We start from the raw sequence: 144,179 nt of genomic DNA, 5'->3' as shown, positions 1-144,179 counted from the left end.
ATGTGAACTCTCGTCGTACCCAGATTGGACTGATTTCATTGCTTGAAGCAATGTTACACGGTATTAGCGTGATGTTCCCTTGGGATGACTAATTTTATGTCCAGTGTTCTTATTTTTCATCAAGCAATTCTTTTCTACAAACAATTGCTACGTATAAATATTTTTGCGTCACATTAAATGAATACAGCTATTACACATAGCTTCATGGTGAAAGATTGTTACTGACAGAAGTAGGTCAGTCTCATCATAAAAACTGCTCATACGAGGGCGAATCAGAAAGTCTGTCCATATTTTTTTAGTAGCCGAAATAAGATGTTGTTGTTGTTGTTGTCGTTTTCAGTCCTGAGACTGGTTTGATGCAGCTCTCCATGCTACTCTATCCTGTGCAAGCCTCTTCATCTCCCAGTACCTACTGCAGCCTACATCCTTCTGAATCTGCTTAGTGTATTCATCTCTTGGTCTCCCTCTACGATTTCTACCCTCCACGCTGCCCTCCAGTACTAAATTGGTGATCCCTTGATGCCTCAGATGATGTCCTACCAACCGATCCCTTCTTCTAGTCAAGTTGTGCCACAAACTCCTCTTCTCCTCAATTCTATTCAATACCTCCTCATTAGTTATGTGATCTACCCATCTGATATTCAGCATTCTTCTGTAGCACCACATTTCGAAAGCTTCTATTCTCTTCTTGTCTAAACTATTTATCGTCCATGTTTCACTTCCATACATGGCTACACTCCATACAAATACTTTCAGAAACGACTTCCTCACACTTAAATCAATACTCGATGTTAACAAATTTCTCTTCTTCAGAAAAGCTTTCCTTGCCATTGCCAGTCTACATTTTATATCCTCTCTGCTTCGACCATCATCAGTTATTTTGCTCCCCAAATAGCAAAACTCCTTTACTACTTTAAGTGTCTCATCTCCTAATCTAATTCCCGCAGCACCACACGACTTAATTCGACTACATTCCATTATCCTTGTTTTGCTTTTGTTGATGTTCAACTTATATCCTCCTTTCAAGACACTGTCCATTCCGTTCAACTGCTCTTCTAAGTCCTTTGCTGTCTCTGACAGAATTACAATGTCATCGGCAAACCTCAAAGTTTTTATTTCTTTTCCATGGATTTTAATACCTACTCCGAACTTTTCTTTCGTTTCCTTTACTGTTTGCTCAATATACAGATTGAATATCATCGGGGAGAGGCTACAACCCTGTCTCACTCCCTTCCCAACCACTGCTTCCCTTTCATGCCCCTCGAGTCTTATAACTGCCATCTGCTTTCTGTAAAAATTGTAAATAGCCTTTCGCTCCCAATATTTCACCCCTGCCACCTTCAGAATTTTAAAGAGAGTATTCCAGTCAACACTGTCAAAGCTTTCCCTAAGTCTACAAATGCTAGAAACGTAGGTTTGCCTTTCCTTTATCTTAAGATAAGTCGTAAAGTCAGTATTGCCTCACGTGTTCCTGCATTTCTACGGAATCCAAACTGATCTTCCCCGAGGCCGGCTTCTACCAGTTTTTCCATTCGTCTGTAAAGAATTCGCGCTAGTATTTTGCAGCTGTGACTTATTAAACTGATAGTTCGGTAATTTTCACATCTGTCAACACCTGTTTTCTTTGGGATTGGAATTATTATATTCTTCTTGAAGTCTGAGGGAATTTCGCCTTTCTCATATATCTTGCTCACCAGATGGTAGAGTTTTTTCAGGACTGGCTGTCCCAAGGCTGTCAGTAGTTGTAATGGAATGTTGTCTACTCCCGGGGCTTTGTTTCGACTCAGGTCTTTCAGTGCTCTGTCAAACTCATCACGCAGTATCGTATCTCCTATTTCATCTTCATCTACCTCCTCTTCCATTTCCATAATATTGTCCTCAAGAACATCGCCCCTGTATTGACTCTCTATACAGTCCTCCCACCTTTCTGCTTTCCCTTCTTTGCTTAGAACTGGGTTTCCATATGAGCTCTTGATATTGATGCAAGTGGTTCTCTTTTCTCCAAAGGTCTCTTTAATTTTCCTGTAGGCAGTATCTATCTTACCCCTCATGAGATAAGCCTCTACATCCTTACATTTGTCCTCTAGCCATCCCTGCTTAGCCATTTTAAATAAGATACATAGAGGTAATTACAAATATACATATTATTCTATGTGCCTTAAACTATTTTTCCAGATAGCCCCTACAGTGGTTCAAAAATTTGTCCCATCGCGGCACTAAATTTGACGTGTTTCAGGGGTAGAATCCGTCGGGCTGTTTCATCGTAGCATGTCAGTCGCTGTCTTGCTAGGGACGTCTTCAGTGGACCGAAAACAGGGAATTCACTACGCGCGAGATGCAGATTGTATGGTGGGACCTGTCCCAGTGAAAAGATCGGAGCTTGTCGGCGGTTCTCATTGCCACATGAGGCCTCGCATTGTCGTGGAGGATAACCAAGTTGTTCGCATCGAGAAATCCTCTTCGCTTCTTCTCGATGGCAGCCTTTATACATGGCAGCGTGGAACGGTAACTGCCTACATTGATAATTGTATCTAGTAACACGAAATCCAGCAGTAGTGGTCCAAGGTGATCCAAAAAGACTATTAACATCACTTTCCCTGAATGTTTCCACAGAAACACCATGTTCTGCAGCTTCGATTCTGACGTTCAATGCAGTATCCACGTATAATCACCAGTAACAGTGCAGTCCAGGTAACTGTCATCCTAATTGGTCAATAGAAAACGCTAACTGCTGGCAGATTAAGTCCGGGCCAGTCCAAGAAAGGGCCACCGCTGGGAATGGATATGTTGCCTTTGCATTCACAGCCGTAAGTTGATTAAAGAAAAAAGAGCAAAGATTTTCTATTCGCCCTCGTGAAAAATATTTCTATCAGCTCAACAGAAGGGCAAAGATTTTCTATTCGCCCTCGTGAAAAATATTTCTATCAGCTCAACAGATTGCGTTAGTCTTCAGTCTTCTGACATAGTCACTTTAATACTGGTAAGTTATCCCAAATACATGAGAGAAAAATTATAATATTCTCTACACTGTGTATAGTATGCATACAACAATCAGGTCTATTCCGAGGATCGACAAGCAAAAGGTGGCCAAAATAAAAATTATCTGAATCATGTATTACGTAATTATTTCATAATGGAATCTAAACAGGTAATAAATAATTACAAAACATTTTACACGAGTGCGACCATTAGAATACATGCCTCACGTGAAAGATACGATAGCATTTCATGTTCTTTTAGTTAATAACGGCAGTCATAAAGCTTTAATTATCACGTTGAAAAAATATAATTACGTAATTAATGTTTTGGCAATGTTGAGATGCGCCATTTTGTCTTGGATCCGCTAGCGGCTGCTACGGTGCGATCCGCAGCGAATTTAGTGTGTACATGGACTGCAGCCATGTACATGCAAACAAACAAAACTTTTATTAAGTGTCATTTTTACGAGATGCTAATTAAAGGTTCATGAATAAGGTTCGTAAGTTCACGGAACTTTGACCTCTGTGAAGTATGAAATCTTCCCCGATAAACTGAACAGTCGTTGCATTACATAACTCTGTCTCCTACGCAATTCCGACGAACCTCGTTTTCAAATAATGTTACCCCCACTTGTGTTCGCGTATTATACTCGAATTTATTGTCTATATTTTATTGAAAGGGTACTTGGAAAACGCAATGCAACTGCAAAGAAATTTGCATTCAAGACGTTAGTGCGACAAATTCTAGAGTATTGTTGCAGTGTTTGGAGTCCTCATAAAATAGGCGTGACGAAGATCTCGAATAGTTTCAGGGACGCAATGTTAGTATCATAACAGGTCGATATAGCATGTACGAAAGTCTAACAGAAACACGCAGGGAATCGTTGAAAGAAAGTGGACGAAGTACTCAGAAAACCCTGTTGGGCAAATTTAGAAAACCTGTATTCGATGAAGACTGTGCGACCATTATGCTTGCACCCTTGTTTATCTCGCTTTAGGATCGTGACCATAAGATGAGAGAGACTAAGACATCAACAGAGGGAAACGAACATAAATTTTTAATTGAAGTTTAAATGATTATCAAAGCCTTAACTCAATCAAAATTCAGTTTTCTTAATTATTCATAATTGTGGTGTGAATGGACGAGCAGCGTTCCTATTGGTCGCATGAAATAAGACTTTGACGCCCTTGAGACAGTGCCTGTGCATGGAAGTGCTCTAATTTCACGCGGTAACATAAGTTTCCACTATTTTCGTAATGGAATTGTAACTGCGCCAACCTATAGAGTTAACTGTTGAAGTGGAAAACACTAGGATAAATGTGATATTTAATCGCAAGAAATTTACAAAAAATTTCGAGGAACAGATTGAGTATTAATGTGTCGTTTTTACTAGTTTTTCGATTCTACAGTATAAGGTATTTCCGAAAATCATTTGACTCAGCATCACTTCAATGGTTATTAACGCATGTTGTATGCAACTAAATTTGTGACCGGTTTCAGGATTTATTGGTAGGTGGGACACAGAATCTAATCTTCGATGGAGGGTAATCGACAGAAGCAGAAACAGCGTCAGGAGTGCCCATGGTAATACGTTCGTACGCTCACTGTTCATGTTGTATATTAATGACATGGCAGACGATATCTGATCTTTTGTAGATAATGAATTTCCCTGTAATGAAGCACTGTCTGAAAAAAAGCTGCAGCAATACTCAAATCTTGATAATATTTCAAAATGGTGCATATATTGACAATTTACTTTAAACGATCAGGAACATAAAATTGTGCACCTCATAAAGCGCATAAACTTATGAGTGGAATGTCAACGAGTCACTACTGGAATCTGCCAATTCAAAGAAATGTAGGTTCAGTCAAGACAAAGCAACTATCAGACTTCAGTTTATATGCAGACTACTGTGAAACTTGAGTCAGTCTACAAAGGAGATTGATTAGAAAAATCTTACGCTACTCATCCTAGAACACTCCTCAATTGTGTGGGACTAATACCACACGGGACTAAGAGACGATACTGGAAGGATACAAAGAAGACAAAGATGCATAATCATTGATTTGTGTGTGCAGCAGAGGAGCGTCACAGATTGCCGAAAAACATGACCAGGTGCATGCTTTAAGATAGACGTTGTATACTGTACAAAACCCTATTTATACAGTTTGAAGAAACTGCATTAAACGAGGTAACTAGGAGTATAATATAGCCCCGTTCGTATCGCTACCGTACGGACCGTCAAGATAATATCTGAAGTATTACACCACGTACAGACGCTTTATTTGCATTCCATACGCGAACAGAAAGGAAAGAAACAACAATACGTGGCACAACGTAACTACCCGCTGCCATGCACTTCCCAGAGGCTTGCCGAGTACAGATGTAGAAGCAGATGAAGCCCTGTATATAGCGTTGCGGGGGAACAAATACCGTGAAGGAAGGTTATGATCGTCGCATAGGCTACAGTACTTTCTTGGCAGGTGGCGTAACGGCTTTAATTGAGCTAGGTGAAAGTGATCTTGGGAAGAGATCTGAGACTACCAATGTGAGGATAGTTTCAATCATCAAATACACTTCGTTATACTGTTAAAGAGCGCAGAGCACTCTTGCATTAGTTGTCAGTTCTGTGCAAAAAACTGTAGTATATTGCTCGTATACTTATCAGAAATTATAGTTTTGCAACATAAGATTTGTAAGTAGGCTGTTTAGGTTTTTTTATTGGTAACGCCACCTCTGTATAAAAATCACTGGCTGTGCTGTGTGCAGTCTGTGTCTAGTTTGTATTGTTGTCTGCCATTGTAGTGTTAGGCAGCTGGCTGTGAACAGCACATAGCGTTGCGCAGTTGGAGGTGAGCCGCCGGCAGTGGTGGATGTGGGGAGAGAGATGGCAGAGTTTTGAAATTTGTCATGAACTGATATATATATGATGATATTAAGGTAAATACATTGTTTGTTCTCTATTAATATCTTTCATTTGCTTGTTCTCTATTAATATCTTTCATTTGCTAACTATCCCTATCAGTAGTTAGTGCCTTCAGTAGTTTGAATCTTTTATTTAGCTGGCAGTAGTGGCGCTCGCTGTATTGCAGTAGCTTGAGTAGCGAAGATTTTTGTGAGGTAAGTGATTTGTGAAAGGTATAGTTTAATGTTAGTCAGGGCCCATTCTTTTGTTCGAATTATTGAAAGTCAGATTGCGTTGCGCTAACAAAATATTGTGTGTCAGTTTAAGGACAGTCGTGTATAATTGTTCTGAGGGGACGTTTCATTTGGCGACCCTGCCAGGATACCTCACTGGAATCTTCTGATTTTTTTTTCCTTGTAGTTTGTGTAATTAGTGTAGCTTTTGTTTATTGCTAGTGCGTAATTGTAGAGAAAATCTCCTTTGTAGTTGCAGTCTTTCATTGTTGTACAGTAAAACAGTTGTGGTCCATTACCTGTCAGCATGTCGAGAGTCAGCACTGTCTTTCCATTGGAAGGACAACACTACTTCATCAAGACTGCATGGAAATCCACTACTTCCGTGTGCATTTTCATTTACTGCTCAGACTTTGAGAGAAACACTGCTATTTTACTGTGATAAACAATCAGGACTGTCTCTATGGACTGTGAGAAAGTTTAGCTTTTGACCAACATTGTATCAATAAGTGTGTGCATTTGATAACTTTGTTATTGTAATTATGAAAAATTTTATCAAATCATTATTGGGCACTGCCCAAAACAATTTGTAAAATTTTTTGTGGGGAGCATGGGGGCTATGTAAGTAGGCTGTTTAGGTTTTTTTATTGGTAACGCCACCTCTGTATAAAAATCACTGGCTGTGCTGTGTGCAGTCTGTGTCTAGTTTGTATTGTTGTCTGCCATTGTAGTGTTAGGCAGCTGGCTGTGAACAGCACATAGCGTTGCGCAGTTGGAGGTGAGCCGCCGGCAGTGGTGGATGTGGGGAGAGAGATGGCGGAGTTTTGAAATTTGTCATGAACTGATATATATATGATGATATTAAGGTAAATACATTGTTTGTTCTCTATTAATATCTTTCATTTGCTAACTATCCCTATCAGTAGTTAGTGCCTTCAGTAGTTTGAATCTTTTATTTAGCTGGCAGTAGTGGCGCTCGCTGTATTGCAGTAGCTTGAGTAGCGAAGATTTTTGTGAGGTAAGTGATTTGTGAAAGGTATAGTTTAATGTTAGTCAGGGCCCATTCTTTTGTACGAATTATTGAAAGTCAGATTGCGTTGCGCTAACAAAATATTGTGTGTCAGTTTAAGGACAGTCGTGTATAATTGTTCTGAGGGGACGTTTCATAGATTGGTCAACTAAATCGTAATTGCACGTCACTTTCTTGTTTTCACGTCGTGCGGAGACTCTTAATATGGTTGTTGAGAATTTCCTGCGAGTTCATGTACGCATGTGAATGAGACCATGCAAGAGCACATTTCAGTATCAACCCTTCCACCATCCACAGAATTCAATCCAGTTGCAATACTGACGTCTAGCAACAGTATTCGAAAGGGTCAGTCGATGCACTACAGTTGCTTTGTACGATTTTAGTTCGAATTCCTGATCAGATCCGTGAGCAGATGCCAGTGGCATATCACTCCAAAGTGTTAAATGGCGCAATGATTTCCTCGGACTGCTTTCCACAGCCACTACCTGCTACGTGCGAGGAACGACCCTCAGCGGATGAGGCGATTGGAGCCAGCCTGCCCGGGGCTGACTCTCGTACAACGCCGGACAAGGCGCTTCTATTACACGTGGAAACTCCTGCATTACTCGTCAGTTGGTCAAACATCTAACATGGAATTGTCCAGGCTTTCGAGGAAGTCGTCAAACCAATACTTAGGCTAAAATTTCAGACGTTATTGCGTTATCTCCAGCTCTTATTCCCAACGTCGGAGAAGACTTCTCCCAGCCCCAGGGTTCTTTCCTTACTCAGTGGAATGAAGTGGAAAATAACTCGGAGAGAGTAACGATGTCAGAAGTTTTAAATATTTTCTTATCATCTCTACATGTATTTTTTTTATCCCGTCTTTTAGAACAATACGATATATTACAGTGCCCTTAGCCACGAAAGTGCTCTATGGTAGGTATAACACATTTTTAGGCAATATCTTCGGCGAACTAACTGTATCGTTCATTGTATTCTAAGCATAGTCCAAAACCTGCTCTTACTCAACATTATGACAAACCGAATCGTTCACCAGAACAGCTTCATCTTCACCGTTATTCATGGAATCACTTCAGAACACTGCCACCTTACGGTTCTTTACACATCGAGTGATGACACTATCGCTGGTATAGTCCTCAGGACCATAAAAAATATTCATTCACACAGTCATCTGGCTCTTGTTTCTCACTAGGAACTTCCTAATAATCATAGCCAAAAACCTCCAAAAGTATCAGATCCGTTCGTTTCCTTCCGTTTTCTAGACAGAACGATCTCTAACAGCAGTAGGAACTTCAGGACGAAAATAAGAACTATTTGGAATATCAAAATAAAATAAAATTGCTAAACAAGCAAAAAATACATTAACCCCTTGAGATCTTCTGGCTAAAATTCTGTACATTAACTTTTTCTGTGTCTTAGCTGCAACAGAAGTATTTTTTCACAAAAGAAACCTGAGGTACTCATTTGTGAGTGTTCGACTCTTTCATCATACACAAACGCTACCAACTGTTGAGGATCACTATAAAAGCATCACCAAGTCAACGTAGAGCGTTCAGCAGCTCATGGCGACCAGAATAGACGGGTGTGGCTAGTTCGCTGTATCCCATTTATAATTGAAAGCTGTTGTTATTCTGCAGTGTTATTATTGAATGAACATTTTACTGTTTCTTAAAATAGAGAATATTTCGTAATCAGTTATTTTAGCCCATAAAATGAATCCTAGTGTACAAGGTAAGTTTTGTAAACGAGTACATATTTTAGTATAAAACTTACATCTAAAAATCTGAAAGGTGCCAAGCCACTCTCTCACTTTAACTACTCTGTCAGTCAGATTAATATTCATATTGTAGGTCTTGATCGCCATGTTCCCAAACACTTCATTTAGTACGTGTGGCTTATGACCTTTTTACAAGAACTTGCACCCGAGGGTGCCAGGTGACAGACCGTCGCAAAGGCGGCCAGGTGGCGAAAAGTGGGTGGAGGAAACCATTTAAGAAATACAGCTGTAATTTGAGATTTTGTGCAAACGGCGGGACAGTCATAGAACCGTAATCGTTCTCATGTTAGAAACTGGGACGATACGATCAGAGCAGCTGGTACATATGTTTAGTGGAGGCAAGATTGTACCTCCCTTGCAGCCAGGAAATCACTAGGTTCTTTTAGCAAGCGGAAAAAAACATATGTTTCACTGGTATGACTGGGAAGCTTAACAGCCTTCTTTCGGAAATTGGAAATGGTCGGCCTGGAAAGATTAGATCTCTTTATAAATGAGGGATGGTGGTCCTGTCTAGGTAGACGTTTTCTGCGGTAACGTGGTCATGCTTACCGTGAGAACGACGCCTCCCTAATTCTTAAATCCTTGTTCAGACAAAAGAGATTTTGAGTCACTGATTGGCTCCCCTCTGGATATGCAAAGCAGAGGCTTGCTGCCCCTGCGTGGGAAACCCGGTGTTGTGTCTGGATTGGCTACCAGGCAAGCAGAACAGTCAAGAGGGAAAATTCAATGAGTAGAGGATAGTTTGATTGGTTTGTACAACGTGAATACTGGTTATTTTCTGCTAATTCGACTCCTGTACGATGCTTGGTGGACAGTGATTGTGATTCTTCGTTTCTTTCTCTTCTGGTCCTCCCCCAGTGGAGAGCTTCAGGTCTTTTCCTAGTGAGTGAGACTTGTGGTGTGCAACTTGTGGTGGCAGTTTCCAACTGTACCGACAGAGGAACTGCATATCATCTCCGACATATCGTGTGTCACGAGGGTAAACTACTTCATCCCTAGTCGGCTGTCTGACGTTTGACAATTCCAACATGGGCCATCGTGCCCATGAGTCAAATTGGTTGGCCAGACCAGCGAGTGTGTGCACCTTGCACTGTTATTTTCTGGGATTTCAGGGCTCTGACAGGGAAATTTCCCACGTTCTAATAATCAGAAAGACAGTCTGTGTAGTTTACAGGTTTTCGTGGATTCGTCAGGACATTACAATTGCCGCTGCGCTCCGACCCTCGCCCACAGCATGCCGTTTTCTGCTGCCACCTGAATCAAGGTGAAAGAATAAAGTCCTCCCAGGGGGCTCACAGTTCTTTCGTGAGTTCGTGCATGGCGCACAAGGAACCCCGAGCTATTGCAGCCAATACTCCTTTCCCTGGCTGCATTTTCTTCACCCTGCCCTCCTTCCCTCCCTATATATATATAGGGTGGTCCATTGATAGTGACTGGGCCATGTATCTCACGAAATAAGCATCAAACGAAAAAAACTACAAAGAACGAAACTCGTCTAGCTTGAAGGGCGAAACCAGATGGCGCTATGGTTGGCTCGCTAGATGGCGCTGCCACAGGTCAACTGCGGTTTTTTTTAAATAGGAACCCCAATTTTTTATTACATATTCGTGTAGTACGTAAAAAAATATGAATGTTTTAGTTGGACCACTTTTTTCGCCTTGTGACAGATAGCGCTTTAATAGTCACAAACGTATAAGTACGTGGTATCACGTAACATTCCGCCAGTGCGGACGGTATTTGCTTCGTGATACATTACCCTTGTTAAAATGGACCATTTACCAGTTGCGAAAAGGTCGATATCCTTCTGATGTATGGCTATTGTGATCAAAATGCCCAACGGGCGTGTGCTATGTATGCTGCTCGGTATCCTGGACGACATCATCCAAGTGCCCGGACCGTTCGCCGGATACTTACTTTATTTAAGGAAACAGGAAGTGTTCAGCCACATGTGAAACGTCAACCACGACCTGCAACAAATGATGATGCCCAAGTAGGTGCTTTAGCTGCTGTCGCGGCTAATCCGCACATCAATAGCAGACAAATTGAGCGAGAATAGGGAATCTCAAAAACGTCGGTGTTGAGAATGCTACATCAACATCGATTGCACCCGTACCATATTTCTATGCACCAGGAATTGCATGGCGACGACTTTGAACCACGTATACAATTCTGCCACTGGGCACAAGAGAAATTACGGGACGATAACAGACTTTTTGCACGCGTTCTATTTAGCGACGAAGCGTCATTCACAAACAGCGGTAACGCAAACCGGCATAATATGTACTATTGGGCAACGGAAAATCCACAACGGCTGCGACAAGTGGAACGTCAGCGATCTTGGCGGGTTAATGTATGGTGCGACATTATGGGAGGAAGGATAATTGGCCCCATTTTGTCGATGGCACTCTAAATGGTGCAATGTATGCTTATTTCCTACATAATGTTCTACCGATGTTACTACAAGCTGTTTCACTGCATGACAGAATGGCGATGTACTTCCAACATGATGGATGTCCGGCACATAGCTCGCGTGCGATTGGCGGTATTCAATAGCATATTTCATGACAGGTGGATTGGTCGTCGAAGCACCATACCATGTTCCGCACGTTCACCGGATCTGACGTCCCCTGATTTCTTTCTGTGGGGAAAGTTGAAGGATATTTGCTATCGTGATCCACGGACAACGTCTGACAACATGCTTTAGCGCATTGTCGATGCATCTGAGAACATTACGGAACTACTCGCTGTTGAGGCGAATGTCGTTACACGTATTGCCAAATGCATTGAGTCTGACGGACACACATTTTGAGCATTTATTGCATTAATGTGGTATTTACAGGTAATCATGCTGTAACAGCATGTGTTCTCAGGTATGATAAGTTCACAAGGGTACGTGTATCACATTGGAACAACCGAAATAAAATGTTCAAACGTACCTTAGTTCTGTATTTTAATTTAAAAAAACCTACCTGTTACCAACTGTTCGTCTAAAATCGTGAGCCATATGTTAGTGACTATTGCAGCGCCATCTATCACAAAGCAAAAAAAGTGGTCCAACTAAAATATTCATATTTCTTCACGTACAACACGAATATGTAATAAGAAATGGGGGTTCCTATTTTAAAAAACGCAGTTGATATCCGTTTGATCTATGGCAGCGCCATCTAGCGGGCCAACGACAGCGCCATCTGGTTTCCCCCTTCAAACTAGACAAGTTTCGTTTCTTGTAGTTTTTTCGTTTGACGCTTATTTCGTGAGATATTTGGCCGGGTCACTATATATATATATATATATATAGGGTGAGTCACCTAACATTACCGCTGGATATATTTCGTGAACCACATCAAATACTGAAGAATCGATTCCACAGACCGAACGTGAGGAGAGGGGCTAGTATAATTGGTTAATACAAACCATACAAAAATGCACGGAAGTATGTTTTTTAACACAAACCTACGTTTTTTTAAATGGAACCCCGTCAGTTTTCTTAACACATCTGAACATATAAACAAATACGTAATCAGTGCCGTTTGTTGCCTTGTAAAATGTTAATTACATCCGGAGATATTGTAACCTAAAGTTGACGCTTGAGTACCACTCCTCCACTGTTCGATCGTGTGTATCGGAGAGCACCGAATTACGTAGGGATCCAAAGGGAACGGTGATGGACCTTAGGTACAGAAGAGACTGGAACAGCTCATTACGTCCACATGCTAACGCCTTTTTATTGGTCTTTTCCACTGACGCACATGTACATTAACATGAGGGGTGAGGTACACGTACACACGTGGTTTCCAAATACGGAGTGGAATAGAGTGTGTCCCGACATGTCAGGCCAATAGATGTTCAATGTGGTGGCCATCATTTGCTGCACACAATTGCAATCTCTGGTGTAATGAATGTCGTACACGCCGCAGTACATCTGGTGTAATGTCGCCGCAGGCTGTCACAATACGTTGTTTCGTATCCTCTGGGGTTGTAGGCACATCACGGTACACATTCTCCTTTAACGTACCCCACAGAAAGAAGTCAAGAGGTGTAAGATCAGGAGAACGGGCTGGCCAATTTATGCGTCCTCCACGTCCTATGAAACGCCCGTCGAATATCCTGTCAAGGGTCAGCCTAGCGTTAATTGCGGAATGTGCAGGTGCACCATCATTCTGGTACCACATGCGTCGACGCGTTTCCAGTGGGACATTTTCGAGCAACGTTGACAGATCATTCTGTAGGAACGCGATGTATGTTGCAGCTGTTTGGGCCCCTGCAATGAAGTGAGGACCAATGAGGTGGTCGCCAATGATTCCGCGCCATACATTTATAGTCCACGGTCGCTGTCGCTCTACCTGTCTGAGCCAGCGAGGATTGTCCACGGACCATTAATGTATGTTACGTAGATTCACTGCACCCTGGTTTGTGAAACCCGCTTCATCGGTAAACAGGTAGAACTGCAACGCATTCTCTGTTAATGCCCATTGACAGAATTGCACTCGATGATTAAAGTCATCACCATGTTATTGCTGATGTAGCGACACATGAACCGGGTGAAAGCGGTGACGATGCAGTATGCGCTCTCGCAATGTCCCGTGTACTCAAGTGTGGGTTCATGGTAACAGCAGCTAACACGCCAACTGCACCCGCTTCTCCTGTGACGGGCCTGTTACGGACCCGTTTGCGTGCTAGACCATACCTGTTGCATACAGTTGGCGGTAGATGTTTTGCAATGTGCGGCAAGTTGGACGCTCTCTTTCCGGGTACCGTTCTGCATACACCCTGCAGGCTTCAGCTGCATTTCGTCGACACTCGCCGTAGATGATTATCATCTCCGCCTTTCCAGAGTTCGAATACACCATGGTCACAGTTCCTACAACACTACACTATCACAGACGTCTGGTAAGACGGTGTACTACAGTTGGTCTGCGTGCGGAGACGAATGCAGAATAACAATAGCAGCAAGCGCTACATGCGGGCACTGCGACAGCTAGACCAAACCACAGCAGTGCACTACAGCCACACTCGTAAACACGGTCGTCATCGTAAACATGTCCCTGCAGATGCTGCTCGCCGACCGTGGCCCGTGTTTGTTGCAACACGCAACTGAACGTCGGAGGTTTCAAGCGTCAACTTTAGGTTACAATATCTCCGGATCTAATTAACATTTTCCAATGCAACAAACGACACTGATTACGTATTTGTTTATATGTTCAGATGTGCTAACAAAACTATCGTGGTTCCATTTAAAAAACGTAGGTTTGTGTTAAAAAACATACTTCCGTGCATTTTTGTATGGTTTGTATTAAACAATTACGCTAGCCCCTCTCCTCACGTTCGGTCTGTGGAATCGGTTCGTCAGTATTTGATGTGGTTTTCGGAATATATGCAGCGGTAACGTTAGGTGACTCACCCTATATATATATATATATATATATATATCGTGACCGGGCCAAATATCTCACGAAATAAGCGTTTGACAGAATGATATATATATATATATATATATATATATATATGTGTGTGTGTGTGTGTGTGTGTGTGTGTGTGTGTGTGTGTAAAATTTAGGGTGTTTCAGGTATAACTGCAGATATTTTTATTAGTGAGGACCGTGTACTAAATGACATACATCATTTACAGGCTAATAATTATAGCTAGGAGCAGTTGTATATTTCGTGGTTAGTTACAACCTCAAAGTGTATGTGGCAAGAGCAAACCATTAAAGTTTATTTTCCCCTGAGCAGTGGGCCCATTGTTGAGGTGTGGACACGTGGGCGTAAAACAGTAACTCTATACTGACAGACATAGTCCACTTATTAGTGTTGTTACGACCATGCAGAAAATACCAGGTAGTAAATTACGCGACGTGATTGCAGGAAGACAGAGTCAGAGGAGAAACGACTAACACACTGAAGTGGGTGCATAATAAGGTACCATTGATCTGCACATATACACCTAACTCCATGTGTATATATACAATAAATGTGTGGTTTGTCCATGCATGCTGCTATAATTCAACAACCCACCCTTTCTAGAACGTTTCACAATCTTCAAGAAATTTCCAAAATGTTTGAGAAGATTGTAGGAAGTTCCACGATGTTGAAGAATGTACTCGAATATTGCATTATCGTGTTGTGGAGGGGATACCTTCGAGCTCAAATGAGTATAGGTATATACAAGCCATGGCGAGACGCATGTCTGGTGCTACTCTTGCTTTCCGCGTTGTGCAGTATAGTGCCTGTGCTTTGGTAACTGTTGTGGTCGTTATCACAATGTAGTGGACAGCATCTCTTCCGTCTCTTTCACATTAATGTATATTTGAAGGGCAAAAATTCTAGATTTATCTATGAAGTTATCGAGATTTAACGAATATTCTTGAATGTTGACAAATATTCTAAAATATTCTCGAAGTTTTCTTCAGCGTTTTCAAATATTCCTGAATATTTTAGAACGTTCTGAAAAATTTCAGGAACTTCCTGAACTTCCTCGAATATTTAGGAATGTTTTGGAATGTTCCCGAATGTTTCTGAATGTTGTCTGTGTTCTATAAAGAACGGAATGAGTAAGTGAGACAGTACTGTATGTTAGATTAGGGTATCCTTGAATACTTAAATGAATTTAAGATTTTTGACCATTCAAAAGTATTTTTGAATGTGAAATGCTAACATTTTTACAATTCTTTTAGTTACCCATTTTTAGGATGTTCTCAAATGATCTGGAATGCTGTCAGAAAACAGATTAAAATAAATACCGAGGGAAGTGGGTATTTCTGCTAGATACAAATGAAAAGTTAGTATTAAGTATCTGTTAATTAATATTTGCATTTCATAGTAAATATAGAATTTAAAAAAAGATGAAATCACTATTAGCCAAACATCGAACCAGACGCTTTGCAACTATTGGTCTTACGTGATACGCACTCGGCTAATATCGAACTTTGTAAAAGGGTGGAACTGTTTATACTTTCGGAAATCTGATCTTCACAAGTAATTTTTTTGAATTTGTTTTTAAGAATTGTGTCGTACTGTTAGGAAAAGTAATGTCTGGTCACTAGTCTTCTCTAAGTGTGAAGAAAATTGGAGAGAGCACAGCAGTCAGTGAGACTCTCTCTTTTTCAGTACGATCTGAAACTGAACCTTTCAGAGGTAAGAAACAAGTATAAATCCTCTAAGACGTCCTACACTTTAACAGCAAAAATGAACGCCCTTTTTGAGAAACACTTGTGGCTGTCATGTAGGGCCGATCTTGCACGTGTTCTGTCATTTCCTTGCTGCTAATATGCTGCTTTCTTCGCGTGGTCCTTTTTGTGTCTGTCGCTCATCAGAGTTGCAACATGTAGTCCTTGAGCTGAACAGCATTCATACCCTCGTAACGCCACTTTAATTTACGGTTGTTATTCCGGTGTCTCGATAATCGTGCACGTCTCTTTTATGACGTTCGCTAATTGTTTCCGTCTTTAGACTGACTCTTGTTCTTCGCTGAGGCTTAAACGTATAACAAGTCTAACATTTACCTACAAAATGTCTTGGATCAGCTCAAAGGGGATAAGTGGACCACACCAGAATATCTGAATTCAGCGAGGATGTTTCCTGTGATAGCCTCACTTCTCTGTTATGAAGACTATAGCTCTATATAGTGTTCTATAAAAGCAGTATAGTTAAGTGACGATGTCGGACAATTACGCCTTACAAGGGATTATAACCAAAATTCGATACATTCTGGAAAGTAACCCGTCCCATGAGATGATACAAGCTATCGACTGTTGATTATACGAGGGCAGTTCAATAAGTAATGCAACACTTTTTTTTCTCGACCGATTTTGGTTGAAAAAACCGGAAATTTCTTGTGGAATATTTTCAAACATTCCCGCTTCGTCTCGTATAGTTTCATTGTTTTCAAACATTCCCGCTTCGTCTCGTATAGTTTCATTGACTTCCGACAGGTGGCAGCGCTGTACGGAGCTGTTAAAATGGCGTCTGTAACGGATGTGCGTTGCAAACAACGGGCAGTGATCGAGTTTCTTTTGGCGGAAAACCAGGGCATCTCAGATATTCATAGGCGCTTGCAGAACGTCTACGGTGATCTGGCAGTGGACAAAAGCACGGTGAGTCGTTGGGCAAAGCGTGTGTCATCATCGCCGCAAGGTCAAGCAAGACTGTCTGATCTCCCGCGTGCGGGCCGGCCGTGCACAGCTGTGACCCCCGCAATGGCGGAGCGTGCGAACACACTCGTTCGAGATGATCGACGGATCACCATCAAACAACTCAGTGCTCAACTTGACATCTCTGTTGGTAGTGCTGTCACAATTGTTCACCGGTTGGGATATTCAAAGATTTGTTCCCGCTGGGTCCCTCGTTGTCTAACCGAACACCATAAAGAGCAAAGGAGAACCATCTGTGCGGAATTGCTTGCTCGTCATGTGGCTGAGGGTGACAATTTCTTGTCAAAGATTGTTACAGACGATGAAACATGGGTTCATCACTTCGAACCTGAAACAAAACGGCAATCAATGGAGTGGTGCCACACCCACTCCCCTACCAAGAAAAAGTTTAAAGCCATACCCTCAGCCGGTAAAGTCATGGTTACAGTCTTCTGGGACGCTGAAGGGGTTATTCTGTTCGATGTCCTTCCCCATGGTCAAACGATCAACTCTGAAGTGTATTGTGCTACTCTTCAGAAATTGAAGAAACGACTTCAGCGCACAAAAATCTGAACGAACTTCTCCTTCTTCATGACAACGCAAGACCTCACACAAGTCTTCGCACCCGAGAGGAGCTCACAAAACTTCAGTGGACTGTTCTTCCTCATGCACCCTACAGCCCCGATCTCGCACCGTCGGATTTCCATATGTTTGGCCCAATGAAGGACGCAATCCGTGGGAGGCACTATGCGGATGATGAAGAAGTTATTGATGCAGTACGACGTTGGCTCCGACATCGACCAGCGGAATGGTACCGTGCAGGCATACAGGCCCTCATTTCAAGGTGGCGTAAGGCCGTAGCATTGAATGGAGATTACGTTGAAAAATAGTGTTGTGTAGCTAAAAGATTGGGGAATAACCTGGTGTATTTCAATGCTGAATAAAACAACCCCTGTTTCAGAAAAAAAAATGTGTTGCATTACTTATTGAACTGCCCTCGTAGTTTGCCTGTCGTCGCCCACTTACCAATGAGGCCATCCGAAGTCCCCAATAAGCGACTGGTCTCAGTGTGCTTCCTTGTCTTTGTAGCTTCAACTGGAGGATGCTGCGATAAGACCCGCGGCCTCCAATGTATGTTTTCACACTAGCGACGACACCGTAGGTAACTGAGCTAGCTGCAGTCGCCGGCGACAACAGGTGGAGAGCCAGCAGACGCCCCCACTGCTCTGGTAGGCCTTCTTCTTTCTCCCACTAAGCACCTGTATTTCATTCTCCGACCCTGAAATGAAAATTTCTTTAGAATACAATACGCCGAAGTAATCTCATGTAGTTTCCTTTACTGCTTGCTCAATACACAGATTGAATAACAGGATAGGCCACAATCATGTCTCACTCCGTTCCCAACAATTCGGAGTAGGAATTATAATCCATGGAGAAGAAATAAAAACTTTGAGGTTCGCCGATGACATTGTAATCCTGTCTGAGACAGCTGACCGGAATGGACAATGTCTTGAAAGGAGGATACACGATGAACATCAACAAAAGCTAAACGAGGATAATGGACTGAAGTCGAATTAAATCGGGTGATGCTGAGGGAATTAGATTAAGAAATGAGACGCTTAAAGTAGTAAATGAGTTTTGCTATTTGGGGAGCAAAATAACTTATGATTGTCGAAGTAGAGAGGATATAAAATGTAGACTGGCAATGGCAAGGAAAGCGTTTTTGAAGAAGGGAAATTTGTTAACATCGAGTATAGATTTAAGTGTTCAGGAAGTCGTTTCTGAAAGTATTTGTATGGAGTGTAGGCGTGTATGGAAGTGAAACGTGGACGATAAATAGTTTAGACAAGAAAAGTGTGGTGTCACCGCCAGACACCACACTTGCTAGGTGGTAGCTTAAATCGGCCGCGGTCCATTTAGTACATGTCGGACCCGCGTGTCGCCACTGTGTAATCGCAGACCTAGCGCCACCACCAAGGCAGGTCTCGTGATACGAGAGAGCACTCGCCCAGTTGTACGAGAACCTAGCTACCGCCCAGTTGTACGAGAACCTAGCTACCGACCAGATGTACGAAGCCTTTCTCTCTCATTAGCCGAGAGACAGAATAGCCATCAGCTAAGTTAATGGCTACGAACTAGCAAGGCGCCATTAGCCATACAGTGATTGTACTTAAAGTCTTCTGTGTATCGTCAAGATCGATGTACCACAAGGAATGAGTAAAGTTAAGTATTAAACCTGCTCCGTACTTTTCTTCCTAACATTAATTACGTATCCTGTTCCAGTACTTCACGCCCGTCTGCGTTAGTCTAGCTTGCCTTTTCAGCCATATCAACTTCACGGTGTCGGCCCAGATACCGACACAACATTGGCGACGAGGGAAAAGAGTTCTTTCTGATTGCTTACATTTAATTGTGTCATGGCTTCGCCACATTCTCCAGATGTACTGTCCGAATTTTATCGCTTGCAGAATCAGCAGACGCAGGCGTTACTGGATGCCCTTGGACAGCTCGTCCAGGGTCAACGTACCATTCAAACCGATGCGGCCGCCGCCGCTTCTTCGCTACCGCTGCCACTAAACGCTGTTGCACCTCCCTTTCGACCATACGTGGCAGCCGATGAGACCTGGCACGAGTGGTCTCGCCAGTTCAACTTTCATCTAGCAGCCTACAGAATTCAAGGTAAAGAGCGGCAGCCGTTTTTGCTTTCTTGTGTCGGTGTGTCCACATACCGTGTGATAGTGAAATTGTTTCCCCGACGCGACGTAGCAACTCTGTCCTACGAGGAAATTTTGTCTGCATTAGATGCCTATTTCAAAGAAACAGTTAATGTGGTTGCAAAACGGTATACGTTCTTTCGTACAAAACGTACGGCCGGTCAAACTAATAGGGAGTGGGTAGCAACATTGCAAGGACTTACTAGGGACTGTGCCTTTGAATGTGACTGTGGTCTTTCTTATTCAGATACAATGGTGCGTGATGCAATTGCACAGAACGTTTCTGATGTTCGCATACGGGAGCAAATTTTGAAACTAGTTAATCCCTCCCTTCAACAAGTGATAGACATATTGGATAAACAGGACACACTTGACTGTGCTCAGGAATCTTTTGAAACTTCGCCAGCCGTGTGTAACATTAACCGGCCCGCTGGACGCGCTGCGCGGCCCGGTAACCGGGCCTCGTGCACGTCCGCACAGCTGCCGCCGCGCGCTAAGCCACGTGTGCCGCGCCAGCCCACAAATGTAGTGAAATCATGCCCGCGGTGTGCTACTAGACATTCGCGTGAACATTGCCCGTCACGCCAAGCTATTTGCTTTTTCTGCAATAAGAAAGGACATGTTCAAAGTGTTTGCCAGAAAAAGCTCAGATCAGACAATCACAATCATTCCAGGCCCTTTGCTTCGCGCCGGAATCGAACCAAGGACACTCAGGCTCGTGGACCTTCGCCTATGGACATTCATGTCGTTAATTCCACTTCGTCCAGTGACACTTTCTCTAACAGTAACTGTGTTCGTCCCACAAAAACTGTGCGTCGACGTCGCCGGAAATCACGTCAATTAGCAAGTGATTCTGTACCAGTGTCTGTTCCAATTGCACAAAACAGTCGCTCTTGTCGTCAGCAGAACAATAAACTTTTTGTGGACTTAGACTTTGAAGGCAAAGTGATACCATTCCAGCTCGATACCGGAGCTGCAGTTTCATTGCTCAATCATGACACGTACAAACAACTGGGCAAACCTCCGTTGCGTTCCGCAAATGTTAAGCTAACTACATATTCCGGATAGAAAATTCCTGTGTTAGGACAGTGCAGCCTTCTTGCAACATACAAGGGACAAACAAAACTTGTGTCATTTTACGTTCTTCGTTCTTCTTCTGCAGTGAACTTGTTTGGTCTCGATTTATTTCGGTTGTTTAACATGTCTATTGTAAATCAGGTCCTATCAGTGAATCAGACTGTGCCTATAGACAGTGTTTCTCGGCTGTGTGACGAATTTGCAGACATTTTTGCACCGGGCTTAGGTTGCGCTAAAAACTATGAAGCACATTTAGAACTGAAGGTAAACGCGCAACCGAAATTTTTCAGGGCGCGCAATGTTCCCCACGCATTGCGTGATGAGGTCGCAAGAACGTTACACGATCTCGAATCACAGGGTGTAATTGAACGTGTGCAAGCTTCTCTCTGGGCCTCACCCTTAGTAATTTTGCCAAAACCTTCCGGAAAATTGAGACTTTGCGTGGACTTCAAGGCCACAGTGAATCCACAGCTAGTGACTGCTACTTTTCCTTTGCCCCGCCCGGAAGATCTTTTTGCTAAACTGTGCCCGGGAAAATATTTTTCAAAGTTGGACCTAGCCGATGCGTACTTGCAAATACCGGTGGACGACGAATCCCAGCGCGTATTGGTGGTTAACACGCATCTTGGATTGTACCGCTTCAAAAGACTGCCTTTCGGGTGTGCATCCGCCCCTGCCTTGTTTCAGCAATATTTACAAACTATTTGTGCGTCGGTCCCTACTGCAGCACACTATCTGGACGATATAGTGATCTCCGGACAGACAGAAGAAGATCATCTTGCGAACTTACGAACATTATTTCAGGTCTTGCGGCAAAATGGTCTTCGCTTGAGGAAGGACAAATGTGTGTTTTTTGCTCGTGACTTACCATACCTGGGACATGTCATTAATGCCCAAGGCATACATCCGAGTCCAGAGCACCTCCGTGCCATACAAGAATTGCCTTCCCCTCAAAATGTGAAACAGCTACAGAGTGTGTTGGGTAAAATTAATTATTACAATAAATATGTGCGCAATGCCTCTTCCATTTCAGCTCCGCTTCATCGCTTACGCCGTAAAGGTGTTCCGTTCGTCTGGACGACGGAATGTGAACGCGCCTTTCGCCAGTTGAAATCGGCGTTGCTTTCTAATACTTGCCTTACGCCATTCGATCCCCAGAAAACCCTTTTGTTGATGGTAGATGCATCGGATTTCGGGATCGGTGCTGTGCTTGCGCACAAAGTTGGCTCCCATGATCGCCCTATTGCCTTTGCGTCCAAATTGCTCTCGTCTGCGCAAAGAAATTATTCACAGATAGAGAAAGAAGCTTTGGCTCTCGTGTTTGGTGTTACTAAGTTCCATGATTTCTTGTATGGTCGTCACTTTACCATCATCACAGACCACAAACCTTTGACATCGCTTTTTCATCCGACCAAGCCTGTACCTCCACGTACAGCGCAGAAATTCATTCGCTGGTCTATTTTCCTCTCGCAGTACCGCTACGATATCTTGTATCGGTCCATTGCTAAGCACGGAAACGCCGATGCGTTGTCCCGTTTGCCTGTTGCTGAGGATAAAGCATTCGATTCTTCCGAACTTGCTTGCATGTTCATTGATTCGGAAACCGATGAAGTGGTCGAATCGTTTCCGATTGATTTTCGTCGTGTCGCTACAGCCACAGCTGCTGACCCTGTTCTTGCTACTGTTTTGCGTTTTGTTGCTACGCAATGGCCTTTGTCACAGTCTCGGATCGAGGATCCGTTGGTTCGCCGATTTTTTGCTCACAAGGAGAGACTTTTTGTTCGACGTGGTGTTTTGTTGTTGCGTTCTGATAATGATCAGTCCAGAGTCGTGGTCCCACGTTCGTTACAGTCCTCTGTTTTACGGCTTCTTCACCAAGGACATTGGGGTATAGTGCGAACGAAACAACTTGCTCGTCAGCACTGTACTTGGTTCGGAATCGATGCTGCGATTACGAATATGTGTTCTTCGTGCCCGGCGTGTGCCGAACAACAGTCCGCACCGCCGCGGAAAGTCTTTGCGTGGCCAAAAGCCACTTCCCCTTGGCAACGCTTGCACATTGATTTTGCTGGTCCATTCTGGAATGCTCGATGGTTGGTTCTGGTCGACGCCTTCAGTAATTTTCCTTTTGTTGTCCGGATGTCTTCCACGACGTCCTCCGCCACCATCCAAGCGTTGTCTGCTATCTTTTGCATTGAAGGTCTTCCGCAGACTCTTGTTTCCGACAATGGCCCACAATTCATGTCCGCAGAATTTCAGTCATTCTGCCAGGCCAATGGTATTCAAGATCTGACATCCGCGCCGTTTTCGCCTCAGTCCAACGGTGCCGCTGAACGATTGGTCCGGACTTTCAAGTCACAGATGTTGAAATTGAAAGAGTCGCATTCTCGGGAGGACGCATTGTTGCTCTTTTTGTCTTCGTATCGCTCTCAGCCCCGAGATGGTCGCTCGCCGGCTGAGTTGCTCCACGGTTGTCCTCATCGAACCTTGATGTCTTTGCTGCATCCGCCGCATCAGGTTCCTGTGCAGCGGCAGACTCCTGCTTTTGCTCCAGGCGACGTTGTATTTTATCGCAACTATCGAGGTTCACGGCGTTGGCTCGCAGGGCGCATTCTTCGCTGCCTCGGCCGCGCGATGTATTTGGTTTTGGGGGCCTCTTGTGAGGTGCGTCGGCATCTCAATCAGCTGCGCCTCTGTCGTCGCTCGGGTTCTGCCGCTCCCCGTCTGCTTTCAGCGACGGTGCCGTCCGGTCAGCGCCCTGGGGACCCATCTACTGGCTCGCCTCATCCCCAGGTGTTAGCGACGATGCCTTCCATTTTGCCCCATGGCGACGCGCCGCCGCCGCAGCAGCAGCAGCAGCCGCCGCCGCCGCCGCTTGTTCTCCCGCCGGCGCCGCCCGCATTCGACGCTTCGTTGCAGCCGCCAAGCGCCTCCCAGGGTCACGCGCCGCCGATCGCTTCCCGTGACCAGCTGTCCTCCGCCATGGAACTCCCGCCCGCTCCGGACCACATGACGTCATCGCGCGTCGGCTACCCCGACGCAATGGCGGTTGATCCTTCGGTCCCTCCTGTCTCTTTACGGGCGCATACACCGCACGTTGACGTGCACCCTGGACTAGTTTTTCAGGCGTTTCCTAGCTCCCCTCGGACCGAATGGCCGGGTGCGGGTGGCACAACCTCGCCTGTTGTTAGGCTCCCCACCTCATCGCATACGTCAACATGTGGTCCTCCCCACGGCGGGCGGAAGCCTTATCACATGACCGTTCGCCGATTTGCGGGGGAGGAATGTGGTGTCACCGCCAGACACCACACTTGCTAGGTGGTAGCTTAAATCGGCCGCGGTCCATTTAGTACATGTCGGACCCGCGTGTCGCCACTGTGTAATCGCAGACCTAGCGCCACCACCAAGGCAGGTCTCGTGATACGAGAGAGCACTCGCCCAGTTGTACGAGAACCTAGCTACCGCCCAGTTGTACGAGAACCTAGCTACCGCCCAGTTGTACGAGAACCTAGCTACCGACCAGATGTACGAAGCCTTTCTCTCTCATTAGCCGAGAGACAGAATAGCCATCAGCTAAGTTAATGGCTACGAACTAGCAAGGCGCCATTAGCCATACAGTGATTGTACTTAAAGTCTTCTGTGTATCGTCAAGATCGATGTACCACAAGGAATGAGTAAAGTTAAGTATTAAACCTGCTCCGTACTTTTCTTCCTAACATTAATTACGTATCCTGTTCCAGTACTTCACGCCCGTCTGCGTTAGTCTAGCTTGCCTTTTCAGCCATATCAACTTCACGGTGTCGGCCCAGATACCGACACAACAAAAAGAATAGAAGCTTTCGAAATGTGGTGCTACTGAAGAATGCTGAAGATTAGATGGGTAGATCAGATAATTAATGAGGAGGTATTGAATAGAATTGGAGAGAAGAGAAATTTGTGGCACAACTTGACTAGAAGAAGGGATCGGTTGGTAGGGCATATTCTGAGGTATCAACGGATCACCAATTTAGTGCTGGAGGGCAGCGTGGAGGGTAAAAATCGTAGAGGGAGACTAAGAGATGAATACACTAAGCAGATTCCGAAGGATGTAGGTAGGCATTAAGTACCGGAAGATGAAGAAGCTTGCACAGGATAGAGTAGCATGGAGAGCTGCATCAAACCAGTCTCTGGACTTAAGACCACAACGACAACAATCTCATGTAGTGCAACGTGTACCGTAATTAATCAATCAAAATGGCAGGTTATGTTAATTATTTAATGCCGCGCGGAGTGGCGCCATATCACGGATTGCGCGGCCCCTCCCGCCGGAGATTCGAGTCCTCCCTCGAGCATGGACGTCTGTATGTTGTTCTTAGCATAAGTTAGTTTAAGAAGTGTGTAAGTCTAGGGACGGATGATCTCAGCAGTTTGGTCTCTTAGAAATTCACACAGATTTGAGCATTTAATTAGTTGAGAACATAATGAATTGATTAGTTCAGGCAAAGCTCGTGGTTTCCAATCGTAATCATGGTGCCACGATTATCTAAAAAGATTACAGACTGTATCTCTTTCCTTTTCATAGCCAACAACTACACTGACGGGAAAAAATTAACAGCAATAAGGAGTTATGCAACATAAACGAAAGTTTGTAGGCGTGTTACTACATCTGAAAGGTTATGCCTATTTAGACTTCGTGCCAGTCACGTAAGAATGGCGCTAGTAACTCCACTATGAGGATACAAATCAAAGACGCCATCGTCAGCACCTCGGTGAGTTTGAATTGGGTCATGTTATGGCTACGGAAAGCTGGAAGTTCCTTCCGCGATATTTGCAGAAAGACTTGTCAGGAATGTAGCTCCTGTATATGAATGATGACAGCGGTGGTGTATGGTCGAAGTAGACCAGGCTCCACGTGGCTACGTGGCACTACTGAGAGGGCGTATGGCTCTGGGGCATCGTACTGCACCTGCAGCAGCAATTTAAGCAGCCGTTGGCACCACTGTGACCCAAGGGACTGTTACAGGTCGGTTACTTCGAGGGCAGCTCTGAGACAAACGCCCCATTGCATGCATTCCACTGACACCAAACCATCGCCACTTCCGACTTCAGTGATGTCAAGTGAGAGCTCATTGGAAGGCAAGGTGGACATCTGTTGTGTTTTCTGATGACAATTGGTACTGCCTCTGTGCCAGTGATGGCCATGTGTTGGTTAGGAGGGGGCCAGTTGACGGCCTGAAACCAACTTGCCTCCGTGTTACACGCACTAGAACTACACCTGGAGTTACATTATGGAGTGCGATTCTGTATGACAGCAAGAGCACTCCCGTGTTTAAGCCAAATACCATGGCTGTAAATATGTACCTCAGTCTGGTGACCCGTACTGTTGTACTGCCATTCATGATCAGTTTTCCACGGTGTGTTTTCTAACAGGATAACGCTCACCCACACATTGAAACATCGCTATTGTAAGCCAACATGCTCTACAGAGTGACGACATGTTGCCTTGGTCTGCTCGATCACCAGCTCATAGGAGACATTATTGGACGACATCTCCAGCGTCACACACAGTCGCCGGCCGGAGTGGCCGAGCGGTTCTAGGCGCTTCAGTCTGGAACCGCGCGACCGCTACGGTCGCAGGTTCGAGCCCTGTGTGATATCCTTAGATTAGTTAGGTTTAAATAGTTCTAAGTTCTAGGGGACTGATGACCTCAGAAGTTGAGTCCCATAGTGGTCAGAGCCATTTTTTCACACACAGTCCCAGCATTGATCGACCAATTGCAACAGCCGTGTAACTCCATCCCACAGACACCCGGCACCTGCACAACACAATGCATGCACTTTTTCATGCTTGCACTCTATATTCTGGCGGTTACACTGGTTATTAATGTACCAGCAGTTCATATTTGCTATGGCTTTTCTCGCGTTTACATTAACCTGAGACCTTGCAATATCTACATCTACATTTATACTCCGAAAGCCACCCAACGGTATGTGGTGAAGGGCACTTTCCGTGCCACTGTCATTACCTCCGTTTCCTGTTCGAGTCGCGTATGGTTCGCGGGAAGAACGACTGCCGGAAAGCCTTCGTGCGCGCTCGAATCTCTCTAATATTACATTCGTGATCTCCTCGGGAGATATAAGTAGGGGGAAGCAATATATTCGATACCTCATCCAGAAACGCACCCTCTCGAAACCTGGACAGCAAGCTACACCGCGATGCAGAGCGCCTCTCTTGCAGAGTGTGCCACTTGAGTTTGCTAAACATCTCCTTAACGCTATCACGCTTACCAAATAACCCTGTGACGAAACGCGCCGTTCTTCTTTGTATCTTCTCTATCTCCTCCGTCAACCCGACTTGGTACAGATCCCACACTGATGAGCAATACTCAAGTATAGGTCGAACGAGTGTTTTGTAAGCCAACGACTTGAGTATATTACTTAGATAAACGCATTCCCGAAACTTCATTTCTCTACATTAATTATTGTTTGATAATGCGATTTTTTCACCATTAGTGTAAATAACACCAAAAACTAATCCCAAGGTGAAGGCTAAGGCAGCACTACGACACTTTATTACAACAAACCGTAGTAAAAATGACAAGTGTTGGAGAGATCTTTAATTCAGCCTACGTTAGCTCCGCTTTCTCGTGTTTCCAGTTCCAATTTGTGAGTGTTCAACATGCGGCATTTATGAGTTCGCATAACAAAACTATAATGTTCCGTGACGTCACGGGTCGTATGCTGTGATTACCTGACAGAAGCAAACTGAGCGCTCCGCACGTTAATTCAAGAATTTGTGAAGCTAACTTGTAGCATTTGTTACGAAAATACATAGATTGAAAGTTTATTGTTATATTTCTAAACTCGTATTTGTAAGTTTCAGGTTCGTATCTGAGAAATGTGTTAAACTTGTTTTGATAACGAAATGTTTAAACTTTCGTGCAGGACAACAGAACTGTGTGAAAGTTTAATTTTGAATAGAAATGTGTGGGGCGCACGCTACACAATACGTAACGCAGACTTGCCGCTGTATCAAACAGTTCGTCTGCGAAAAAGCAATGCGTTTTCAATAAGATTTACTTATGCCATCTGACTGCAAAACAAAATTATTCAAATTAAAATGTTGGCCATGAATATAGGTAATTTTTGTCTTAGTCTTTTAAATAATCATTGTACCAGAACTGTTATTACAGACAAAATTAAGGGAAAAATTAAAGCGTCTGACTTCCCGATAAAACTGCTCGAAAATTCACAAGATAGCGGTTTACTGAAATCTTCTAGTAGTATTAAACCTCTGAACTGATATGATATTATTTTCATAAATTCACTCTAACAATCAATGTACCTTACAGTGGACATGAAATTTGAGTTAATTAAATTAGTTTGCCTACCTGAGCGCACATAACGCTCTGCTTAGGTATAATGACGTGACTCAAAAAATCAAATTTCATTTGTAGTACTTGTGACGTGCAATGCAAGATGGTATCTTACAGTTTCCATAAAATGTTTCTCAATACCCAAATTGCGATGCTCAATACGAGTATTCATAAAGAGTCTTGAAAGTAACAGTTAAAATGGGCAACTAATCTTAACGACTGATAAATGAGAACAAAGACTCCAACTGTAACTATGCTTCATTAAGCCATGACAACAACATACCTTTTGAGAAAGTTCTCATGCCTAGACAAGTTAGCAAAAATGTTTCTTAATAACTCTCTTGTGTACAGTTGCCTTCCTTGACACTTGTTTCAACTATCAGAGAAGTCCATGTGCTTCACTATAACATTTCTAAAAAAAATGGTTCAAACGGCTCTGAGCACTATGGGACTCAACTGCTGTGGTCATAAGTCCCCTAGAACTTAGAACTACTTAAACCTAACTAACCTAAGGACATCACACACATCCATGCCCGAGGCAGGATTCGAACCTGCGACCGTAACGGTCGTGCGGTTCCAGACTGTAGCGCCTTTAACCGCTCATCCACTCCGGCTGGCTAACATTTCTACGGAAAGCTTTAACCATACAACCATTCTTCCATTAATATGGTCTCATCAATACCTTTCGTCAAAACATGTTATTACAAAATTTCTTTTTAAATAATGCTACCTGCACTACAGGGCAGGTCATCTTCCATCCTTTACAGACCAAAAGTACATTGCTAGACAGCCAACACACATTGTTACTCTATTCAAAATGAAGTAACCTCTCTGACCAATAACTCTGGTCTCTTACAAAAAATATAATATTACAAAGGTTGAGTACATTTATCAAATTGGCAACTTCATTCACATTTGTGGCCGAAACCATCTGAAAATCGTCACGGCAAACACAACAGTCCTCTTTCAATTTTAAGTGAAACATCACATTAATGATCTCTCCAAAATGCGACGTTTTAAAACGATTTATTGTACTAGAATGTCAGCAAATGTTGCGTTAGTGGCTAAATATGCTACCGTACATTGCTCCGATAAATTTACGTGTATATTCTTGCCTGGATTTGAATTGCTTTTGTTCTTCATTGATGTTTAGATTGGGTCTGGGGGCACCAACTTCCTTCACATCCTCCCTAAGCTCATGTTCCAAATTTTTGCCCAATAAATTGCATACTGTATTCATATTGCGCTGTTTTCGTACTCGCTGTATGCGACAGTTATTCGCAAGAAAATAAAACTAACAAGAAATCAGGCTCAATAACCAACTAAAAGAAATTTACTAATAACGCACTTTATCCCGCAAGCAAGAAAATTCATCGCAACTAATAAAGATAAGGGGGCGTTTCGCGCGCTTGTTTCCTTTGATCATTCCTGAAATGCTCACTGTGTGGTGCTGTTTACGTTACCGTTTCCTAGTACCCTCTAGCGACACATTTACAAACTGAGCATGCCCTTCCTAGAGCGGATATCATTACCAATCCCAGAAACAAAATACTAATTTCAACGCCATCAAAACGTAAATATTAAACGTCGATTAATGATGCATGGAAGCAGGGTAGACATACAAAGAGACAGGGATTTGATAACGAAGGTTCCTCTACTCTATTGTTTCAAATTAGTTGTAAGCAGCGGAACGTGAAAGTCGTAATGAAGCGTTCAGGAGGCCCTTCAGTCCGTGTAGTGCCTGCTAACATCCCAAAGATGTTCGGTCTCACATGTGGTTCCCCTTCATCGAAATGTCTTGGCTCAAACTGTCTAGGGATTGAACCACATGTGTCACATTACCCATCCTAAATTAGACACTTGTGACACTTTGGTTAAATTGTCTGGCTCAAGTTTGCGAAATACAAAGTTAACATAACATATAATAACAGTAATAATAATATCGGAAACTAAATGATGTAGGCCACACAGTTGCGGTTTGGTTAGAATAATTTTTATTCATAAAGCAAACTAATAGCGAAAGTGGTTGTATTTAGAGTTACTGTTACACTCGAGCGCAAATCCATTTGACACTGTTCGATCATTCACAATCTCATCGCGAAACGTAAGTTCGATACTCCCCCTCGTCATTTACACGAAAGGTTAGAGCACACCAGGCGCGCGGCTGCTCACCGCTCAGAGACTAAGTCCCTCGATACCGCACAACGCGAAATTTTCTAAGTCGTTTCACTTCCTAGCTGCCTAAAGACCGACTGTCCGCTTTCGCGTCTCAGTCCGAACTGTCCCTCTGCCCGTCCCCGGCCGCGTTTTCCCGCGCGTTTAACATCTTCGCTCAACTGACTAGGCCAGTTCCCTTTCCTGAGGCCGTCCATCTGATTGGCTACAGCTTATTCTACATTATTTTACATTAAAATAATCAAAGCTTGAACACTTTCACGTTCTAAATAAAGTAACAATAATATCCATTACATAATAAACGTCAAATTCTTTTACATAAAACCAATACAATTTCCTTCCTAACTTTGAATGTCACAGCCAGTAGCCTTGCACCAGTGTGCCTTCTGATAAATAAATAAAGAACAAAAGTAACTATTATGTACTAAACATTACAACAAATATTCTATTATCTAATGATTCAATAGGGTGTCATACTGTCATCGTTCAATGAGTTTTGTGTGGATGCAACGATGCTCTGATGCTTAACTGAAAATACGGATAATTTACATTTATATATCTTTTAAACAAATAAAGTTACAGAGTTAATATTTACAACTTCTGTCATTTTAATGATGCTCTTTTATATGAAATGTCGATCGTTAAGATCGACCAAAACGTTCAGATTTTAGCACTGAGGTCTTTGTCACAAAACTTGTTAATTTCATTTTAACAGTAAATCCTAAACTATTATAGATATGAACAATATTGAAGTTTTATTGTGATTACCATGAAAATCTATGAAGGGTGGTAGATTAAAATTACTATGGCTTCATTCCTTGAATTGCTACAGAATTAAATAGTTTTCATAAATGTGTCCCTTTATGGCCGATCTTAGGTCCGCCATATTTAACCCTGCTACATCTCCTGGCCACAAACAGCTTCTACGGGGTTTCCCCATGACGTAGGTCCTCGTCTATCTCACTCGCACACCACAGCGCTTAGGCCTCATTCATCACAATAGAAAGTATCCCCATCTCGTGCCGAATCTGTGCTCTTTGTAGCACATAATGATGCGCGGCGTTGCAATTATGCTGAAGTGTAGAAGACAGCAAGTGACAGAAATCGAGAACTTACTGCAAACAAATCAGTCATATTTTACATTGTTTTTGTAACAGAAGCTCAGATACATTCCTATTATTAGAAAACCAAGAAGCTTAACATCAGAAAATTCTCACACTACACAAAGGATACTGGCAAAGCTTTCCTTTGAGAGTCTCCTTAAGGATGAACATTAACATAATATTGTGCATCATTAGTCTTATCCACACAGCTAACTTCCTGAAGAGTTCGTACACCTGCTACTAGTTCGTTATATTTGTTTATCATTTCCCTCAATAAGGCACGGAAGTAGGACATTAAAGAATGATGAGTGCTTATGCAGGTCGACAAGTACCATTAGTAACAGACCATTTTTCTACAAAAAAAAAAAACAAAGGTGTCACATCAGAAGGATGCTACGGCTGTCTGATTCTGTATTCCTTACAGTTGCGGGTGACTACATAGACGTAAGAACGCTTTATTCCTTCAAGGATTAGGAATCCTCACTTAGGGGAATACAATGACCGACTTGTAAACAAAATTCATTTATTATTTATTTCACACACAGGTAACACCTGAGAATGAAACGTATAATTCATTAAATTCGTTTTATTTTATTCTTTATATGTGCGGCACTAGCTGAAAGATGAACAGCTGACAAATCGTGTCTCATGGTGCAAAGCAATGATGAAAAAGTTGTAAAGATATTTAATGTTTCGGTGAGTGTACAGAGTTCGACTTTTAAAAATCAGGTCTAGGAAGTTTTACGTGAAACAATGTCTGCTTTCACTTTCAGGGACATGCCAGTCGATTCCTTTACCACCACCAACACGACGATGACCACAGTTCATAATGTATACCATTTATAATTTTATTCAATGAGTAATATGCCTATAGTCTTCATCTTGCCCCATCTAAATTTAACTCTCCCAAGTTACGCAGGGATAGTATTGTGGTTCTCTCCACGTGCTAGAAAACATTTGGAACATTCTTTGTTTTATTCTCTTAAGACCTTTTTCGGAAAAGAGATGTGTTGCCTGTAACAGAAGTGGAGTTTGAAAAACAAAAATAAATGATACTAGATTCGAACACTTTACTAATATCATTTGTTGGCTCTACATAAGGTCTATAAAGACACGCCCATAACTGACCTGAACTGTTCAGAGTGTCAATGCGTATGCGCCGGTTGTGGTTTCCTAGTGTCATGCATAGGGATTTACAGACACTATATTAAGTGTTACGTCAAAGATATTGAATAAATACGCCTGGGATGTGTCCAAATAATCTTGAAAACTTCTGTTTGAGATTGCAGACTGAATCTAGGCAATAACTATAGAGTTTCAGTACATCAACTAAAACATTGGGAATTGGATTTTGTCTGAAAAGCTGTTGAGGATCAAAATATGGGCTGTTTACGTTATACCTGATATACTACACTGGAGATAACTGGCACCTGAACTTTCCCACAGAGAGGGCGCAGGCGGACCCGTATGTCAGGCTGTTATCTCATATAACTGCAGACACGCAGCTGTGTAGTGTAAATTATGTCTGCCAGTAAGGACCTTCGTTCACCGAACACTACGACATACGTGACAGACTGAGGTACGACATAAGGAGCGACTTTCGACTTTGAAAGCAAATTCAACTTCCAACAATATCATCTGCTAACTTAAGGTGTGCTAAACGATCTAGTTTGGGCTTTCCCACTTTATGTGGCAGTCTTGGTCAGGGTAACATTAACGTTTATAATTTTCGTATGCGTTATATAGAGTTTGTTGCTGTGTTCTTCAGTCCTGGGACTGGTTTGAAGCAGCTCTAGTCTACCCTGTGCAATTCTCTTCGTCTCTGCATAAATGCTGCATCATACATCCATGTCAACGTGCTTACTCTAGTCAAACCGTGAAAGTGGAACGAAAGCTCCACACACTTTGGTCCATTACCAAAAATGACGATTCCTTGGTGCCTCAGGACTTCTCCTTCCAACTTATCCCTTCTTTTAAAGAAGTTGTGGTACAATTTTATTGCATTCCCAGTTCGATGCAGCACACCATTAACCTTCAGTATTCTTCTGTAATACTACATTTCAAAAGCTTCTATTTTCTTCTTGTCTGAACTGTTTATCGTCCACGTTTCACTTATGTACAAACCTACACTCCAGAAAAAAGCGTTCAGAAAACACTTGAGTGATAATGGGGCAACAAGAGAAAATAATGAAACACGTTGCAAACACACACACACACACACACACACACACACACACACACACAAACAAACAAACAAACAACAACTATTTCAACAGATACCAGGGATACACACTCAGCAGGTCATGGGGGCGGGCGGTGGACATCGAAAGAAAGCAAAGACAGATGCGCAACACGGGAACGGCAGTTTCAAACGTGGCGCCTGCCCCTGGCGCCACCTGACGTCACCGGTGCAGCCACGGGCAATAACACCGCTAGCCGCCCGGGTCGAATTACGCTCGCGCAGCACATTGGGTCTATCTGATGACGTCATCATGCCTATATAAGCGAGAAACCGAAGCAGCCCCGGAAGTCAGTGAACTCCTGACAACGACGGCAGAGATGGTCATCGAAAGCTCGAGGATGTTATTGGAATTGACGCGGCTTGAAAACAGAGAACGTTTTATTCATAAATAATGTGGTTTAATGTCCTGTTGAAGATAACGTTATTAGAGGGGAGGAAATCAGCCAGATTCTTTCCAAGGAACTAACCTGCTATTTGCCTTGAAAGATTTACAGAAATATTGGAATACCTAAATCTCGATTGCTAGCGACACGCCGAGCGATATGTTATCGGGTTTGAAAATCGGACTGTCATTTTGCACTGAAATGCAAAAAAGGGAATAGGAAAAAAGCCAGAATTAATAGAGGATATGGAATGTAAGAAATGGAGGAGAGACAGTTATAATTAAACTTTCGTTACTTGAGCCAGGGTAGAGCGAATTTTAAAGGAACGATGTCAGACTGTGCGCCGCGGTATTTGCGTCGTTAGTAACGTTAGTGCCATAACTTGCCGCCAAGTGCCGGTACTGGTACGACTACTTACAGCATCAGTGAGAATTACGGTTGCAGAGAGTCAGGATGGGTCTGGACAAGGTGAAGCTGTTTTATTCAAACAACAGCAATAATGCTGCTGCTGTTAGCCAGCATCGAAGCGTTAAATAAATACGCTAAGGTCCTCTTTTCGCACTAGGGTTCAAGAACATAATTCGGAATTTAAAATTAACCAGAGATTTGGGACTGCTCCTGCGAGAGGTCGACGGTCAACTCCGTCACAAATATTGTTGAAGAAGTTACGGTTTCCATGGCTGAGAATGCTGGGCGCAATGTGTGATTTTCAGGCGGTGCACGAGCTGTGTCACGACTGGTGAACATTCCATTGTCCGCCACTGTTTCGGGCAACAGAGAGCACTGTCCAGCGCGGTTCCAGGCTGTCGTGCATGCAGAAGTTCCTCGCAGTGGGCAACGTTTATAACGTGGAACGTAAACACGGTGCGCAATTAACAAATGCTACCCTCTCATGTGGAAATTAAAATGTATTTCTTTCGATGGTTTATTCGTTATTTCGCTTCCGCATGTCCTTACTAATGATTTTACAAAGTTTCATTGTCCTACGATCACTCCTTTTTTTCCCAGTACACGTTTATGAAGCTTTACAACTCACGTCAAGTGACTACAATAATCACTTTTTTAAAGAAATCGATGGAGATGGAAAATTCCAAGAAACACAAACAAAATTGAAGAAAGATGGAGCAACTGCGAAACACGCCCAGACATAAACGCGGAATGGGATTGTAGTCTACGACGGTGATTCAAAAAGTGAGCTAACAAGGACACAGATATTCATTACCTTTTACCATACTCAAGAAACTTTCCTAAACAATTGTTCCATCCACCACACCAAGACACTGCAGAATACTTAAAAGGAATCTTTTTTGCTGAACGAGTGCAGCCACGTTGTCATATCGCGATGAAGATCTGTACTGGCGGTGAAACGCCTGACACCCAACAACTTCTTAGAAGTCGTAAGCGCACTAAAGCATTTGATGCCAGGTTGTGAGCGTGAAAAGTAACTTAGCAGTTCCGTTGACGTCAGAGCTTGTTTCGTGATTCACATATCACTAATCATATCATCTTGACAACAGTGACGTAACACATATGTTCTTAGGGAAGAGTGAAGGTTTTGGGGTATTGATAACACTGGTCAACAAAAACAAAGTCTTTTTTTCAGTTACAAGAACAGTGCGCACTGTTTCCTGAAGATAGTTCGTCTATGAATCCAGATGTAATTTCGTATATTGTGTACTGACGTTATTTTTCATGAAATAATAGTCGCTGCACATGTTTACACCATTCTAAGTAAGAGGGAGGTTAGAAACAGTCTCAAAAGCTTGTAAGAGTGCTGCAGAGTAGATTGTGCTGAAAAATAACTGCTCAGAAAAAAATTCGACGAGTTGCACCGTTCCCGGATTAATTAATTGAAGTTAGCCATTCAGGCCGTTGTGTGCGCGAATTCAAGATTCCCATCAGAGACGGTGTCACCAACCTTGTTCTTTGTTTGGTTTCCTAAAACCGAACACGGGAGCGATACAAAAATTGGTCACGGGACGATATAAAGGATCGAACCTTAACCAAAGGCTGAACAAACTCGTGTGCTGTCATCAACGCCATGAGAACAACCGACACTAATTGTGTCTGGCACGTCGCTTGAATTTTTGCGTGGAACGACCTGATCGACTAACCCCAGTGCTAATTATCTCGGAAACGGCTCACTTATTTCTCAGCACAACATATTATATATAATAAAATGACACACCCGTGTAACAAGACTTCTAAATACAAAGAGCAATAAAATCTGGCCGTACATAAAGGAATCAAGGAAATGAGCAACATAAGAGTAAAGGGAAGTAAAGAATCATACCTACGAATATTTCCTACGATACCCTGCTCAGAAACGTCGCTTCATTAGGACCAGCAGTATTTGGGCAACATTGCAGTACACAGTTGTCTTGATAACGTTTTTCCATTTTAAAATACCTCCTGGTGGAACTGTTCTCGATGTTCATCACTAATAATACTATAGTTATGCATCAAAAGTCCAAATGTTTATTCAAGAAATGTAGTTTGAGTGACATATTACATCCCATTGGCTGGTATGATAGCAGCAGTTCTTGTACAACATCGCGATAGTTATCTGCCCTATGGCTGACTAGAAAGTTCGTGCATACACTTGTGAAAGACAGATATGCAGTTCTTTCAACAGCTCTCAGCAAATCAAGGAAACGTCCATCACAAATTAATCCCTTATTTTGCTATCCTATTAATACTGCTTGCTTAACTTATTCTTGCCAAATTCTCTCCCTGATACATGAATCTGTGGATTTCACACACTGCCTTTCACAGAACCCAATTTAATATGCAGCGTTTTTAGAGTCAACAAGTGTTCGCCACAGTCTTCCCTAGGCAGTAGTTAGTTAGGAGCAGGCCATTTTTTTCCCAAAACATTGTTTCTTTTCCACCTCTCCTGCCACATTCGCATAGAAAGTAGCAGTGCTTTGTGTACCCGATTCGAACTCCGAGAGGAACTGAAAATACCTTGAGAGCTTCAGATATACGCCATTTATTCTTCCCACACTGAATAGCTCAAAATATCATTTCTCCTTTAGATTAACAGCAAACTTAACATGAGGGAACTTCTTCCAGTTGTAGAGCAGTACTGCTTTCAGACTACCTTTGCTGGAATTTATGAACAAGCGCCACACATTTACACATTTACACTGATATCATGGCCAAGAGTTTCGATATCAAAAGAAAAGACCATGTCACCTTCCTTGGAGAAACATTCATAAGAAACAGTATGCTGATCATGATAATCAGTCACTTTCGTATAGCGGGGAAGAGTATTCCATCCTTTTATTCATGAATGTAAAGACTCAGCCTGTTGCTTCAACAAATTTACATCTCTTTGATACAAGAAGTGTGCCTCATTTGAATGACAGTGGCCATGAAATAACGTGTCGGCATTCTTACCTCCTTCGTTGTCGTCTACGTGAGCATCACTCTTTCCGTCTGTGCTGACTATTCTCAGCAGGCAGTGATATCGGCAATTCGCTGGCATACAGGATTTAAAGCAGATAGTAAATTAGGATCTTGCACAGATTTCCTTGTTTCCAGGTGACTGCATCTATTTTGCCGGAAAAAAGCAGACCATAATGTGGTCCTCGGTTTCCTCCAAACAATGGGAACAGCAAAAGACATGTGACGTGGCGAGTCAGTTGGTTAGTTAGTTAATTACGTTTTCCATAAGTTTTATTCAGGATCAGTATTATGATGTGGAACACGTCAACTGAAGAAACTTGAACACATTATTCAAATAGAAATAAAAGAACCTGAAAATAGTTTATTGTTACGTACTTACCATTTACAAGCTTTTTCTTCATAAATGACCAATTACTGATATTCAAGAATTCCTCTATGGTATAGAGGGAGTGGGTAAGAAGAAACATCTCTAATCAACATTTGAAAACACTTCTGCTATCTACCAGATATTCTGTTTTCATGGGTAGTTTTTCAAAAAGCTTTCTTTGTAGCTGAATATTTCACCAATTTCTGTGGGAATGTTAGATTCCTTAAAGACTAACATAAATCATTTTTCCTTCTAGTGTTCCGCTTGTGAATATCCCTGTTACTCAGTTGAATTGTTGATAACAGATATCGTATGTGAATAAATGTACTCTATGGTTTTGGTTAACATTTCCAGCTGCTTGAAGAGATGCCTACAAGACGTAGGTGTATGAACCCCGCAGATCATAGCCCGAAAATTCATCAGTGACTAAAAATAAGCACAATATATAAACTTACGGACTTCTGTGTCCTTAAAGTTGTGAATTATTGTTATGGGAAAAGTAGTCGAACCCATGTGTTTTAGTACTACTATCTAAGACCTAAGAAAGCATAATTTTGTACCCTGTTTAATACTTGTTGTTGGCATTTGAACTGAATTTTGACAGTACAGAAATGGATGAGCTGTGTTATTCAAAGTTTAAAACTAGCCCATTTATGCAAATCCAGTCAGTAACACTCCCAAAAACATCATTTACGATTTTATCTGTTGACACTTCTCTGTTCGGATACACAACAATGCGTATGTTATCTGTAAACAGGACTCTAATCAGCATATCAGGAATGTAGTACATGACGAACAGGACATGTGGGAACCATCACTATGGTACGCTTATTCTGACTACCGTGACGATGATCAAAGGCGTTTATTTCAACATTCAAATGGTTCAAATGGCTCTGAGCACTATGGGACTTAACTTCTGAGGTCATCAGTCCCCTAGACTTAGAACTACTTAAACCTAACTAACCTAAGGACATCACACACATCCATGCCCGAGGCAAGATTCGAACCTGCGACCGTAGCAGTAACGCGGTTCCGGACTGAAGCGCCTAGAACCGCTCGCGCACATCGGCCGGCTATTTCAACATTTTTGTTGAACAAGCTTTGCACTTTCTTTTACATCTTCATGATGAGCATTGGACGCTTCTGTCTTCCAGGATGACAGCCGTGTTGCCAAGCCTGCACGCATACGTTCCTGGTTCGGCGAAAACTCACCCATCCTATCGCATCTCAATCTTACCCCCATAGAAAATATCTGGAACTGTTTGTAACAGCTGGTGGAACCTAGTACTCAACAGTTACTTAATTTGGAAAATCTACCGGATCTGACTACAAATTAAAACTAGTTGAGAGCTATTTTACATTTGATATGTGAATCTTAATATTTCAGCACCGCTGATTTCGTTTTTCTCCATTACGTCTGCTCTTCTGACAAATCGAGAATGAAATATTCACGTACTTTCTTCAAAAAGATTACGTAATCATGACTTGCATAAGAGTTACCAATGAAGTTGTGGGTTTTTTTAATATCAGATTTAACATTTATGCCCACTTTATAAACAACACATCATTAAAATATTATTCGTTTGGCGTGGAATGTTTGTCTCGTGGATTTTCTCTTGTGTTTTTCCGCAGAATTCCTTACATCATCCACCAGTTATCTGCAATTATTGAAGTATTCCATCATGCTTGATTCGCCTCTCTATTTGTCGAATATCCTGGTGGATCTTCTCTCCCTGTTCCTCGGTGACTGTCCCAAGGTTATCAGGAAATACGAAGGTCATTCACCTAATTAAAGAGACAAATTGGTCTAGAGAAAAAAGCGTTTATTTTTACTAAACAATACTTTTTCTGCTTTTCAACACAATCCCTTGAACATTTGTGCACTTGTTCCAACGGGTTTACAAGCTTTTGTATTCCAGCTGCAAAGAACTCTTTATCTTGATGTTTGAACCAATTTCCCCCAAACTTTCTCACTTGCTCATTGTCCTGGAACCTCTTCCCACGTAATTCTTTCTTCAGTGCACCAAACAAATGGAAATCACTATCTCGCTAAATCAGGACTGTAAGGGGAACGAAGCAGTACTTCCCAGCCCATTTTGTCGATGGTTGCTCGGGTTAGTTGAGCAATATGAGGACATGCGTTGTCTTGTTGGAGAATCACACCTCTCCTTTGAGATCCACGAAGTCTCTCTCTCTCTCTCTCTCTCTCTCTCTCTCTCTCTCTCTCTCTCATGCCTGACTTCACCTTGTTTAAAAGCAAATCCGAGTAGTATTGGCTGTTCACTGTGCGCTGCTCTTCGAGATAATCAGAAAAAACTGGACCTTCTGCATCCCAAAGCACCGTCATCATGATTTTTCCTGCTGATGCTTGGGTTTTGAATTTTTTCTTGTCAGATAAGTTAGTGTACTTCCACTCCAAGCTTTGTCTTATACAAGTGAACCCAAGTTTCATCACAAGTTAAAATTTTGTTGAGGAGGTATTCACCTTCTTTTTCATAGCGTTCCTTTAGCTCTATGCACACTCTCAATCTTGTTTCCTTGTGTAGGCGCGTCAACTCCTTTGGGGCCCATCTATCATATGTTTTGCTGTTCTTCAGCTTGTTACAGATAGTGTTATGAACTGTTCCAGTGCTAACCTGAACCTTATGAACAGTCATTTCCACAGTCACACGGCGGTCGGCATGAATAATGCCAACAGTTCGACTTTCAAGTGAACGAGTTGAAAGTGCAACTGGTCGGCCAGAACGGTGTTCGCCAGCCACTGATTCGCGACCATTTTTCAACTGCTCTACCCACTTGTAACAATTTGCACGATTCATACAACCTTCACCATAAATTTTAGACATTCTACAGTATATATTCATTGGTTTCTCGCCTTCAGAAAGTGAAAAACGAATAACAGAACGTTGTTCAACTAATGTGGATGTTTCAAGGGGACTAGCCATCTTGAAATGTATTTTTGAGGTTATAAACAAAATAATGTTTATACATCAGCTGATCAGGGCTTATCCCAGTGATGCCAACTCAAAGCCATAAAAGTAACAAACTTGCCCTACTAATAGTTTTTTCTCAGACCAATTTGTCTCTTTAATTATTGAATGAGCGTCGTATATCCAAATGTAAAAACAGAAAGAGTAATTTGAGACTTACGTTGCACACCTGTGTTCTCAACTCCTGTAGGACGTTGTTTACAATTTTGACATAATCAGGATGTTAATCGTTTCCTAGAAAATTGTTCATAATTTATTTAAATGCATTCCAAGCAATTTTTTCTTTAGAAGTCACATTAGCATCACATTTTCTGTCTTTAGATAGAGCTCTGACATGGAGACCCACAAAGACTCTTGTCTTGTTTTGTCACCGATACATTAAATACAATCACCATCTTGGTCAAAAGGTTTCATAAACAATTTCAATACGACAAGTTTTATACGAAGAAATAGTGAAAGGGATTTCTTAGGATCCTCTAGGCTTTCTCTTATTACGTACTTACTACCTGATATTAAAGCTTCTCTTTTGGACCTTTTATTTTGTTTCCGACATTTTTCTCGTCCACTGTTATACCACTCGCACAAATAACATAGATTTTTGTGAATCCATTTTGTTTGCTTAATAGCATAAATATTACTTTCAAATCTGCACACAACAACCACTGATGTTCAACATATTTAATTTTCTCCAAACCATGCTTCAAATTTTCATAATTGTCCTTCAGCTGCACTGAGAATGCTACTGGAGCTGAAGACAGAGCAATACCATTGTGTAGTAGCGCACCCTTAAGAATTCTTTTACTAGAATCTATAAATAGTCTCAGTCATTTGCATCCTGTTTAACAAAACCCAGTTTGTTTATTAAGTATGAAATGTTATTACAATAAACTAGATTTTCTTCATCACTGAAGTAATGCAAGAGATCTTTTTCTCTCTTCCTGAAGACAGACACTGACGTATCAGCTGCAAGTAAGTTACTTTCCTGTAATCTGGAACCTAAGGCTCACTTCATCCGTGGGAAGCTTATATCTCTTACTGTATCCTTTAGCTTGGCTTGTTATAATGGTTACGGTGCATTTGATGTTTTAGGAACGAACTCGTCCCACCTAAGTGATGTTAATGAATAACTGTTCCTGGCTTGGCCGAAATCAGTTTGCTACTGTCTTGACGTGGTTTAGGTATACGGATACCAGGGCCAGGTGCCACTGTTCTCAATCACATGGCAAGTTAAGGTATAAAAATCCTTTTCTTGTTCTTTGCATATACAAAACTAATAACCAGTACTTGATTTTGACGGTCATGCCACACCATTGTTATCCCAAAATTTAGTGAATGTTTCTTCACCTTCGTCCAATTTTGTAAGCCTTCCAAAAAAAAAAACTCGATTGATCTCGTAGTTAATACCGAATTAATACCGAAGCACATAATACCTCTTTTCCGTTTTATCGTACTGCACTACTTATTTATATGTTGGTTTCTTGCTTTATAGAACATCTATTACATTCTCTATACATGAATTCACAATACAAAATTGTCTAAGCAGCTAGGGATGTTCTGCCATCTGCCTTACAACTAGTTCTGTTAAGGGGGGACGTCCATGAAAACCACACACTATTTAAGAGATGCACCAAATCTACAGTTTTGAAGATGCTCCAATGAAAATCTGTATCATGCTTTACATGAAGTTAATACATTAACTGACGAGTTCCTTGGATTATAAATATTTAACTTTCTGTGGGATTTAAAAATATTATTTAAAAAAATAATATATGTACCGTTTTCTCAAAAACTATTCAAGAGAGTTCTACAAAATTTTCTCTATTTAATCTCGTTGTATATAGGATACTTCTCTCATACTGTTTTTTGAATATATGGGATAGGAGAATCATTTTATTTAATCATAATTCTGTAAGTATAATATAAAATTCATACAAAATTCCAAGCAATTTGCCCCATCTTTCGGCTTACACTCAGAATCTCCAGATTTACTCTTGAGACAACATTTATTGGGTATATAGAGATAATTGTACAAAATTTCATAATTCTACCTCTCATAGGTTCTGAGAAAAAGGTGTGTAAACTTTAAAAAAATTAATTTTCAGGAAATGTAATCTGAAGTGCAACTTAACTTTTTTCTTATGTCACCTCCTCAGAAAGCTCCAGATTTGTTCTCAGGGTCCTCCTTACTCTTTACCTTGAAGGCTTCTCTTTTGGTTTCGTGTTTTCTGCCTTCTTTCCTTTACCAGGTCTTCAACTGACTATCAGCTTCAGAGAGGCGCTGTAAATTTATTTTCCTCAAGATATCTTGAGTGAATTTTCCTATCTTCATGCAAATTCTCTCTAATACCTTGATCCTCCCTATGCTCCCATCATTAAATACAAGGACCGCCTTGTAAGTCGCAATTCTTTCAACTGTAGCAGATGAAAGTGTGGTTTTAGGGCTTTGTTTCCATATTACTGAATTTAGAGACTCATTTTGATTCTGGCTTTTGCCATGAACACGCTTTTTTAGAAGTTCATGATCGGCCAGAAACTTGTAAGTGGGTTTGATAACATCCACGATACAATTTGGAAGAGGTTGTTCACCGAGCTAGTATTGAAGTTATGCTTCAAAAAGTGGGCTTGGCAGGAAGGTCGCATCACACACTTAACTATTTTTCAGGCGTTTCGGGTCCGATTTCATCACTGAAAATTTGTGTACGTATTGTTCATAAGTTATAATAATCAATGAAAAATAAAAATGTAAATTGACATTTTCGGTTTATTTCAGGAACATCGCTCATTTAATAGATTCATTCCAATACATATCATGTTGTAGTGGTGTAATGGTTTACGCTCACACTACGGATAGTCAAATAAATAAAAATTGAAAATATTAATTTTGAAGGAAATGATGTGTGATAAGACCATTTGAGCCTAATTCTTAGAATCATGACATATAAATTACTATCAAAAATCCTCAGAATCTAAAACAGCAAATTCACTGTTGACCTGTGACATCAGTCAGTGGTTTCAGATGGATGTGGCTACGTCAGTAAACTTGTAGACATCCTTCCTCGCCATTGAGGCGGTTATAAAGGCTATAGGCGCTTTTCACGTGACTAATGTGATGTCTCCTGAGGGAAACTCATTTTATGTACTGTGCGCTAATGGTGATAAAGTAAAATTTACCATTTATACTGGGTGTTTGAAAATGTGTCCCAATTCTTCTTTGGTGTACGTCATAAGCGCGTGACTGCGTGTGAGATCGCTCTCTATGTTTTCATCTATTTTTATGTTGCAGATATATATTTTAACGGTTTTTGTGATAATATTTACTATATAAGTGACTTATTAGTGGTTTCTTCATTCACCTCTGCCTTTCTCGTGTTGTGACCTGATATTTGTGAGTGTTTCGTATCGAGCAACTTAACCTCTTACCCGTGTTTACATTCCGCGCTGACCAGTTGCAGCTGTAGCGGCGCATCGAAAGCTAAGTACTAATTAATTGTTTGTGTATAGTAGTTTATTTAGGAACTTTAGTAGTCTTCAACCGGTGTTCTTGGTGTTTTCCGGTGAAATAACTTCAGAAGAAATTTTTGCGAACTGCTTTCAGTTTCGTTACTGTCATTAGACGTTTGATTTTCTTTCTGTGTTAGTATTTTGTTATATTCTCATTTGTTGTTGATTAATACTGTCAATAATAGTAGTTACTTTCCTGGTAGAGCAAGTTTGTGATTATTGTAGTCAGTTTTTAACATCTTCTTATTGTAGTAGCGGAACTTAGAAAAAGTAAAATTTTACCATGAGTGAGAAGTGTGGGCTTTGCCGTAGGTTCGTGAATAGTGGATTGCGGTGTGAGACTTGTTCGAAGTATTTTCACTGGGGGGGAATGCAGTGCGGAAGCCAGTGGGCATTCTGGTGAGATCCTCTCCTGGAACTGCAGGTTATGTAGCAAGAGTAAGTTGATAGAGGAGCAGGAGCGTAAGATCTGTGCCCTTCAGGTGGAGTTGAAAAACGCACAGGAGGAGCTAGATAGGATGAGGAGGGAGAAGGGGGTTTGGGAATGGGAGCTGGCTGTTGGCAAGAGATCTGCTAGGAGAAGGAGATTTTCAGATAGTTTTACTATTGGTGTTTGTAATAGATATGACCAACTGTCAGAGTCTAGTGGAGAGGAATCTCTAGTAGCTGTAGATGTAGGAAGTATGCAGCAGACCTCAGCAGTTACGGTGGCTAGGACAGTTGCAAAGTCTAAGAGAAAGAAGAAGGTTCTGCTGTGAGGTAGTTCTCATGGTAGAGGTGTAGGCAAGCAGTTGCAGGAAGTTTTGGGGAGTGAGTACCAGGTCACCAGCATTGTGAAGCCTAATGCAGGATTGGCTCAGGTGACTTTTAACATAGGGGGGTTATGTAGGGATTTTACAAAAGAGGATCAGGTAGTGATTGTGGGTGGGGCTGGTAATAGTATCGATAGGGATGGGGAGTATGACATAGATAGTGACCTGGAAAAGATAGCCACTCAGACTGGCAACACGAATGTGTATTTCGTGGAACTGTTTCAGCGCCACGATCGGCCTCATCTTAATACAGCCGTCAGGCGTAATAACATGAGACTTGGGGGTGCGCTGATGACAGAAGGCATGAGTCACATTTCAGTGGTGTCGGGGGAGTCTATCAGCAGGACGGGTTTCACTAGACATGGCCTGCACCTCAAGAGGTATGGAAAGGGGAGGTTGGCAAAGCTTATAGGTGACAGCATAGGTGGAGGTGGTGGGATCACTCATGGGAAAATTCCGGTAGTTGTGGGTGTTAGAGCTGCACCTTTTTAGATTGAAGTCAGCTGATAGGTATTCCTGCTTAAGGGAAGTCTCTCTAGCAAAGGAACCACTTTTGACAAAGCTTAGGTATCCGATTAATGAGGGAATTAGTATATTTCATCAAAACATACAAGGCATTAGAGATAAAGTTAGTGAACTGCTTATAGATGTTGACTCTGAAATTATTGGTATATCTGAACACTTCTTAAATAAGGAGATAATTCAGAGGCTTCCTTTACCAGGATACAGGTTGGCTGACAGCTTTTCTAGGAGCTCTTTGCGGTGTTGGGGAGTAGCCATGTATGTGAAAAACGGTATCCCATTTGAGTCAATTGATGTTTCAAAGTACTGCACTGAAAAGGTGTTTGAATGTTGTGCAGGTGTGGTTAAATTTAGTAGAGCTAAACTTCTTACTGTTGTTATTTATAGATCCCCAGACTCCGATTTCACAACATTTTTGCTAAAGCTAGAGGAGGTTCTTGGTTCACTTTATAGGAAATACAAAAAGTTCGTTATATGTGGTGACTTCAATATAAATTGTATAAGTGACTGTGCAAGGAAAAGGATGCTGGTAGACCTCCTTAATTCATATAGTTTTATGCAAAGCGTATTCTTTCCAATGAGAGTGCAAGGGAACAATAGAACAACCATAGACAATATTTTTGTTCACTCGTCATTATTAGAAGGGCATTATGTTAGCAAAAAGGTGAATGGCCTTTCAGATCATGATGCACAAATTTTAAGTCTAAAAGATTTTTGTGCTGCAACACATGTTAAATATAGTTACCAACTTTTTAGGAAAGCTGATCCAGTTGCTGTACAGACTTTTGTAAACCTTATCAAGGAACAAGAGTGGCAAGATGTTTATAGCGCTGATACAGTAGACGATAAATATAATGCTTTCCTCAAGACTTTTCTCGTGCTCTTTGAAAGTTGCTTTCCGTTAAAACGTTCAAAACAGGGTACTAGCATAAACAGGCAGCCTGGGTGGCTGACTAAAGTATAAGAATATCTTGTAGAACAAAGTGGCAATTATATCAAAACGTTAGAAACAGTCACAATCTAAATGCAATAGCCCATTACAAACAGTATTGTAAGGTGCTTAAAAAAGTTATTAGGAAGGCAAAAAGTATGTGGTATGCAGATAGGATGACTAAGTCTCAGGATAAAATTAAAACCATATGGTCACTCGTAAAGGAAGTGGCTGGTCTGCAGAGACAGGTCGAGGATATAGAATCAGTGCATAGTGGGAATGTCCGTGTTACTGATAAGTCGCATATATGTACAGTATTTAATAATCACTTTCTGAATATAGCAGGTGAGCTAAATAGACACCTAGTCCCAACAGGGAATCATATAGCGCTCGTAGAAAAAAGTGTTCCGAGACTGTTACCTGAAATGCTCCTCCATGATACTGACAAGAGGGAGATTGAGTTAATAATTAAATCACTAAAGACCAAGAACTCTCATGGATATGATGGAGTATCTAGCAGAATACTGAAGTATTGTTCCATGTCTGTTAGCCCAGTACTTAGCCATATCTGTAACTTTTCCTTTAGGAGTGGTCGGTTTCCTGACCGATTAAAGTACTCGGTAGTGAAGCCACTTTATAAAAATGGAGACAGGGATAATGTTGATAATTATAAACCTATTTCTATGCCATCGGTGTTTGCTAAAGTTATCGAGAGGGTTGTATATACAAGGTTACTGCAGCATTTAAATTCACATAATTTGCTGTCAAATGTACAGTTTGGTTTTAGAAATGGCTTAACAACTGAAAATGCTATAGTCTCTTTTCTCTGTGAGGTTTTGGACGGATTAAATAAAAGGTTGCGAACGTTAGGTGTTTTCTTTGATTTAACGAAGGCTTTTGACTGTGTTGACCACAAAATATTACTGCAGAAGTTGGAACATTATGGAGTTAGGGGAGTAGCTTACAATTGGTTCGCCTCTTACTTTAAGAACAGAAAGCAGAAGGTAATTCTCCGCAATATTGAGAGTAGTAGTGATGTTCAGTCCCAATGGGGCACTGTTAAGTGGGGCGTTCCCCAAGGGTCGGTGCTGGGGCCACTGCTGTTTCTTATTTATATAAATGATGTGCCTTCTAGTATTACAGGGGATTAAAAAATATTTCTGTTTGCTGATGACACCAGCTTGGTAGTGAAGGATCTTGTGTGTAATATTGAAACATTTTCAAATAATGTAGTTCATGAAATAAGTTCGTGGCTTGTGGAAAATAATTTGATGCTAAATCACAGTAAGACTCAGTTTTTACAGTTTCTAACTCACAATTCAACAAGAACTGATATTTTAATCAGACAGAATGGGCATATTATAAGCGAGACGGAACAGTTCAAGTTCCTAGGCGTACGGATAGATAGTAAGCTGTTGTGGAAAGCCCATGTTCAGGATCTTGTTCAGAAACTAAATGCCGCTTTATTTACCATTACAACAGTATCTGAAATAAGTGACATTTCAACACGAAAAGTAGTCGTAGTCTACTTCGCATATTTTCATACGCTTATCTCATATGGTATTATTTTTTGGGGTAATTCTTCTGATTCAAAAAGGGTATTTTTGGCTCAAAAACGGGCTGTTCGAGCTATGTGTGGTGTAAGTTCGAAAACCTCTTGTCGACCCCTATTCAATAGTCTGGGAATTTTGACATTGCCCTCACAGTATATATTTTCTTTAATGTCGTTTGTTGTTAGCAATATTAGCTTATTCCCAAGAGTTAGCAGCTTTCACTCAGTTAATACTAGGCAGAAATCAAATCTGCATGTGGAATGCACTTCCTTGACTCTTGTGCACAAAAGAGTGCAGTATTCTACTGCATCCATTTTCAATAAGCTACCACAAGAACTCAAAAATCTTAGCAGTAGCCCAAACGCTTTTAAGTCTAAACTGAAGAGTTTCCTCATGGCTCACTCCTTCTACTCTGTCGAGGAGCTCCTGGAAGAGCTAAAAAATTAAGCAAACTCCAGTGTTACATTCTTGATTTTCTTTGTTGAAACTATCGACGTGTCGCCTGAATATGTTTCTTATATTTCATGTTATCTGTTTCTACAATCTACAACTGAATATGTTTCTTATATTTCATTTTATCTGTTTCTACAATCGTGTTGTAATTTAATGTATTGACTCGTTCCATGACCATTGAGACTTCTCCTTAATGTGGTCCCACGGAACAAGAAATAAATAAACAGTAAAGGAATCACTTGTACAGATAGATGGCTGGAAAGAAATACTTTCTGAGGTGTGGACTGCTTTAGTTGTGTCGAGAATCTTTGCAACGTTGGCTGTCTTCCTGAGGAGATTCATTGCTCAATTCTTACTATTTGTGTTTGTCTGTGTACTTATTTCAAAGACTATGGTGGATAAGAGACTCATTGCAATTGCAGCTGTATTCTACATTAGTTCGGCTATAACTTACGTATCGCATTGAAATCGCGATTTTATCGGAACAATATTAATGATATCGTGCAGAGGGAAAGCCGTAAACATTCAAATGGAGTCCTATTACTGCACGCGGGAAATCGCAGACGTGGTATTCTGCTATGGCTCATCCACTGGCGTTGATCGAAATGCTCTTGTCGTGTACCAAAAATGACATCCACACCGCTGCGTTCCTTGTGAATAAATGCCCAGCATGCTTTTTCAGCGACTCTGAGATTATTCGCGGTAAGGTAATGGCTCTCGATAGACTTCTCTCAGTTCGCTCACCAGATATGGAAAAATGCTTGTTCTGATAAGTAGAAGATGATCTTGAGAGAAGTACCCCAACTGTCCAAAAAGCTTCAACGCTGGATCAATCAAAATAAAACCAGAGAAAAGATATGATGGTCGTTTTAATGCTTCAGGTGTTCTAGGTAGATTCCCGCTACTTGAGCACTACGCACAGGACGTTCATACAACCATGTGAAACTGTCAGAAAAGTTCTTCTGTGGTATGCTGTTCAATTTATGAGTCACATTCGCACCTTCTTCGGCCTTGGCGAACCATCAGAGACCCCTCTGGTCCTTCGTCATTTTGGGGTAAGTTCGTATTTACAACACTAAGTCTCGTTACCCATGATGATTTTTTTCTGAAAAAGAACTGTCCGCGTCTTGCATTTTAATCGAGAAGCGGCAGGTTTGTAAACGTCGTAGCTTTTTTTTGGGAGTTAGGGTGTGAGGGACTAACTGTTGACACACTTTTCTTCAAAACATCCTGGAGAATGTCTTGAACGCTTGATTTAAACATGTTCAGTTCGTTTGCCCCATTGCGATTAGTGACGCTGCAACAGTGTTAACACATTACGGCCTCAGTCTGCTACTTAGCACTGCCTGCTCACAACTAGCTGGTCGAAGGCACATTACGACGCTTACATTCGTTCAAGCTGTCTCCATATTTAATGCGCTGACGTCGCTTGTAGACCAGGAATAACGTAAGTCTCGGAATTTTTTGAACAGACAATGTAGTCTGTGTGGAGAGATTCACCTATTGAAAGTGTCACCTGGGAGCTGGAACGTCACTCTCTCACTTCAACGACATTGTCAGTCAAATTAACGTTCACATTTTAGGCCACGATCTCAGTGTTCACCAGGGCAACATTTGGTAAGGATGGTTCATGGCCTCATTTTACATGGGGAAATTGGGGGAAAAGGTTCTAACTGCATGATTAACCCGAGTGGCCGTCGTGGAGGCAACGAAGAACAGGGGGGGAGATGAGTTGGGGGCCACAAATGCTGAGTGTTGTGACTGGGCTGTGTGAGTGATTCTGGGACGCAGCGCTCAGTCGATCATACCTGCTGAGGGAGTTCTGGCCGAAGCTCTCTCCTACTTCCCGTTTAGAGTCGGACAGAGGCGCACCAGTTCGCAAAACATTTTAGTGGGTGGAGGTAGCAATTTAAGAGAAACTACCATAAACTGAGCCTTTGTGCAAACGCTGGAAAGGTCATAAAACTCCTTGCATTCTCATTTTACAAGCTGGGACGATATGGACAGAGCGACTGGTGTCCTTTTTTATTGGAGGCAAGACTGAAACCCCCACCCCCACCCCTCTGGTGCCAAGGAAGTCGCCAGGTTCTTCTAGCGAGTGGCGAAGACATGGCCACGACCGTCTCGGCAGCCTAACAGCGTTCTTTCAGAAACTTGGAAGAGGTCAGCCTGGAAATATTTGAACTCTCCGGTGGTTCCGTGTAGATAGATGTTTATTGCAAAACATGGCCATGCTTACGGTGAGAACGACGCCTCCCTAGTCTAAAATTTTCTTTTTTCGGATAAGAGAGATTTGGAGGGACTGATTGGCTCTCCTCAAGATATTCAAAGCGAAGGCTTGCTCCCCAAGCGTGTGAACACTGGTGCAGTGTCTAGGTTGGCCACCAGTCCAATAAAACAGTCCAGAGGGAAGATTTAATCAGTAGAGGATAGTTCGATTGGTCTGTGCGATGTGGGGATGGTTCCGTTTTTGCTAATTCAGCTCCTGCGCCGAGGTTACGTGCAAAGTGGTTGTGATTCTTTGCCTTCATCGTCTTCTCGTCCTCCCCTAGTGGAGAAATTAAGGTCTTATCCTAGTGGGTGAGACTTGTGGTCTGTATATTGTGGTGGGCTAAGAGCCAATGGCAGTTCCCAACTGTACCAACAGTGGAACTGCGTGTTATCTCGGACATATCGTGTGTCACGAGGGTGAACTTCTTCGTCCTGAGACGGCCGTCTGACTTTTGACAATTCCAGCACACACCGTCATGTCTGTGAGTCCAATTGATTTGGCCAGACCAGACTCTGAAATCTGACGGGATGTCAGCGCTCTGATAGGTAAGTTCCCCGCGTTCTGATAATCAGAACGCCAGGCTGCACAGTTTTCAAATTTTCGTGGATGCGTCAGAACATTACAGCTGCCTTCAGCGCGCCGCTCCTCGCCCACTTGGAGCTGTTTTCTGCAGGTCAGAGGGTAAAGTAAGGTTGTTAAATGATATTCACAACACCCTCTTCTCAAGTGAATTATAGTTTGTGGTGTACTTGGTCATAAATGATTCCATTTGAATAGATTTGGGCCTCACAATGTATTCCAGTAAACAAAGTCAGATTGCTTTGTAAAAGGGATTAGTCGAGGAGAGAATTTGTATAGCTTCCACCCGAAAGTATGCTTTGTCAATGAAACACTATTCCTTTTCTGATTTGCGTTTGTCCTTTTTGCGTAAGATTTGTCAACTAGTTGTAGTTACAAAAGGATGAATAAAACTTGTCATTATTTTGTAAACTTAAATACGCCACTGTTCTCTTTCACACTCCTCAACTATTCACTGTTTTTATTTGATTGTGGTGGTACAGGGCATCAGCAATTTAAGGTTCAGTTTTATTAAATTAATAAATTTGATTATTTAATTCCAAAGTGACCACAGGCATAGGCAACAAAAGTGCCATGAGTAAATTCGCTGATTAATATATAAGAATTAAGGGTGTCGCTCACGATTTGAAGGTTACTCAGAAGATAATACTTTTCTTTATGTAAAAATAATAATTTTTAGCATCACTGTGACATATATTCATGATTAAAGCAAGCAACAGCTTGCATACCCACTCTGTTGATGAGCAGTTATTCTATCTATATAAATTAACAAAGTGCGAAAGCTCTCGCATCACAGCATCATAACCCCGGATTACTGTTCTGACAATGACTTCTAAGACAGAGGACTGAGGATCGCTTTTAACAGCTTGCATTTTATTTATTTTCATGCAGACTAAAATAGTGAATGCGAATCCTGTAATTATAACGACAGCAACGCATTAGATTAGCTTTAATTCAATGTGCAGGCAGGAACTGTGAATGGAAGACTCACAGGCCAATGCACTTCATGAGACAAACCAATACGAAATGCTTTTCAGTTAGCTCTGCGCGAAAAGGAATCCGCATTCCCGGAGAAAGTTATAAGTGTAGTAAAACAGTGGATGTTTCTTATGCACGCTGAAACACCATCATACGTAGCTAATTCAAATATTCAATGAGGAATGGATTGGTCGAAGAGATCTAGTAACATGCCTTCCCTGTTCACATGACCTCAATCCTTATAGTTTCTAGTCATGGGTGCAGTTAAAAGTACACACCCGTCGACAACGTGTAAAATTTATAGGAGTATATGTCCCATTGAACTAACTAAATGCTAGGGCAGAAGGTATGTTGACAATATTTCATGATTCAGTGAAATGAAGGACTGAAGTTTGTGTAAGAATGAGAAGAAACAACATGCAAACTGAAAAAGCCCTAGTAATGCCAACTGATAGATAGTTAATGTAGGACAGAATGGTCCATATGCCAAAGCTATTTGTTTCTGGGGAAATACATACTTTTTCTAGTTTTGATCAATACCATATTCTGTAAGAATATGTGAGTTTTTTTAAAGGCCTGCTTATGCGATGTAGCTACTGGGAGAGACATTATAAAGACTGATTTTTGACAAGCGTGAGAAGAATCGTAACGTGTCGTTGGGAGGAAATGGAAGTGCTGTCTCATGTTCCTCGATCATTAGCATTTACCAGTACTGGGACCTTGGATCTTCCAACACTGGTACTGCTTATTCATCAAAATTGTAATTCTTAGGAATAGACGAATTGTGCAGTCGACCAATGTCATCTACCAATAAGACTAAAAATTTGATTCTGAACTTTGAAAAGACTTTCTTAACGACGAGGAAAAACCCAGGAGACCAAAAGCAGCGCATAAGTCCAAAAATATCGAGAGTGGAACAAGTATGATTGGAAAAGTGTGTTACCCTCAGATCGGAGGCGTAGCACTGTAACTGACATTCCCAAACAGCATGGGCAGACGGTTTTTACTCAACGATATACATCGTAATCCTTCAGAACTCTTAAATATTTCATACTCTCGTGGAAATTGGTTATGTGAGCCGATTAGGAGTCGCATTTAATTAATAAAGACGAGGATATTGCAAGAAATTATGCATGGGTAACGAAGCCCTTTTCCATATGCCAGGATATGTCAACAAACAGGGCTCCAAATTTTGTAGTGACTGAAGTCACCGGCACTTGCATCGGCAGCCTCTCCACTGTAAGAATCTTTGACTACTGCATCATCAACGACTTCATTACATTACGTGAGCACAGCCATACGTAGCGTTCAGTATGCTGACTACTTATCAGAAGGTCCTGAATCTTTTCCCTGTGATCACATCATGATGATGGTCTGAAAGGGGCGCCACTGCTTACAAGCCCCATAAGGTTAAATAAGAAGGTGACGGGAAACTTACTAACTCTCAGTCTTACAAATATTCAAAGTATGCTATTCAAAGCAAATAAAAATAACTTAAATAACTTACAGGTACATTAAATAGAGATCAATGGACACACACTGAAAGAGACTTCTTGCGTGTAGTTCTTCGATATCCATACGGATAACGAACTGAGGTCGATTCAGCACATGGACAAACTAACAAATATTATTAGCACTACTTGTTTCTCACTAATATATCTCTTTCACATCACTAACCTGTGGGTGCTAGCGCTACAACATTTTGCATACGTTCACTCAAAACTATCGTATAAGATGATCCTCTAGAGCAATGCAACTTAAAATCACCAGAAACCTGCAACAGCAATAACTTATTGTGCGAAATTGCTAATCCTCTTAGAGGGTTGTAGGTATTTCCCTTTGAAAGCCATAGCTTTCAATCGCCAAGATATACAGTATAAACTATAGTTTTCTTCAGTTTTTTGTGAAATATAGGCGGTTTGTCAGAGATCATATTCAGTTTCTGAGATGAAAAGATCTTCGTATTGTTAATCGGATTACAGCGAGTGTTCAGTAAATGGTGTTACTTCTTCTGTCAATAGCAAGTGTAAACTCGGCAGACTGTTAATTTAATGCCTACAGTAAGAATGAATCATTTGCATTTGTGTTGAAAAATGTCGTCTGAAATGAATTACCTTTGTCTTGACCTAACAGTAAATTAATTCAAGAAGCTGTTAACTCGATAGTGTGTTTGGACACCACACTAAACATGGAAGGAAAAAAGCTTAGCGTTTAATGTCCTGTCGACATCAAGGTCATTAGACATGGAGCTCAAATCGGTTTGATTCGAGGATGGGGAAGGAAATCTCCTTGCCCTTTCAAAGGAACTATCCCAGCATTTGCCTGGAGCGATTTAGGGAAATCACATCATCATCATCATCATCATCATCATCATTTAAGACTGATTATGCCTTTCAGCGTTCAGTCTGGAGCATAGCCCCCCTTATAAAATTCCTCCATGATCCCCTATTCAGTGCTAACATTGGTGCCTCTTCTGATGTTAAACCTATTACTTCAAAATCATTCTTAACCGAATCCAGGTACCTTCTCCTTGGTCTGCTCCGACTCCTCCTACCCTCTACTGCTGAACCCATGAGTCTCTTGGGTAACCTTGCTTCTCCCATGCGTGTAACATGACCCCACCATCTAAGCCTGTTCGCCCTGACTGCTACATCTATAGAGTTCATTCCCAGTTTTTCTTTGATTTCCTCATTGTGGACACCCTCCTGCCATTGTTCCCATCTACTAGTACCTGCAATCATCCTAGCCACTTTCATATCCGTAACCTCAACCTTGTTGATAAGGTAACCTGAATCCACCCAACTTTCGCTCCCATACAACAAAGTTGGTCGAAAGATTGAACGGTGCACAGATAACTTAGTCTTGGTACTGACTTCCTTCTTGCAGAAGAGAGTAGATCGTAGCTGAGCGCTCACTGCATTAGCCTTGCTACACCTCGCTTCCAGTTCTTTCACTATGTTGCCATCCTGTGAGAATATGCATCCTAAGTACTTGAAACCGTCCACCTGTTCTAACTTTGGCACTCAATCCGTTTATATTTCTTTCCCACTGACATTACTTTCGTTTTGGAGATGCTAATCTTCATACCATAGTCCTTACATTTCTGATCTAGCTCTGAAACTCTACAAACTTTCAATCGAATCTGCCATCACAACTAAGTCATCCGCATATGCAAGACTGCTTATTTTGTGTTCACATATCTTAATCTCACCCAGCCAGTCTATTGTTTTCAACATATGATCCACAAATAATATGAACAACAGTGGAGACAGGTTGCAGCCTTGTCTTACCCCTGAAACTACTCTGAACCATGAACTCAGTTTACCGTCAACTCTAACTGCTGCCTGACTATCCATCTAAAGACCTTTAATGGCTTGCAAAAGTTTGCCTCCTATTCCATAATCTCGTAGAACAGACAATAACTTCCTCCTAGGAACCCGGTCATATGCCTTTTCTAGATCTATAAAGCATAGATACAATTCCCTGTTCCACTCATAACACTTCTCCATTATTTGTCGTAAGCTAAAGATCTGGTCCTGACAACCTCTAAGAGGCCTAAACCCACACTGATTTTCATCCAATTGCTCCTCAACTAATACTCGCACTTTCCTTTCAACAATACCTGAGAAAATTTTACCCACAACGCTGATTAAAGAGATATCTCTATAGTTGTTACAATCTTTTCTGTTTCCATGTTTAAAGATTGGTGTGATTACTGCTTTTGTCCAGTCTGATGGAACCTGTCCCGACTCCCAGGCCATTTCAATTATCCTGTGTAGCCACTTAAGACCTGACATTCCACTGTACTTGATCAGTTCCGACTTAATTTCATCCACCCCAGCTGCTTTATTGCACTGCAATCTATTGACCATTTTCTCCACTTCCTCAAACGTGATCCTATTTCCATCATCATTCCTATCCCATTCTACCTCGAAATCTGAAACATTACTGATCGTATTTTCACCTACATTGAGCAACTCTTCAAAATATTCCCTCCATCTGCCCAAGGCATCCACAGGATTCACCAGCAGTTTTCCTGACCTGTCCAAAATACTTGCCATTTCCTTCTTACCTCCCTTTCTAAGACTGCTAATTACACTCCAGAATGGTTTTCCAGCAGCTTGACCCAATGTCTCCAACCTGTTTCCAAAGTCTTCCCAAGATTTCTTCTTGGATGCTGCAATTATCTGTTTGGCTTTGTTACTTTCTTCAACATAACTTTCTCTGTCTACCTGAGTTCTAGTATGTAGCCATTTTTATACGCCTTCTTTTTCCTTTTACAGGCTGCCTTGACTGTGTCATTCCACCAAGCTGTTTGCTTCCTCCTACTTTTACACACTACTGTTCCAAGACATTCTTTAGCCACTTCTAGTACTGTGTCCCTGTACCTTGTCCATTCCTTTTCCAATGACTGTAATTGACTACATTCAACTAACTGGTACCTTTCTGAGATCGCTGTTATGTACTTGTGCCTGATTTCCTTATCCTGAAGTTTCTCCACTCTTATCCTCCTACATATGGACCTGACCTCCTGGACTTTCGGCCTCGCAATCCCAATTTCACTGCAGATTAAATAATGATCAGCGTCATCAAAGAATCCCCTCAATACACGTGTGTCCCTCACAGCCTTCCTGAATTCCTGATCTGTTATTATATAGTCAATGACAGATCTGGTTCCCCTGCTTTCCCAAGTATACTGGTGAATGTTCTTATGTTTCAAAAAGGAGTTTGTGATTACTAAGCCCATACTGGCACAGAAATCCAAGAGTTGCTGCCCGTTCCTGTTGGCCTCCATATCCTCTCCAAATTTACCCATAACCTTTTCGTACCCTTCTGTTCGATTTCCAATCCTGGCGTTAAAATCACCCATGAGCAGAACACTGTCCTTGTCCGTTACTCTAACAACTACATCACTGAGTGCCTCATAAAAACTATCCATCTTATCTTGATCAGTCCCTTCACAATGCGAATATACTGACACAATCTTAATTTTCTTGCTAGACACTGTCAAATCTATCCACATCAGTCGTTCGTTTAGATACCTTATTGCAACTACGCTGGGTTCCATTTCTTTCCTGATGTAAAGCCCTACACCCCATTGTGCTATTCCTGCTTTGACTCCTGACAAGTAAACCTTGTATTTTCCCACTTCTTCTTTCTCACCCCTTACCCGAATGTCACTAACAGCTAAAACGTCCAGCCCCATCTTACTTGCAGCCTCTGCCAGCTCTACCTTCTTCCAAGAGTAGCCCCCATTGATATTAATAGCTCCCCATCTCATTACCATTTGTTTGCCAAGTCGTATCTTAGGAGTCCCTGGTTTGTCAGTTAGAGGTGGGACTCCGTCACCTCCAAAGGTCGGAGGCATTTTGCTCTGATTGTTGCCAGCATCATATTTAAAGTACCAGGGAAGCAGGTTGCTAGCCTTACTTGCCCCGAGTCCCATTGGGTTTTACCCCTAACGACTGAGGGACTAACCGGTGGATTTGGTAGTCTTTGCCGTATGAGCACAAAGGTGACCACGACTCAGAATATGTCCGAGATGTCCAGCCTTATTCCAAAGTAACTGGTATCCCGACTGTCGGGACCACTTACTTGGCCACTCATACGTTGCCCGTGGTTCATGAACTAGGACATGACTACAGGAACCCACACCAAATCAGGATTGTCGGATGCGTGTTTGAACAGTTGTACTCCCGAATGCAAGGCAAGTGCAACTAATCATGGATATCCCACCGACAACCACCTCACTCAACTGGTACATTAAGTATGGACAGATGATTAGGGGGGCGGGGGGTTGGGTTTTGCATCGAGAGTCCCATCATTCAGCTGGTGTCTTCTCACACATCTACTCAGAGTACTGCACCAGGTAATGGTCGTGTTAGGGACAATAAAAGGTAAACTCCAGAACCAGCTGGGGATCAAAACCAGAACCTCTGTACTTGCAGTCTGGCTACACAGCAGCCCAGCTCTTAATCCTCAATGGAGAGACTGGTATTCGTAAAAACATTGTCAAGGCGAGAGATATAAAGGATTTTCAATAATTTTAAATAAAAATTTTCTTATGTTAATGACATCAAAATTTAAAAATCAGTTGTTGTAGTACCTTAATTCATCATTCTCACGTGAGAAACCAAAGTGGAAGGTTACGGTTCTACCAAAATATCTCTGTCGTAAAAACTGGTCATGGGGGCGTTGTCAGATGAGACAGCTTGTGTCACGTTAGCATACAATACAGCAATATACAACTACGATGATGGTTTCAAATTTTCCCACATAGTTAGAAAGATGGCTACCCACCAGCGAACTCCCTACTAGCATGATGTACAATTACGGATTCATGTCGTCTGCTTCGTACGACATTTTGTAGTTAGGCAAAAAGTTTTCATTGGTTTGAAGGAGACTACGGATTATTTTCTTATTTTTGACTAGGAACTTGCAACATTCACAATAGCTGTGTCTGAAGCAGGGAACTACCAGATCAGCACGATATTTCGATAATGATTAGAACATCCGCACCTAAACCGTTGTCTTACTTCACATAAGCTACGAATTTTACAATCTTCCCTACCATGTGATATCTGCAAAAATTAACAGGAAGTTTAGAGCTCTATAAATGTTGCGTGTGGTTTGTATTATTAGTGAGTGAGTATGTCACGCACCTTGTTCGCAAGCATTTGCAGCATTACTCCCAAAATGCTTCGTCTCCTTGTCATAAGAAACCATATGCTGTATTCAGATATGCAGATAATTTTCCTGAAAACCGATATTTAATGTATTTCTGACAGAAATACGTTGTCGCATTTGCCCTGTGTGTGTGTGTGTGTGTGTGTGTGTGTGTGAGAGAGAGAGAGAGAGAGAGAGAGAGAGAGAGAGAGAGAGAGAGAGAGAGAGAGAGCCCCTGCACATTTTAATAACGTATTTCGTTGTTAATTTACCTCATCAGTCTGAGCATTCAGTGTCAAAGTTTTTCAAGCGGCGTCTACATTGTTTCTTAATGGTTTGAATAACATAATTTATTGATTTCCATCTCATCTCAAGGTGTTGCTTTGTACGACAACGAAATGTAACACATACGTAAGCGAAATAAAGCAGAATCAATATTCCGTTCAACCAGTTAATGTCGGAATCACACTACAGTTTTGAAATTGTGCAGGATTGCCGCCGTCTTTTTGCACAGCTTCTGAATCGGTTTATTTTGTTCTTCTCTATAAATCTAGAACAACTGATGTAGTGTGCTCATATGGGAGCGAATAGAAAAGTATTTTCTTTTTAATTTTAGTAAAACTTCATGGTCGGCCCGTTTTCGTCAGGCAAGAAAGGAATGCAAGGGTCTTCGCTGACAGGCTCAGAAAACAGCACTGTTCAATTCGTTTGCATTTTGTAATAATAAGTAGGAAACATTACTTTGATCTCCATGCTATGAAAGCGAAATGCGTCAAACCACTCTTTTCTCTGTTCATTTTTTTTTCAACAACATTCTGTTTCTGTCAAATAACATATTGCACTCTACCGGAAATACTATGGCATACTGTAGTGTACACTTGATTTGATTTTATTTTAGTGGCACCATTTGAGTGGAATTACTTATTGGACTCTCTTGCTACATTACTATTGCTTCTAGCGAAAAAGGCCGGCCGCTGTGGTCGAGCGGTTCTACGCGCTTCAGTCTGGAACCACGCGGCTGCTACGGTCGCAGGTTCGAATCCTGCCTCGGGCATGGATGTGTGTGATGTCCTTAGGTTAGTTAGGTTTAAGTAGTTCTAAGTCTAGGGGACTGATGTCCTCAGATGTTAAGTCCCATAGTGCTTAGAGCCATATGAACCATTTCTCGCGGTGTAATATAAATTTTGTGTATAGCGTATATTGGACTAGACAACAGTGTAATGTGAAAGAACACTTGCCAAACTCATTTTATCGCAGGAGTGGTTGCCATGTCTAACTACCCACTTTTATATTTAATACACGTCAAAAACCTATGAGCGGTTTTATTAAAATGCAAGTTCGGAAGAGTAAGGTAGAGGTAGTTAGCTTTGAATGTGGCAGATCAGTTTAAACTGGTAAGAATTATATCTCATTTTATACTTGAGATACTGAGACATATAAGTCAGGTGTGGAATGTGGGTAAAAGTCCATGTGATACTGTATTATCTGTTGCTTTGATCTTTTTCCGATTGCTCTCCTTTTCAACAACAGACGCATATCGAAAAATGTGGTTAGAAATCTATGGCTAGAACGGGTGTATAAGCCTTACAAATTATATCACCAAAGCAATTGGAAAAGTTATGGGATAATCTGTTGCACTTCTTTCGTCATGCTGATTTTTCTCCGCAGTCAGAAGTGCATCCCACGCGAAACATTCAACTTCACAAGGGAATCTCGGTAACGTCAAAACGTTTATCCATTTTTCTTATTATAAATGAGGTTTTAGTACTTCTGTTTCCTAATGTGCTGGGAACATTGACGTAAATATCGCGATGTTGTTCATGTCATTGGACCATGAGAACGTGTTCCACCGTATACTCAGTGAATAATGCTGTCGATGCATTTACTAAATGCTCTCGTAACAGAAATAGTTCTGTTTCCCGGTGCAGTTCAGCATATACTGCCTGTAGCGCATTCAGTTTTCATAGCTATGGTGGAGAATTTATTCACACGGCTGTGTCGAAAGAGTTCCTATCCCTTCCCGCTTATGCACGCTGACAGTTTCTGTTTGCGCTGGGCCGACACATGTCAAGCGAAACTCGCTGCTGCTAGTATCTCAGACGTCCGCCTGTCCGCAGGCTCTGTGGCGCCAGCTACATTAGCGTAGCCACAACACGTCAAGCAATAGACTGTCCAACGTAACTTGCGTTAGTGACACAGTTGCACTCGAAAACTATGAATACTTGTTGCTTCTAGCCTTAACTTCTAGCTAGATCATCAAGTCCACAATCACCAATCCAGGTGCTGCATGTTTATGTTACTGGACCGTCAGATAGCTGATATGTGACAGCAGCAACAACAATGAATGTTTGACTACACATGTGTTCGCTGTTACTGTTATCACTAAGGTAGTGATTTCTACGTGTTTGCCTCGAACAAAAATTCATTTTTGAACAACAAAATGTACCACGAAACGTGTTAACTCGTTCTGCAACAACTGCTTAAACAAGTTGTTAAGCTACTAGCGAACAAACAAGCGCATCACAATAAGCAATGGAACATGAAGTTTTTGTTACCTAAGCTACTGCGCAGAGATCCGTTGTCCCTCGTGTATCCCTCTGCTTCTCTGGAATAACTTAGGAAGGGGAGGGGGAGGGGTGGGGGGAGGGCGGTTCAAACCGCACCAAATAACTACTAAGAAAACTGCGTTAACATTGCACTTTGTTTAAAGTCATCATAGATTTTCTCATTTTCTAACACTGTGATCGGCACCAGACCAATCAAACGGTAGCAAATTTGGTTATACGTGTTTAAATATTATTACTGTTATGTTTGATCCTAGCCATAGTCTCATTGGTATACTCTTTGTTTATTCTTTGGAACTAATGTTTATTAACTACCGATATGCTGTTTGGCGGTTAGTGAATAGTAATCTCGTTAAGACAGACTTCCAACAAAAGCACTCCTCTCGCTTCAGCAAGTGAGTGATGACTAAACCATATTACATTACTACATAGCACTGTTTCTATATTTTGTTTCCCGTTACTATGTTGTCTTTCGCTTCTGTAACTGCATTCGATAGCTTAGCGATCAGTGTATGAATATGAAAACTCTATCATATTGTCTTGCATACAATGCTTTCGGAAGGTAATGAGTCGATTTTTTATTTTGATTTTTTCTTTTTTTTTTACTGTTCGACTTAATTTTCTGTCCATATGATATTTATACTTTTGACAGATATCTTTATCACCGCAAAAAATGATGATTCAAAAGCGCTTACTGAATTTCTTGACAATATAACTGAAAGATTGCATTAGGCCTACATTATGTTTGGTGTATGTTGCAATCGTATAAGAAAATAACAAATAATCCTTGTAACTGTTTCATAAAAGTAATTGTAGCAAAGTTAATAAATTTGCGTAACCTCACAAATGTCAAAAGCTCACGAACCTATGTCTTTCGCCTGTTTTCGATACTAATGGCTGTATACAATCGTTCCTATAATGTGCTGTAAGCCTCTGCTGCTGTTTTGTAGTATTTTAGGACTGTAAGATATTTTGATCATTTTGCGATACTGGTTGGCTTTGACCTGTGACGTAATGGTAATGGGTGCTGCAACGTCACTTCTTGGAGCTCTTTGAATTGCTTTGTTCTGTATTGTTGATCGTTACTAATTCTCGCTGGTTTATAACACAGAACAGGAATATCTAAGTAGTAAGCATAACGTACGCCGTATATCATCAGCATCAAACCGAAACTGTCACATGATTTGTAAGATACATTCAAGTGTCCGATTCGTCGACTCAGTCACGTCATGCCAGGCAGGGACGCTCATTAAGGTAAGAAACGAAGGCTGATGGGACTATGGACTTACCATGGGGGTAAAAAAGAAGAGAATTGGCGCTACATACTTACACTGTACGTTGTTTTGAAGCCAGGGTGAGAAGGGCCTGCAGCCATTTTAAATAGCCCAAAACATTAGCATACTGCTGTTTACGATTATTTCTTGTTCATCATTTCTGTCGTGTGCACGTAACAGCTGTTATAAACACATATAATTAAAGTTCTTACGTGAATGACGTAGTGTCAGGAAGGTCATTACGAACGTTTTCCTGCTATTGAATGTGCATTTGCTTTAGTAACACGACACGTTTGGCCTCGTTAATGTAGCGTGTTTTTCGTTGATATATTTCGAATAATCAAGAAGAGAAGGACGTTATGTGAAAAGCATGCTTTCGTAATACATTTAATTCCATTTCTGCTGCATTTTTATCGATAGAAAAGAGGCTGAACTCCGAAACCAATGCTTGTTTGCTTACTGGTACTGCTTCTTGTTCGTTACACTTTCAGCTTTCGTATGCACAACATTTTTAATGTTCAGGGAGATTCCATGGTGACTCACGCTTTGAAATCAGTGTTTTTTGACTTGCTATCAATCTATATAAACCCCGATTTTCTTTTGTAAATCATCATTATAAACTGTGTTATTCAGGCAAAGATCTTGAAATGTTATTTAAGCAGGGAAGAGCATTAAAATTAAAGAACAGGAATGGAATTTATGTTGTGACTCATGTTACAAATATGGAACATCCTATTCCTAGTGTGCGTTTTATGTCAAAAATATCCTCAAACTATTAGGAGTATGGATCTGGTTTTTATCATAGAAAATGAATGTTGGGTTGGCATTCAAATGACAGAGTTACAGATTTCTAAAAATATTTATACCATGTGAAATATTGTAATATATTGAAAAAGGCGCGTGACTCAATGTTAGGTGACTCATCTAATTTGCTACTTCTTGTTGGAAAAACTTTTCTCCTGCGAGTAGAGAAATGAAAATATAACATTATCTGCCAAATGAGATAAACTTAACATTAAAATTTCACTTTTCAAACACTACTAAAAATTATAAGAGCATGGCAGCTGGGAAAATGAATTGTAAATTCAGTTAAAAGTCAGAGAAATGAAAATATCCTCTTGCATTGACAATATCATGTGAATTAATTTTCTTTATAATTTCATCACATTTAATGGTCCAATTCCAATAGTGACTAGCACACTCCATTGCACTGGTTAAGTAAGAATTTCCAAAAACTGCACTTACTTCTCCAGCATTGAATTTACTGTCATATTCTTTGTACCAGTCTCCAATTTTCTCACGTTCTATAGTTTCTTCAGTACAATGATTTGCAGCAGCAAAATTCTTTGGAGACAGCAGATATATCTGTAGTACTCCTTTCTTGTAGTGAAAGCAGTGAATGCATTTGATGTTTGGTGCTGATGGTGCTAAAGAAAATATTTGACCCAGATTAAGTTTCACATTGATTCCTTGAATTTAATCAACAGACACATGAAAAACCTGCATAGTTGTGGTACTTGAAGCTACCTGAGCGAAAATTGATACATCACCTACTACGAATTTTCGCTTTTTTACTGCATTCTCCACTAGCCGTTCTGCAACTGCACCAATTCCATCTACGGCTCCTTTACCATGGAATGTAGCACATGAGTTCCAGTAGATATTCACATTATGAAATGATTGAAATTGAGGTACAGCAGCAGTAATATATTTGTTTTTAAATTGTGAGGCAGGTCCACCTGACCAGATTGAAAGTACCTGCACATTTTCAGGTGTAGTTGACAGTACGTTGCTAATGTAAGCAATTGCAGCACTCGAGCCATGGCTTTATCCAGAGACTATGTGATGTATACAGTCACAAAATTGCTTTACTACGTTGCTGATCTTGCATCTTATGTTGCCTATATTTTCTAACTCTCCCTATTTTTAGTTCTTCTTTCTTCTAATAACAGTCCTTGCTTATGTTGACTCAACTGCAAAAACTTTTCTTTCTGCTTCTGCTGGCTTTTACGAGCTACTTCCAAATGCTTCTTCTTAAATTCTAGATATTTTCCTTCACTCTGTAACTTTTCCCTTCTCACTCTGTCTTTCTGTTGCTGCTAAGGGCATCCTCTTCCTCTAATCTTAAAATAATACCACTGTGACTCAAATTACGTGACTCACGTTACACATTTAATTTTCTGTTTTTACAATACTGGGTGAAATTGGGAAATTTTGAGTAGTTATATTAGTTATACATTTACACTAAGAAGTAAATTACTGAACAAGATTAAGTTACCTCTAATATCTCTCTTGGTATAAAAACTTAATTACACGAAAGTGACTCATGTTACATGAAACTTCATGCTATTGTATTATGTTATTTACCCCAACCTACAATTTACCTACTTAGTTTTATACTCCTTTTGTAACACTTTATGGTATGTAACAGTAATATAAATAATGATATGCTGATTCTTATCTGCCAATTTGTTGAAATGAAGGTCTAAAATCTCCAATAATTCACGCTTTCATCACATGAAAAACATATGGCGTTATAAAAATAGCTAGAAATTATGGAGGGAAAGTAATAATGCGCCACAAACCATTGTTGCCATACAGGAAAAGGTCCAGCCTTTAAAAAAAAGCCATAAAAAGTACCAAATTTTAAACTTTTAAATATCGTAAGTATGTCCTACTTTACATGGAATATCCCTTCATATTTGCAAAAAAAAAAAAACTTTTCTACGCCTTCTGTGTTGGCGCATAAACATAAGGACCGAAGAAAGAAGCAAGGCATGCCATCGCATCCCGCCAACAATTTGAAGGGTTATTGAAATGTCAACGAAATCGAACTGTTTAGGAATCGATAGGAAATCTAACGTCAAGTGACAGAAAAAAGACCACTACAGTAAAAGTAAACAGCACAAGCATAATTCATGTATACAAAAGAAAATATTGCTTGAACGACTCCACTTACGAACGAAATGTGATTCCTTTAAACTTTAGACTACTATCGGAGCGATTAGCACACCCGTAAACGACCCAAGATGGCAGTTTTGACGAAACAATTGTGTCGCCACACTATTAAAGCGCCAGATGCTATTTGGGATACGACCACGAAAGTCGATAGTTATTCCCAACGGTCGAAACAGTGTATTGGCACGTCAAAAGTAACGTCACGGGGAAGTATCAGCGCGGTGAACCATGGAGGTATGCCGTGATCCTAATGTTTTTGGGCTGCATAAGATGGCAGACGTTGGCTTTAAGTTAGTGACACAATGACAACTCCCTTACCTCCATGGGCATGCCTCGAGAAAAGCGGTTTCCGAAATTCGGTTTTCGTCCTCTGGAAGATGTGTCATATGTAAACGCAGTAGTCTAGGCAGTCTTTGAAAGCAATGGATGATATTCATAAACATAGGAACGTAGCATACGATAAAATTACTATCGCAGTTTTATTTACTTATCCACTGAAACGCATTGAAAATAACAGGAATAAATAAGAAAAAAAGAGAAATATATACGTGTGAAATAAATTGTCGTAATTTATGCCCACAAAGAACCTCTAAATTCCATTACAATATAGTGCCTGGTGAAGTCGTAATATTATAAAATAGCATTAGTTTATAATATTAATTATTGAACCTAAGGAACTATCGCGGGAAATTGGTGGTTTTGGGCAGAGAGAAACTAAATATAACATAACGGGAAAATGAAATAAATAATCACGTTTATGAAATAGTAGCATAAATGGTGTGAAAAACCGACTCAGAAATCCTTAAAAAGAAAGCCAGTACAAAAATATCCAAAACTGTCAAAAAGTAATAACTATTACAATCAATAACTAGAAAAGACAGTTATACGTTAATTCTAGTTAAGGATACCAACATTCGTTACTTTTTCGCAGCAATTCAAAGAGCAATTACAAGACCAGAAATCATATTCCATTTCAGTGCACACACCAGCTGCAAAACTGATCTAAATAATGAACAGTGCAATGGTTGGTAGAGGTAACTAGAACTGACCTACTATTCTAGGTACCTATTCTAATCTTTGTTATTTTGTAGTAGCAGTTTAGAGAGCAATTACAAATGCAGAAATCCCATTACACTTCGGTGTACGCACTTGGCGGGAAATTTATCTAAATAATGAACCAGGGAATTGTTAGAATCGGTAACTATAATTGAACAATATAAAAGATAACTTCTAGTTGCCGATTCCAACTGTTCTCTGAATCATAAGTTTGGAAATGTTTGCAGTAAGGGTTTTTGTAGGATCTCTAGAGTTTTGATAATCTCTGAACTAGTGCGAAAAAGAAGCGAATATTGTAGCTACAGATTCCCTTTTTTTCTTTCTTATAGTAGTATAGAGAGTAATAACAAAATATAAAAATCCTATAACACTGTAGTGCTCACACCTGTTGCAAAAATGGTATAAATAACGAACCGTGGAATGGCTAGAATCAGTAACTATAACTGACCTATATAGCTTAATTCTAGTTATCGGTTCCGATATGTGTTACTTTTTGTGAATTTTCGTTAATTGTGTACTGGATTTTCTCAGGATTACTATGTCGGTTTCTCCACATATTGTGCTATCGTTCTTGTTACGTTTCATATAAGTTATTATTAATTTCATTTTTCCGTTATTGTGTTACATTTTAGTTTATTCCTTCCAAAACTCGAACTTTCCCGCGGTAGTCCCATTATATTCAAAAATTATTGTTAAAGATTAATGCTATTTTACAATATTACGATTTCACCATGCTCTTTTCTGTAATGAATTTAAAGGTTCTCTGTGTTTTTAACACGTGTATAAATTTCGATAATACTTTATTTCAGACATATATATTTGTTCTTATTTACTTTTTTTACCTTCAATTCTTTTCGATATAGTTTGTGGCTAAGTAAAAACCACATGAAGTGTGATTGTAATTTTATTGTATGCTACATTCGTTTGTTTACGAGTACGGATAATTCATTGCTATTGCTTTCAAAGACGTAAGTAAAAAAAAAAAAGAGTTCTCATTACGCCAAAAACTTGAAGCCGACGTCCGCCATCCTAAGTAGCCCAAAACATTAGTTTTACCGCGGTGGTACTTCCCCGTGACATCATTCTGACTTGCCCATGTCCAGTTTCGACCGTGTTGTGTGCTTTGAATGTCTGGAGACTTTGTTGTTTCACAAAAAATGCCAGCTTGCGTTGTTTACCGGTATACTAATCGATCCGATCGTAATCTAAAGTGTAAAGGGATCACATTTCAGTTGTAAGTAGAGTCGTTCAAGCTACACTTTGTTTTGTATAGATGCATTATGAGCAACGGCCTTGCCGCAGTGGATACACCGATTCCCGTGAGTGTCCGGAGTTAAGCGCTATCGGGCGTGGTCGGCTCTTGAATGGGGGACCATCCGGGCCGCCAAGCACTGTTGCCATTTTTCGGGGTGCACTCAGCCTCGTGATGCCAATTGAGGAGCTACTCGACCGAATAGTAGCGGCTTCGGTCGAGAATACCATCATAACGACCGGGAGAGCGGTGTGCTGACCCCACGCCCCTCCTATCCGCATCCTCCACTGAGGATGACACGGCGGTCGGATGGTACCGGTAGGCCACTCGTGGCCTGAAGACGGAGTGCTTATAGATGCATTATGGCTGCACTTTTTACTTTTACTATAATGGTTTTATTTCTGTTATGTGCCTTACTTTACTCAGTGTCCATTCTTTCTCTTCTTTCCCGTATTTTTCAATGCCTTCCAAATCGTAAACGCTCCGACATATGCGTCACACTGTATCAGTGGTCTTGTCCCCGCACAACACGCGGCTACGTAACCACGCTGATTGTTGAGGCAGATTCTGATGCCCTAAATTCCTCTCGCCGATAGCTGTTATTCACTGTTCACATTTCCTCATCCTTTAAAGAAGGTTCTGGCTAGAACACTGGTGATAGCGCTCACGTGTGTGCAATTTTTGTGTGTATAATTGCGTTAATCTGTATGTGTGCTTTGCTTCGTTTCTAAAGGAGGCTTTGGCTGAAAACTTTCGTTGTGCCTGCCTGCCGCTCAGCCTTTAAGTACCAGTCTACCCGTTTCACAGTACAGTTATTCCCTCATGAAGTTTATTTTATATTTCAACAGGAACAATGATATGGGCAGTACCAGGAGAATAAAACGTTCATTACACCAGTTTAAGATTGTCTGTCGCAGAAACAGGGGTTCACATCGCTGCAGTCAAAAGTTTGAACACTTACCCACTGACATAAAATGTGTGACAGAGGCAAAAGTAAAATTTGAAACTAAACTGAAAATCTTTCTCTTTGACAACTTCTTTTATTCCAGAGTAAGTCATGTATTACTGTAATGTGTAAATGGCGATGAGTAGGAATTACTAACATCTTTGTATCTTTAATTTAAAAAAACATTTACAAAAGAAAGTGATGTGAAACTACCTTAGCCATTCATAATTTTCGCTGCAACCGAGTGCTAAAACTAGACCTAACAATCAAAAAATCTGTGTACTGAAAATAGTGGAATTAAGAAAAATTGATATTTATTCGATAATATGTCTGCAGCCAGAGTCCACCCGTCAGCTCATCGAGATGTTAGTTTTAATATACTAACAACTATCTAGTGTATATGTCATCTATGGTGTTAGTAAGTGTGTGAGAAGAAAAATACTGTCTTTTATACAGGGTGATTCAAAAAGAATACAACTTTAAAAATGTGTATTTAATGAAAGAAACATAATATAACCTTCTGTTATACATCATTACAAAGAGTATTTAAAAAGGTTTTTTTCACTCAAAAACAAGTTCAGAGATGTTCAATATGGCCCCCTCCAGACACTCGAGCAATATCAACCCGATACTCCAACTCGTTCCACACTCTCTGTAGCATATCAGGCGTAACAGTTTGGATATCTGCTGTTATTTCTCGTTTCAAATCATCAATGGTGGCTGGGAGAGGTGGCCGAAACACCATATCCTTAACATAACCCCATAAGAAAAAATCGCAGGGGGTAAGATCAGGGCTTCTTGGAGGCCAGTGATGAAGTGCTCTGTCACGGGCTGCCTGGCGGCCGATCCATCGCCTCGCGTAGTTGACGTTCAGGTAGTTACGGACAGATAAGTGCCAATGTGGTGGCGCTCCATCCTGCTGAAATATGAATTGTTGTGCTTCTTGTTCGAGCTGAGGGAACAGCCAATTCTCTAACATTTCCAGATACTGTAGTCCAGTTACAGTAGCACCTTCGAAGAAAAAGGGACCAAAAACTTTATTGGCTGAAATGGCACAGAAAACGTTCACCTTAGGCGAGTCACGTTCATACTGAGTTGTTTCCCGCGGATTCTCAGTGCCCCATATACAGACATTGTGACGGTTGACTTTCCCGTTAGTGTGGAAAGTTGCTTCATCACTAAAAACAATCTTTGAAACGAAAGATTCATCTGTTTCCATTTGAGCAAGGATAAAACCACAGAAATCGATTCTTTTGATCTTATCAGCTGCAGACAGTGCTTGAACCAATTTCAGACGATAAGGTTTCATAACTAACCTTTTTCGTAGGACTCTCCATACAGTTGATTGTGGAATTTGCAGCTCTCTGCTAGCTCTGCGAGTCGATTTTCCTGGGCTGCGAACAAATGCTTGCTGGATGCGTGCTACATTGTCATCACTCCTTCTCGGCCGTCCAGAACTTTTCCCTTTGCACAAACACCCATTCTCTGTAAACTGTTTATACCAACGTTTAATACGCCACCTATCAGGAGGTTTAACACCATACTTCGTTCGAAATGCACGCTGAACAACTGTCGTCGATTCACTTCTACCGTACTTAATAACACAAAAAGCTTTCTGTTGAGCGGTCGCCGTCTTAGCATCAACTGACGCTGACGCATAGTCAACAGCGCCTCAAGCGAACAGATGTACAACTAAATGAAACTTCATAGCTCCCTTAATTCGCCGACAGATAGTGCTTAGCTCTGCTTTTGTCGTTGCAGAGTTTTAAATTCCTAAAGTTGTGGTATTCTTTTTGAATCACCCTGTATTTCGGTGGAAATTCCAGTATTTCGTCGTGTTATCTGTCTTTCTGATTGAGAAGTAAGGAGCAACTCTGAAACTGGTTGAGAAGATTAGACATCCGATGAGGACCATTACTTTTATGACAAATATGAATGTTATTGCAAATAGTTGTAATTGCATTTTCTGTGAGTGCTGTGTGGTGTTGCTGAAAGAGTTACAAAAACCTACTCGCGACTAGTAGCGTCAAGAAGAGTCCTCTTGAGAACCAGCCGTCTTTCATCAGTAACCGGCAGAGATATGGCTTAGATTGAAAAATACATGGCGTTTGTGCTAAATGCTATCTACTGCAGTACATTCTCAGAGTGATTTTCAAAAGAAAACGTTAAGAATGAGTGTCAGTAACTGGTGAAAAATATTTCAGAAGAGAATTAGGAACTTTAATTTTGCTGTAATCATACGGAGCAGATATGTGCATTATCGGCAACGAACATGGCATACACATGTCACGTAGTGCCTATGCCCTGCCGCCACTCAGGGGCATAACCAATACAAAACGACGCTTACAATCGCTGGGAGGCACTACCAAACATTTTGTCTCAGACGAAATTTGTTTCCTATGACGTGATCTGCCACTAGACGTTTGCTGCAAGGATACTGAAAAGCCCTGTATACTGCAGTCTTCACTCGTAGTACAAACCAACAGCTTTTTGCAGCGCATATTTCCACTACTTTATACTGAATATGTTTCGCGAGGATTTCTTAATCTTAGACTGTTTATTGTAGGTAGTCCTCATTCTACAGTTAATGGTTTAATACGACGTACTAATTATCGTCATTAAAATGTCCTGTTTCATTTGCGGTAATTTGTTTCTATTTTTAATTTACTGCAGAGATTCCTCCACCCAAAACTCCGAAATTCCCACAACTCTGCTAACAATTAACTTTTATTCTGTCGCCGTGAATGACGTGGTATTAACATACATGTTATTACACATTATTATAAGCACGTTTCCATGTGAAACTCCGTCTTTCCGCAGCAGTTTCGATACATCAAAGTTCAAAATATACCCAAGAATTTGACATTATTGTCGACAGTTTAATTATGCCTTAAAATGTACTACACACATTGTTTATGTGTTATATATGTATTTGTGGACTGTGCATATTCCTTTCATCCAATACACGTTAGAATTATTTGATGTGTACGCAAAAATTAGAACTTCCCAGTATATTGGATTCACACACAGATATCCACGCAAGGGTATTTAGCGTTTATGGGATCCATATAATGCCAAACTAACGTGGGTCGCAAAGGGTATAGAAAGGAGGACAGACCAATTGGCAATAGATCTCCTTGTATAGCTTGAGAATCTGACTGAACTTGACATAAAAGTCAAGGGGCAGATACTCTAAGAAATGTCTCTGATGTCTCGAGAGCATTTATTTAGAAAATTTCAAACAACAAAAAATGAAGGAAAATTAGGGTTTAACGACCAGTCGATATTCAGGAACCGGTTCTCATGGTGGAATATACGCATGTTATTCAGTCTCTTTACATTCGCTCCCATGGATATTGTGAAAACAACAGAATAATGGCAACTAAAACAGTAGGATCATAAATTATCAAATGTCTGACAGGATACCTAAGTATGTGGGAATAAAAATTGCGCTCTGCCATGTATTTTATAGTGAGTCTAATATTATATGTGCAAATGGGGACTGCCAGTGGGCCAACTTATTGGGTAAAATCCAAGGAGAGATTAAAAGAGTGAGCATAATCAGAATTCGGTATAGAATATTACAATTCAAGGGCGTGTGTGATCAGCTGGTATAAAAAGAAGGAATCAGTTGTAAACATGTACGTCTTCTCTGTTTATTTAGTTTTTGGAGTTAATCGCCTATTAGACTTTGAAGACTTAAGCAAATACCAGTAATGCACGACACAGTCCACTGGTAAGTCAGAAATTTTTAAGCTATGCTGAAAACTGATTCGGACTGTGGCAGACACACGAAATTGTTTACAATTTTCCCAGGTATTCAGCTAGCTCAGTTGCTGAATGTGTGCGGCATTCTGCAGGATGTTTTCCTGGTATCTTAAATTGCTGTGGAAACACTAGTACATAGGAATTAAAATAAAATTAAACGCCTCTCGATGAGTAACTTAGTACATTAGGGAATCCGGTCGTGACTAATGTGAGATATATTCGTAGAATTGAGAAGAATTGTTTCCACCGCATATTTAAATGAAATAAGCTATAACGTCTAATTACATCATACAGTAGCTTAATTTCAACTTCCTCTGAATTCTTTTGTCGGCCGAGTAATTTGAATGTGTATGAGCTTCGATTGTAGCAGTATCTCCTTAGTTCCCGATGATACATATTACCGCTGAATACAGCGATCATTAAATAACTTGATCCACCATGAAAACGTTAGAGGACATGTTGAAAAAACATGAGTATTTGTAAGATTCTGGCAAACGCGACCCTTTATTTTGTTATGTTGTCAGGTGTTGTTTCATACATTACCTCACATTTCGAGTAATAGGCTTCATAATAATTACTTCTCACTGAATACTTTCGCGGCGATCACCTTTGGCGGGAATAATTGGCCGTTTCTATCATTCTGTCATTACATCTAAACCTGCATGTACAGGCTACAAACAACTGTGAAGTGTATGGCAGACGGTATTTCCCATTGTATCTCATGTTAGGATGTATTCTCATTCCGTTTGCCTATGCAGAGCGAGAAGAACGACTGTTTAAATGCATCTTTGGGCGTTGTAATTATTCTAATATTACGAATACGGAATAACAGTGTCTTTCTTATGAAGAAGAGGGAAACAGTGTACCTTCGGACATTCATGGATGAATGCATGTCCGAAGGAATATTGCACCGTACTTGTTAATAACACAGGCTCTGGTATTTCGTATTTATTATGCAGCATAAGGCCCTCGACTCTCAATAAACGTGAAGTACGAGTGCAGGTTGTGACACATGGATGATGACATATGACAGTTTTGGAGTGGCCGTGATTCATGTACGGATGTCTGAAAAGGTTAATGCAACCGCCTGCGTAAAGTGGTAAATCCGGGTTCGAATCCCGGTCTGGTGCAAATTTCCATTGGCTTCATTCCAATTCAGAGCCGAAAGCGATTCATGTTCATATCTGCGAATATATTTCCTGTATTCAAATACTGTCTTCACACTTCCCGTGGATGCGACACGCAGGGGACGTCAGCGTATTCCTAGATTCCTGATTAATACCGTTTCTGAAGCATTTGCGTAGGCTTTCTGGCACAGGTGATGTCTATCTCTAAGGGCCTGGAAGTTCTGGTTTATCAACATTTTCGTTATTCTCAGCCGTGAATCAAATAAACCTATGACAATTTGTGCCGTCGTGTCGCCTGATAGTCCTATTGTTGTGTATCCCACAGACTCAAGCCGCGCGGGGTAGCCGCGAGGTCTCGGGCGTCCTGTCACGGTTCACGCAGCTCCCCCCCTCCCCCCCTTCAGTTTGGTCCCATAAGATTTTACCACAAATTTCCAAATTTTTCCACATACTTGAGCAATATTCTAGGCTGGGACGCAAGAATGTTTTGAATCAGTCGCATTCCTATACTTCCTGCACACTACTTTCCGAAAGTAATTTCAAAATTAGTAACTCTTTAAGCAAATGCCATAAAAAGAAGCCGACTTGTACAAATTTACTTCCCCAATGAATGTAGTTTCGAGTGAGGAATCGAAACAAAATTAAAAAATGTGCATGTCATAGTTTCCAGGCCTAAAATATGAGGCGTATCTTTAAAGTAAGTTGGCAAGTAGAGTCATTCGGCGTGATTACTTTTGTTTGTATGTATTTGAAATGGCTTCTCCGATTGAGAATTCCAATGACTGAGAAATATGCCCGTGATTCATTTTCTTGGTGCTAAAGGCATGAAAACGACTGAAATTCAGCGTCAGATTACCGAAATGTTTGGAGAAAACGAGCGATGGGATGGTATGGAAATGGGTACAAGCTTTTAAAGATGGTCATACGAATGTGCGTGATGAGGAACGAAATGGGTGACCTCCAGTCATTACCGACGAGCTGGTGCACAAAATTGATGAAAAATTAAGAGTGGACAGACACTTTAGGCTTTCTACGTTGCGTGATGAGTTTCCATAGATGTCAAGGGAAGAAGTCAGAACGATCATATTGAAATGGTTGTCTAATCAGATGACAGATTTCTGTGAGGATGGTATTCAAAAGCTCCTTGTACAATATGATAAGTGCCTTAATATCGGTGGGAATTCTGTAGAAAAGTAGATTAAAGTACAGGGTTTCATGCAAAAATAAAATTGCTAAGAATAGTGTACTTGTTTTATTTTTATTTCAAAACGATACTTAAAAAACTTGTAGGAAAACAACCATCAACTTTGTACAACATTTTCACATAAATAATTCGGGATCCATTGCAGATGACACATAGGTGTCAACATAAGTTTGAGTAAATGGAAAAAGTAATACATTGAGTTTTGCAGCTAGTGGAGATTAAAAACTCAAGTTTCATTTACAAACACGGAAAAAACGTCAACAAGACCTTTGAAAAGACGTTAGAGGAATTTGAGAATGGGGAAGTTAGAGGCGGTGAGGGGGGGGGGGGGGGGCTGGAGAATTTCAGTAGCTGAGAGAAAAGTCGTGTAGAAGAGGGAAGAGTAATGTGGAAGGCGAGACAAACTGACTGCATGGCGTTCAAAGATTTATAGGGAAATAAATTTGTAGGTGGGGGATGAGGGGTGAAGAGCCAAGCTACGTTGTTAGTGATGGTGAGCATGGGTTACTGACTGCTTTTGTAGATGTAGAGAACGGTTGGAGGATGAAATCCCTACATATGGCTCATTAGCTGTATCGGTAATTTAACCTGTTGTAAGCCTCTTGTTGGATGGTTGGTAGATGGGTCTGAACGTCTGTTCGTGGTTTGAGGGTTAATCCAAGGTATTTAGAGAGTTAATAAGATGGATGAGATGCTTGCAGACAGTGAGGTGGAAGCAGGGAAATAGATACAATAGGCCATACGTCTTATTTATTATTGCGTGCAGTTCGACGATATTGCTTTTGATGTACCAGAGGTGACACCAGGAGGTGCAGCTATTGAGATTTGTGTAGAATGACAATTCAAGTATTTGATGAGTTGAGTAGAGACCATGGAAGTGATATTGTCACCATACTGAAGCAGATGGATGGGTCAGGTGACTGAATCTTCCAGCTGTGTAGAGGCAATGGAGGAGAGAAGGCAGGACCGATAATTGTGGAGCATTCCTTCGAATGGATGGACAACAGATATACGATTGAATATGATTGAGATGGGTGGCATGTTGGAATAGAAGCTGTAGTGTGGGCATAATTGACGGAAATTGCATGAGGTTTTATATTCAGTCATAGGATTTTTCGAGGTCTGAGGACAGAAAGAAAGGAAAAGCAGTTGAATGCAATTGAGGAGCTGACCATCTACGGATTGCTTAGAACGAAAACCACACAGAGCGTTAGGATATGGTAGGGGTATTCCAGATGTTTCTGGATACGAGTGCTTATTATGTATGTAAGTAATTTGTTGAAGTCGGTAGTAAGCCTTTTCAGTTAGTAGCATAAGGTTTCACGGGGAGGTTTGTTACGTATAAGGAAAAGGGGCATTTCACTTATTGGGGGTCCCATTGCATGGCGTGGCTGGAATTTGTAAGAGGGAAAAGGAGCATTCTTTAATGCGATGTTAGATAACGGAAAACTTTGCACTCATGAACAGGCGCCGTACTGTATTTCCCCCAGTGTACTGTTTTACTGTCTTATGCTGAACTGTTACATTTGATTCGGTTTGTGGCATTGTCTGTAGGTATCATAAGCTGGGAGCAAGAGGCGCACGGTTGTACTGGAGCGCTGTTAGAAGACAAATCCAACCAACGCTCGCTAAATAGCGAATCTTAGTTGGTGAAGCAATGATTGTTTCGTACGCATGCGCAGGAGCCACCGCACTGCCATGGAGTGGCTGCCGCCGCCTCGGCGTTCCGCGAAGCCGGTAGCGGTGAAGGCACCGTCGGTGAAGGGGTCCGCAGTGGACGTTCACCTGCTTGAGGAGGTGCGTGGGAGGCTGCCCGCCAGCCCGGTGAGGCCCGCCGTCGAGATCATCGCCTTCGTCGGCATTACCCGGCCCAAGTGATCGGCCGCTACCGTCTAGTCACCACCTACGTGCTTAACGTCTGTCATTAAATTTGATTCAGTGTTATTGCCTACCTTCTTTCATTTTATCCACTTAGGGGGGGTAGTACGTCAAACGGGCCGATTTGGAGCAGCAGAGGCACCACAGGACATTTTAATTTGCACTTTCTATACTTTTACAAATAAATTCATAAAACTTTGTCAGCATGACCAGGAAGGATTCAGAATTCACACTCATAGCAGTGGAAGTTCGAAAACATAACGAAGTAATTTTTTTTACATGTGAAATTTCATCATTTTTTTCACTTACTAATGGCAGCAATTGTTGCTATAGGTACATTTCTCCTCATCAGTAATAGCGATTCTTCGATGAATTTTGCACAGCATACAAACCATACTTAAAGGTGTATGAAACTCTAGAATTTTCCAAATGTATTAAAAACTGTGGTAAAAAATGAGGTAATTAACTATAAAATTTGTGTTTTTCCTAAACATGAAGTTTAAAATATAACAGTTCGTTCGTTTTTTCATAAATTAAATAAATTCTATAGTTTCAAACACCTATAAGTATGGTATGTATGCTGTGCAAAATTCATCGAAGAATCTCTCTAACTTATGAAGAAAAGTGTACCTATAGCAACAAATGCAGCCATTAGTAAGTGAAAAAATAATGAATTTCGCACGTAAAAAAGAAAATTATTTTGTTATGTTTTCGAACTTCCACTGCAATGAGTGTGAATCCTGAATCCTTCCTGGTGATGCTGACAAAGTTTTATGAACTTATTTGTAAAAGTATAGACACTGGAAATTAAAATGTCGTGTGATGCCTCTCCTGCTCCAAGTCGGCCCGTCTGACGTCCTACCCCCCTTAAAATACATTGCGATTTCCAACTCTCGGCTACCTAGAATATAATCACAGTTCTTCAGTGTCTCATTTGAAAAACCTGCCACTGTCACCAAAGTCGCTACGGTATTCCGGTGTGATGGGTATCAGATCGAAAGTAGAGCTTACTTAAATTAAACTGGACCCTGCACAGAAATGCATTCTCTTTTCCAGTGCTGTAAGAGTCCACCCCTTTTTCCGAAGTGGTGGCCACTTCAGTTTCTTGTCCCCTTCAGGGCTGTTACAAGGGGCAGTCTCAGTTGTTTATGCACTGATTATCTTATTCGGTACTCCAACGAGAGAATAGTGGTTTGAAGAGTTATTGGTCAGTCATTCTTGCACAACCTGTTAATATTATGGTTTGCAGTCTCGCCAGCTGTAGCTTGTACACTGAGGTGACGTAAGTCATAGGATACTTCCTAACATCGTGTCTGAACTCCTTTTGCCCAGCGTAGCGCAGTAACTAGAAGTGGAATCGACTCAACAAGTCGTCGGAAGTCCGCAGCAAAAATACTGAGCCATGCTTAATCTGTACCCTTACATAATTACTGATGTATCGCCAGTGCAGGATTTTGTGCACGAACTGACATCTCGATTATGTGCCCTAAATGTTCGAGGGGATTCGTATCGGGCGATCTGTTTGGCCAACTCATTCGCTAGAAATCTCTAGAACGCTCTTCAAAACAGTTGCAAACTACTGCAGCCAATGACGTCGCCTATTGTCATCCATAAAACGTCAATCGTCGTTTGGGAACATGAATGGCTCCAAATCGTCCCCACTGGACCTCATCATCTCCTATTGGTGGACGTCGCACCAGTTGACGACCGCTGAATTAAAGATTTACGGAATAACTTCTGTAACAAGTTGAATGAAGCTTTCAGGCACACTCAAGGAATTCGCAAGGCGGTCCATCTTATGCGTTGCTGTAATTTTCCTATACGAGGAGCTCCCAACTTCATGACTGCGTACCACTATACATAATTAAAAATTTGGACGTACCACTATAGCTTGTTCACTTTAATGATCCAAGAAATGGGAGTGTTACGTTTTCCTTCCTTTGTAATTCAAAAATTAGCCAGGTATGAGGCTTCTATCAAGTTAGTGTCACTGTTAATAAAATTTGCCTTGCAATTTCATTCCTTTTTTACAAAACACGGATATCTTTGGCAAAAGTAAATACGTTTACCAACTAACTCAGAGTGCTTATGACTTTGATGACGTTTTAATAAAGAAGGCTTCATGCTACTGGAGGTACCTTCGGTAAATTTGGTATGTATCTTTCAGCAGACTTCCTAACACACCCATTCCAAATACACGACGGTAGTCAGAATGATTTACAGGCTGCTTATGAACAACAAATAACTCATTCCATGGTTAAGCACAGCATCCACAGTGGGGCTGCATTGTTTCTGATGTAAGGCAATATGCAACAATAAACATCTTTCAAATAAGTGTGGCGATTTCCTTTTATTTTTGAATTTGTTATGGTACAGAGATTGCAAGTTTCCCTTCAAGAGCAGAGGATGTTAACATCTAAGATAGTGATTTCTCTTATAACTGGGAAAACCTTGGTTAAAATATGCTGTTTCCTTGTAGATACTTGGAACTTCACAAAAACAAAACAAAAACAAACAAACACGTCACGAACTTGTTTCTGAGCTTATGCGCAGTAATAAACTGAAGTAACAAACTCGAAAATAGCTTAAATTTACAATACACGCTAACACTGTACGATACACTGCCACTCAAAATGTAACACTATGTGATAGTTCTAATACGTGCAGAACGTGTCATTACGCCAAAGCATTCGGTTTCATAAGAGCAATATTTACGTCGAAATTGTACACTTTCAAAAGCTTGCTTAGGCCAAACTAGTGAACGACCAGAAAAAAGATGGCAATATTGCTCTAACTGTGTGAATACTAACACTGCGATTAAGGGAAAACAATTTTCCAACCAGGTACTGCTGTTGTAATTCTAGAATACGCAAAAATAAATCACAACAATCAATCACTGCGAAATATTTTGTGCTTGATACTACCAAACTTACGAATGTTCTCAAAACTATGCACTTAGATACGCAGATTTACACTGAAATTACAGGGAATGAGTGTCTGAATAGGGATACCACTATTACCAAAATTGTTTAAAACAAGAATATACACTATTGGATGATAAAGCCGATTACTCAGTCGACAAAAGTACACAATATATCACGACACACGTATTAGCTTTAAAGCAAATAGTGAACAATTATGGGAAAACAACATGAGAAGTACTTTTGAATTCTACGTAAATTGATAGAATCTAATTTTTCGAAGTGAATTTCTCTGACTTACGTGATCTCGATTGCACAGGAATCCGTTCTGCAATATAGTTTCTAGCAGAAAAAACATCAAAAAGTTTTTATCATACACCGTGAAATTTGTACAGCGTATGGACGGATTGTAATTAACTAAGGTGTCGTGCGTCAACAGTGTTGTTTATTTAAGAGTATATGGATGAACATTCGTGATGACGACGTTAGTAGTGACCAACCCTTTATAGCTGCATCAGTTCAAATTAGACAGTTTTGAACCGTCACGCTACAGCCCTGTCTTAGTTCGAGTTCCAATACTTTGACGAAGAATATCAAGATTATGTCAAGGGCTGACTGCAATCTCAGAAGTCATAATTTTAAGCAGATAGACCTTGGAAACTCACTGACAGACATGATTTATGTTTAAATCTGAGTGTAAATAAGTAACACAAGTCTGTAATACCAAGATTTGCTTTAATTATTTCAATATTTCATTTATAGCGTAACAGGGTTTCTTTCCAGGATAGCCTTCACATGTGCGTTCCCAGCACTGTAGTATGAAACTTTAAGGGAATTTCGAGTTACGACACCGATAAAATACTGCTTTCATCGGGGTTGGTGGAAAGGCCTAAATTTCGAAATATTTAAAATGACGACACTACCTCACTCCAAGCTCCTATTCGCAAGGAGTAAAAGAAGAATGAATAATGTGAAGCAAAGCTCTGATGTGAATGGATTTTTATTCACATTTGTGTAGCTGAGCTCACAGTCAGACAGTAACAGTTATTAAAGTCTACAGACTGCAAGAACTCCACTAGTAGACCCAGGAGAGTCTACTGCAACAGTGACTCTGTACGCAGGACATTTTGTATTAACTAACTTGGGCCGCTGAAGCCGATGGACTGGCAATATATTCTGTCTTGCATGAAAAAAGAGGTTCCCTTCTTTCTTCTTTTTCTCTTGTCCTGATATTACAACTCCCTGTGTGTCTTAGCTCTTCAACAAGTTTAGTCCACTCAAACCTCTGGAACGCGGTTCTTTGTCATTCTCTAACTTTAAGATCTTCTGTATCTTTTTCCACATCTCTGCTTTTGTGGTCTTCCTACCTGTCTTCTTGCCGGCCGCGGTGGTCTAGCGGTTCTAGGCGCGCAGTCCGGAACCGCGCGACTGCTACGGTCGCAGGTTCGAATCCTGCCTCGGGCATGGATGTGTGTGATGTCCTTAGGTTAGTTAGGTTTAAGTAGTTCTAAGTTCTAGGGGACTGATGACCACAGTAGTTAAGTCCCATAGTGCTCAGAGCCATTTGAACCATATCTGTCTTCTTAATCTCTGCTTTTGCGGTCTTCCTATCTGTCTTCTTACAGATGACTTCCATTCATAAACCAATTTTGTCCTTCTTCCGGCATCCATGCCAAGAACATTCCCAAGCCAGGCTGTTCTACTTTGATTATTCAGTCTCAGGTAATTGTCAAGGCGGTCCAATACATTACACCCGTTCTACATCTCACTTATCATTATGATTCTGTGCTAACCCATAGACTTCACGCAGCACGTTAAGTCCAAATATTCTGAGCTGCTGCTCATCAGGACGTGTTAATGTTTGACCCCTTATATGACGACTAAGTTGATCTTTATTTTGCTGCAGCTGCGCGGTCTCATGCGCCTTGCCACGGTTCGCGCGGCTCTCCCCGTCGGAGTTTCGAGTCCTCCCTCGGGCATGGGTGTGTGTGTTGTCCCTAGCGTAAGTTAGTTTACATTAGATTAAGTAATGTGTAAGCGTAGGGACCGATGACCTCAGCAGTTTCGTCCCATAGGAACTTACCACTACCATTTGTCTTGCTGCACATTTGAATTTCATCTGTCGGTGTAATATCACGGACGCCAGTAGGTTGTCAGATGTATGGTAGCATCTATTATCGCTTAATACGTGTGACTTTATTTCAGTCGACAAGGAATTTGTTCAATTAACATTCTGTACATGTTCAGAATTGAAGCTTTGTTGCTGCTGAATTATCCAAGTAGTAAGAGGTAGTCATAAAATATGTGAGGTTATTTGATATATTCTAAAACTTAAGAAAAGCATTTGACAGCATTAACCATAATACAGCGAGGTGACAAATAAAATGAGATACCTCCTAATACCGCATCTGGCTTCTTAGCCCGGCGTAGTGCATCAGTTCGACATGGCCTGGACTCAAAAAGTCGTTGAAAGTCCCCTGCAGAAATATTGAACTGTACTGTCTCTATAAGCCGTCCATAAGTGCGAATGTGTTGCCGGGGCAACATTTTGTGCACTAACTTACCTCTCGATTTTTTGTCCCATAAATATTCGATGGGATTAATGTTGGGCACCTGGGTGGTCACATAAATCGCCTAAACTGTCCAGGATGTTCTTCAAATCAGTCGCGAACAGTTATGGGACTGTGACATGGCGCATTCGCATCCACAAAAATTCCATCGTTGTTTGGGAATATGAAGTTCATGAATGGCTGCAAATGGTTTCGTAGTAGTTAAACATAATCATTTCCAGTCAGTGATCGGTTCAGCTGGGACTGAGGACCCAGTCCATTCCATGAAAATATAGCCCTTACCATTATGGAGCCACCACTAACTTGCACAGTGACTAGTTCACAACTTGGGCCCATGGCTTCGTGCGGTCTGGTGCACTCGAACCCTGCCTGAGAGCCCGGGTTCGATTCCCGGCTGGCTCGGAGATTTTCTCCGCTCAGGGACTGGGTGTTGTGTTGTCCTCATCATCATCATTTCATCCCCATCGACGCGCAAGTCGCCGAAGTGGCGTCAAATCGAAAGACTTGCACCAGGCGAACGGTATACTAGACGAGAGGCTCTCGTCACACGACATTGTCGTACTATCACTGATGACCATTGTCGGCAACTAAGGTGGTGGTAACCTAAGATTACACACTACTTAATCTAAATTAAACTAACTTAAGCTAAGGACAACACACACATCCATGCCCGAGGCCCCCAACCTCTGATGGGGAAATCCGCGTGAATCGTGGCAAGGCGCCTCGGACCACGCTGCTATCCCGCGCGGCGTCGGTGATTATGGTGGTGACCTGGGGAGAGGCCCCATTCTTCCAGTATTTTGGAGAGGCACAGCAGTGATACTCCTGGCGTCGCGGTGTCGGTAGTCACCGGCTGTGACTTCAGGTCGTGGCTTGCAATTGAGGGAACTCTGGCGGCACATTGGTGTTCAAGGACATCCTGCATCATCCTTGTTATATCTCATGCGACAGTACTTTGGTGCCATTTTTCAACATGAAACACCTCGTCACACATGGCACGTGTCTCTGTGCACTGTCTGCATGATGTTTAGTTGCGCATGTGTCTGGCAAAATTCCCAGATTTGTCACCGACAAAATATGGGTAGGACCAACTTGGACATCACTTCCGTTCAGGACAGGCAGAAAAAGTAAGGAAGAGCAAAAGAAAAGGTGACAAGAGAGGACGAAATACTAAAAGAAGAAGAAGAAAAAGGGAAATGATCCAAGGATCAGAAAGCACTAAAATGGGAAGGGGGAGGTGATGTATGAAAAGAACTCGTTAGGAGATTCGGGTTGGACTGAGATGAGTAATAGTTCCATAGGACCTATCTCTGACTTGTAGAGAGAGACTTGTTCCTCTGGTTTACATAATAAATGGAGTCACTCTTATTATATCAAGTGAGCCAACGCAACGAAATTAAGAGTGTTTTTTAGGTTTGTTTTTCTTTTCTACTGCTTTTTATTGATCGTGAAAGAAACAAAAGATATCACGTTACTCTTGCAAGCAATGCGACTCTGCACTGTGTGTTATTCCATTGTTTTAACTGTATCACACAAAAAAGAGATGTTAATACGTGTACTTTATATTAGTTACAACAGTTATGCACCAATTTGCCTCAGGAGAGGTTCTATGACAACTTTCTCAACCGAGTCAATACATGCAATCCAGTCCAGGGGGCGTGCAACATTATACTGATATACTGATAAGCGAGCTCATATTGTCAAGTTACCAGACGGAGTGGCCGAGCGGTTCAAGGCGCTTCAGTCTGGAACCGCCTGACCGCTACGGTCGCAGGTTCGAATTCTGCCTCGGGCATGGATGTGTGTGACGTCCTTAGGTTAGTTAGGTTTAAGTAGTTCTAAGTTCTAGGGGACTGATAACCTCAGATGTTAAGTCCCATAGTGCTCAGAGCCGTTTTTGAACTGTCATGTTCTTTGTAAATTTGACTCGAATTTAGGATCCCTGAAATAACATAACATTCCCTCCCAACCCGTGAAGGTTCATTTCTTTTCGTTGGCCCATGCTGGATACTTCACTTTTTGGTCACGCAGTCCATGAAGTTCGAAGTTCCTGTGAAACACTGAAACATAGAACCATACAGTATACTATTGGTCGGTTTTGGTGAGATACATTTTATTAAGGGTGTAATCCTTTACTAAAATTGTGTAATCACAAATATACTGAAAATACACATTTTATAAGTAATCACAAGCAAAACTTAAGCAGAATCTCGCTTTGCTTTGAAAGCTCTGTCCAGTGTTTGGCGATGGTACCACAGTTAGAGAACCTGTACGAGTCGACAGTATCACTCGTTGCGCAATGGTGATGATGCCCAGGGACGCTCTCCTTCCCAGTAGTTGCTGTCCTCTTCGGAAGAGTCTTCAGGCTGCATCTGGCCGGCCACCGGCTGGTACGCAGGAGCGGCACCAAACAGCCAGGCACGGAAGTACGGGCCTTCCTCTACCATCATAGAGAACAGCCCCGTCTGCAGAAGGCGCGTCCCGGCGCTCAGACACGCCTGAAAACACGGAAAACGCTTGTTTCAAAGAGAATGGCGGTTTTAGCATTTTTCATGCTTAGCGAGTTATACAAACGATGCACAGCACTATAGCTAATTGCCACGTTCCATCAGTATCGCACTTAGTAGGAAGTATCACTCATGGCCAACTGTCGCAAATCAGATATTCGCAGCGTACGAACTAACCTAGCCAGTACCCTGCAAAGGAATCAGTGGCGTAACCAAGCCATATCAGCCGGTGCCTGGCGCCGTTTCCGTGGGGGCGAAGTTTCGTGACAGGCAGAAAAAGTTAGGATTGACAAAAGAAAAAGGGACGAGAGTGGACGAAATACGAAATACTAAAAGAAGAAGAAGAAAAATGGAAATGATTCAAGGATTAGAAAGCACTAAAATGGGAAGGGAGAGGAGATGTATGAAAGAAACTCGTTAGGAGATTCGGGTTGGACTAAGATGAGTAATAGTTCCATAGGACCTATCTCTGCCTTGTACAGAGAGGCTTGTTTCTCTGGTTTACATAATAAATGGAGTCACTCTTATTATATCAAGTGTGCCAATGCAATGAAATTATTAAGAGTGTTTTTTAGATTTGTTGTTTCTTTTCTACTACTTTTTATTGATCGTGAAAGAATCAATAAAAGACTCTGAACTGTGTGTTATTCCATTATTTGAATTGTATCACACAAAAAACAGTTGTTAGTACGTGTATTTTATACTTCGTTATAAAGATGTGTTGATTTTAACAAACAAACAGATAAAGTAGCAATGAAATTTAAGAAAAATTGTGAGATGTCAGCAAGAGGGTTGGTTCAAATGGCTCTAAGCGCTATGGGACTTAACATCGGCAGCCAATAGTTCCCTAGACTTACAACTACTTAAACCTAACTAACCTAAGGACAAAAAACACATCCACGCCAGAGGCAGGATTCGAACCTGCGACCGTAGCAGCAGCGCGGTTTCGGACTGAAGCGCCTAGAACCGCCGGCCAGCAAGAGGGGGCGTGGGGTGTCGGATAGTTGAAGTTTTCCGTGACAGTTACCCTAGTTATGCCACTGAGTGGCACATAAATGCATTTACAAATATTTTCGGATAGATGTGTTACTTTTTTCTAATTAATGACTATGTCTACGACTTTCCCCACGGAGGTCGTCAAAGCTGCACGAAAGTAAAGCAAAAATTAGTTACTACCCTCATTTTCAGAAGAAAAACAGAACATCTTGAACGACTAGAGATAGGACATTCATATTCACAGGATATTTACATTAGTATGTTCTGCAGAAATTATTAATACTTCCGTCACCTCGGTACAGCAGGAGTCCCGTTGCCTAGGAGGCACAGGGTCCGCCATAGACCCTGATAACTCTTTCCGTAAGTGATGGCATCGATGCGTATAAGGCGCGAATGGCGTCCTGTTGTACAGCCATCCATGCTGCGGTCACCTGGTTCCAAAGATTATCTGTGGTGGCTGGCACTGGATCACACCGATGCACCCGCCGTTTCATCATATCCCACACATTTTCGATTGGCGACGAGTCTGGTGATGCGGCGGGCTAGGGCAAAAGACTGACATCCTGTGACAGCAAGAAGGCACGTGTTCGTGCAGAAACTTGTGGTCGTGCATTGTCTTGCTGAAAAATCGCGTCTGGCTACGAGTCGCAGGATGTCATTCACGTAGGTCGCGCTGGTCACAGTGGCCTGGACACGCACCTACTGTGGTTTGTGATTGTACCCAATAGCACCCCAAACCATAAGGCCTTGAGTTGGCGCTGTACATCTTGTGCGAATTCAGTCACTGTGATGATGCTGCCCCTGTCTGCCACGAACCAAAATGTAGCCATCATTTTCAAAGAATAGGAGCCTGGATTCGTCGGAAAACACTATCTGATGCCATTCCTGTCCCCCGTGACGTCGTTCCATATACCACTGCCAACTGGCGTGTTTGTGCACATTCGTCAAAGGTAGGCGGAGAAGTGGACGGCGCGCACGTAACCCATGCTATAGTAAACGGTGACGGACTTTCACCCCTGATAATGTATAATGTGTTACACTGTTGCGCTAGAGCCAGGGAGGACGCAGATCTATTCTGTAATGGCATTCGGATGAGGTGTCGATCTTCTCGGAGGGTGGTCTGGGAGGTAAGACCTGACCCATCTCGTCATGTTCTGCAGCCTTCCGTGAACCACTCTGCACACACCCGCTGCAGTGCCGAAACGCTTCATCCTATACGAGCAGCAATTTCCCGGATGGATGTGTAACAATCTCTCATGCCGGTGATGCCCTTGTTTCAGAATCACTGATTAGACGGTGCGATTCGCTCATACGTCTGCAAGACACCTTGCACTTCTGCTCAAATCACATTGATCCATTTATAGCAACAACAGGTAGGTGGTGTTGCACCACGATATCGATGTCGACCTTTAGCCGATGGGCCGACATAGTTCAAATGCTAATCATTTATACAGAACACGCTAATGTACATGTCCTGTGAATATGATCGTCCTGGCTCTAGCCATTCAAGGCGTTTTTTTTTCTGAACTTGTGTGTATATTATGACTGCGAAATAAGAGAACTCCTCAAAAATGGAAGTATGGTCTAACCGTAGTCCTTCACAAGAAAGCGTACAGCCAATACATATGGAACTACCAGTCATCTCCCTCCCCCCCCCCCCCTTTACACATTCACTTAAGTTATTACCAACCGCACAGAGAAAAGAATGAACGTAAATCAAAATAAAAGAAAGGTAGTGGAGAGTAGTAAACAAAGTCATGTGGTGGTGAGAGAGTTAGAGTAGGGAATGAAATGTTGATAAAAGTAGACATGTTTTGTCATTTGGTCAGCAGATTAACTGACGAAAGCAGAGGCCAAGAGGATATAAAGTACAGACTGACATTTGTAAGAAAACTTCTCCAAAGTTGAGAAATATATTAACAACGAAATTTAAAAATTTTTAATGTAAGAGTTTCGAAACTTTCCTGAAAATGCTTCTCTGAACTGTAGCCTTCTGTGGAAGCGAAACGTAGACAATAACCTTTAGAGAAGAGAACACATGCGTCTGACATGTGTTGGATAAGAATCCTGAAGATTTGGTGGATAAATCAGAGGTACTGATCCGAAACGAGAAGAAACGACCTTTATCGCACAAGTCGATTGAAAGAAAGGCTAGGTTGTTAAGACATACTAGGAGACATCAAAGAATTTTTGGCTGAGTAATGGAGGAAAGTATTGGGGAAAATTATAGCGAGAAACCTAGACTTGCCTACAGTACGCACGTTCAAGTGGATAAAGGCAGTAGAGGCTATGCAGATATTGCACAGGGCGGATTAGAGTGGCGAGTACTACAACACGAAAATACATTCAACTTTAATCAAAAGGTGAACAGGTATCTTTAGAAGTGGATAAACCTCAAAGGGCCATTTGCAAGTTGTGAATAAAATTGTAAACTGGAGCAATTCACTATTTCTTTTGGTATCAATCGATATTCCGAAAGCATCTGACTTAATTTCAACAAGAACTGCACTAAAAGCATTTTTGAAGAGTCCGTTACATTTGACCAGGACAGTGAGATATACAGAATTGAAAGATTACTCAGAGAAGGAGGCCCTATATTACTAAAGCTACTCTCATCAATTTTAGAGTAATTTTTCAGATCTCTTAGCTGCGAGAAATCTAAAGATGGAATCTGAAACCTTAGTTTTGCTGATGGCACTGTACGTTTTTCGTACAAATAAACTTCAACAACGCATGGAAGAACTTAATGGGACGAGATTTAAGTATGCCTCAAAATAATATACAACAATAACAAATCAGTTTTGTTGCTGTTGTGGCCTTCAGTTCGAAAACCGGTTTGATGCTGCTCTCCACGCTAGTCTGTCCTCTGCGAGTCTCCTCATCTCTGCATACTTACCGCAACCAGCACCAACTTCAACTTGCTTTCGGTTTTTAAGTCTTGATCTTTACAATTTTAACCCCCAGCGTTTCCTTCTACAGGTTGATTCTTATTACCATTAAGTGACTTGGATGATGCTGAGGCAAGTACTTTAATACAAGACACATGGAGCCGCAAATGTTGGGAAACACTCCAAAAGTGAATAACATACGTTGAACATGTGACGTCAATAGATGACATACCGTGTCCAACGATAAATACAGGCCTGAGTGCATGTCCGTGAGACGTCAGCAATGTAGTGTCCGAGGTCAAAGCCCTTTGGTCAAATCTTTGACAGTGTAGTAGGGAACCCTTCATCAATGATCTGTTATAAAAGCTAGAGGGACGGCCGTTGTTTACACGTTCATTCGTTTGCTTTGGTTAATTTAAGCTAAAAAATGACGAAATGTATTTGATGCGTGACTACTGCCAAAGTGACAATCGCAAAGCATCAAGAATACGAAATTCTCATAATACAAAGCACACTGACTACAAGAACTGCAACAAGCGATTGGAATATTGCAAAGAAGTAGCTCATATTGTTGGTTTACACATATATGACTTTTGCATACATTTTAGATGAGATACATAAGATTATGACACTTGATGATGAGAGGTTGCTAAAATGTAACCACATGCGAGGGAAGAGAAAACAGCAATAAATAGTTCAGAATGAATTCTGTATGGAAGAGAAAGGAAATAAGTTATGAAATATTTGAATATATTGACATAATTTTGTTTCACTAACATGCATTTGCTTCAAAGGTTTTTTGTGAGATGGAGTAGGACCTCAAATACGGTTTTGCTACGAGAATAATAATGAAAAATTTATCTAAAGTTGGACTTAATTTGCCTATGTGGTGTCAGTTTTTGTCAAAAGCTGTCCAGTTTGTCATTGGGTTACCAAATTTGCCCTAACGCTGTCAGATGTTGTCCTAATGCTGTCAGATTTTATCTGATTGTTGTCAAAGAGGAAGGGTGTTGATTATTCTGTGTTAGACCAAAAAGAGGGTCTGTGCACAACTTACAGTGAAAGTCGTCGCATTGATAACATGTGGACTGAAAATAACTGAGACAGTATAAGTTGAAATTCTAATGAAACTTACTTCAACTTGTAAATGAATATTTTGTCACCGTTTTGACCAAGACAAATATTACACCATACACATGACTGAGGCTCAGGAGATGAGCAATACATGACAAAGAAATTATTCTTCTGAATATTGTAAAATAATTTCTTGAAATGTTATTCCAATTATGTAATTTCTCATTTTTTATGACATTTGATCTTGTCTTACGTACATGTATTTTCTTATGTATATGTATTTACATATCAATATTTTGTGAGCAGATGCAGATTGGAACTTTCAGGTCAATTGTAAAGCGATGCCTGAAAAGTGATTGAAGGACTCTTGTTTGAAATAGAGAGACAAGGAAAGTGAAATGCAAGAAACATAAAATAGGTGATGTGAAAGAACACATGGAAACCAATTTTATGAAGACTGAACACAAGAATTAAAAACAGTCACTATACTCTGCCTTTAAATTTTTTTATGTATATTAGTTGTAAGGTGTATTCTTCTTGTAGCATTTATGATTATTCTCCATTTGAAAGCAAACCCTTTTATTTCTAAAGAATAGCTTTAGCTCTCGCAGATACCCAAAACTCTTCAGGAGCTACTGAAATAAAATAACCCCTTGTTTTACATTCATTTTTTGATACCCTAACGAAATACTCTCCAAGGAGGCAATTCATTGAAAGTTTCGTACTTCCAGTAGTATCTAATAAGTGATTTGGTATAATACATTAAAGTTCATAAAATTTGTTACTTTTATGTCATGTTCGTTCAATATATGCTAGCATTATTTTGCATTCACTAATTCAGCCATAATTAAGAAAAATTAGGTTGACATTTTTGTTTTCCACTATTTTGTGTAATGTGATGTACAGGGCTATTACAAATGATTGAAGCGATTTCATAAATTCACTGTAGCTCCATTCATTGACATATGGTCACGACACCCTACAGATACGTAGAAAAACTCATAAAGTTTTGTTCGGCTGAAGCCGCACTTCAGGTTTCTGCTGCCAGAGCGCTCGAGAGCGCAGTGAGACAAAATGGCGACAGGAGACGAGAAAGCGTATGTCGTGCTTGAAATGCACTCACATCAGTCAGTCATAACAGTGCAACGACACTTCACGACGAAGTTCAACAAAGCTCCACCAACTACTAACTCCATTCGGCGATGGTATGCGCAGTTTAAAGCTTCTGGATGCCTCTGTAAGGGGAAATCAACGGGTCGGCCTGCAGTGAGCGAAGAAACGGTTGAACGCGTGCGGGCAAGTTTCACGCGTAGCCCGCGGAAGTCGACGAATAAAGCAAGCAGGGAGCTAAACGTACCACAGCCGACGGTTTGGAAAATCTCACGGAAAAGGCTAAAGCAGAAGCCTTACCGTTTCGAACTCATTGATGGGGACATGCTGCGCCGAGTGTGGGAGGAACTTGATTATCGGCTTGATGTCTGCCGAATCACTAAAGGGACACATATCGAACATTTGTGAATGCCTAAAAAAACTTTTTGAGTTTTTGTGTGTGTGTGCAAAGCATTGTGAAAATATCTCAAATAATAAAGTTATTGTAGAGCTGTGAAATCTCTTCAATCATTTGTAATAACCCTGTATATCTCATGCAAAAATCTTTTATATTGTATATGCCGGTTTTGGCATAAAATACGAAAGGTGTGTATAGTTATTCATAATAACTTTGACCTTTTAATTGTTAATTTTATACATTTGCGCTCTAGTTCTGTTAACTTCATTGTTAAGAACATATAAATAGGGGGAGCCGAAGGCTCAGAAAGAGCTCAGTTGGAGGCTTCACTGACGCGACCACTGTGTCGCACATCAATGTAATAATGTAATTGTTGTACTACTGTATTGTGACTATGTAGCCTGTTATATGGAGTGGGCTCCCACCAAGAAGATGTTGTGCAGCTTGTCATTAATAAACCACTATAAAACGACTTGGTACCTGGATTATTTCATGGAATTCACGTAACAAGATCCTCCAGTTTACAGATGAAACGGACCGGGACGACGACTTCAGCAGCAGCATCAGGAAGCAAATTACTCCCTGTTACACCAAACTAAGATGTGTATAAGCAATGAAGTAAACTTTATATGTCACTGCAGAACTAATTACTAACGTGTGTGGGTTTTACGTGGCGTTTAAACATAATAACAAACTTTTAGGATCGAAACGACATTTATTTCGTCAATTAATAGAGCAAATACAGAAAGATGGCTGTCGACACAAAAACAAAGCGGAAGGCCAAAGAGCATAGTCAAAGAACAGTCGCTTCGCGTCAGAGACGTCACAAGTGTAATGTTTGGAAACTGTTCTAGCACTAAACATATGCATTTGTCTCAAAGTTATCTTTGAGTGGTGGAGGCCAGAGTGACCTATATACAGGGCGAGTCACCTAACTAATGCCACCTAGAATAACTGTGAAAGTATGATGGTAGCTGAAACGTTTGTGGGGCAAATGTTTAATGAGACAATGGAGGCCATAATATGACGTTGGTTTTTTTTTGCTAATTGGGGTCGCATCAGAGATATGAAGGTCAACTTCTTTTTAAAAATGGGATGCTATAGTTTGGTGCTTATTTTCTGATAGCGGTTATCGAGTCGAATCTAATGCTGTGTAACAGTAAGGTCTTTGAAGGTCAACAAAGGTAACAAAAGTTGCATGAATGTCCATTTACAGAAGGTGTTCAAAGTGATGTCCATTGGTATCAATGCAGTACTGCAATCGTGTTATCATGGGTTGAGTGGTATTCCTTATCACATCGGCACTTATCGAAGCACATGCTCTGACAATTGTCTCTCGTATATCGTGCAAATACTTAGTATTCGCCGAATACGGCGTATCCATCTAAAGTGCCATTGACATGTGAACACCATTCGGTGGTTTCGCAATACAACACTATCGTCGAAATCAAGCGAATGTGAATGATATATTTCATCGAAGAACAAGAGAATGCCAACGAAATTCAGTGAGCGCTAGAGACTTATACACTGAAAGATATCCTCAACGTACTCACAGTATACGTCATAATACGTATGATACATTGAGAATAACTGGATCTTTAACACATTGGAAACATATCTCGCAAAGGAAAGTTAATAACGAGAAAACGGAAATTGGTACTGCCACTGTGGTTAGAGATCCTTGTGTTAGTTCGCGTCAAAAAGCAAGGGAATCTGGAATGAGCCAGAGTAGTGTAGTTCGTGTTCTGCATCGCCATAAATATCATGCTTACCACAACAGTCTCCACCAAGAATTAACTGGTACAGATTGTATGCATCGTATTGAATTCTGCTGATGGACTCAACTTCAGATTCAGAGGGATGACACATTTATTAATTTGATTTTATTTACTGACGAGGTTACATTCACGAACAGAGAAACTGTTAATTTGCATAACATGCCTTATTTGGCAATTGAAAATCCATGTTGTCTGCGGTAACTGTGGTCGGTGACCGTATGGCGTGGGATTGTGGAGGACAGAATTATAGGCCCTTACTTCATTGAAGCCTGTCTAATAAAGGGGGGCGCAGTCTAAATAAAGTCAAACATATGTTCTGCCATTCTCAAAATTACATTTAGGACAGAATCTGACATTGAGCAGATCAGATTTATACAATTTTTGCACTCTATGTATTTTTTGAGAATGAATTATTTACGGTATCCATATTGTGCTTCATTCTAGTGGGATCCATAGGAATAACTGGTTTGATTTGATAATCATGAGTAAAGCAAATTCCTAGGTGCAGGTTGCTAATCGTAGGGTCACAAAAGCAACATTAGGCTACCGCACATACACATGCCATATGTTACAAACACCACTCGGATTTATACAAGATCGTGTGACTCATCTCTCCAGTTCTATCTTTCGCTGCGCAATGCAAGCCCAATACAAAATGATGTGTTGCGAGAAGCAGCTGTCCAAGTGACGCCCTTGATCGTAGCCACCCTTCCAACAAAGAGTTTCTGGCGATCCTACCAGACAAACTAGTGGTCATAATGCACAATGCCTTCACTCTGTGCAAGGAATGACTATCTGATGTGGCTGTTTGCGTATGAATCTGTAGGCAGCTGAAATCCTAGGACGAATGACAAGTGTCGCTTCCTTACACTAATGGCGACAACAGTGATACCAGATGTTACGTCATGTTCAACATGGTAAGAAACCTCCAGGGAAGGACCATCGAGTATCCAATATTGCTGAAACTGTACCTGTCGACGCTGTCCTGAAGTGTCTGAATAATCCAGTGCGATATACAGGAGATGAAGAAATTCTTTCAATAACCCAAATACAGTGACACATGAGATGTATTCGCAGTTGCGAAAATGGACAAGCATCAACTGTATAATGGAATGACGACAGTGAAAATTTGTGCCGGGCCGGAACTCGACCCGGATTTCCTGCTTATCGCTAGCGGTCTACGGTTGACAACATATGAAAGTTTGGGGTCTAACGGTGAGTCGTCCCCAGATAGCCTAATGGTAAGTCGACTGCCTGCAATAAATGGGAAATCTGGGTTCGAGTCCCAGTCCAGCACAAAATTTCATTGACGTCATTCCATTACACAGCTGATGGTTGTCCATAATCGCAACTGCAAATACATCCCATGTATTTCATAATGGCTGTAGACCCCATAGTGCCTGTTCCTTTGGACATACATGCATGTCCAAAGGAACATTGCATCACAGTTCGAAATAACAAGCACTGCAATATCGTAAATACAGGATGTTTGAAAAAGAACTCCCTAGTTTTAAGTAAAAATTAATGAAAAATTACATCAACGAGTACATATCATGAAAGAGAATTCCTTCAAGTTTTGTTTAATGTTAACAGACTTCAACATGGGATCCATTTGTTGCCCTGTACACGTCGACACACTTTCACCAATATTTCAGGTGTAACTGTCCCTTTTGTAGCAACGATTCTTTCCCGTACATGATTGATGCCTCTGATCTTTTCACTGTACACAATATTTTTTTATGTGGCCCAAAAAGAATCTGTTCAACAACATCTCCAGAAGTTCTCAGTCTACCTGGTGATTTTGATTTTGAAACACTTACGGTTTCCTTGAAAGACTTCAGCCAATGACGGATAGTTTTTGCTGTAAGTGGTTCACCATCATACTGACGTCTAAAATTGCGTTGCACTGTTATAATGACTCAGTTTTCACAAGCCAAATAATACACTGCACTTCCTGTTACTGAGCTGCTCTGCATTGCACTGCACGCGCGCCTGGACTGAACTGAGGGAACAGAGGAAAAAACAGCGCTGGTGCCATCTCAAGGTCAAGCAGACCTCTCACTGCAGGGCACCAAATTTGGCGGGTTGATGAACCAAACACCACAAACTAGAATAGTGTATGTCACTTTGTACAGAATCTAGTACACATTAAAACTAGGGAGTACTTTTTCAAACACCCTGTACAGTTATTGCAATGCGAACTTCCTCGCACCGAGTACATGGTGCATTTCCCACTGTTCAGTTTTCATTTTCCCTTCTCAAAGACTGCACATGCAAGAGTTGTGAATGCTCGTAAATGATTTCAGTGATAAACAAGATCACGGATTACTCTTATTAGAGGCTCATAACCTGTAGGATAAAGAAGCAAATCAGCAAGGCGGCGGCACTTCGCATGAGGTGACGGTCGGCACGCTGTATCGCCTTGCGGCAGCCAGACTTCCACAGCGACATGCCCAGCCTCTGCGGGTCGTACCTGCAATCAGCAACGCACTTCGCACCAGTCTCACACACTTCACTTCACTCACTCACGATACGTAGAGCGATTATGAGTTTCCCTGGAAGATACTCGGTCTCACTGCTTATGAACCTCCTACAGTACCATAACTATCTGCACTGTCAACGATATTTGTTTTAATTGCCAATTCATGGAGATGACGGTGATGCACTGCTTTCTTCATCTTTGTCCACGTTCACATATCTCACACACACACACACACACACACACACACACACACACACACACACGAGCGCGCGTGCGTGAACAGGGCTATTCAGAAGACAAATGTGCGAAGACTATTACGTTGGTGCATAAGTTCGTAGTCTTTTTGGTTTGCATGTTGGTATTCCGTATGCTATGGATTTATATATCAACAGGCATTATTTATTTAAAGTTCACTGTTGCTATTTGAGCTTACGTATTCTCATTTTGTCATTTGGAGATGATGAGTGGAGTTATGGACACTAGAAGATGGAATGCCAGGTGGAGAAATCGGGACATTTCGGACATATTGTTCTGTTTGAGCTCAGTAGAGAGGTGACAGCAGCAGAGGCAGCCAGAAACTTTTACGCCGGGTATGCTATGGACAGAGCACGACAAGCAAATTGTTTTCTCCTTTTAAGGAGGATCGTTTTGACATTAGTGACTCTCCAAGTTCAGGAAGAGCTTTGGGCTTTGATGAAGATCATAGAAACATATTAATTCACAATGATCCACATTAGTGTACTCGAGAAATGAAATCATTCCACCATTGTGAAAACATTTGCGCGCAAGGGGGAAGGTTCAAAAAACAGGTGTTCGGGTACTGCATGCTCTAAGTCAAAATTACAAAAATCAGCGGTTGCATGTCTGATTACTCGTCATCAAATGGGTCATGAACAATACCAACCATTCCTCTCCTGTCTCATTAAGGGTGACGATAAATGGTCAATTCATGTTAATATAAGGAAAAGAAAGGAACGGTTGATCCCAGACAACGCAGCAACTTGCTGTACAAAAACCTGCTAGCAGCCATGAAAGATAATGCTATGCATCTGATGAAACGGTGACTGTCTGGTGTACTATAAACTGCTTCTCCGAGGTGTAACCATCCCTGCTGAGATTTATTGTCACCAACTGAGACGTCTTGCAGCGCAGTCCGAAAACAACGACCATGAAGACCGTGTGAAGCGATCCTACCCCACGATAACGCCTACCCACATTTTGCTGAATCAGCGGTTCCCAATCTTTTTCCAAGCGGGAACATCTTCTACAACGACCTGAGTTGGGTGAACTACTGACTTTTAAATATACATACAGTAGACGTGTACAAACTTTAATGCTAAGCAAAAGGTCTTAATAGATCAAATTCTTGTCGGGTCTTCGGCCAATCACATTGTCATCTACCCACAATATTACCGCGGTCCACTGCGATGCACTGATCCTGCTGAAGACCCGACAAGAACTTGATCTGCTATTAGGCCGGGAAAGTCTACATAGTTACAAAAGGTTTAATAACCTTAAATTAACTCAACCATTAACAGTTAAAACCTAAAATTACTCCAGTTCTAGCTTAAAAGCTACACAACACTTAGGCCTAGTTGCAATAATAAATAAAAGTTGTGATTGTAATTACTTACCTCTTCCTTGGAATTCAGTGAGAAGATTGCGCCTGCTTTCTATCCCACAGGGCTTTGAAGTCAGAAACCCTAAAAGTTAAACAAAGTGTCAAATCAGCCCGCCTGACTAGCTGTGCAGTCTAAGGCGTGCCGGTCCCCGACACGAATCCGCCCGGCGGATTTTTGTCGAGGTCCGGTGTGCCGGCCAGCCTGTGGCCGGTTTTTAAGGCGGTTTTCCAACTGCCTCGGCGAATGCGAGCTGGTTCCCCGTATTCCGCCTCAGTTACACTATGTCGGCGATTGCTGCGCAAACACTGTCTTCGCGTACGCGTACACCACCATTACTCTACCACGCAAACATTTGGGGTTACACTCGTCTGGAATGAGACGTTCCCGGGGGCTCCATTGTGGCCCGAACCGCACAACAACCCTAGGTTCGGTGTGGGACGGAGGTGGGGTGAGTGGACTGTTGTAACCTGTTGTGGGGTTGTGTATCACTGAGGGCTACGGCAGGGACGGAGCCTAACCGTCGTTTCTAGATCCCCAGTTCAATACATACGTACATAAATACATGCAAACAAGTCTCAAATCACTAACAGCACGAAGTCTGTTTCTGTATTTATTTTTTGAATAGGCATATGAACAAAGCTACTTTTCCACAAATATGTGGATGAAAAGGGTAATGAAGCTTTTATCTCTTTATTCGATAACACTGGGAACTCCTTTAAACTTAACCAATAACCAGTTAATGAGAAATATTTATAACGTTTCTGTAACTGAAAATCAGTGGAAATTTCCATTAGCAGCTCTTTTTCAGTAGTTATTATCGGACATATTACGGCAATATTCTCTCAAGCTTCTCCAAGTCTCTTGAAATATTCTTTAACCATGATCTTGCTATTTTCGTCCAAAGAAAGATGATTATCCACAAATAAGTCGTGAGGGGTATCAAAGCACTCGGTTTGATTCCTATTGAAACACGTTTCCCAAAAATTAAGTTTTTAATGAATGTTTCTATACTATCTTGCACGCCATAAACGTTTATATTTGATCCTGTAGAAGTAAGATTAAACTGTCAATTTTTGAGAACATGTCTGATAGAACAGCTAAAGTCTGAAATCAGATTTCACAATGTGTCCAAGAATCGTTAGGCGCTACCGATTGCACTTCGTCAACAAACCTAGCATCACACTTTGTTATAGCTTTCACACCATCTGAACAAATGCCTACACAGCGACTCCAGTCTGTCGAATTTTCGCGTTAATATTCGTCGGTTAACTTAAAAGTACCTCCTACCGTAGTTCTGTCTTTTATGGGTTTGCAGAATAGCAGCATCTCTTCTACAGACCCACCGTTAATATAACGGACAAAGAGGTAACAAAACGGCTAAATTGGCAACATCAGTCGTACCGTCAAGCTGAATCGTAAAAGAAGGACTGGTACAAACTCTTTCCAAAATTTCATTTTACACATTTGACATATCTTTAATCCGGCGGCTGATCGTATTGTCGGACAATGGTACCATATTAATTTTTTTGTGAAAGATTCTTCGAGCGTGAAATGTACTACATCATTTATACATGGTCGCACTAAAGCTTCAGCTATTGAATAAGGTTTTGCAGTTTTGTAACTAACGTGATAAGACGCTTCAAGAGAATTCTCACTGTCAGTGTTAGCAGCTATATAAAATTAGTTAAATCATATTTTGACTCGTTAGCTATTCGTATAAAAAAGTCAGCTGAGAAGGTTTCAGTCTACTGTTAGCAAGAACATCTCCACAAACAACACACTGCGATCTTGGGCAGTTCTTGTCACGGTACTTTCTTTGCTTTATACATGGTTCACTTTTCTCGGACTGACATACATTACTATGGGCTGAACAACTTGTTGACACAATACTAACTTGCGATTTTGTTAAACCTTGTCTCCCTTTCAAACTTCCACATCCCAACCAATCACCCATTGTAATGTGAACGGTAATGTTTCTGTTACACAATGACAACTTACTACATTTGCCACAAGCAAAGAAGAAGCAGGCTATCGTTGAAAATAAAAGGTCTGACTGCCATGTGACGGTTCCTCAGTGGGGTCGCGGTAGTCTTGTTCGTATCGTTACAAAACAGAGGAGCTGGCAGACTAAATTAATATTGTAGCGAAACCAAATGCATACCTAACGTTGTTACATGACTGTAAATCGCAATTCGCCATAAATATTAATTTATTGTTAAAATAATGTCATAAATTCCCTATGTTACGCATATATAACATGGGTTAATTTAATTTTAAAATAATACTATTATTATTATTATCATCATATGCCAGACTGACAAATAACACTACACAGGTGTTGGATTGAGAAGTCATTCCGCACCCAGCTTATTCAACTGATGTTGCACCCTCAGATTTTCACTTTTTCGCTCTCTAACGCACTACCTCCAAGATACTTTCTTTCCGGATGAAAATGCGCTCCGAACATGTCTCGACGAGCCCTTCGCGTCATAACCACGTGATTTCTATAGTCGGGTGATCGAAAAGTTAACCCAGCACTGACAGACTGTTGTAAATTGCTGTTGAGAATATGTTATTGATGACCGAATTCTCTGTTATGTGTATCTTTCGAGTTTATTAAACTTATGGAAAAATCCTAATACAAGACATACGGAAGAATAATCCATGTCAGTCGATAAAGCATTTCTGCAAGTTTCGATTCGCAGTGTGCATTATGACGTTCTTGCATTATCAGAGAGGCATGTCAGAACATGTAGACAAATCATCGACTCTGTACTTTCGCATCGATTTAGTTCACGCCTGCAGATTTGCATCTCAATGAACAGATTTCCATAGCAGGCTGCCGTGGCGCCTTCACAAGCAGTTCACGTCAGCATCATTAATGAACTGCAAGCACGTAGTGACAGTTACCGCGTCACACACGAGGTTCATATTGAGCACCTGCATTATAAGTTTAAAACATATAGAAATCGGTTATGCGATGATACGTGTCCATTTTCAATACAGTTTTTGCGCAATCATCTTCTGAAATCCTATAACACTTATGACTAACGCTGAATATTCAGCTTGTAAAGGGTATAACTGCAGATATTTTTATATGTGGTACCTTCATATCTACACGTATCAGTGTGTTGTTTGTTTTTCCTGAGCATCAAAGAGTCTTCCCACTGTTGTTGTTGTTGTGGTCTTCAGTCCTGAGACTGGTTTGATGGAGCTCTCCATGCTACTCTATCCTGTACAAGCTTCTTCATCTCCCAGTACCTACTGCAACCTACATCCTTCTGAATCTGCTTGGTGTATTGATCTCTTGGTCTCCCTCTACGATTTTTACCCTCAACGCAGCCCTCCAATACGAAATTGGTGATCCCTTGATGCCTCAGAACATGTCCTACCAACCGGTCCCTTCTTCTTGTCAAGTTGTGCCACAAGCTCCTCTTCTCCCAAATTCTATTCAACACCTCCTCATTAGTTATGTGATCTACCCATCTAATCTTCAGCATTCTTCTGTAGCACCACATTTCGAAAGCTTCTATTCTCTTCTTGTTTAAACTATTTATCGTCCATGTTTCACTTCCATACATGGCTACACTCCATATAAATACTTTCAGAAACGACTTCCTGACACTTCCCACTAACACATCAAATAATTTATTACCTGATGTTTTATGGACGGTAGTAACTGCATCACTCACTGAACTATGCCGACAGTACAGACTAACCGTTTTGCGACCACTCATCCACACTTCAACACTTGGCGTACTGCCCAGGGGAAAAATGACTTCCTCCCGCCGCAAGCCGCGTGAGGTAACTGCGCGGTCTCAGGCACCTTGCCCCGGTTCGCGCGGCTCCCTCTGTCGGAGGTTCAAGTTCTCCCTCGGGCACGGGTGTGTGTGTAAGTTAGTTTAAGTTAGATTAAGTAATGTGTAAACCAAGGGACCGATGACCTCCGCAGTTTGGTCCCATAGGAAATTACCACCACCACCACCTGCCGCATGTACTTGAAGGTACTAACCAACCAAAAAAATGCTATTCCTAATTGCTAGAATTATTAGTCTGCAAATGAATAAATACTAATGTGATGTTGTTCAGTACACTGTACTGTGTCACCAGCAAAAATGTCTCCACTTACACCCATTATGCGCTGTAAAACATATATTTGTATAAGCATTTCATTTGTTAATGATGTTATTAATTTACACATATAGCGCCGTTACCGGTTTACAACCGACAGGTTCATCTTTACACGGGTGTTCACGTCCAGCTGCACATTTATTGATGTTTACATTGGTTTTCGGCTTTTTATTTCCCCTTGTGGTGTAAGACCTGTGGGACAGTTGCGCCCTGCACTGAAAAGTGATGTTGTAGCCAATGATCTAATTCAACGCAACTCTCCCTAATGACGATTAAGCACAATGTAAACAAATCTTCAAAGTTGAGTTATAGTTCACTAACGTCGAGAATCCCTCGTCGTCTGGTTGTAATGTCGTTTGCTTGTCTTCACGTAATAGTTCAGGCTACATGAAGCACTTAATCTGATTCATATACGCCTACACAGCGTAAAGCACACACAAACACACACACACGCGCGCGCCAAAAAGTTGTTGCCACACGGAAAAATATATACAAAGATGACGATATCGCAACTAAAACAAGGCTACAGAATTTCTCACAGCTGAATAAACGTGTTAACAGTTATCGCGTTTACTTTTGAAATTATGAACAGTTTACATACTTTTTTTTTCATCTGTCTTTTTCATCTGTCACGTTTTCATTTGCTCCCTTACATATATGATACTGGTTCAAAACATGACAGACCAATAGCCCTGCTGAACCCATGGGACTGCATGCCTCAGACGTGGCTTGATACTTGCCAACTTGCCTTAACCACACTCTTCAACGGCAATCATCACATATCAGATAAAATGTGAACTTCCCCCCAGGGGGTCCACAACTCTTTTGTGGATACATGCGTAGCAAGCACGGGACCCCGAGCTAATGTGGCCCTCCTTCCTTTCCGGGCTGCATACCTTCCCTTTCCGCATCCTTCCTCATCCCCCATCTTTCCTGGTAACGGCCAGGCCCAGGGAGGGGTGATTACCTGAGCTGATACCTTCCGAAAGTGCCGATTGGTCCCTCCGGCCGTTTCTTGGGAGGTGTGACCTGAGGTGTGAACAATCACCTAAGGCGGGAGTGCCCTCAGAGAGGGCCCCCACAAGGAAGGAGCGCGCCATCGGAGACGCCAGTAATATGGGGGATACATTCGCAATGGTTTCCTCATCTTCTACTATGTCTGCTCACAAGCGTAAGTTCAATGAGTCTCAGCCACAGACAGTCCTTGTAACGTCTTGTTCCAGATTACGAAACGGCACCTTGTTGTTAGAAACAGTCAGTGCCCTCCAGGCACAAAAATTGCTGCGTACTTCACTGCTACACACCTTCCCTGCACCGCACTTTAAATTTCTCACGTGTGGTCGTTTATACACACTCCCTCTACGGATTGTCCGACGAGGAAATTCAACACTACCTGTCTGACCAGGCCATAAAGGCTGTTCATAGAGTCATGAAAAGGGTTGACACGAACATCATTCCAACCCGTACTGTCTTCTTGACATTTGACAGAGTTCAACTCCCATCGAACATAAAAGCGGGCTCTGAGATAATTTCCGTTCACCCTTACATCTCAAACCCTACACGTTGCTATCGGTGTCAACGCTTCAATCACACCAGCCAGTCCTGTTCCAATCCGGCCAAATGTGTTACGTGTGGCAAGGATGCCCATGAGGGTGCTTGTCCACCTCCATCCCCTCGTTGCATCAACTGTATGGGTGGCCACGCTGCTTCCTCTAGAGATTTCCCCATTTTTAAAGACGAAAAGCTCATTCAGGAAATCAGAGTGAAGGAAAAGGTGTCGACCTTTGCTGCTCGAAAATTATTCGCCAGTCGAAAGCCCACTGTGCCTCAGACAGGAAAATACAGCACTGTCCTTGCCTCTCCTCAGCCAACAAAGGAGGCAGCCACGCAGACTTGTGATCTTACCTTTAGTGCCACGGTCGTCAGATCGGCCAGCGCAAAGATCGCCTGTTCAACCTCCCCACTTTCGCCTGCTCACTCTATGGCTCACCCTTCATCGGGTTCTGCTAAATCTCGAGCCCAAAAGTCAGACACCAAGACTTCCAAAAAAGAGCCTACTCGTGAAGATTTTTTACGTACCCCAACTTCACAACCATCGGTTCCTCCTTCATCTAAACATCCTGTTTCCAAGAAGGCTAATAAGAAACCCAGTTCCTCTCCTTCTGCGCTACGGCGTGTTTCGTCTACAGCACCACCTGGCGGTAGCCGCCCTTGGCCGTCTTCTGTGTCGCCGAGGCGCACTGCTGGCGGCCAATCAACCGGCCGATCGCTGGTGGCAGGAGCTGCTCCTGAACAACCTATGGATCAGGATCTTCTGCCTTCAGCTGAATGCCGTTCCACGCTGTCGGTCGCAAGCTCTGAGCAGTCGTTGAGTTGACGGCAACCTTGGTCACATTCTTCCATTTTCTGTCCACCCTATGTCCATTATCCACTGGAATATCCGCGGCATTCGAGCCAATCGGGATGAATTGTCGATCCTCTTACGATCCTACTCGCTGGTCATCTTCTGTCTTCAGGAAACAAAGCTGCGTCCCCACGACCGCTTTGTTCTCCCCCATTTTCAGTCAGTCCGATTTGATCTCCCCTCTGTTGAAGGCACTCCAGCACATGGAGGACTCATGATTCTTCTCCATGATACTCTCCATTATCACCAAATCTCCTTAAACACTTCCTTCCAAGCTGTCGCTGTCCGTCTTTCCCTTTCTGGATACACATTCTCTCTTTGTACTGTATACATTCCATCGTCCACACCAATGGCACGAGCTGATCTCCTTCATCTTCTTGGTCAGCTTCCACCCCCCTATTTGCTGGTTGGGGACTTCAATGCCCACCACCCGCTTTGGGGATCTCCACATCCTTGTCTGCGTGGCTCACTATTGATAGACGTCTTCCACCAAGCGAATCTTGTTTGCCTCAACACTGGGGACCCTACATTTTTGTCTGCCTCCACGACAAATTTCTCTCATTTGGACCTTTCGGTCGGTACTGTTCCGCTAGCTCGGCGCTTCGAATGGTTCGCCCTTGCTGATACACACTCGAGTGACCACTTTCCAAGTGTCCTTAGATTGCAGCCACGACTGCCATATATGCGCCTGCGACGCTGGAAGTTTGCCCAAGCCGATTGGACACTTTTTTCGTCTCTAGCGACATTCGATGACCGTCACTTTCCTAGCGTCGACGATGAGGTCCCACATATTACAGACGTTATTCTTACAGCTGCGGAACGTTCAATACCACGCACCTCCGAATTGCCCCGGCACCCTCCAGCTCCTTGGTGGAACGAGGCATGCCGTGACCCAATACGTGAGCGGCGACGTGCTCTTCGCGTTTTCCGCCAGCATCCTACTTTGGCCAACTGTATCCGCTGTAAGCAGTTCCGTGCGCGATGCCGTCGCGTCATCCGCGATAGCAAGAAGGCAAGCTGGGACTTCTTTACTAGCTCATTTAACACCTTCACTCCCTCCTCGGAAGTTTGGAGTCGGATTCGACGGTTATCTGGCGCGCCTAGTTTCTCCCCGGTCTCTGGGCTCACTGTCGGGCATGATACATTAGTGGACCCTGTCGCAATTTCGACTCATTGGGTCAACACTTTGCTGAGATTTCGAGCTCTTCAAATTACCCGCCAGCGTTTCTCCCGAAGAAACGTGCAGCGGAAGTGCAACCTCTTGCTTTCTCCTCTCAAAATCGCTAAAGCTACAATACTGTTTTCTCCATGCGGGAACTCCAACATGCACTCTCTTCTTCTCGCTCCTCCGCCCCAGGACCGGATGGTATCCACATCCAAATGTTGCTGCATTTATCAAACCATAGTCTGCGTTACCTCCTTCGCCTTTATAACAGAATTTGGACCGACAGTACTTTTCCCAGACGATGGCGGGAAGCTATCGTCGTTCCTGTTCCGAAACCTGGAAAGGACAAACATCTCCCCTCTAGCTATCGCCCCATTTCTCTCACGAGTAGTGTATGTAAGGTTTTGGAGCGTATGGTGAATTGCCGTTTAGCTTGGTGGCTGGAGTCCCGCAGCCTTTTAACACCTGCCCAATGCAGTTTCCGAAAGCATCGTTCTGCAGTTGACCATCTTGTTGCTCTCTCCACTTATATCATGAGCAATTTTCTCCCGAAACGCCAAACAGTAGCAATATTTTTGATCTGGAGAGAGCATACGATACCTGTTGGAGGACAGGCATCCTACGCACACTGTTCTCTTGGGGCTTTCGAGGTCGGCTGCTTCTTTTTTTTTCGCGAATTTATGGCAGAGCGCACATTTAGAGTGCGGGTGAACACTACTCTCTCCCGTACTTTCTCCCAAGAAAACGGGGTACCCAAGGGCTCCGTGCTAAGTGTTGTACTGTTTGCCATTGCCATAATTCCAATTATGGACTGTCTCCTTCCTGATGTCTCGGGCTCCCTCTTTGTGGACGATTTTGCGATCTACTACAGCTCTCAACGGACCAGCCTTCTTGAACGACGTCTTCAAGGCTGTCTCGATCGCCTCCACTCTTGGAGCATCGAAACAGGCTTCTGCTTTTCTCCCAGTAAGACCGTTTGTGTTAATTTTTGGCGTCGTGCCGAGTTTCTTCCACCTTCCTTACATCTAGGACCTGTCAACCTTCCGTTTTCGGGAGTCGCTAAACTCTTGGGTCTTATGTTTGACGGAAAACTGTGCTGGTCCTCCCACGTTTCCTATCTTTTGGCTCGCTGTCTGCGATCCCTCAACACCCTCCGTGTCCTGAATGGTACCTCCTGGGGAGCGGACCGAGTGGTCCTCCGCCTCTATCGCGCCTTAGTGCTCTCAAAATTGGACTATGGGATTATAGTTTACTCCTCTGCTCGGCCGTCTATTCTTCGGCGTCTCGACTCTATCCACCACCGTGGATTACGTTTAGTGTCTGGAGCTTTTTACACCAGCCCTGTGGAAAGCCTTTATGCTGAGACTGCTGAACCTCCACTGTCCAATCGGCGAGCTGTCCTTCTGAGTCGTTATGCTAGCCATCTGTCTTCCATGCCTGCTAATCCGGCCCATGACATTTTTTTCGACGCCTCCTTGGATTTAGGGTATGCAGGCCGCCCTTCCTCCCTACTACCACCGGGAGTCCGCTTCCGTCAACTGCTCCATTGCGCTTTCCTAAAACCTTCTTGACAACTTGGGGTACAGCACCGCCTTGGCTCCGTCCCCGGACCTGCCTGCTCCGTGACCTTTGTCAATTTCCCACGGATGGTACCCCTTCACTTGTTTATCGTCGGGCATTTGCTGCTCTATGTGCACAAATGAAGGAAGCCACATTTATTTACACTGATGGCTCAAAAACATCGTTAGGTGTAGGGAGTGCCCATATTGTTGGCGACACCCCAAATCGATTTCGGCTTCCCGACCAGTGTTCGGTTTATACAGCGGAGCTTTATGCTGTTCTCCAGGCTGTCCAATACATCCGTCGCCATCAGCGGATACAGTATGTTATCTGTTCAGATTCTCTCAGCTCTTTCCTCAGTCTCCAAGCTCTGTACCCTGTCCACCCTCTGGTCCACCGGATTCAGGACTGCCTCCACTTGCTACACTTGGGGGGCGTCTCTGTGGCCTTCCTCTGGATCCCAGGACACGTTGGTATCTGTGGAAATGAGGCGGCCGATATAGCGGCCAAGGCTGCAGTCTCTCTTCTTCAGCCAGCTATTCGCATGATTCCCTTCGTCGATCTACGGAGTGTTTTATGTCGTCGTGTTACTCTTTTATGGCACGCACATTGGTCGACACTTCCCAATAATAAATTGCGGGACGTGAAAGCTCTTCCCTGTGCTTGGACCTCTTCCTCCCGAACGCGTCGTCGGGAGGAGGTAATTTTAACTAGACTCCGGATAGGACACTGTCTTTTTAGCCATCGACATCTTTTAAGTGGTGATCCTCCCCCACTCTGTCGCCACTGCTCTCAGCTTTGGATGGTAAGACATCTTTTACTTGAGTGCCCCATTTTACTCCGTTACGCGCCCGTCTACAGCTGTCGCCTGATATATCTTCCATTTTAGCAGATGACACGCGCTCAGCCGATCGCGTTCTCGAGTTTTTTAGTGCCAGTGAGATGACGTCAGTCATTTGAAGCTCTTTTTGGGGACAACCAACCCCCTTCTATAGTGGTTTTTTAAGCTTTCCTTGTATTTTTAGTTTCTGCAATTTTTTTAGTTTCGTTCCCATTTCTGCTGGTTTCCAGTGTCGTTTTTTTACCTTTTCCTAAGTCACAGACCGGGCGCTAATGACCGTAGCAGTTTTGCGCCCTAAAACCATAACAAGAAAAAAAAGTGAACTTGTCGGTGAAGGGACCCGACATCGGCAGGGGGAAGTGGCTTGTACTACTACTGTTCGGAATGGACTCCCAGGGATCAAATTACTCCTATGGGGACAGTTGCGTACTTTCTGCATCGACGCAGCACTCCTATAGTTGCCTCGAAAACAGCGGTGCCCAATTCGGTTGCCTTCAGCTTGGGATACCTATGAGCCATAATTTGTAGTTAGCGACCATCAGGTTATATTGATGAAGGCCGGCAATCAATACAAGGCATATCAATCGCTCATGTGATGCTCGAATGACGTCTTTGTCGTGCATGCCACTTTGGCTGCAACCTTCTTATTCTGAATAACCATCTTCCAGCAAAAATACAGTGCGCTCAAGATCTAAGCCTGAAATGATACTGTGGTCAATCTGACAGATTGAAAGAGCCGCATTGTCCCATACACGATCGGAGACACAGCCCGGTCCACAGAAATTCATTGACAATGCAGGTTTACTTTTATTTCCATTACACATATGACAGTAAGGAGCGGTTTTCTGTGGTCAAAAGAGTGTTAAGAAAGAAGCTTACGACAAAACAAACTGTGTTAGTGATGGAGATAGTTCAGAACATTTTGTCATTTTATTACGGTAGGAAGCAAGGTACCCTCTTGTAGTGATTCGTAGATTCAAATGGCTCTGAGCACTATGGGACTTAACTGCTGTGGTCATCAGTCCCCTAGAACTTAAAACTACTTAAACCTAACCAACCTAAGGACATCACACACATCCATGCCCGAGGCAGGATTCGATCCTGCGACCGTAACGGCCGCGCGGGATTCGTAGAGTACAGGTGTAGATACATACATAGAGTGCAGGGAGAGGTATAGTAAAAACGGAATTATGGAAAATCCAGGCTGCTAAAATACTGAGGCAATAGATGCTGCAAAACGTCTCCACTTCTTCAGTGCATAAAACTATGGAAAATCCAAAAAATGATGAGCATCACGAGAACACACGTTGAGTGGTTTGCAGGAATTACTCATGTTCTATAAAATCCCGCAGAAGCTTCGAAATACTGATTAGGGGACTTCTTTTTGGGAATCATCAGACTTCCGACTGGTTCGATATGGCCCGCCACGAATTCCTCTCCAACGCCAATCTCTTCATCTCAGAATAGCACTTGCGCCGTACGTCCTCACTTATTTGTTGGATATGTTCCAATCCCAGTCTTTCCCTTCAATTCTTACCCTCTAAAGCTCCCTCTAGCACCATGGCAGCTAGTTCCTTATGTCGTAACACACGTCCTCTCATCCTGTCTTTTCTTCTTCTCAGTGTTATCCATATGTTCCTTTCTTCGCCGATTCTGCGGAGTATCTCCTCATTCCTTACCAGACCACCTAATTTTCAAAAACCTGCTATAGCACCACATTTTAAACGCTTCGATTGTCTTCTTTTCTATTCTTTTTTTTATTTATTGGAAACGCACACATGCAGTGCAAAGGATTACATTCACATTACATAACATTCACATAACTTGTCTTTGCTATAAGCTACGATGGATTTCTGTCTATTCCTGCACTTGATAATATGGTATTGGTCACAAAATTCCAAGCACAACTCTCACACACACTCGTCATCTGGTTCGTGAAATAATTTGTTGCAACACACCTTGTGGTGAAAACCATGGGCTGCGAATCTCGTCGTCACGTGTCGCATTTCATGGTTAGCTTCCATACAGATCCTCTCTGGCATAGCAGACGTTGCATAAAAGTCCTCTGGTATGTTGTTTTTCTTCTCATGCAGATCCTGTACAAGCTGTTTGAAGTCGGCACTAGCTGGGAGTATAAGCTCGCATCTTAGATCCTCTATCAGGAAGGTCTCCCTAGTAAGCTCGTATACTAGCCTCGCTCTTATCTGCGGGACTCCTAAAATTGTCTTCAGGTATCTAGCCTTTACTCGCTCCAATTCTTCCAGCTTTTCGAATTTTCCGACTGTCGTAAATCACTGCCAAGAATTGCTATACTCCAAACGTAAATTCTCTGAAATTTCTTCCTCAAATGAAGGTCAACGTTTGATACTAGCAGATATCTGTTGGCCAAGAATGCCCTTTCTGCCCGTACGAATCTGCTTTTTACATCCTCTTTTCTTCCTCTGTCATGCGTAATTTTGTTTCCAAAGTTTCAGAATTCCTTAACTTCCGTCTACTTTGTGATCCCCAGTTGCGATGTTAAGTTTATTACTACTCGCATTTCTCCTACTCCTCATTGCTTTCGTCTTTCTTCGGTTTATTTTCAATTAATATTCTGTACTCATTAGACTGCCCATTCCATTCTGAATCTCCCTGACGATAGCAAGGTCATTGCGAGTCTGAGCGTTGATATCATTTCACCCTGTATTTTAATTCCAGTCTTAAAACTTTCCTTTATACCGTCATTGCTTCTTCGTTGCTACAGCCCTCTTTTACATCCTTTTTAAATTCGAGTACTTCTTTCTCGGTTTTCCAGTCTTATTATACCATCTTTGTTTCTGTATATATTGTATGTTATCCATTTTTCTCTATACCTTAATCCATTTTCTCAGGATTTGAAACATCTTGAACAATTCTACAAAGTCGAACGGCTTTTCTAAGTCGACAAGTTCTATGAAAGTGTCTTGATATTTCTTAAGTCTTACTTTGATTGCCAATCGCAACATCGGAACTCCTTTACCGAAAGCCAAACATATCGTCACCTAACAGCTCCTCAATTGTCTTTCCCATTTTTCTGTTATTATTCTTGCTAGCAAGTCGGATACATGAGCCGCTAAGATGACTGTGCGATAGTTATCGAACTTATTTTCTCTTGCAATACACAGGACTGTGTACATACAAATCTAAATGATAAGAATTAAGTGACCTGTCAACGGGACAACAGCTTCACAAGTATTTGTAGTATTTGTCAGATGCAAGTTTCAAGTTCGTAAGTAATTACAGTATATCTATGAAGACGAAAACTATGCACACTGTACTATTGGATTAAACTTAACAGTAATTCTTGGACGATATTTATAGTTCTTTTTCTGTCGCATACTTCAGACAATGCATATAAAGAAAGAGATCAGAAATCCTATAAAATACTATTCGAATCTGGTTGCTAGACTCAAATACTGGTCACCATTCGACAGATTCAAAAGGTCCAGAAAAAAATAGTTCTGACAGTGCTGGCATGGAAAAGCATCTCAGGCTCCGGACAGTCAACAGTTTTATTTGCAAATACCAAATGTTTGACGGTGTCAGAAGTATATTATAATATCCAACGATTAGTTTTCACGTTAAATAGTTCCACACTTATTTTTTCTCTGTTCCCTTTAATTAAAAAAAATGATGAAATAATGTCCCAAGCTGTAGAAAGGTTTAAGCATTTTACTTTTAATCTGATCGCATTGTAAAGGGTGTAAGTTGACAGCATTCCCTTCTTTTCCTCGCTGAAGGTGACCTTCAGCACGTGTAGCGAAATTTATACAAGCGCTTAAGGTCATTCGAGGTCGTTTCCATGCAAGTGGAGTGTCCTAAGGGCACGAGCGGTCTCACGAATCACCGTGATGACTCCGTTACTAAGGAGATTGTTTTCTTTGTGTTTCTGGCTACGAAGCAGAGAAGAGCTCCAGGGCAGCACCGGCATTTCTGCCTCGCCTGTCTCCTTTTCCCTTTTACATCCACCGCTATACTCCGAAACACGACCCTCCTCCTCCCACCACACGTTCATTGAAAGTCTTAGTAGTGCGCCATGCTGTAGATTTTCGTCATTTTCTCAAAAAAGTTTAACAGTTTCTGTCCAACGAAGCGTTATGCAGTAATCGTCTAAAGCACTCGTAGCAACAGAAAATCAGGATTGAGAAAACTGCGCTACCAGCAAGAGTGAAACTCCATAGGTTTCCTCAAAAATTTACCACCAGTGCTCCACTCTGGTAGTGGTGCAGCGGAAGAGTGGTTTGGTGTGTGTGTGTGTGTGTGTGTGTGTGTGTGTGTGTGTGTGTGTGTGTGTATGGGGGGGGGGGGGGGGGGGGGGGAAAGCCGATAAGTCTTGTAATTGTACACGCTTGGGATGTCGACCAGGAAATCACCAAATATAGAAGTCTATGAGGCACTGTGTGCAGAATCAACCCAGGGTTTCACGACGTTGCGAAATATAGATTACAATAACTGTAAACTTCAAATGTAAGGGAGCTTGAAACGCTGTTGTGTTCATCTTGAACTGCATCCCATTTTGTTGCCACTATTACAACGTCAGTGAGATGTGGTCTTCTGGCAGAAAAATGCCAGTTAACGCACTTCTGGAGCACTCCTACGGACGTTCAGCTGCCCTGACCTGCCCAGTATCCATATATTAGTCCCATTAGACACGCGTGGGACATGATGGAGTGACATCCTTCCCGGCCGCCATTATCAACAACACCTTGTGGCTAGTTGTGACGAGGGGTGGCAGTCGCATCGAACATTGTCTCCCAAGACGTGTCCGGTGCCTCCCTGATCGTCACTATGCACAACTGCTGGATCGTGTTGCAGCTAGGAGGCTGTGCAAGATGTTGAAATTGTTGTCTAAGACAATTTATCTGCTTCGACATCTGTATTCCGCAAGCCAGGCAAGCGGTGCGAGGCAGAGGGTACTGTCACTTCCCCCCTTTTCCTACTCCAGTTACAAACTGTGAGTGGGAGGAACTACTGTTGGCAAGCCTGCCTCTGAACGTGAATCCCTCCAATATTACATTCGTGAGATATATGTAGGAGGAAGCAATATGTTGGTTTGACTCTCTAGGACCTCATGTATAGCGATTTTCACAGTATGTGTTCCACTCTGCTCAACATTGCGGAACACTATAACAGTTTGTATTCGTAATTAATATTCTTAATAAATTAACCAATTTCAAAGCCACTCTGGAAGATCATTCTGTGATGCATAATGCCTCTGTGCATGCAGCAATTATTTTAATCTTAGCCCTACAATTCCTAAAGGGGCGTTGCGTGGGGGTTATGGTGTACACCCACACGTTTATACTAATAAATGACATTCCATTCCTAACAGCGTGACTCAGAAGGTTTGCCTCAATGCCTCTGTGCATGTACTCGTAGCAGCTGTTCCAATCTTAGTCTTACGATCCCTAAGCGGGCATTGTGTGGGGGCTATAGTGTGCAGCCACACGTTTACACTGCTGTATGGCCGTTAGCAGCGTTATACTGTAGCTGCTCGACAGACGGCGCCTCTTCTGCCAAAACACACAATCGCAGTTTTCGGTGCACATTTGACGCACAGCACGTCCCTCTGAAACATCGAGTGCCTCGAGGGCGGCGCGGAACGCGCGCCCCGCAAGCGACTGCCGAATTAGCGGGCGCGCCGCCACTGCGAGAGACATATAGCTGCTCGATGCACCGCCTGTCATTCGCTTGGGCAGTGTGGCGGCCGACACTCACTGATGACGCATCTTGTTCTTCTCGTCCAGCGGAGCGGACGGCCGTGCGGGATGTGGCGGTGTCGTGCTGGAGGGTGCCCTTGCTGCCGACGTGGGCTTTCTCACCTCACACACGCCTGCGATTGTGTGTGTTGGCAGAAGAGGCGCCGTCTGTCGAGCAGCTACAGTATAAAGTTGCTAACGGCCATAGAGCAGTATAAACGTGTGGCTGCACACTATAGCCCCCACACAATGCCCGCTTAGGGATCGTAAGACTAAGATATTTGCGTGTTTTGCCTGTCTTGTAAGTGGAGTTGGATGAGTATATCGGTTGTATTGGTCGTCCGAGGGTTTTGTAACCTACTTCGTTGAACTGCAGACCCTGACCGTTCTTCCAGTGAATAACTTTTAGTCATTTGCCATTCCTGCAAATGATTTTACGTGGTAGTTCCATTTAAAATCGTTCCATACATACCGGGTGATCAAAAAGTCAGTATAAATTTGGAAACTTAATAAACCATAGAATAATGTGGATAGAGAGGTAAAAATTGACACACATGCTTGGAATGACATGGGGTTTTATTAGAACAAAAAAAAACACCCCATATTGCTAGACGCGTGAAAGATCTCTTGCTCGCGTCGTTTGGTGACGATCGTGTGCTCATCCGCCGCTTTCCTCGTGCTTGGCCTCCCAGGTCGCCAGACCTCAGTCCGTACGATTATCGGCTTTGGGGTTACCTGAAGCCACAAGTGTATCGTGATCGACCGACATCTCTAGGGATGCTGAAAGACAACAGCCGACGCCAGTGCCTCACCATAACTCCGGACATGCTTTACAGTGCTGTTCACAACATTATTCCTCGACTACAGCTAATGTTGAGGAATGATGGTGGACATATTGAGCATCTCCTGTAAAGAACATCATCTTTGTTTTGCCTTACTTTGTTATGCTAATTATTGCTATTCTGATCAGATGAAGCACCATCTGTCAGACATTTTTTGAACGTTTGTATTTTTTTGATTCTAATAAAACCCATGTCATTCCAAGCATGTGTGTCAATTTGTACCTCTCTATCTACATTATTCCGTGATTTATTCAGTCTTCAAATTTATACTGACTTTTTGATCACCCGGTATACTTACAGACATTTAATGGTTGTGGCCGCTTCCTGTGATAAGTTTTCTTCCTGGGTCAGATGACTTTCAAGGCACCATGCGTCGATCCTCTGCAATCCTCTTTAGTTTCGCTACAATTTTCTAGCGTCATACGTGCTTTAGGGGTCATATACACATAGTTATGTAGTTCAAATGGCTCTAAGCACTATGGGACTTAACATGTGAGGTCATCAGTCCCCTAGACTTAGAATTAACCTAAGGACATCACACACATCCACGCCCGAGGCAGCATTAGAACCTGCTACCGTAGCTGCAGCGCAGTTCCGGACTGACGCGCCTAGAACAGCTCGGCCACAATGACCGACAGTTATGCAGAGCCACCTAATGATCAAAATGAGAGTGTATGGAGAATTACACCAGTTTTCTGATTGAATTCAAGTATTCCTAGCAAACGAATCACAGCATAATGTCCTTAACGGATAGAAGTCTACCAACTCGCCTAACAATGTTTTAGGGTAATCACTTTTCCCAATACACACAAACACCCTTGCACATAACGTCGCAAGCTCTTTTAGGCTGTTCGCAGATAATGCTGTATTATGTAGGAAGATCGAGTTGTTACTGAGTCTGCTAACTGATCGTCAACATAAATAAATGTAAGAGACTGCACATAAATACGTGGAAAGGCCTCCTGTTGTCCGATTGAACTATTGCCGAATAATCAATGAAAACAGTAAGAACCGTAAAATATTTGTAAGTATTTGTCTGAGCGATATAAAGTGGAACGCCCGCATAAAATAAGCTGCACAAGAGCAGATCTCAAGCTGAGATTCATTGTTAAGTTGCTAAAGACTTGTAATTCACCCACTGAAGACGTGTCTTAGAGAACACTCCTGTGACCGATTGCTTCCCCTCTAGACACTTACCAGCTGGGAATGATATAAGAAATGCAGAAGACCCAAAGAAGAAGAGCGCGGTTCAGGTTGGTTGGTTGGTTTGGGGAAGGAGACCAGACAGCGTGGTCATCGGTCTCATCCGATTAGGGAAGGATGGGGAAGGAAGTCGGCCGTGCCCTTTCAGAGGAACCATCCCGGCATTTGCCTGGAGTGATTTAGGGAAATCACGGAAAACCTAAATCAGGATGGCCGGACGCGGGATTGAACCGTCGTCCTTCCGAATGCGAGTCCAGTGTGTAACCACTGCGCCACCCCGCTCGGTGAGCGCGGTTCAAAATGGGTTCATACAGTAAGCGCAAAAATACAGCGGAGATGTTAATCCAAACCCAGTGGGAGACAGTACAATAGTGGCGTTGCACAGTACGGTATGGCGTTTCCTTTACTTCCAACGTGCTGTAACAAGCATTAATGAATGCTGGCGTCCATATTATAATAGCTACTTCAGAAGACGAATTACCAAGAAATATTTTTAAACTAAACGAAATTGGCCAAAATTACAATTTCGAAATATGTATGGAAAAGACAAAAGTATCGCATTCCCAGGAAGACAACAGATGTGATTAAAAATACTGATAGAAAAGAAAACAATCGAGTAAGTAAGTCATTTTAAGTACCTGGGCCGTGACGTTTCTTCTGGTCATGATAAAGATATAAAAAATAAAACAGCAAAATTTCAGGATATCTATATAATGACAAAAAACATTAAACGGAAAAGCGATTAAAGAAATGCAACTGAAGTTCTATAAAGCGATGGCTGTTCTATTGCTACTTGAGGTTTGGATAGCAAATAAGGAATATATAAATCGGCACAGTGGCGTCAGAAATGAAATTCCTCAGATCAGGAAGCAGAAGATGTAAACCAGAAGAATGAGTAAGAAATGAATATACTAGAAGTAATTCTGTCAGAGACAGCAAAGGACTTGGAAGAGCACTTGAACGAAATGGACGGTGTCTTGAAAGGATGGTATAAGATGAACATCAACAAAAGCAAAACGAGGATAATGGAATGTAGTCGAATTAAGTCGGGTGATGCTGAGGGAATTAGATTAGGAAATGAGACATTTAAAGTAGTAAAGGAGTTTTGCTATTTGGGGAGCAAAATAACTGATGATGGTCGAAGTAGAGAGGATATAAAGTGTAGACTGGCAATGGCAAGGAAAGCGTTTCTGAAGAAGAAAAATTTGTTAACATCGAGTGTAGATTTAAATGTCAGGAAGTAGTTTCTAAAAGTATTTGTATGGAGTGTAGCCATGTATGGAAGTGAAACATGGACGATAAATAGTTTGGACAAGAAGAGAATACAAGCTTTCGAAATGTGGTGCTACAGAAGAATGCTGAAGATTAGATGGGTAGATCACATAACTAATGAGGAGGTACTGAATGGAATTGGGGAGAAGAGGAGTTTGTGGCACAACTTGTCTAGAAGAAGGGATCGTTTGGTAGGACATGTTCTGAGGCCTCAAGGGATCACCAATTTAGTACTGGAGGGCAGCGTGGAGGGTAAAAATCTTTGAGGGAAACCAAGAGATGAATACACTAAGCAGATTCAGAAGGATGTAGGCTGCAGTACGTACTGGGTGATGAAGCAGCTTGCACAGGACAGTGTAGCATGGAGAGCTGCATCAAACCAGTCTCTGGACTGAAGACCACAACAACAACAACATATTAGAAATGAGCTTAAAATATCGATACATATAAGCAAAACTGGAAAGAACGTATAAATGGAATAACACAAGGTAGGTATGCTAAAGAAGTTTTGCAGTATCTACCCAAAAAAGAGAGCAAGGGGCTAAGTCGGCTGAGGGAACGATGGAGCTAAGAAGCTGAAGTCGGAACAGGTTCCTCGAAACTAGTCCATGAATTAGATGATGACGATAGTGATGACGATGATGACTGCTTACTCCTAAACATATCTCGTGAAAAGGTCATGAATTTAAAATAAAAGAGCTGATGACTATTGCTTACTCCTAAATATATCTCGTGAGAAGATCATGAATTTAAAATTACGGAGTTTCGATCTCATACAGAGGTTTATCAACAATCGTTCCTCTCGCGCACCATTCGCTGCTGGAGAAAATTACGACGAGAATGGCCGTGGTGTTTAAAGGACCCTGCGTCGTACACTATACGTTGTGGAGTATAGGCGTAGATGTAGATATAGAATCTGACTGTTCAGTGAAACTGGCAACAAGAAGTACATGAGTCAAACACTTAGCAAGGTGATTAGGAAAAATGCTGAAGATTTACAGTGTTTTGGCGTGCCTGAGAGTATCATTCGCGCTATAATAATAAAAAATACCTAAACAAACAAATAGGGCCCTTTTTAAGTGGCATTGCAACACCAACTGGATGTACGAGGGTCACTCCATAAGAAATGCACACTATTTTTGTAAAAATACAATTTTCATTCTGCATGTGTGAAAGTTTGACAGTGTGTAGATACATCCTTCCCGCTTGTTTTCAAACTTCGTTCAACCTGTTCCCGTGAGTGGCGCCGTCACAGCATGTCCTCAAGATGGCTGCTACTTTTGACGTTCGTCAGAAGCAACGTGCTGTCGTAGAATTCCTGTACCGTGAAAACGAGACAGTGGGAAACATCCACAAGAGGTTGAAAAAGGTGTATGGAGATGCTGCTGTCGATCGCAGTACAGATAGTCGGTGGGCAAGCAGGTTACGTGATGAAAGTGGGCACAGCAATATTGAGGATTGTCCTTGCAGCGGCAAGTCTCGTACTGCACACACTCCAGACAATGTGCAGAGAGTTAACGAACTGGTGGCTGCTGACAGACGCATCACGGTGAACTAACTGTCACGCTACGTTGGTATAGGGGAAGTAAATGTTTCCAGAATACTGAAAGTGTTGGCGTTAAAAAAGGTTTGTGCCAGGTGGTTTCCCAGGATGTTGGCAGTGGCTCACAAAGAAACAAGAAAAACGGTATGCAGCGAACTTTTGGAACAGCACGAGAATGGTGGAGATGAATTTCTTGGAAGAATTGTGACAGGTGATGAACCATGGCTCCATCATTTTTCACCAGAGACGAAGAGGCAATCAATGGAGTGGCATCATGCAAATTCACCCAAGAAAAAAAAATTCAAAACCTCACCTTCTCCTGGAAAATTTATGGCTAAGGTGTTTTTCGATTCTGAAGGACTCTTGGTTGTGGACATCATGCCAAGTGGAACCACCATAAATTCTGATGCAAATGTGACGACACTGAAGAAACTTCAAGCTCGACTGAGTCGTGTTCGACCACATCGGCAAAAGCAGGATGTTTTGCTGTTGCACAACAATGCACGGCCACATGTCAGTCAAAAAACCATGGAAGCGATCACAAAATTCGGATGGACAACACTGAAACACCCGCCTTACAGTCCTGACCTGGCTCCATGTGACTATTATCTCTTTGGGAAACTGAAAGACTCTCTTTGTGGGACAAAGTGCACGCTGCCAATCAGTGGCTCCAACAGGTTGGTCCAGAATTTTACCGTGCGGGTATACAGGCGTCTGTTCCAAGATGGCGTAAGGCAGTTAAAAGGGATGGAAATTATGTGGTGAAATGAAAATATTGTTCCTAAAGGATGTATCTACACACTGTAAAACTTTCAAACATGTAGAATAAAAGACGGATTTTAAAAAATAGTGTGTATTTCTTTTGGAGTGACCCTCGTACATAGCGGCCGACGACCAATCATTGACCGTGAGTATACGGTGAACATCGTTGTGTCGTAAGAAGATGATCAGCAGCTCACCTGTAGATGGGACTGCGGGAGAGCACTCCGTGGTGCACGCAGGGCCGGAGCTGCTCGCTGGAGCAACAGCTGAAGGGCGCGTCGTCGCTGACGAACTGCGGCATGTCCTCGCCCACCTCGGCCACCTCGGACTCGTTGCCGCTCTCGTACGTCGGCCACCTGAAGCACATCAGCGAAGTCTTATCACCTACCTACAATCAATCGAAGTAGCTGACTCTAAACCTTTATGCAGATTATTCGTGTTTCAAGTACTGATTCCATGAATCGAACAGTTCATTCGAAGAATATACAGGGTGCTACAAAAAGGTACGGCCAAACTTTCAGGAAACATTCCTCACACACAAAGAAAGAAAATATGTTATGTGGACATGTGTCCGGAAACGCTTACTTTCCATGTTAGAGCTCATTTTATTACTTCTCTTCAAATCACATTAATCATGGAATGGAAACACACAGCAACAGAACGTACCAGCGTGACTTCAAACACTTTGTTACAGGAAATGTTCAAAATGTCCTCCGTTTGCGAGGATACATGCATCCACCCTCCGTCGCATGGAATCCCTAATGCGCTGATGCAGCCCTGGAGAATGGCGTATTGTATCACAGCCGTCCACAATACGAGCACGAAGAGTCTCTATATTTGGTACCGGGGTTGCGTAGACAAGAGCTTTCAAATGCCCCCTTAAATGAAAGTCAAGAGGGTTGAGGTCAGGAGAGCGTGGAGGCCATGGAATTGGTCCGCCTCTACCAATCCATCGGTCACCGAATCTGTTGTTGAGAAGCGTACGAACACTTCGACTGAAATGTGCAGGAGCTCCATCGTGCATGAACCACATGTTGTGTCGTACCGGAAAAGGCACATGTTCTAGCAGCACAGGTAGAGTATCCCGTATGAAATCATGATAACGTGCTCCATTGAGCGTAGGTGGAAGAACATAGGACCCAATCAAGACATCACCAACAATGCCTGCCCAGACGTTCACAGAAAATCTGTGTTGACGACGTGATTGCACAATTGCGTGCGGATTCTCGTCAGCCCACACATGTTGATTGTGAAAATTTACAATTTGATCACGTTGGAATGAATCCTCATCCATAAAGAGAACATTTGCACTGAAATGAGGATTGACACATTTTTGGATGAACCATTCGCAGAAGTGTACCCGTGGAGGCCAATCAGCTGCTGATAGTGCCTGCACGCGCTGTACGTGGTACGGAAACAACTGGATCTCCCATAGCACTCTCCATACAGTGACGTGGTCAACGTTACCTTGTACAGCAGCAACTTCTCTGACGCTGACATTAGGGCTATCGTCAACTGCACGAAGAATTGCCTCGTCCATTGCAGGTGTCCTCTTCGTTCTAGGTCTTCCCCAGTCGCGAGTCATAGGCTGGAATGTTCCGTGCTCCCTAAGTCGCCGATCAATTGCTTCGAACGTCTTCCTGTCGGGACACCTTCGTTCTGGAAATCTGTCTCGATACAAACGTACCGCGCCACGGCTATTGCCCCGTGATAATCCACACATCGAATCGTCATCTGCCAACTCCGCATTTGTAAACATTGCACTGACTGCAAAACCACGTCCGTGATGAACACTAACCTGTTGATGCTACGTACTGATGTGCTTGATGCTAGTACTGTAGAGCAATGAGTCGCATGTCAACACAAGCACCGAAGTCAACATTACCTTCCTTCAATTGGGCCAACTGGCGGTGAATCGAGAAAGTTCAATGCATACTGACGAAACTAAAATGAGCTCTAACATGGAAATTAAGCGTTTCCGGACATACGTCCACATAACATCTTTTCTTTATTTGTGTGTGAGGAATGTTTCCTGAAAGTTTGGCCGTACCTTTTTGTAACACCCTGTATATCTTATTTCTGATAAATTTCATAAAGAAGTTATACAGAGAAGCCGTAGTTAGTGTTTTCAGTTCCTGAAACTAGCACCAGCAGTATATTCTTAACAAATTATTTGTATTACACACTTTTGGACTCACAAAATTTTGACTTGATATGTTACACTGAAGTATGATCCCATATGACATTATGGAATAAATGTTACCGCAGTATGCCACTTTTTTTAATTTCTAAATACCGTCTTCTGAAGACACTCGCAAACAAAAATATAATAGGCATATGCTTCTGCCAGCTGAATTTATTATCAAATTTAACATTGCCAACTTTTATTTGTGGACCATCACATTTTATACTTATGATCGTTGGATGCCTCTCAAAAGGTTTGTTTTTCATATAACGTATCTTTGTGAGGTGTACTAACAGATAATTGGTTGGAAGCTATATATTAATGACCATGAAAATTTCATCAGCAGCTCATACTGCAACTTTGCTTATTTTCTTATTTATCACAATGTTTGTATCATCTGCATACAAAATAAACTTAGCCTTTGGTAATGTCACTGATCAAAAATCATTAATACACCCAATGAAATGTAAGGATCATCGAATGGAACCTTCTCAGGAACCACGCATAATTAGTCCCAGTTGAATGATCACTGACAGCTTAATACAGGGCTCTTCCTCTAAAGGATACAAATAAAGAAATGAAATATGGCTTAACATAATTTTATTGAAAGAAATTCATTGTCCATGATGTAAACGATCTTCAGTCTACTAGTCTTCAGTTAATATTGGAACAGTGGTTTTCTATAAAACAGTGAAACTTCATGAACTGGAAGTTTTGTATGAATGAGTTCTAATAGTTTCTACAGTAAAAATATGAAGAAATAGATTTGAAATCCAAAATAAACAGATTCCTAACAAAGCATATGTAGAATTCAGGGGATTGCATAAAACATAAATATTATTGTGTGTTGTGGCGTAGCAAGACAGCCACGCCACTCGGAAGTAGCCGAAAGGCACGCGTTAAGCTCACGCAGATTGGCGTGAGGTCTGGAACAGGACAATGTCTTGAGAATTGCAATAAAGTACAAAAATCTTGTAATACTTAACTTTAATCCACCTTTGTAGAACATCGCTCTTGATGATACATGCTTCACAATATTAATTATCAAAGCTATGGCGCCTTGCTAGGTCGTAGGCAATGACTTAGCTGAAGGCTATGCTAACTATCGTCTCGGCAAATGAGAGCATATTGGTCAGTGAACTGTAGCTAGCTACGTCGGCTGTACAACTGGGGCGAGTGCCAGGACGTCTCTCTAGACCTGCCGTGTGGTGGCGCTCGGTCTGCAATAACTGACAGTGGCGACACGCGGGTCCGGCGTATACTAATGGACCGCGGCCGATTTAAGGCTACCACCTAGCAAGTGTGGTGTCTGGCGGTGACACCACATTGTGTATGTGTACTGAGGGAAATTTAATTGAAGGAAATGCATAGATGAAATACATCCAAAATAATCATATTATAAAAAAATTACCCAAAAAATGCGATACAGAAGCATTTAAAAAAATTAAAACAGTGTTAGACACAGAGATGTACTACATCCTTAGGCAAAAATACTTAGTAAAATTATTTAAGGATTGTGAATTAAATACAGATGAAATGCTATCATGTAATTCAGCAAAAATTAGAGGTTTCCAGATTAAAACTGATTTCTAAAGATTACAAAATTAGTGGCTTTTCTTATGTAAATGGAAGTACCAGTATTTTTTAAAACTCTTCTAAAATCTTAACCAAAAAAATACAGTTGCAAGAATGCAGCAACATAAAGCTAACAAATTGTTGTGTTATATGTCACAACTGTAAACACGGAAATTGACTTTGTTATAGAACATATAATAGAACAGTCTTCACAATACAAAAAAAATTAGAGGTAACCCTGTTAAATGAAAGCCTAGGAAACACACATTATAGAAAAATATAAGAAAACTCTATTAGGACCCAAAATGAGGCCTAAAAAATTTGGTTACAATGAGGAAGTTGTATTAAATCCTGTAAACAAACTTTAAACTTCACATAAAAACTGACCATGTTATAGTAATCGGTAGAATTCAAAGAATATAGAAATTTGAGATCATTAAGTGTAACATCATTAAATGTAAATGTTAAACATTAATGTTAACATTGAACACTAAACATAACAATAAACGTTTTGCTTTTAGTGTATACATTCTCAACAACTATGATGTTTGTACAAAATTTAGTGTTACATGTCAGCGAGTAGGATCAGTACAATGTCAGCATCTGAAATGGTTGCTGAGTGTTAGGCCAAGGGTCAAAAGTCTTCTAATAAGGAGTAAATCACACGAGAATCTCGATATACATTATTAATTAATTTGAAGGGAAAGGTCCCATTGTATACCTGAATACCTTAGGTGCATAATCTCATTGAGAAGAAAAGAAATGGTTGCTGAGTGTTAGGTCAAGAGTCAAAAGTCCTCTAACAAGGAGTAAATCACACGAGAATCTCGATATACACTATTAATTAATTTGCAGGGAAAAGTCGCATTCTACTCCTGAATATCTTAGGTGCATGATATTATTGTGAAGAGAAGAAGAATGGATGTACTCGTGTTCTTACATACTTACAGTACCTATAACACGCCCTGAAGAAGGAATGAGCCCCACCTGAACTTAAGGGTAGAGATTCTAATAGTATCTTTGAGCATAGAAAGTAGGAAATATGTTGAAACATTGAGATTCACACATCTGTCTGGGTATATTAGCTTGTATGACCATTGCTCCAAGAAGGCAAGACTCTGTATCTGAACCATATTTCCACACATTGTTTGTATCTGTCAGAAAGTTTCATCATAAGCACCTGCAAACTGTCTTTGGTCGGAATAAATTCTGTGATACATATAATGCATTTCCAAATTGCATCCTGCATACGAGTAGTACGGTTTTCCGTGCAGTAGCTAAATCAGGACAGAGATAACAGATCTCCGCTTGAAACTAATTGTTATTGTCATGGTCTCCACTCTGAAGACTAATTTGATGCATCTTTTCACATACTTCATCCTATGGAGGCCTATTCATCTCCAAATAATGCAACGTACATTCATTTGAACCTGCTTATTGTATTCATCCTGTGATCTCCCTCTACAATTTCTCCCCCCCCCCCCCCCCCCGACCCACTCACCCACTCACCACACAAGTCTATGAGCTAACTGGCTATTCCTTGATGCCTCAGAATATGTCCCATTAACCAGTCCCTTTGTTTAGTCAAGTTGTGCCATAAATTTCTTTTGTCCTCACTGTATTTCAGTACCTCCTCATTAGTCTAATCTTTAGCATCCATCTGTAGCAGTACATTGGAAAAACTTCTGTTCTCTTCTTGTCTGAACTGTTTAATGTCTATGTTATACTTATGTACAAGGCTACACTCCAGAAAAATACTTTCAGAACAGGCATCCTAAAACATTCACATTAATTATTAAAAAATTCCTATTCTTCAGAAATACTTATCACCTGTAGCCAGCCTGCATTTTATACCCTCTCTATTTCGGCCATCTTCACTTATTTACTTCGAGACAATAAAAGCTTCTACAAAGTAGTAGTAGCTATTTTATCACTCTCAGTCTTTAATTAGATAACAGCCACTGAAATCAAAGAAATCTGGGAAAAAAATAACCAAAGTGTTGGGGGGGAGGGAGGGAGGAAGGAAATCTATGTGTTTGATGTAGGTAGATGATTATGACGATTGTATGAAGATTTGAGTGCTATGACTGGGTTGTTGATCAAGATGGGAGACTTCCAAATCCAGTGCCCACAGATAGCCTCCGTGTTTCAAATAACATGAAAGGACAGCTGATTTTGATGCCATCAGTAACTGTCAACATACAGCAATCACTCCTTAGTGTTTATCACCATGACGTAATCAGGAATAACGACAGACGTTGCCCCATGTAGCCTGGTAGGTAACACACTAGTTATTCGAAACAATTTTCCTTTTAGAAAAACTTTTGTTTCGATCAGAATCTCTAAATTTTTATAATTCTGTTTGATATGCACATGCACGTGCGCAAGTGTGTGTGTGTGTGTGTGTGTGTGTGTGTGTGTGTGTGTGTGCGTGTGTATATTGTAATGTGGCTGTTCTTCTCTAATACAGTCCACTAACATATTTCAGAGGATGATATGCGCTTTTCCTTGGTCAGGTAGTCGTTTGGTAATTGCAGATATGGGTTAACTTCACCAGTGGCTGTTTTCGTTTTGCTGTTTGTTTTTCTACTTTTCCTATATAGCTGGTGGATGTTTGGTGGATGATTCGAAGACCTGAAAGCTTAAAGTTGGACCGACGAGATAAGAGTCCTTTTAAAGAGGAATTTGCCGCTGTAAAACTGTTGTGCTCTGAGCAGGGGCTCGGCCACAGGTACCCAGACTGGCTTTCTCGCCCATTCTCGTTCCTCCAATTCACTTTCCAGGAGGATTGCTACTCGCTTATTTCTGTCGAAAGAAACACGGAAGACTTCACGGAAGCCATTTAGCTACACTACTGGCCATTAAAATTGCTACACCACGAAGATGACGTGCTACAGACGCGAAATTTAACCGACAGGAGGAAGATGTTGTGAGATGCATATGATTAGCTTTTCAGAGCATTCACACAAGGCTGGCGCTGATGGCGACACCTACAACGTGCTGACATGAGGGAAGTTTCCAACCGATTTCTCATACACAAACAGCACTTGACCGGCGTTGCCTGGTGAAACGTTTTTGTGATGCCTCGTGTAAGGAGGAGAAATGCGTACCATCACGTTTCCGACTTTCATAAAGGTCGGATTGTAGCCTATCGCGATTGCGGTTTATCGTATCGCGACATTGTTGCTCGCGTTGGTCGAGATCCAATGACTGTAAGCAGAATATGGAATCGGTGGGTTCAGGAGGGTAATACGGAACACTTTGCTGGATTCCAGCGGCCTCGTATCACTAGCAGTCGATATGACAGGCATCTTATCTGCATGGCTGTAACGGATCGTGCAGCCACGTCTCGATCCATGAGCCAACAGATGGGGACGTTTGCAAGACAACAACCATCTGCACGAACAGTTCGACGACGTTTGCAGAAGCATGGAGTATCACCTCGGAGACCACGGCTGCGGTTACCCTTGATGCTGCATCACAGACAGGAGCGCCTGCTATGGTGTACTCAACGACGAACCTGGGAGCACGAATGGCAACACGTCAGTTTTTCGGATGAATCCAGGTTCTCTTTACCGAATCATGATGGTCGCATCCGTGTTTGGCAATACCGCTGTGAACGCACGTTGGAAGCGTGTATTCGTCATCGCCTTACTGGCGTATCACCCGGCGTGAGGGTATGGGGTGCCATTGGCTACACGTCTCAGTCACCTCTTGTTCACATTGACTGCACTTTGAACAGTGGACGTTACATTTAAGATGTGTTACGACCCGTGGCTCTACCCTTCATTTGATCCCTGCGAAACCCTACATTTCAGGAGGATAATGCACGACCCCATGTTGCAGGTCCTGTACGGGCCTTTCTGGATAGAGAAAATGTTCGACTGCTGCCCTGGCCAGCACATTCTCCAGATCTCTCACCAATTGAAAACGTCTGGTCAATGGTGGCCAAGCAACTGGATCGTCACAATACACCAGTCACTACTCTTGATGAACTGTGGTATCGTGTTGAAGCTGCAAGGGCAGCTGTACCTGTGCACGCTATCCAAGCTCTGTTTGACTCAATGCCCGGGCGTATTATGGCCCTTATTACGGCCAGAGGTGGTTGTTCTGGGTACTGATTTCTCAGGATCTATGCACCCAAATTGCGTGAAAATGTAATCACATGTCAGTTCTAGTATAATATATTTGTCGAATGAATGCCCGTTTATCATCTGCATTTCTTCTTGGTGTAGCAATTTTAATGGCCAGTAGTGTAGATAGGAGATCTCTAAGCAGGTGTGGCTTCCCTCAGGGTATGTGAATGCTTGTTACGATGCCTCGGAGAAAATTTGGTTTGAACTCTTAGAATAAGCCTTCTCATAGGGTCGGACCGTCATTTTTGGGAGAGCGCGCTATTTTCGTTGTGCCTATGTGCACAACATCCGATAGGCCCTTTTCAGCAATGTGCAGAGGGAGAAGTTTTCTGGATTGTTTTCTGATGGTTCAAATGGCTCTAAGAACTATGGGACTTAACTTCAGAGGTCATCAGTCCCCTAGCATTTAGAACTACTTAAACCTAACTAACCTAAGGCCGTCACACACATCCATGCCCGAGGCAGGATTCGATCCTGCGACCGTAATGGTCGCACGGTTGCAGACTGTAACGCCTAGAACCGCTCGGCCACTCCGGCCGGTGATTGTTTTCTGCCTTCCTTCACACCCAAGAGAACTATTCGTTCAAAAAGAGAAAATATATGAGAGCGGGAGAGTTTAACATATTCGTCTGAGCTTTACTGGTCCGCATTTGGAACCTTTGCCAACATTGGCCAGTGATTTCCTGCTCTGACGAGAAACAGCTAAGTTCCAGAGCAGCCAGAAAGAGAATACATCTCATTAGGCTTTTGTGGAGTAAAGATTTATGTTTAGGACAGGAGAATGACTAATGAGACGAGCTTGCTGAGACTTCATGGATGTCTGTATGGAAGCACTAAGTTCAAAGAGGGGTCTGAAATCATATCCTCCTGCCACTGTGCTACCGGCTTCCTTGACCACACTCCATGTGTTTCGTAAGATACGCCATCACTGCACGTGCAGCCTTCATTCAGAAACGAAGTAAATTCACTCCCTTCATGAGCCAAATATGCGACCTTAAAAGTCACGCATCCAGCTAGTTACTCGCACTGTGCAATTTGTTCGCTCCTGTCTTTCCGTGTACTTAATACTATTAACTAGAGTTCACTCAGGATATGGTGGGCGATGTGTAGTGACCAATTTTCGTCCAAAACGCTTGGGGAATTCATTCCTTTGTTCGGAATGGAAGCCGACACCATCAGCTACCTTTCAGCGATCGAGGCGCGTGCCCTGCATCTCTCTCAAACGATTTTACACAAAGTGTTCGGTAAAAATAAAACTTCATTTAAGCTTTACTTGTAGCTTTATATGCGAGCTTCACGATGATGTGCTCATCATTTCGTTAATGGTCGTAGTAATTGTGGTATTTATGTGGAAGTAAGACACTGCGTGAAATTCGAAAAACTTTGTCATGAAAAAATAGGGATCGCTATGATTTTGCATTTGGTACAGATTACATAATACGTTGCTGCGTATGGAATTTAGCTAACATACTGAATTTTTCTTTATAATTGTGCGGTGGCTTCTATCTGTCACCAGTCTCGAGAAAATTGATTTGACGTAGCACACTCATATGCGACCGCGTCGCGCCAATGATCAAGCCAGAATGAAATGTCCACAACATTCCTCACGTTTCATAAACGGTTTGAGATATTGGCAAATGATAGCATACAAAGAGGGGACTATTTTTCCGTATGGTTATTATGCAGAACTTAATTATCTACCTTGTTATTCCACAGACTTTTTCAATGAAGGAGTGTAATTTTTAAGGGCCATCGATGGCTGGTGAAACGAGAAATGCTATAGGTTTTGGAACAACATAAGATATTACACGTATTTTGCACTGACGATGAGCTTTTTCTTAAAATGCTGACCTTACTTTTCCTGAGTTCCTCACGCAATAAATTTAATAAACCACTGTTTCAGAATTCTCTTGCAGTTGACTCTGCACAAGATGTTAGTGTGGTGACACTGTGTAAACTTCGATGTGTTTTGGCAAAAGAAGCAAAATTTTAACATGGCAACAGGAGAAATGTGTATGTTTTACTCAAAATTCGCCACTCGCGACACTTATCTGAAAGTCATAAGTTGTTAATAAACCATGCGAAAATAAATTGTAGCATTTTCGGCGGAATTCTTTTCAGATGCCAACCAAAGCAGAGGTGACAGATCTTCTTGAATGATCACCATGCAAGTGTAGGCTTGGAGGGCCCCACTCAATATTTAAAAAAAAAAATTTTGTGTATGCTTCAGTTCGGAACGGCACTTCCCCTTCCAGCTCATGGCATTTCCCCTACAGCGCCTGACGCTCTTCCCATGAGTGCCCTGCCAACCATACATCTACCAGCCACGGAATACTGCGCGCACTCTTGACAACTTATGCAGTCACTGATTGTGCCGTAAATTATTAACGTAATTCTCTTTCATCCTCCTCACACTCGTGTGCCAAGGCTATACTTTAGAGCTATAATCCCTTCACCGTTTGTCAGCGGCAATTCTCATGTTAAGACAGTAAATATAATTATTACAGTGACCATTTGTTTCCATTTATAGTTAGATGTTCGCTCCTCCCATTAAAATATTTGTCTGAGTGATGTGCTACCCATTTGTTTCATGATTAATTGGGCCACACCTACTAATATCCATTTAAATAAGACGGTTTCCTCTGCATGATAGTATTATTTCCTTAAAATTAATTTGCATGATCACTTTGGGTGGTTCCTCACTCCTTTGGTCACGAGAGTTTGGTCCTGTGCATCCTAGGGGTAGTGGCATGCTCCAACCACAATCTACACCCCACATTGTGTATGTGTTTGACAGAGAATGTTAGAGTTTATTTCAAAATGCAAATGCAAAAGGTATGTCTATAGTCTACAGAACTGAAGAAGAATATTTTTCATGTGATATATTCTCTGCAGTCAATTTCCTTTGCGGTAGAGGTAATAATGATCCGTTTCAAAAAAATGGCACTGAGCACTATGGGACTTAACTTCTGAGGTCATCAGTCCCCTAGAACTTAGAACTACTTAAACCTAACTAACCTAAGGACATCACACACAACCATGCCCGAGGCAGGATTCGAACCTGCGACCGTAGCGGTCGCGCAGTTCCAGACTGTAGCGCCTAGAACCGCTCGGCCAGATCCGTTTCAGTCAGATGTCTCTAATGGCTCCAGTGTCTACTTGACGATAAATCTAACCTTCCTTCATTGCCTAAATATCATCCTTTCGAAATAAAACAGGACTTAAGTAGACGATTGACATGTGGATAACTATGAAAATTATATAATTTTGTTTTTAGGCTGTTTAGAAATCAGGATAAAATTTACGTAGCGCTTCTGAGTATTAAACAAAAATGCTGTTAGGGCGGTGCTGTCGACCGTTAGTTTTCCCTTCAGCGCATGTTTAAAATAATCATTAATTGTTAAATTGTGACAACGTTTCGTTTTCTGCAAGTGTGTGAAAATATGTAAGTACTGTTTAATGTGATTTGTCCTTAAGTTCGTATAGAGCTCATGCCTTGTAGGTACTACAGGTATGTAAATTACGAATACATCTTCTTTTCTTCACAATGAGATTATGTAGCTAAAGTATTCTGGAATACAATGGGAGCTTTCCGTTCATATTAATTGGTAATCGAGATTACTGTGCGATTTACTCCTTGTTAAAGGGCTTTTGACCCTTCGTCTAACATTCGGCATGAATTTCAGATACCCGTTGCTCTGATTCTACTAACTGACATCTAACACAAAGTAAACTTGATGTCAAACTGCAGCTACCTGCTCGTGCTACCCAAAACTCCACTTATTTTGAGAATGTTATGTTACAGTAGAAACAGAAGTGCTGCATTAAACAGCCAAGATCACTATTGTGCAGTATTTATTGAGATGACAGGTTTCAGCAAACTACATTGTCGTCATCAGATATTCTTAGTTTGCTGAATCCTGTCATCTCAATAAATGCTGTACAACAGCAGTGTTAGCGGTTTCAAATTGTATTTTTGTTTCTACATTAATCTACATCACCCCCAACTTGACAATTTCAAGCATATATGATACGTCACAGTTGGACAAGAGAAGTAGTTGCACTAAAATGCAATGTAAATACTTTCCAATTCTGTGCTACATTAATTGAATCTGCTACACGGGATGTCCCAGGTTTACGGAGAACAACGAAATGGACTTTTTTTCATGACGAGTGCAAAAAACAGTGTCGCTATATCACTTCAAAACTGGAAAGTCAACTGGACTTAGACTCATTGATCAAATTCACTTATACTTTATTTATTATCCCACAGTCTTGCAACACAACAACGCGAAATGCAAAGAATAATAAATTAGCTACTCTATTCACCAAACATTCAAACACGTATGCTCCGTAAAATCAAGTACCTCAAACAATGCAAACGCCTCCTCAACAAAGTAATCATCATTTGCACAGACACTCCATTACCAATGTAAATAAAAGCGACAGAACTGTGCAAGATTAAGTACAAAATGATATTAATAGGTACAAACGTGTCTACTTCTCAGTTTAAAGTGAAATACATTTTTAACATACTGGTTATCTGGAGTAGTATGTTGTCAATTTGTGGCTTTTGCGAGGCGAAGCAGATTTCAAGTCTATATCGGTCTGCCTCGAGCTTTCATTACGGAACGAGGAAGTGTGACAATGCATGTTTGCCCATCAAAAAACAGGGTTACTTTCTTCTGGGTGGACCCCACAGCCACAACAAATTTGAGAAATAACGTGATTCCACTAGGCTGTGTTTTAAATTACTTTGTTTTCTCCAGAACTTTCTTTTTCAAGTGCATCTATAGTAACAGACGTGACCACAAATTTGTCAGTTCGTTAAAAAAAAGTCGCGTGCCATGTATATTTCTGCACAGTACGGTCGTTAACGGTCATCTTCTACAATATACGTTGCATGACATGCAAAGTGCTTTCGAGAACGATAACATTACTGCGTTATTAAAATGACCAGCGAGTAGCACCAGGGAAACATACCTTACAATATTTCTAGAACGAAATTTTCACTCTACAGCGGAGTGTACGCTGGTATGAAACTTCCTGGCAGATTAAAACTGTGTGCCGGACCGAGACTCGAACTTGGGACTTTTGCCTTCCGCGGACAAGCGCTCTACCGACTGAGCTACCCAGACACGACTCACGCCCCGTCCTCACAGCTTTAATTCCGTCAGTTCCTCGTCTCCTATCTTTCAAACTTCACAGAAGTTCTCCTGGTAGGAGACGAGGAACTGGCGGAATTAAAGCTGTGAGGACGGGGCCTGAGTCGTGCTTGGGTAGCTCAGTTAGCCAGCACGGTAGCTCAGCGTGTTCGGTCAGAGGGTTAGCAGCCCTCTGTAATAAAAAAAACTGAGCTAATCGATCAACAACGAACTTAAACGGATGTCTTACGACGTCCAGCCCGAGCAGATACAACGAACAATAGCGAACAAAATGAGATTTTTTTTAAAAAAAAAGAAAAAAGTCGGTAGAGCGCTTGCCCGCGAAAGGCAAAGGTCCGGAGTTCGAGTCTCGGTCCGGCACACAGTTTTAATCTGCCTGGAAGTTTCATACCTTATAATGTTTACCACAAATCACGCTGTATGCATTTGTTGGCATGACTATCACACTATCACATTATCACATGTGCACGAAACTTTTTTATTTGTGCTTCAAAAAGATTCATCCGATCACAAACCGCGAGATTGATCAACCTCGGGAGCAAATGGCACTGTGCGAGATTCGTGTGCTCCTTGCGGTCGATCGATCGTTCGAGGCGGCCTGCCGAAGTGGCTGTGCGGTTCTAGGCGCTACAGTCTGGAGCCGAGCGACCGTTACATTCGCAGGTTCGAATCCTGCCTCGGGCATGGATGTGTGTGATGTCCTTAGATTAGTTAGGTTTAATTAGTTCTAAGTTCTAGGCGACTGATGACTTCAGAAGTTAAGTCGCATAGTGCTCAAAGTCATTTGAACCATTCGATTTGATCGTTCGAGGCGGCTTACTGGTGATGATAAAGGATTTTACATGCAAGCTTTGTGCTCCGTTCTGTTGATAAATGAAATTTTCAGTGCGTTCTTGCAATTGCAGAGCGTCATATCTTCAACATACTCCGTTGCGCATCTTTTCCGCAAAAAAAAAGAGCGGATTACAAAGCTTTTCACGAAAAAATTAGCGCGAAACACGCGATGCCTTGGAGACTCTCTGTCAGGCTTGCCTGTGGTTTGTGGCTGCTATGTTCCCTATGTTCTTACATAGATTTTACCTACATCACTGAACATTAAACGTAAATGTAAAGTGTTATCTTTCATTTCTAATCCTAGAAAGAGCTCACTAAACTCTACGCGTTGTTCTTCATCACCATCATGGAGATCTAAACACCAACGTCTTGGAACTACTTGTGCCGTCGTTGAATGCTTTGAGCTGTAGGAATTACAGTGATGTACTCTCGACGAAAATCACGCTGCACAGTTGTAAATGAATTACATACAAAACGCCTTCTGTCACTATTTAACCGCTATCTAAGCTCGATACTCGTTGGGTAATGAACGAGCTGTACAAGGTGGACCAATGCTGGTAATCACACGAGACGGCAGCTTACAACCGCTGCCAAGGCAAACTTTTAATTTCAATGACTAAGTTAAACACTACCCCGAGTATCTGTCTTCATTCGTGTAGAAGATATAGACTCGTGAAAACGGATGACTTTTTTCTCAAACACTCGGATCATCTTCCGTGGTGCACAGTTTCAGTTATGGGGAAGACCAGATGAATATTGCTGTGTCCCAAACACCATGACCTGCTAGCAGTTCACTTAAAGATATTAGAATTCCAACTTTTGTATGATCCACCGTCGGCCTTTTCAATGAGGCATAAAAAATAGCAAGTGTGCAACTGTCGGAGCCACACAGCTTGCAATGCACAATAATATTTGAACAAGAATTACCGCTGCAGATCCAGCACGACCATGGGAGATGTCAACAGGAGGAAATCCAGAGGACGGGGGACAGAATCAGGCAGAATGCAGGAAGCTATATCCACCAGCGTACGACTTCTGCAACCTGCACATCTGTCGCTGATAAAGCCATCATGTTGATAACATGAATACCTGTTGGTGCAATGTTTCATCAAAACGAACACATAGTGAACTTGTTTGAGGTTTAATGACAGAGGCCCGCTTTTGTGTTTGTTAAATGGGAAGACAAATATATACAGACTACAGCTGATACCGTCTGAATAACTATTGTACTAACAAGAAGCAGACAGGATGAGCGTAAATGTTACGAATATATTCCCCAATCGACGTATAAGGTACTAATGTACTAAACTCCGGAAAGCCAGTCAGTTACCTAGTCGACCACCAACTTATTTTAAATTACCATCTAAAGACATAAACCAAACATATGGCACTTTAGCGAGGTATTCGAAATGTGCAAATTGAACTATGATAACAAGGAAAGTTAAGAACCATAAGACGTGAAGTTAAAGTCTCCTCAGTCAAAATGTTTTTTAGAAAGATGTACTCCCCTTCTTATATATGTTCATATGCCTTCAAATCACAGAGAAGAATGGATAATCTTTATATTCACGGAGTTCGCTGGCCTATAAAGTCGTGTAACAGTGCATTCCTGCAGTGTTTCAGATGCTTACGCTCTGGGCACAACGTTAAACAGTAAGTAGTGCCGCAGTCAACAGAGGTGTGCCCGCATGACATCAGGGAGTGCAACGGGACCACACCCTCACTACCCCTGTAAGCATACATCAAACAATCGTTGATGTACTGAACACATTCGACAGGCAGAAATTCAAAGAAAGATGGCGTACAAAGATGTTTCATATAAGCAGGATGCTGACAAATGTGGTAAATGGACATACGTTACTGTGGCGTTGGGAATCGGTGTTAAAATCTATCAAAACGCGACCATGTTCCTATCAGGTAAGCAACAGTATGTACATACACGTAGTTGAAGTCTCGGGTAGAAGCATTATCATCATTTCAGCCACCACAAACGCACCAAAAAAGGAAGAAAATATTATCTATTGCTCCGCTCGGAGAGTTACGACCAGAGTACATTTCTCCTGCTACTAATTGTTCACATCAGAAGTTATGGCTTCTCATCAAACATATTATACCCCAGGCCGCTACAATCCACGCAGTCCGATAGACAAGGAAACAATGCCCTAAGTACGGAAGAATTCATCAACAATATTTGTAATATAGTATTAGCAGTGTTGGAAGAGGTAAATCCTGATGTCTAGTTAGGATCATCGACACAGTGCAGCTTCGTCAAGGACTCTTTGTAGCATCTGACAACTTTAGTGGAGAACCACACCAAAGGTATCATGCAGCGAAATCCGTGCTCTATAATGGCAAATAACAACAGTGTCCTGATGCTGATACAGTCGATCAGTATATTTGCATTGCTTAAACCAGAAGAGTGCTTCTTTTTTATGGCTACGACGTCGTTCAGAGCTACCAAATAGATGGGTGCAAAAGAAGTACCAAGTTCATTAAACGTGGCATAAAATGCAAACCTCTCTCTCTTTCCTAGCCTTCAGTTTCAGTTTATTTTAACAGATAACTTTTTTGTGACTGGATTCCTGTGTCATTCCTGTCGCCACAATCGTCAGTTGATCACAGGAGGGGAAGTTGTGCGCCATTTCTCTGTGAGTTCTGCAAAATCTTTTCTGTGTATTAACTCATTTTAACTGTCTGCGTATCGTGCGTTCTGAGGCGGAGATAGGAACCAGCCAAGCATTTACCTAAAGGAGCGTGGAAATACACGTAAAATCCACACTGCCCGGCGTACCAGACCAACGGTCACTTATTCGGATCGTGAATTCGATCTGCGTCTGGTTAATTTACCTGCCCGCAAGCTAATGCGTTGCCTGTTAAATTATATGAGTAAGTCTACAGACTACAAACATAGTACTAATAATATGTACAAGCCGTGTTAAAAAACGAGAATTTTGCTATATGGAGTGTTGTATTAATCTGACTAGAGCGATTTTGTACTTGTCGCGTTGATAAACATATTTGAAAAGTATCTGAATAGAGTTAGTCTTATCGGATGTTCACTCGGGTGTGAGATGTCAGGTTAAATGTGGCCTAGTAGTATCGGTGATTATTTAATTTTTTATAAAAATGAATCAGGGAACGTTTATCAAATTTTACTAGATCAACGAAATGTAGTGCAGCAAAGTTTTAGAAATGTTATATATTGCTTCCAGCGGATCTGCTATGAGTAAGACAAGGGTTTACGAGTAGTATAAGGGTTTCGAAGAGGGTCATAAAGACGACGAAGAAAAGCAACAGCCCTGGACGGCCCAGCACATCATTAAACGATGAAATCGTGGAAACTGGAAAATGATTGGGAACAATCGCCGAAACACAATCAGCAAAATCGCTGAAGAATCTGCTGTATCAACTGGCTCGTGGGATGAAATGTTTTTGAATGTTTTGATTACAACACTTCTGACAGCAAAATCTTTTCCGAAATTGTTGAATTACGAACCAGAACAGGGGCGAATGCTACTTGCTCAAGAGTCGCTAGATGCTGTCAACAATGATGCAGAACTTATGTGTCATAATAGATAATAAATATGGGTGTACAGATGTGATGAAATTAAGGCTCAATGGTCCCAGTGGAAAAGCATTCTGAATCATCAACAATGAAAGCTCGGCTAGTAAGTACAGTCAAAAGCGAAGATTATGCATACTGTGTTCTTCGGTGTTAAAAGCGTAGTGCACCATGAGAGCTTGCCACAAGGTCGAACGATCAATAAGGAGTATTACTTACAAGTTCAAAGCGCTGTAACACCCATATTCGTGGCGTAAGAAGCCAGGGCTTTTGAATCACAACAATGAACCTGCTCACATCAACATTTCCAGGCTTGGACGCATTTTACTTTTTTCTGTTAGCAGAAATAGAGAAAACCTTTTCATAAGCATAGATGAGATTAAAAACACTTTGCAGAGAAAGCTAAGAGCTATCTCAAAATCGATTTCCAGAAGTGTTGCGGGAATGAGAAAAAGCTGGCATAAGTGTATAACATCTAGTGAGGAACATTATGAAGGGGATAACTCTTATGTAGAGGAATAAATAAAATAATTTCCAAAATATAAATATTCTCTTTATTTTCTGAACACACCTCGTACATTTACACCACAGATGTTACTGGCGAGTCCTTTAGGATGTGGGATCTTCTCTCCGTTGAGTGCCAGACTGAAACAGCACCACTCATCAACCAAAAAGAATGATTTAATTCAACAAAACACCAAACAGTTAACGTTGGGAATGTTAATGCCCATTACTCGTTCTGGGACCTACTCCTATTAACATGAGGGGGCTGCTTGGTTGTCTTAAGCAACAGGACTTCAAAAAGTGCAGCAAAACATAACAAACGTGACAGCACCGTAAATGTCGGCTTCTCCACAGCCAATATCACTCATTACCTCAGTTGAGAAGTATTCCAAGGATCGCTGATACCTAATCACCTACCTATATCAGATGTTAAGTACTTCAGTCGTAAGCAATATAGTCTGCCTTTGTCGTAAATGGAGTATTTGAATAGTTGGCTGGGCTGAGTACCCTGAACAGACAACGGAATGTATAAAGAAAAGTTGGCAGACGAAGACAGATCATACCAACTTTATCAAGTGCATCACAACAGCATTTAAACGTAACATTCCACAAAACAGTGCATTTCAACCATTCAGTACGTTATTATCACTCTGGTGGGACAGAGAATACGAGGAAGTAAGTAACGAGGAAAAAAAATCGTTAGGAGATACAAGCTACAAGTAACCTTGTCATCTTGAAGTCAAGAGCCACTGTCAAACGCTCAAGTAAGATACGAAGAGGAGATTTCTATGGCAACCTATCTGTCAAAACTAGAAATCATAATGCATAGAACAAATCTTGTGTCTCATCGTAGAAATTCCTAGAAAATATAGCTTACAGCATCACACCTGACATCGTGGAGCTTATAATCACCAAAGTCAACAGCGACAAAATATCAGCCTTTCAGAAATCACCTTGGCAATAGGACATGGAAAAAGCACAAGGAAAGCCAGAACGTCCTACCTAAGGGTCAAATAGTTTTCAGGAAAGAACAGAGCACAAAAGTTAGTTTATTTGCAGGTAGTCATCGATAACAGGCAATAATTGCATTCTGGTGGAGTACGCAGGCATCTCCAGTGCCTATGAAAATGTGTTGATTCCTCTATTAGCTACGAAGCTTCTAAATCTTAGAATCCCGACTACACTCTTTTCAACCGTTGTCCGCTACTAACAGGAGACTCATCAACACGGATAAGGGAAAATGTATATGATCAAGAGAAACAACTGTAGGACTACTGCAGGTCTCAGTTATCTCTCCTTTGCTATTTAATGTATTCGCTGCGGTTTTACATAATGCCATCCAATGGGAGATTCAGGTATTACAACACTAAATGTGAAACATATGAAAGAGTACCAACATAAAATGGGTGACGCTATGAGAAATATCTGGGAGTGGCTAAATACAAACGGTTCGGCGGTATCGCCGACCAAATAAATCATCCCTGCATGAATACACTCGACGTTGGTAAAATGTGCGGAGTACTAACAGACTTGATCCATACAAGTTCAGCATTAAAACAATAGTAAAAAAATTATATTGATTAGCGGCAGACCTGATCACCCCATCTGCCACGCACAATTAGGAAATGTGAAATTCCTCCTGTAACGCTTCAGTTCTTACAAGATGAACTCGCAGTTCACTGCCTCAGCTTGGGAACTTTCCTCCTCTAGCAGGTCTTTAATTCTCAACTCTGCCTCTACGTCATCGACTTACTCCTCACCCATTGTAGATTACAGCAAATTTCCGTCCTTAAGCACAATGGTCGTCCCAGCGTCGTAACCCTCTGCCAGTCTGCTAACACGGCATGAATAATGGCGTAACGTATTCCATACCCACATGGACGACAGAAAAGGTAATCTATACCAATGCATCTAAAATACTTCAACGAAGAAGGTAGACAGGCAGCGCTTTTCTAGACTACACTAAGAAGTAAGGGGTTGTGTTTAAATTGCCATCAGAAGCAACAGCCCTTACCGTGGTACTCAATGCCATCTTGCAGGCCCTAAGTTAATCAAAAAGGCCCGAGGAAAACACAGATTTCACGATTGGCCTCGAAGCTGATAAAATATCAGTACATAGACACCACAAATAATTATATCATGCACGGCATCCTCTGTGTAATACAAAAGTTACGCGACAGAAAAAAAATCACTGTTTTTATATTGGGCAATAGAGAAAGCATTGTGTACAGAACAGAGGAGTTCAAAAAAATACCAACTGTTGATGTCCTTTTAATAACATCAAAATAAAAATAAGGAAGCAAATGAACAAAAGATGTAAAATTCTTATGGGAAAGCTATACCAATATTGTATCATCGCTTCCAGCAAAACCATGCAGTAAAAAATGTAAATAATGTAGACTTTCTATGGCTGCCATTACTCACCTAAGATTTAATCATGAGCTGTTCCATGAACACGCCTATCTAGTCCGCGTTGTTGCCTTCGGTCTCTGTAAATACTGCGTTGAAGGCCGCCTTTTTCTTGGTTGCTGACGGAGATATCACGAGGCAACTTGGCTAAAACAATGACTGTACACGCCTACATCGTCTCCAAAGTGAAAATCTTAGTGAAGACAAAAGACCTCTCAATGAATTTTCTTTTGTATTAATTTATAATAAAAGGCGAAATTAAGTGTGAGTTATATAATTCTCATTAACCAACGTGGAATCAGAAATCATTTGTCTTATTTTGCATAACACGCTGCACTGTGCTATTAAACGTTATACAACTATGAAACTATTCAGATATTATTCGTCACATTGTGTTCCTGTCAAGTGATGTAGAATGTACAAAATATTATAATAAAAAAATTATTTCGCTCTGTGACCCGAGTTCTCAGTCCAAGTGGTAGAGAGATCGTTAATTCAAAGAAATACTACGTTTACACAGGGCTCCCAAAACAGAATCTACACCAAAAAGCAGGTATATATCAATTACAGAGTAAGTATGGGACAAACCACTCCACGTTGAACACCTAAGAAAACACTATGACAAACCAACTCTGGAGAAGAAAATACGAAAATAAAAAAAAATAACAATAAAACACGCCTCCTAGCCCTGCAAGAAAATTACCACATACAGAAAACCGAAGTAGGAAAGAAAACCCTGTTGAATACTCACGTGCACACGCCAAGCAACTCATTGTTCACACTAGCACATATAACAGCAGAGTAGCACTCCGACAGAGGATTATTGTCATAATAATAATAATAATACCACCCAATGTCTTCCCACTCACTTGTCCATGAACCCTTCCACAAAATAGTTTACACCAGCACTCAAATCAGTTGAACATCAAAACTTTCAACCACTCTCTGTCAGCTATTGCAATCATATTAAACATTCTACAACTCGCACTGAATAACCACCAATACACCCACCCCACCACCACTCCCCCTCTCCACACACACACACACACACACACACACACACACATACGCTAAATGAAATAACAGGGATCGTTAGGTGGGCAACATGTTACGTAAACAAACCAAACAGCATCAGACATATCGTGAATTCAAAGTGGTTACATTTTTCAATAACAGTTTTCGATCAAATATCTACAACTAGTGACAGAAGACTAACGTGCAACAACAACAAGCGGAAACAATATGAAAACTGTAAAGAAAAAATTTCGTAACATGAAAACGTGCTTCTGTTTCGAAAAAGATGGTACAGCGCGAGCTCTAACATGAGAGTAAACGTAGATGCCAACAAAAAACGTGAAGTACTTTAAGTAATCACCTATTTACACAAGAAACGAGATCTGAACTATTTTATAATCTAGAAAGAACATATATCAAAATAAAAACTGTATCATTTTAGATCCCACTGAAGATGCTTTAAAGTAGAACGGGTGAAAGGTGGATAGGAAATTGAAATTCAGTGCCGCAAGAGAAGGTGGTTTTTAATTTACAAAAAATGCACCCAACAAAGGGTTCCGTTAACCAATTTTGCTAACACCGCTTGATACTGATCATACAAACACTCTAATGTCGATGCTGGAAATGTGACTCCAGATGTCGGACTTCATTTTTTACAATCGATTTTCGAACCCGTGTAGACACTTCACCGTTTTTGTGACAGTGATGTTTGATGATTGATGATGTTTGTCCAGCCAAGGTGATGAAGAAATACCACACTGAGGAAGAAGTCATTTATCTCCGACATTGAATTGGACAGCAATCATGCTGACTATACCCCGACCGTAACAACAAAGCTACCACAGCAACAATCAACTAGATAACGAGCTTAGTTGCTGCCTCTCTTTTTTTTCTCCGTTATGCTATCACTTTACAGATTGTAATAAACTATGGCCGATAACGTAACATTTGTGAATCGTTTTCGTCACGTGCTTTGTTTCTTTGTGCTGTTTCTTTTACAATATGCAAAAGAATTATTGTAGCTAAAAAGAAAGTGAGCTGAAAAGCGATAGGTCTATTATGATTCTGCAAGGCGAAGTCAGTACTGCAGGTTAATGGGAAACGAACGAAGAAATTCAGTACTTAAGCCGGTGTTCCACCACGGCCGCTCTAGGCGTGCGCAACGGCGAACCGACAATAACGCCCCATTCGGTGGCTGTCAACCATCTTGTTATTTTAACCCACCTGTTGTTGTTGTGGTCTTCAGTCCAGAGACTGGTTTGATGCAGCTTTCCATGCTACTCTATCCTGCGCAAGCTTCTTCATCTCCCAGTACCTACTGCAACCTACATCCTTCTGAATCTGCTTAGTGTATTCATCTCTTGGTCTTCCTCTATTATTTTTGCCCTCCACGCTGCCCTCCAATACTAAATTGGTGACCCCTTGATGCCTCGAAACATGCCCTACCAACCGATCCCTTCTTCTAGTCAAATTGTGCCACAAATTTCTCTTCTCCCCAATTCTAGTCAATACCTCCTCATTAGTTATGTGATCTACCCATCTAATCTTCTGTAGCACCACATTTCGAAAGCTACTATTCTCTTCTTGTCCAAACTATTTATCGTCCATGTTTCACTTCCATACATGGCTACACTCCATACAAATACTTTCAGAAACGACTTCCTAACACTTAAATTTATACTCGATGTTAACAAATTTCTCTTCTTCAGAAACGCTTTCCTTGCCATTGGCAGTCTACATTTCATATCCTCTCTACTTCGACCGTCATCAGCTATTTTGCTCCCCAAATAGCAAAACTCCTTTACTACTTTAAGTGTCTCATTTTCTAATCTAATTCCCTCAGCGTCGCCCGACTTAATGCGACTACATTCCGTTATCCTCGTTTTCCTTTTGTTAAAGTTCATCTTATGTCCTCCTTTCAAGACACTGTCCATTCCATTCAACTGCTCTTCCAGGTCCTTTGCTGTCTCTGACAGAATTACAGTGTCATCGGCGAACCTCAAAGTTTTTATTTTTTCTCCATGGATTTTAATACCTACTCCGAATTTTTCTTTTGTTTCCTTTATTGCTTGCTCAATATACAGATTGAATAACGTCGGGGATAGGCTACAACCCTGTCTCACTCCCTTCCCAACCACTGCTTCCCTTTCATGGCCCTCTACTCCTATAACTGCCTTCTGGTTTCTGTACAACAGCAGGTTGTCTAACAAAATGTTGGTAGCAATCACCACGATTTCCCTGTAAACATGTGAACTGACGGTACACATCCACTATACCAGCTTTCCCTTGCTTACTTCGAACTTTTTATTACATCTATAAGTCGGAAAAGCAGATTTCGAGAGTCCATTCGTATAAAACAATTGACGATCGGAAAACCAATGTCTGGTACTTTCGCTTATGAGGAAAAGCGACAGCGAAAAATTGTTTTCGTATTCCGGAAGTTGTCTCATGAAAACGCAGCACGTCAGCAACAAACTCTCAGAACCTGCCGTTGGGAGGTGCAACTCAGAAAATGAAGTCTCGTAGTTCAACTACAAAAATCACTAGACTTTTTCTAAGAAAATTCGCACCAACAGTTAAATAACAAAAGCTTTGTTGACAAAACAGATGCCTTCTCATCTCCTATCAAGATTAAGCAACTGAAGATCTATGGAGAAGAACAAAGAAAATTTTAATTACCTTCAAATTAGTCATGTTTAGAATATGTGCAGTACTCGACATGGGAAATCGTCTATTTACTGAAAACATCTGGCCATTTACTGCTCGCATTATTATTTAGGCACCATAAAGTAAACAGCAGGTTGTGTAAGAAAATGTTGGTAGCAGTCACCACGATTTCCATGTAAACTAACGGTACACATCGTCTACACCAGCTTTCCGTTGCTTACTGATAACTTTTTATTACATCCATACACTTTTCGATGGCGTAGCCCGAGACTTAGTTTAGTGAGTGATAAATCCCAACAATGATGATATCTACTGAACAAGTCTACATTTAGTTATTTAAAATTATACTTTTGGACTTACTTCTCTAGTTCAACGCCGCCCAGCTGAGGATCAAACCACGGAACGTAGAACCATTCCTTGTACGACTTACTCCCACAACATTTGAACGTAATCTGGAGAATGTCGATCGATGATTTCATCTGCGCATTTGTAGCATACTCTTTCATAGCCTTTAAAAGAGCGTGATGAACACTTTTGTTGTCATAAATAGAATGAAACACGCATATAAGCGTTACAATCAGTATCGCTACAGAAATCACTGCAGACGTGACAGCATACCAAAACAGCCACTTGTTTATTCGCATGTCTGCTTTCCTAGGTCTCGCCCAGCGGCTCATTATTAATCCCGCGAAGCTCGGCGGCAAACATACCGTCCCTATTGCCGATAGCAGGACAGGAAGCATGTACCCGTCGCTGATAGATATCATGCTCAGATACGACCCAACTTTCACCCAGATGTGAATGCCGGTTGCTATTACTCCGATAGAACATATCAAAGAGACCAAGTTAAGAAAAAGCAAAATATACGTCGCAGCATGAAGAGTTTGCTGTGACAGGGTTGTCTCTATTAGAACCATGAAAATAGTCTCTTAACGACACAGAAGAAGGCTGATCGCCGAACAAATAGGGCACTCTCGAGAGTCGCATCTCACAAGCTGCATCTGTGGACTGCACAGATAAAATTAGTAATGAATACAGATGTCTTTGTTATCATTAGTAAGGACAAGACTGTTCTCCGTTACATAGAGTAGGAATATCTATGAAGTGAGCATTCAAATACGCATAACGAATTTTTTGTCACCAACATACGACTTCTCCAAGTCACGCAATTATGATAGG

General features: G+C 41.7%; 1 protein-coding gene across 1 annotated transcript; it reads right to left on the bottom strand.

Moving 5' to 3' along the window:
- Positions 1-84,940: 84,940 nt before the first annotated feature.
- LOC124805593 (peripherin-2-like) lies at positions 84,941-143,506 on the bottom strand. Its single transcript, XM_047266193.1, has 4 exons — positions 143,361-143,506; positions 119,147-119,305; positions 95,755-95,878; positions 84,941-85,153 (listed from the first exon to the last, which is right to left on the bottom strand). Exons 1-4 carry the CDS (start codon positions 143,504-143,506, stop codon positions 84,941-84,943), a joined length of 642 nt encoding a protein of 213 aa, XP_047122149.1.
- Positions 143,507-144,179: the final 673 nt, after the last annotated feature.

Source organism: Schistocerca piceifrons, chromosome 1 (genome assembly GCF_021461385.2).
Source record: "Schistocerca piceifrons isolate TAMUIC-IGC-003096 chromosome 1, iqSchPice1.1, whole genome shotgun sequence".
Lineage (NCBI taxonomy): Eukaryota > Metazoa > Arthropoda > Insecta > Orthoptera > Acrididae > Schistocerca > Schistocerca piceifrons.
This window is presented reverse-complemented; position numbering and strand designations above follow the sequence as displayed.

Excerpts from the sequence above, each read along its gene's own strand:
- LOC124805593 (XM_047266193.1), bottom strand. The coding sequence starts at position 143,506 with ATGAAAGAGTATGCTACAAATGCGCAGATGAAATCATCGATCGACATT. Across the intron at positions 119,306-143,360 it reads GGCGGCGTTGAACTAGAGAA|GTGGCCGACGTACGAGAGCG; the intron begins GTAAGTCCAAAA and ends GATGTGCTTCAG. Across the intron at positions 95,879-119,146 it reads TCCCGCAGTCCCATCTACAG|GTACGACCCGCAGAGGCTGG; the intron begins GTGAGCTGCTGA and ends TGCTGATTGCAG.